Here is a 144179-nt window from a genome sequence, read left to right on the forward strand (position 1 = left end):
AATTAACGTGTATGCCTCGCCTCTCAGAAGCGAGCGGCTGGCCCTCCTCCAGCAGCTCCCACTGCTGCTGGGGACATCCAGACCGGTCGTCCTGGGCGGTGATTTCAACTGCATCATCGATGCGGCTGGACGATCCAGCAGAACCGACAGCCAACTGGACACCACATCCAAACTCCTGATGGACGTGGTAAAAGACGCCAAGCTGTGCGACGTCTTCAGCAACCCTGCAAATGGAGCACTGCGCAGATACACCTGGTCGAGACCAGACTGGTCCGTCCGTTCCAGAATAGACTTCCTGTTTGTGTCCCGCACGCTCAAGGTCAGATCCACCGATGTCACGCCGGTGTTCTTCTCTGACCACTGCCTCCTACTGGCCGACTGTCGCCCACAGGAAAACCAGAAAGTTGACAAGGAGGGTATGGAAGCTCAATGTGAAACTGTTGACCCCGGAAAACGTTGAGGAACTCAAGAGGGATTACAAAGGTTGGAGAACCGTAAAACCCCTCTGCGATTCCCCGATGCACTGGTGGGAAACAATCAAGACAAACATCAAGATGTTCTTCATCCTCAAAGGTGTTCAGGAGGCGAGAGGGAGACAGAGGGAATTGTCCCAACTCTAGACGAATATGCAAAACCTGCTCCTGCTGCAGTTGATGGGGGTCGATGTCGCGGAGGAACTCCAAGAGGTGAAGGGCCAGCAAGCCTCGCTCTTTGCCTCAGAATCCTCCAAAATCATTTTCCGCTCCAGAGTCCGCTCCGCAAGCAGAATGAGACGTGTTTGCATTTCTTCTTCCAAAAGGTACACAGTGGGAGCTCTGTGATCAGCAGCCTAAAGAAAGAAGATGGTTCTGTGACGTCTTCACAGCCAGACATGCTGAGGATCAGCAAATATTTCCAAGCCGGGCTGTACGACGTCAAGCCCACAGACCGCGCGGCCTCCCAGTTGTTCCTGTCGTCTATCTCAGAGGTCTTAGACGACAGCGAGCGGGAGAGTCTGGACCACCCGCTAACTCTGGACGAGATGACAAAGGCCGTCCGGTCCCTTGTGACGAGTAAAACTCCCAGAAGCGACGGCTTACCGGTCGAGTTGTATTCGGCTCTGTGGGACTGGATGGGCCCAGACCTGCTGGAAGTGTACGAGGGTATGCTTCTGGCCAGCAGTATGTCAGAATCAATGAGGAAAGGCATCATCACCCTCATCTACAAGCAGAAGGGGGAGAGGGAGGAAATCAAAAACTGGCGGCCCATCTCGCTGCTCAATGTGGACTACAAGATCCTGTCAAAGATCATCGCCAACAGGGTCAAGTCTGCTCTTGAGCTGGTGATTCACCCGGACCAGACCTGCGCTGTCCCTGGCAGGAAGCTCTCTGATAGCCTGGCGCTACTCAGGGATACGATCGCCTACGTGCGGGACAGGAGGGTGGACACCTGTTTAATCAGCTTGGACCAGGAGAAGGCCTTTGACAGGATATTGCACACGTACCTGATGGACGTGCTCTCCAAGATGGGGTTTGGGGAGGGTATCCGCAATTGGATCCAACTGCTCTACACAGACATCAGTAGCACAGTTCTAATCAACGGGTGGGAAACTGAAAGCTTTCCGATCAGGTCTGGAGTCAGGCAAGGCTGTCCTCTCTCGTCTGCCTTGTTTCTGTGTTGTATCGAGCCCTTTGCCGGGTCCATCAGGAAGGGTGCGAGCATTAGAGGGGTGATGGTCCCAGGCAGCGGAGGCGCTCAGGTCAAGACCTCCCTGTACATGGACAACGTCACCGTCTTTTGCTCGGATCCGCAGTCGGTCCGCAGATTGCTCACAATCTGCGACCAGTTTGAATTGGCCTCGGGAGCGAAGGTCACTCGCAGCAAGAGCGAGGCCATGTTCTTTGGCAACTGGGCCGACCGATCCTTTATTCCCTTCACCGTTAAGCCAGATTACCTGAAGGTGTTGGGAATATGGTTTGGAACGGACGTGGCGTGCGCCAAAAACTGGGAAGAGCGTACCGCCAAAGTGAAACAAAAACTGAGATGGTGGAAGCTGCGCTTCCTCTCCATGGCAGGAAAGAACCTGGTCATCAGGAGTGAGGTGCTCTCGGTGTTGTTGTACGTGGTGCAGGTCTGGCCCATCTCACGCTCCTGCACCGCGGCAGTCACCCAGGCCGTCTTCCACTTTGTCTGGAGGTCCAAAATGGAACGTGTCCGCAGAGACACGATGTACAAATCTCTGGACAGTGGAGGAAAGGATGTTCCGAACGTGGCCCTCATCCTGATGGCCACATTTGTGTGCGGCTGCATCAAGCTGTGCACCGACTCCCGGTACGCAAACACCAAGTGTCACTACGTGCTGAGGTTCTACCTGTCCCCGGTGTTGCGAAGGATGGGCCTGGCCACGCTGCCGCGAAACGGCCCCACCAGCTGGACCATGCCTGTCCACCTGTCCTTCGTGGAAAAGTTTTTCAGAAAAAAACCTTTTGACCACAAAGCCATAAAGCAGTGGTCAGCACGTAAGGTCCTGGACGCCCTACGAAAGGAGAGGGTGGACCCTGTCGGGTGGTTCCCTGAGCAGACTGTCGAACTCATCTGGCAGAACATCTCATCGCCAGAGCTTTCACACAAGCATCAAGACGTAGCTTGGTTGGCGGTGAGGAGGGCCCTACCCGTCAGATCCTTCATGCACATCCGGGATTTCAGAGACACAGCACTCTGCCCCCGAGTTGGCTGTGGTGCGGACGAGACAGTCATCCATCTCCTTTGGGATTGCTCTTTTGCAAGGCAGGTCTGGATGGAGATGCAGTGGTTGCTGTCCAGGTTCATCCCAAGCAGTTCCGTAACACAGGACTCTGTGCTCTACGGGCTGTTCCCAGGGACACACACCGAGACAGACATCATCTGCTGCTGGAGGGTCATCAACTCGGTGAAAGACGCACTTTGGTCTTGCCGAAACTTGCTGGTCTTCCAGAGCAAGGAGATGTCCACGTCTGCGTGTTGCAGACTGGCGCAATCCAAGATCCAGGACTACGTGCTGAGGGACGCACTAAAAATTGGTGCAGTCGCCGCAAAGGCACGGTGGGGAAAAGCCACAGTTTAAAGCCCTTCCGCCATGGTAAATCCAGGGGCTGGAATCAGTATAAAACTCCCCTCGGGCTGTACTTGTAAACTTTTTGTATACATAGAGCACTAAGATCTAAAAAAACCTATGTAGTGCCATGTATAATGCAAGTTCTGTTTAGTAATGTATGTTGCAAAGAAATGTAACTGTACCCTCACCCATTCCGTGTACCGTATAGTGCCACGAGTAAAGTAGTATGACTGTATTACAATGTATCCTGGATTGTACTGAAATGTACCTCGAAATGTAAAGCAAGCAAATGATTTGAATGGAACTGCCGTCAGCATCCAAATGTACTGCATGGAATTGCTGACCGCATCCAAATGTACTGAACTGTCTTCCAATGTATTGTGCAAATTTTTTACATGAATAAAGTATATTTTGAAATTTAAAAAAAGATCATGGCTGATCTGATCCTGGTCTCAACTCCACTTCCCTGCCCGCTCCCCATAACCCTTGACTCCCTTATCGTTCAGAAATTTGTCTATCTGTGCCTTAAATATATTCAATGGCCCAGCCGCCACTGCTCTCCTGGGTAGAGAATTCCACAGATTCACGGCCCTTTGAGCGAAGAAATTTAGCACCTTTAATGTAGTAAAACATCCCAAGGTGCTTCACAGGTGTGTTATAAGACAAAAATTTAATTTGACACTGAGCCAAATAAGAAGAAATTACGGCAGATGACCAAAAGCTTGGTCAAAGAGATATGTTGTAAAGAGCGTCTTGAAGGAGGAGAGAGAGCTAAAGAGGTAGAGAGGCGAAGAGGTTTAGGCAGGGAGTTAAATGGGTGACCCATTATTCTGAAACTATGCCCCCTAGTTCTAGATTCCCCCACGAGAGGAAACAACCTCTCTGCATCTACCCTGTCCAGCCCCCTCAGAATCTTATATGTTTCAATACAATTACCTCTCAGTCTTCTAAACTCCAATGAGTTGAGGCCCAACCTGTTCAACCTATCTTCATAAGACAACCTCTTCATCTCAGGAATCAACCTTGTGAACCTTCTCTGAACTACCTCCAATGCAAGTATATCCTTCCCTGAATAAGGAGACTAAAACTGTACGCAGATCACCCACCATCTGTCCTTATTCCCCTACATTGGCTTCCAGTTATCCAATGCCTCAAATTAAAAATTCTCATCCTGTGTTTTGTAAAACTCGAGTTTTCTCAAAATTCAAAGATTCCCCCTCTGTGTGAAGAAAACCCTAAGGAAGGATTATTTTAGACTCGCTTAAATTGAACTTTGGGATTTTAAAAGATGCATGAGTCTGCAAAGGAAAAGGAGCTGCAAAACCAGGGGAACACAGCCTCTGAAAAAACCAGCTTTGGGTATTGGAGCTGTCTGGGATATTTAAGCTAAACAAATTGTCTGGGGGACTGTGAATACTCCAAAACTCTGCTCCCCAGGAGACATTAACATAGCAACAATTGACCCAGAGATAGCCAGCCATAGCTCTAAGTACGAAACCCATCCAGCACTCGCATAATGTTAATCGCCCATCCGGCCTGCATGGAAAACCCAGGCCTAGGCAGACAACGTAAACACCAAAATTAATTTTCACAATCACAATTCGAATTCAACAGATCAACACATCCTAGGCTAGTTATCGTTAACGAGCCCGCCAAAGTATGACAAAGAAATATTGAGCCCGCCAAAATTAAGACAAAGAATCTTGTTTGATTTGGCGCACAGATTAGAAAGGCTCCCACAGTGTAATTGAGGCCCTGTTTTAGGGGTTAGGAGCAGCCTTGAACAGCCTTCTACAGAGCATTCTGAACATCAGCCTCAACGACACTCCTGGGCTACACTGCTCTGCCACCAAAGAAGGAGGAAGAACAGCATCAAACAGGCAGAGAAAAGCAGTTCCCAGTGACTTCGGACATCATCATCGCGGCAACAACTGACCACAGTCAACGTGGTAACATCGAACCACCGCGATCGACAAATTCTAAGAAAGAAACTCAAGAAGAAACCGAAGATTTGAAAGTTTTCCAATCTGTTCCTAGCTACCAACAGGTAAAACGTTACCTAAAGGAACTCTAAAACCTACTGCTGACGGAAGAAAGTGGGCACTCACCCCATAAATCCAAACCGCGCCTTACTGCATCGGCAGACACCACCTAACTAAAGACTATGCAGCAAGGAGTCTTCCACGACGTTCAGGGTACGGCAAGCAGAACCTACAGAGTCCAGCGAACCACGAAACCGCGAACCACCGATAACTGCTAATAAGAGGATTGGTGAGCATTATCCCTGTTGCCCTAGAGTTTAACCTAGTCAGAGTTAGGCATTGGGAGGTGGGAGGTGTATAATTGTCTGTAACCCCTTTTGAATGTGTGATAAAGTGTCTCTTGTACTAGAGATTGTAAGTTTTGACACTGTACTTTCTTTCATGAATAAAATCAAAGTTTCTTGCACCAAAACCAATTGTCGGCTGCGCTTTGTCACATCCCCAAATAAATCCAAAGTCTAGAACCAAGGGAGTGGGAGCGATTCGAACCGCTCAGAAGGTCAGAGGTGAACCTGACCCCCAGACCACCCCCGACAGTTTAAATCCTGTGACAGCCTTGTCCCTTCCCTATGTCTGTAACCTTTTCCAGTTTGACAATTCACTCCTCATCGATCATTTAAACAGTGTCAGCTGTGGCTCAGTGGGCAGCACTCTCACCTTTGAGTTGCAAGGTTGTGGGTTCAAGTCCCACTCCAGGGATTTGAACACAAAATTCCAAGCTGACACCCCCAGTACAGTGCTGAGGGAGTGCTGCACTGTCGGAGGTGCCATCTTTCAGATGAGATGTTAAACCGAGGCCCTGTCAGCCCCCTCAGGTGGATGTAAAAGATCCTACAGCACTATTTTGAAGAAGAGCAGTGGAGTTATCCCTGGTGTCCTGGCCAATATTTAACCCTCAATCAACATAATTAAAAAACAGATTATCTGGTCATTATCACATTGCTGTTTGTGGGAGCTTGCTGTGTGCTAATTGGCTGCCATGTTTCCTACATGACAACAGTGACTACACTCCAAAACTACTTCATTGGCTGTAAAGTGCCTTTGGATATCCGGTGGTCATGAAAGGAGCTATAGAAATGCAAGTCTTTATTTTATTCCTCCATATCTTTGACTCAAGTCCCTTGTGCATCACTACTCCCTTTGACCCACTCCCTTGTTTAAATCTCCCCCACATCCCCTCCTCCTTAAAACCCAGCTCTTTGGGCAAGCTTCTGGCCACTCCTAATATTTCCTTCTATGGCTTGGTGTCCATTTCATCCTTAGGCATCTGTGAAGTGCCTTGCAATGTTTTTTTGATATTAAGGACGATATATTAAGGCTATATAAATGTAGATTGTTTTTGTTGGTGTCGTACTTCATCCAAATGGCTATTTTTCACTTGTGAACCTTGACAGTAAGTGCTTGGCAGGAGGCTTGACCTTGAACAACATCACAGCTTGCCCGATTGTTTGCTCATCTGACAGCCACAAATGCGCAGTTCAAGAAAGCAGAGCGATCAGGAGCAGGCATCGTGGCTGATTTCCCCCTCCTCAATGTTCGAGAATTAAGGATAGAAAAGAAAGGCAACGAAAATAAAAAGAAAGAAAAGAAAAGAGAAAGAAAGCGAAGGAAGAGAAGGAAAGAAAAGAAAGACTAGCACCTTTCACAACCATAGGACGTCTCATAATGAGCAGATAATTTTTTTTTGCAATGTTGATTGCGGGATAAATATTGGCCCAGGACTTATGAAGATAGGTTGAGTAGGTTGGATCTCTAGTCATTGGCGTTCAGAATAATGAGGGGGCTCGAAAAGGTGGATGCAGGGAGGATATTTTCACTCATAGGGGAAACTAAAACTAAGGGACTTAGTCTCAGATTAAGGGGCCGCCCATTTAAGCCTGAGATGAGGAGAAATTTCTTCTCTCAGAGGGTTGTAATTCTGTGTGATATGTCCTTACTATACAGTACAAATGCACACGAGGCCCATGCTTGAGAGATGGTCACTCTGTGACCAGCAACTTTTATTCCAGCACTGAAGTGATGAAGGTGAGTGGAGCTTCCCCTTTTATACCTGAAAGATCAGGTTAGGAGTGTCTCCCACAAGTTCACCACCTAGTGGTCAATGTTCTCACAGTGCACAACTAGTCAGTTTATACATGGGTTACAATCACAGTTAAATACATGACATCACCTCCCCCCCAAAGTCTTATTGGGATCACAGGTTAAGTCTCTCTGGTGATTTACGCTCCCTTGTAGAGTGCCTGAGTTGGGGCTCCAGTTGTTGGGCGCTGGCCTGAGTGTCTGCTGTTTAAGAATATAAGAACATAAGAATTAGGAACAGGAGTAGGCCATCTAGCCCCGAGAGCCTGCTCCACCATTCAACAAGATCATGGCTGATCTGGCCGTGGACTCAGCTCCACTTACCCGCCCACTCCACGTAACCCTTAATTCCCTTATTCGTTAAAAATCTATCTATCTGTGACTTGAATACATTCAATGAGCTAGCCTCAACTGCTTCCTTGGGCAGAGAATTCCGCAGATTCACAACCCTCTGGGAGAAGAAATTCCTTCTCAACTTGGTTTTAAATTGGCTCCCCTGTATTTTGAGGCTGTGCCCCCTAGTTCTAGTCTCCCCAACCAGTGGAAACAACCTCTCTGCCTCTATCTTGTCTATCCCTTTCATTATTTTAAATGTTTCTATAAGATCACCCCTCATCCTTCTGAACTCCAACGAGTAAAGACCCAGTCTACTCAATCTATCATCATAAGGTAACACCCTCATCTCCGGAATCAGCCTAGTGAATCGTCTCTGTACCCCCTCCAAAGCTAGTATATCCTTCCTTAAGTAAGGTGACCAAAACTGCACGCAGTACTCCAGGTGCTGCCTCACCAATACCCTATACAGTTGCAGCAGGACCTCCCTGCTTTTGTACTCCATCCCTCTCGCAATGAAGGCCAACATTCCATTCGCCTTCCTGATTACCTGCTGCACCTGCAAACTAACTTTTTGGGATTCATGCACAAGGGGCACGACCCATCTCCTCTATCTGGGAGTCTACCTTAGCCCCGATGAGGGAGCCTGGCCGGCAAACTGGCAGGAGCTGGAGGCCAAGGTCGCCACTCGCCTAGGGCACTGGACAGGACTGCTCCGAGTGCTGTCCTACAGGGGTCGAGCGCTAGTCATAAACCAGCTGGTGGCCGCAATGTTGTGGTACCGGCTGGTCACTTTGACCCCTCCCCCTGCGTTTGTCGCCAAGATACAGAAGAAGCTGGTGGACTTCTTCTGGAACAACAGGAAGCACTGGGTCTCTGCTGCGGTCTTGAGTCTCCCGCTTGAGGAGGGCGGTCAGTCGTTGGTGTGCGTCAGCGCCCAGCTTGCGACTTTCCGTCTTCAGACCCTGCAGAGATACCTTTACGTCGAGCCCCCTCCTAGGTGGTGCGCTCTGGCGACGTATTTCTTCCGCCAGCAGCGCGACCTCAACTACGACACGCAGCTCCTGTTTGTGAACTTGGTGGGTGTCAGGACCACCCTCCGGGAGCTGCCTGTCTTTTACAGGGACCTCATCAGAGTCTGGAACAAAGTCTCCACCAGGCGCAGCTCTCCGCCGGCTGGAGTGGCGGCTGTCCTGCAGGAGCCGCTGCTCGGGAATCCGTACCTTCATGACCGAGGTTTTATGTGGCGGTCGGAAGAGAGGGCTGTGGCTGGTGAGGTGACCAGGGTCAGGGACCTGCTCGATGGCGGAGGAGCGGGCTGGATGGCGCCAGGCATGCTGGCGCGGCGCCTAAATTCAGCCGACGTCCGTCACACGGCCGAAGCCATCGAGTCGCTAAAAACAGCTTTGGGCCCTGACTCTGTTAGGTGCATCGAGGAGGCTCAAGCACGTGGGGAGATCCCGTCCGAACTGACCCCCATCCGGACGGAATTCCTCATTGGCGCCAAATCCCGGAACCTCCCTCGGGGGCCGGCGCCTCACAACTTGAGCCGCCTCGGGGAAATCCCCTCCGTGCCTTTCAGTTCCACGCGGATGGGTTTCCTGTACGGGCTGCTCCTGCACACTCTCAACTTTGCCATCCTCGCCGGCCGTCCGAACACGCCATGGCGTACCATCTTGCCGTCCGGAGGAGGCGGGGGTCCCCGATGGAGGGCACTCTATGCGGGAGTCCTCCCACTATTCATCGGGGACTTGGCCTGGAGGGTGGTGCACGGAGCAGTGCCGTGCAACAAATTTTTAAGCCGGTTCATGGACTCCCAAGCCGCCTGCAATTTCTGCGGTCTGGAGGAGTCCGTGTTCCATGTTTTTACTGAGTGCACGAGGTTGCAGCCCCTGTTTCATTATCTAAAGGGGCTGCTCCTGAAATTCTGTCTGCACTTCAGTCCCACTCTCCTGATCGTTGGGCACCCTGTGCGGAGGGGAGCGGGTAGGTCCGAGGGCCTCCTCGTAGGACTGCTCTTGGGCACGGCCAAGGGTGCCATCAGCCGGTCCAGGCAGCGGGCAGTCGAGGGGGTCGTTCAACCTGACTGTCTGCCTCTCTTCCGCTCTTACATCCGGTCCAGGGTGTCCTTGGAGATGGAGCACGCGGTGTCCACCGGTACGCTCGCGGCCTTCCGCGAGAGGTGGGCACCGGAGGGACTGGAGTGCATCATCACGCCCGGCAACCAAATTTTAATTTGATTTTACGTTTTAAAGTTTAATTTGTTTTAATTGCCGGTGCTTTTAGTGTCCCCCTCCCCTTTTATAGGGGGCACTGGAAAAAATTTGATTTTAGCACCCAAAAATAAGAAGAAAAAAAAAGAAAAACACAAAAAAAAAACCACAAAAAAGAAAAAAAGGGCCTTGTAAATGACTGCTGTGTGATCCAGGGCGGGTGGCACAGTTTAATGTTTTATGTTTTACAGGTAAACTCCAAAAGAGTTTCATGCACAAGGGCCCCCAGGTCCCTCTGCACCGCAGCATGTTGTGATTTCACCCCATTCAAATAATATTCCCTTTTACTGTCTTTTTTCCCAAGGTGGATGACCTCACACTTTCCGTCATTGTATTCCATCTGCCAAACCTTAACCCATTCGCTTAACCTATCTAAATTTCTTTGCAGCCTCTCTGTGTCCTCTACACAACCCGTTTTCCCACTAATCTTTGTGTCATCTGCAAATTTTGTTACACTACACTCTGTTCCCTCTTCCAGGTCATCTATGTATATTCCAGGTCATCTATGTATAGATGCCTCAGACCTGTCCGGACTGCCCACAGTGACTGGGCTCTCCTCCACTTGGCTCCAGTGTACGGTCACCTGTGGTGGAGTGAACTCTACATCGTGTTCTTCCTCTGCTTCCTCTATGGGGTTGCTGAACCTCCTTTTTGTTTGATCCATGTGTTTGCAGCAAATTTGTCCATTGGTAAGTTTAACTACCAGAATCCTATTCCCCCCTTTGGCAATCACAGTGCCTGCGAGCCATTTGGGCCCTGCAGCGTAGTTGAGAACAAAGACAGGGTCATTGATATCAATACATCGCGCCCTCGCATTCCCGTCATGGTAGTCACATTGTGACTGGCGCCTGCTCTCAACAATTTCTTTCATGGTGGGATGTAGAAGGGATAACCTGGTTTTGAGCATTCTTTTCATTAGCAGCTCTGCGGGTGGGACCCCTATGAGCGAGTGTAGTTGGGATCTATTGGCCAACAGGAGGCGTGATAAGCGGCTTTGTAGGGAACCCCCTTGGATTCTGAGCATCCCCTGCTTGATTATCTGCACTGCTTGTTCCGCCTGGCCATTTGAGGCTGGCTTGAACTGTGCCGTTCTGACATGGTCAATTCCATTGCCTGCCATGAAGTCCTGGAATTCAGTGCTTGTGAAGCATGGGCTATTGTCGCTGACCAAGACGTCCGGTAGACCGTGGGCAGCGAACATTGCCCGTAGACTTTCTATCGTGGCCGAGGATGTGCTTGAATTGAGAATGTCACACTCGATCCATTTGGAGTAGGCGTCTACTACAACCAAAAACATTTTTCCCATGAAAGGACCTGCATAGTCCACATGGATGCGTGACCATTGTTTGGCGGGCCAGGACCAGGGGCTAAGGGGGGCTTCCCTGGGCGCATTGTCCAGCTGGGCGCACGTGTTGCACCTGCGAATACAAAGTTCCAGGTCTGCAACTATCCCTGGCCACCAAACGTGTGACCTGGCAATTGCCTTCATCATGACAATGCCCGGGTGCTCATTGTGGAGTTCTCTGATGAACATCTCTCTGCCCATCTGGGGCGTGACTACTCGGTTTCCCTATAGTAGGCAATCGGCCTGAATCGAGAGTTCATCCTTGCGCCTGTGAAATGGTTTGAATTCCTCACGGCATGCCCCGTACGTGGCTGCCCAGTCCCCATTCAGGACACATTTCTTGACTAAAGACAGTAGCGGGTCTCTATTTGTCCAGACTTTGATCTGACGGGCTGTCACGGGTGAGCCTTCGCTTTCGAAAGCTTCCACAGCCATGACCATCTCAGCAGCATGCTCAGTTGCCCCCTCGGTGGTGTATAGTGGGAGCCTGCTGAGTGCATCGACGCAGTTTTCAGTGCCCGGTCTGTGCCGAATTGTAAACACACTAACGTGAGTGCCCATCTCTGTATGCGGGCCGATGCATTTGCATTTATGGCCTTGTTGTTGGCCAAAAGGGACGTTAGGGGTTTGTGATCTGTCTCCAGCTCAAACTTCCTGCCGAACGGGTGCTGGTGCATTTTTTTTTACACCATATACACACGCAAGCGCTTCCTTTTCTACCATCCCGTAGCCCCTTTCTGCCTGGGACAGACTTCTGGAGGCATAAGCTACCGGCTGTAACTGACCCTTGGCATTAACATGCTGCAACACACACCCGACCCCATAGGACGACGCATCGCACGTTAAAACAAGTTTCTTACATGGGTCATATATCCTTAACAGATTGTTGAAACATAACAATTTTGTGCTCTATCAAAAGCCTTTTCCTGACTGTCCCCCCCAGACCCATTCATGACCTTTGCGTAGGAGCACGTGTAGCGGCTCTAACAGCATGCTCAATTTGGGAAGAAAGTTACAAAATATTTCAGGAACCCCAGGAACGAACGCAGCTCCGTCGTGTTACGGGGTCTAGGTGCTCTCTGGATCGCTTCTGTTTTGGACGCAATAGGTCTGATCCCGTCTGCTGCTACCCTCATCCCCAGGAATTCTACCTCTGGAGCTAGGAAGACGCACTTCGCCTTTTTCAATCGCAGACCTACCCGGTCCAGTCTGCGTAGCACCTCCTCCAGGCTGTGGAGGTGTTCTTCAGTAACACAAACCGTGATGAGGATGTCGGCTTGAAAAACCACTGTCCTTGGAATCGACTTGAGGAGGCTTTCCATATTGCGTTGGAAGATCGCGGCGGCCGAGCGAATCCCAAACGGACATCTGTTGTACTCAAACAACCCCTTGTGTGTCGTGATGGTGGTCAGCTTCTTCAACTCACTCGTCAGCTCCTGGGTCATGTAAGCTGAGGTTAGCTCCAATTTTGAAAAAGGTTTGCCACCAGATAGCGTCGCGAAGAGGTCCTACGTTCTCGGTAGCGGGTACTGGTCTTGGAGTGACACTTGGATGGTGGTCTTGTAATCACCACATATCCTGACCGATCCATTCGCCTTGAGTACCCGCACAATCTGGCTCGCCCGGTCACTGAATTTGACTGGTGAGATGATGCCTTCCCTCAGCAGGCGGTCCAATTCGCTTTCTATCTTTTCATGCATCACGTACGGCACCGCTCTGGCCTTGTGGTATACTGGCCTGGCGTCCGGGTTTATGTGAATCACTACCTTGGTCCCCATGAAAGTGCCAATGCCGGGCTTAAATAGTGAGTCAAATTTGTCCAGGACCTGCGAGCATGATATTCACTCCACAGAAGAAATTGCATTGACATCGCCCCATTTCCAGTTCATGACAGCCAGCCAACTCCTCCCCAGTAGTGCGGGACCGTCCCCCGGAACAATCCAGAGTGGCAACCTGTTCTCTGAATCTTTGTGGGTCACGACTACCGTGGCACTGGAATAATCTCTTTGTATATGTCCGTAGCTGTGCGTCAATCGGCAATAATTTTGGCCTCCTGGCCTTGGACGCCCACAAGTTGTCGAACTGTTTGATACTCATCAGAGACTGGCTGGCCCCTGTGTCTAGCTCCATTGATAATGGGATGCCATTGAGGGGCACTTTCATCATTATCGGTGGTGTCCTGGTGTATGAACTGTATATGTGCTCCACATGAACTCGCTGAACTTCAGCTTCCAGCGATTTCTCCCAGTGTCCATTTGGCTCCGTAGGGCTTACATCATCCCCGTCCTCCTCGTACATCAACCTGGCTGCAGGCTTCCTGCACATACGTGCCATGTGACTGCTGATATTGCAATTTCTGCAGGTGTATTGCTGATACTTGCAAGCTCCGGCTGTGTGTTTGCCTCCACACCTCCAACATGAGCCGTTGTTGGAAACAAAGGCCCATTAACAGTTGATCGTCTCTGACTGTCTGTGTAACTGTTTTTAAGCACACCATTAACAGGTGTTGATGGCCCCATTACTGGTCGCATTGTCCCTTGCGATGGCGTGAATCACCATTCAGCTAGCCATTGTCTCTGTTGAATTCCCCCTTTGGATTCGACTACATGCTCGGGCATGTCTGACTGCCACTGTCTGTCTGGGGAATGGTGTGCCGCGTTAACAATGTTGACTCCCTGATCAACTTACTGAGCTCTTCAAAAGTCTTGTCCGCCGGTTTCTCTGGCGCTCGAAGGTCCTTCATCAGGGAGTATGTCCTGGACCCACAAACCGTCAGGAGATGAGCCCTGTGTTTGTCGGCCGAATCCTGTCCCAGCCATTCCTTAGTGATGAAGCTTTGCTGTAGTCTCTCAATATAGTCGTCCCAATCATCACCATCACAGTACCTCTCGTCTGTGCTGCTAGTGGCCATGCTCGTGTGGTTTAAATCTCAGTTTCTCGTCACCAATGATATGTCCTTACTATACAGTACAAATGCATAAGAGGCCCATGCTTGAGAGAAGGTCACTCTGTGACCAGCAACTTTTATTCCAGCACTGAAGTGATGAAGGTGGGTGGAGCTTCCCCTTTTATACCTGAAAGACCAGGTTAGGAGTGTCTCCAACAAGTTCACCACCGAGTGGTCAATGTTCTCACTAGTGTACTACTAGTCAGTTTATACATGGGTTAAATACATGACACTGTGGCATTCTCTGCCCTAGACAGCTGTGGAGGCTGGGTCATTGAATATGTTTAAGGTGGAGATAGACAGATTTTTCAGCGATAAGGGAGTAAAGGGTTACGGGAAGTAGAGCTGAGGCCACGATCAGATCAGCCATGATCTTATTGAATGGTGGAGCAGGCTCAAGGGGCCAAATGGCCGACTTCTGCTCCTATTTCTCATGTTCTTATGTTCTTATGACACCGGGGATAACTCCCCTACTCTTCTTCAAAATAATACCATGGGATCTTTTACGTCCACCTGAGAGGGCAGACGGGGCCTCGGTTTAATGTCTCATCTGAAAATTGGCACCTCCGACAGTGCAGCGCTCCTTCTGCACTGCACTGGAGTGTCAGCCTAGAGTTTTGCCTTCAAGGCTCTGGAGTGGGACTTGAACCCACAACCTTCTGAATGAGATCAGTTAACTCTGCCAGGTGAAGACCAGCATGGATGGATGCAGAATATTCAGCCAGCCGGGTCTCCCTCCTGATTGCTGTCCAGTGACCCAAGTTGGAAGCGTCAGACGAGGAGAGGTTCATCATCATCATAGGCAGTCCCTTGTATTGAGGATGACTTGCTTCCACGCTGTGATATATTCACAGAGCACAAGCACACACAGCTTCTAACATGGCAGGCAGCTCTCTCGGAAGCCTCCGGAAATCTGCCTGATTCTGTTTATTATTAACCCTGCACTTGCAGTACACAATACGTCCACATCCACAGTGTGGGGCTACAAACATTACAAGCTTACAGACATTACACTTCTCCCTCCTTAATGAAGAAGCCATCATAACAAACATCATACATAACTTTCATGTTTATACATAACACAGGATATAAACTTTTTTTTTTCCATATTTACAAATTTAACTTTACCACTTGTTTTCTGTTTCGAAGAGGATACCTTCGCTCTCGAACAGAACCTTCCAAACCTGGTGTTGATTTCACACTCATTCAAGGCTCATCCTGAGGAACGTTTTCCTCCACGGAATTTCCGTTATTTTCATTTGAACTCACTCGAACTTCAGGCTCTTTGTTTTCCTGACTCAGACTCACACTTTCATTCTGATTCTCTCCTGGATTTGTTTCCTGTACATTGGATTTAGGATTTGCTACTGGTGTATCAAAACTATCTGATGAGTCAGAAATAATTGAATCATTCCCACCTTCAACTCCTTCCATGTCTGTAGGTAAAATATGATCAATATGAACAAACCTAACCTGTCCATTATTAAACATCTTTACCAAATATGCGCGAGGACCACATATCTTCACCACTCTTCCTGGTAACCACTTTAACCATTTATGGTGATGGTTCTTCACTCTCACCTTCTGGTTTAAGTTCACACTTCTCTCTTTTACTCTACCTCTATCATGATTCTCTTACTGTCTTAATTGTGTCTCTTCTACGGACTGTGCCAAATTTGGTTTTAACAACGAGAATCTGGTTCGTGACTGTCGTTTGAGAAACAACTCTGCTGGTGTTCTACCAGTAGTTGTATGAAGAGTATTTTGATATGTAATCAAAAAATTAGCCAATTTGTGATCCAATGACAACTTGTCGTTTCCTTGGATTTGGATCGAACATTTGTTTTATGAGGGCACATTTTACAATTTGTACAGTGCGCTCTGCTGCACCATTCGAAGCAGGATGGTATGGTGGAACCTTGGTATGCTTCACACCATTTTTGCTCGTGAATTGTGCAAATTCTTCTGAACAAAATTGTGGTCCATTATCCGAAACAATCTCTTCAGGGAGGCCAAATGAAGAAAATAATTTTCGTAAAATGTCCAATGTTTTACTTGTTGTTATTTTCCACATTGGAAACACCTCAACCCACTTCGAATGGCTATCAATCACAATGAACAACTGTTGTCCTTCTAACTCAGCAAAATCAATATGTAGCCTTTGCCACACGCTGGGAGGCCATTTCCATGGCTGTAATGGTACCGGTGGTGGTTGCTTGCTTACCGATTGACATGTTGTACACTGACTCACGATGTACTCAATATCTTTATCAAGACCTGGCCACCATATATTTGGACTTTCAGAAGGCTTTCGACAAGGTCCCACACAAGAGATTAATGTGCAAAGTTAAAGCACATGGGATTGGGGTAGTGTGCTGACGTGGATTGAGAACTGGTTGTCAGACAGGAAGCAAAGAGTAGGAGTAAACGGGTACTTTTCAGAATGGCAGGCAGTGACTAGTGGGGTGCCGCAAGGTTCTGTGCTGGGGCCCCAGCTGTTTACATTATACATTAATGATTTAGACGAGGGGATTAAATGCAGTATCTCCAAATTTGCGGATGACACTAAGTTGGGTGGCAGTGTGAGCTGCGAGGAGGATGCTATTAGGCTGCAGAGTGACTTGGATCGGTTAGGTGAGTGGGCAAATGCATGGCAGATGAAGTATAATGTGGATAAATGTGAGGTTATCCACTTTGTGGTAAAAACAGAGAGACAGACTATTATCTGAATGGTGACAGATTAGGAAAAGGGAAGGTGCAACGAGACCTGGGTGTCATGGTACATCAGTCATTGAAGGTTAGCATGCAGGTACAGCAGGCGGTTAAGAAAGCAAATGGCATGTTGGCCTTTATAGCGAGGGGATTTGAATACAGGGGCAGGGAGGTGTTGCTACAGTTGTACAGGGCCTTGGTGAGGCCACACCTGGAGTATTGTGTACAGTTTTGGTCTCCTAACTTGAGGAAGGACATTCTTGCTATTGAGGGAGTGCAGCGAAGATTCACCAGACTGATTCCCGGGATGGCGGGACTGACCTATCAAGAAAGACTGGATCAACTGGGCTTGTATTCACTGGAGTTCAGAAGAATGAGAGGGGACCTCATGGAAACGTTTAAAATTCTGACGGGTTTAGACAGGTTAGATGCAGGAAGAATGTTCCCAATGTTGGGGAAGTCCAGAACCAGGGGTCACAGTCTGAGGATAAGGGGTAAGCCATTTAGGACCGAGATGAGGAGAAATTTCTTCACCCAGAGAGTGGTGAACCTGTGGAATTCTCTACCACAGAAAGTAGTTGAGGCCAATTCACTAAATATATTCAAAAGGGAGTTAGATGAAGTCCTTACTACTCGGGGGATCAAGGGTTATGGCGAGAAAGCAGGAAGGGGGTACTGAAGTTTCATGTTCAGCCATGAACTCATTGAATGGCGGTGCAGCTAGAAGGGCTGAATGGTCTGCTCCTGCACCTATTTTCTATGTTTCTATGTTTCTATAAATAACTGCGTGCAAAACTCTTGGTCAAACACATTCCCAGGTGCTGGTCATGGAGGTCTCCTAATAATTTGGACCTGAATATATTTGGTATAACCACTCTTGCACCCCACATGATAAAATCTTTATCGGCTGATAATTCATTCTTACACATGAAGAATGGATGTGTATCTTTGTCTGTTACCTGGTTTGGCCATCCATTTGCAATATACTCATACACCTTTGACATCACTGGGTCACGTTTGGTTGCTCTACCAATCTCTTCAGCTGTGACTGGCAATTCATCAATGTATGAAAAATAAAACACTTCTTCCCTATCGGGTGTAACTTGTGATGGGGAAGGCAATCTAGACATTGCATCAGCATTACTGTGAACAGCTGATCGTCTGTATTCAATATCATATGTATATGCTGACAAAATCAAAGCCCATCTCTGCATTCGGGCTGCAGCTAATGTTGGAACTGGGGACTTTGGATGGAGGGTTGCTGTTAGGGTCTTATGGTCCGTAACGATGGTAAACTTATGACCATACAAAGGCCCCAAGTTTCGACATGATTTGCTCCTGATTTTTAGGAGCAACTGGTGTAGAACGGAGTATCTTAGAAATCGGAATTCTCGCCATTTAGTTTGCTCCAGTTCTAGTCAGTTAGAACAGTTTCACTTTGGAACAGAATTTTCTTTTCAAAAGGGGGTGTGTCCGGCCACTTACGCCTGTTTTCAAAGTTTCGTCAGTGAAAACTTACTCCAAACTAACTTAGAATGGAGTAAGTGAAGATTTTTGTACGCTCGAAAAAACCTTGTCTACACTTTAGAAAATCAGGCGTAGGTTACAAATCAGGCGTAGGGAATGGGGGGGGAGGGGGGGGTTTAAAGGGAAGTTTACAAACATTAAACACTTCAGTTTTACAAATAAAGAGCCATCATCAATAATAAATGATAAATACATCAATTAATCAACCAATAAATCAATCAAAAAAATTTTATAAGAAATAAATTTAAAAAAATCAATAAATAAAACTTTTTCTACTTACCGACTGCAGCACCGGGAGCCCTCCAACAGCGTGCTGGGATGCCCCCCCCCAGTGTGTCTCTGTCAGTGTCTCTATCTCTCTGTCTGTCTGTCTGTGTGTGTCTCTCATTCTCTGTCTGTCAGTGTCTGTGTTTCTGACAGCGAGGGGAGGGGGAGGAGGGGGGTAGAGGGAGAGAGGGGGGAGCATAGGGAGGGATGGGGGAGAAGGGGGAGGGGGGGAGAAGGGGGAGAGGGGAGAAGGGGGAGGGGGGGAGAAGGGGGAGGGAGGTGGGGAGAAGGGGGTGGAGGGGGGAGAAAGGGGAGGGGGAAGAAGGAGAAGGGGGAGGGGGAGGAGGAGATTGGGGGGAAAAGAGAAGGGGGGAAAGGAGAAGGGGGGAAAGGAGAAGTGGGGGGAAAGGAGAAGGGGGGAAGGAGAAGTGGGGGGGGAAGGGAGAAGGGGGGAAAGGAGAAGGGGGGAAGGAGAAGCAGGGGGAAAGGAGAAGGGGGAAAGGAGAAGGGGGGGAAAGGAGAAGGTGGGGAAGGAGAAGGTGGGGAAGGAGAAGTGGGGGGGGAAGGAGAAGGGGGAAGGAGGCTGAACGGGCTGGGCCCGAGACTTCGATCAGGGCCCGAGACTTCGGGCAGGGCCCGTCCCCAGCACCAGATTTACAGGTAGGTGGCGTTGGGTTGGGTCGGGGGGAGCGTGGGTCGGGGGGTGTGGTGGGAGGGAGGTCGGTTCGGTTCGGTTCGGGTCGGGGGGAGGGAGGGAGAGGGAGGTCAGGTCGGGGGGAGGGAGATCAGGTCGGGGGGAGGGAGGTCAGGTCGGATCCAGTCCGGGGGGTGGGGGGGGAAGCGGGAGTCGGGTCGGTGTCGGTGTCGGGGTCGGGGACGGGTCCGGTCCAGAGGCGGGGAGCGGGAGTCGGGTCGGTGTCGGGTCCGGGGGCGGGGGGAGCTGGAGTCGGGTCGGGTCTGGTCCGGGGGCGGGGGGGAGCAGGAGTCGAGTCGGTGTCGGGGACGGGTCCGGTCCAGGGGCGGGGAGCGGGAGTCGGGTCGGTGTCGGGTCCGGGGGCGGGGGGAGCTGGAGTCGAGTCGGGTCTGGTCCAGGGGCGGGGGGAGCTGGAGTCGGGTCGGTGTCGGGGACGGGTCCGGTCCGGGGGCGGGGGGAGCTGGAGTCGGGTCGGGTCTGGTCCAGGGGCGGGGGGGAGCTGGAGTCGGGTCGGGTCTGGTCCAGGGGCGGGGGGGGAGCAGGAGTCGAGTCGGTGTCGGGTCCGGTCCGGAGGCGGGGGGGCGGGAAGCGGGAGTCGAGTCGGGTCAGGAGGAAGCTGGAGCTGGGAGTGGGAGGAGCCTTATTCATGCAGCCCCAGTGAGACCATTCGGCCAGGGCTAGGGGCTGCGTGCTTCGGCCCGTCCCGCACAGTTTTGGGCGCCTGGAGCTACTGCACATGCGCGCCCACTGTAGAGCGCATGTGCAGAGGTCCCGGCACTGTTTTCAGCGCAGGGACCTGGCTCCGCCCCCTACTGCTTGTGCTGCGCTGCGCCGAGGGCCAGAGGGCCTACAGGGAGCTGGAGAATCTGGAAGTTTTTTTTAGGCGCACTTTGTGGCGCGATAAACGGGCGTCCAGGTCGGGACTGCGCCGTTCTAGGCTGGGCTCGAAACTTGGGCCCAATATTTGTGAAACTTCTTGACCCCAAAAATTTATGCCAAAGCTTCCCTTTCAATTTGCGCATAATTACTCTCACTGGCACTGAGAGTGCGTGAAGCAAAAGCAATTGGTCTCTCCTCTCCACTACTTAATACATGAGAGATTACTGCCCCAACTCCATACGGAGAGGCATCACATGCTAGCTTAATCTTCTTAGTTATGTCATAGTGAACTAACATGGTGCTCTCTACCAATTTGCTTTTACACTCTTTGAATGCTGTATCGCATTCTTTTGACCTCTTCTAATGGACCTGTTTTTCAAAAGTTCATTCAGTGGATGTAATACTGTAGCCAAATTTGATAAGAACTTCCCATAATAGTTCAAAAGACCCAAGAATGAACGAAGTTCAGTGACATTTCTGGGAGTGGGTGCATTTCTAATTGCATCCAAGTTTTCCATGGTTGGATGTAAACCATCTTTGTCTATTCTGTATCCTAAGTACTCCACTGAGTTTTTAAATAACTCACACTTACGAGCAGACACTCGTACTCTGTGCTTCTCTAGCTGTTTGAGGACTTCATTCAATATGTTATTATGAATTTGCCTATTTGGTGCTAAAATTAGTATGTCATCTAAATAACATACTACCCCTTCAATACCTTGCAAAATCTGGTTCATCACCCCTTGGAATATGGCAGGGGCGGAAGACACTCCAAACGGTAGCCTACTAAATTGATATAGGTCTAGCTGAGTATTTATAGTCAAACATGACTTGGACTCCTCATCTAGTTCAAGCTGTAAGTAGGCATTCGTAAGATTCAGTGTTGTGAACAAACCTTCTATATTCGGCAATGTATTGGGGACATTATCCTCTAGAACCTGGTTTACGGTTACTCTATAATCACCACACAATCTTACCTTACTATCGGACTTAGGTATAACAACAATGGGTGTAGCTCAATTACATCTATCTATCTTACAAATAATGTTCTCGGTCTCTAGTTTTTTGAGTTCTTACTCAACTTTCTCCTTGAGTGCATATGGTACGGAACGTGGCTTGTAGTAAACCGATCTAGCGTCCTTCTGTACCCTGACACTTACCTTGAAGCTTTGGATCGGACTGCCAGTTTCGCAGAACACCTTCGGATACTTCTTGATAACCTCATCCGTCGATGAAAATCTCGCTTCCACACAAAAAATCTTACTCCAATTCAGCTTCAGTGAGCTCAACCAATTTCTTCCTAGTAAGGCCGGCTTGTCTCCTTTCACTACTGTTAGAGGCAAGTTCTGAAATTGATCTTTATATTGCACCAGTATGGCGATACGACCTACCACAGGAATTTTCTCTCCCGAGTAGCCTCGCAGCTCTATCTTGGATTTCTCCAGTTGGAAATCACGCAATTTGTCGAGGTACAGCGACTCCGGTACTACACTCACAGATGCACCCGTGTCAATTTCGATTGGTATCTTGAATCCCGCAACATCTATGTGGATTTTGATGCTTTCCGAATCGCTGTGTGTTAACCTCGTGCTCCTGATGACGTGTAATTCTAACATCTCCTTGTCCTGTTGTTGTTCTACAATGCTATGTAGCCTCTTGGGATTTCTACTCATAGCTTTGAACGCTGGACTTATAGCTTTAAAAGCTGGTTTACCCTTCAGTTGGCATGCCTTTGCAAGATGCCCAGTCTTTCTGCAGAAGAAACACTCTGCCTTCACATATGGACAACTTTTAGCAGGCACCTATAGCATGACTTCGACGCTCTGTTATAATTTCCAGTTTCTGAGACTTTCGGCCATGCCCGTCTTTTACTTTGAACCTGCAGGTGATTTGCCTCGGTTGACTGACGACCGTAATTATTATTTAATTCTCGGGAATATTGTTCGGCCATGCCCATCGACCTCGCTGTCTGACAAGCAATCTCAAAAGTCAAGTCATCCGTCGTCAATAACTTCCTCTGATCGCATCATTTTTCACCTCACAAACAAAGCGATCCTGTAATGCTCGGTTTTGAAAGTTTCCAAAATTACGTGCATCGATAGCATTTTTAATGCTACAATGTAATCATTGATACTTTCATCAGCCTTTTGATTCTGAATCCCGAAATGATAGCTTTCCGCAATTTCGAACGGTTTGGGGTTATAGTGCTGCTCCAACTTCGTTAAAATCTCTTTAAGCATTGTGTCCTTTGGCTCGTCAGGCACAAGCAGATTTACAAGGGTTTCGTACAATGCCGGACCCGCCTCCGATAAGAAGATCGCTTTCTTACCTTCCAACACAGCCCGGTTCTGGACTGCATTGTCTGGAACTTCGATTATGTTATTTGCAGTGAAATACATTTCTAACCGATCCACATACGATTTAAAACGTTCCCGGTCATGTCTATATTCCCCCAAATGTCCGATTACACCTGCCATTTTAATCTTTAGCTGTTCACACCGTGTGCTGTATTTTACCTCGGATTTTGTAGCTTTTTGCAAAGACAGAAACTTCCAAAGTCTCTCTGTCGGCTGGCTGAATTCTTCACCAACACAATTTAAGCTTTAAATCATCTAAAGAATCCCATCTCGCCACCAAATGTGATATATTCACAGAGCACAAGCACACACAGCTTCCAACATGGCAGGCAGCTCGCTCGGAAGCCTCCGGAAATCTGCCTGGTTCTGTTTATTATTAACCCTGCACTTGCGGTGCACATTACGTCCACATCCACAGTGTGGAGCTCCAAACATTACAAGCTTACCGACATTACACACGCCAAAAAAGGATGAGTTCACAGGTGTTTCAATATTCCAGGTCCTGAACTACATCTTTGAAGGGTGGAAGATGCCTGTGCGTGGATTTTTTTAACGTGGGGTGGCCGTTGCACATCAACCACCACACAGGTTTGACAGAGCTAGGTCTTGGTCCAATGTCAAGGATTAACCAAGACGACTGGAGACCAGCTCTGCTGCACGGACCTATTGCGCACACATATTGCAGGGCCCGTGCTGCCCCTGGGCCCTCGCCTCTTCTGGCCTTGAACTCGCGCCTCTCCTGGGCCCCAATCACGTCCCTCGACAATCTCTCGCCGCTCCTTTGCCCCGACCACGCCACTCCTGCTGTACCTGCCCACGCTCCAATCACCGACCTGGACCTTGATGATGTCTCTCTTCACTGCCGTCGCCCTCCTGCATAAACTCGCGCTGCACCTTGCCATGGCACGCCGCCACGCTGACGAGGAGAGGAATAACTGTGATGACCCCCATGGTTGAGCAGCCTACCAACACTCGCTGTCTAGTTGAACAACTACTTGATACAATGTGCACCAGGGATCTCTCCACAAGATTCACAGTGAGCAAATTCGGGAAAAACATTCACAAAGTGGGACTATAAAAAGAGGAATTCTCATCTTAATAAAACTGTAATTGGAGAATAAAGCAACAGAGGCTGAAAGGGAAATTGAACTTTAACCCAGTTAAGTTGCTGGCTTCATATTTTACAAAGAAATGAATTATGCACAGCTAGCATGCTCCCCCAATTGGAGTATTATGTTACTGCTGCACACAGGAGCACTGACAGCTTTATAAAACCGTCTGGCTGTGAGATTCGACACAGAGACTTCACACATGAGCCCTTCTGCCCTCACCAGGTATCAAATTCTCCTTCCTTGCGCTTCCGGTCGCCTGTCACTTTAATTTCCCGCTCCACTCCCACACCGATCTTTCCATCCTCGGCCTCCTACACTGTTCCAATGAAGCTCAACACAAGCTCGAGGAACAGCACCTCATCTTTCGTTTAGGCACTTTACAGCCTTCTGGTCTCAAACATGGAGTTCAACAATTTCAGACCATAACCTCTGGCCATCTTTGACTCCCTTTCCGCCGTTCCTCTCTCCCCGCCGCTCCCCCCCCCCCCCCCCCCCCCAATCTTAAGTTTTTTTTCTTCTTTTTTTTCTCTTTGTCTCCAATGGCAGCTGGTCATTACCACGCCATTCACACCCTAGCCAGCTTAACCTTTTTCTAACTTCTGTCATTACCATTTCACTTCAGCCCATCGTCCCCCTTTTGTCTCTCTAATCTCTCCTGCCTTCCACCCTATCATCGACCTTCCCTTTTGTTCTTTCTTTCCCCTCCCCCTTTCAGTGCTTCAGAATGTGCTCTTTTCGAACATTCGCCAGTTCTGACGAAGGGTCGTTGACCCGAAACGTTAATTCTGTTTTCCTCTGCACTGATGCTGGCTGACCCGCTGAAATTTCTCTGTTTTTATATCAGATTCTCCTTCTCAGGCTGAGTCAAATGGTTGACCCTGAATGTGTCACACAATTGGTTGCAGCTCAACAAAGCCCAAGTCTCTATACAATACAACCACAAGAATTTGCATCCGTATAGCGCCTTTAATGTAGCAAAACGTCTGAAAGCACTTCACAAGAACGTTATCTAACAAAGTCTGACACCGAGCCACATAAGGTGCTATCAGGATAGATGACCAAAAGCTTTGTCAAAGAGTTAGGTTTTAAGGAGCGTTTTAAGGGAGGAGAGAGAGAGAGATGGAGAGATGGAGAGGTTTAGGGAGTCAGAGGGAATTCCAAAATGTGGTGCCCAGATGGCTAAAGGCACGGCCACCAATGGTAGACAAAACGGTAGCGCAGTGGTTATGTTACTGGACTAGTAATCCAGAGGCCTGGAGTAATGATCCGGAAGTGTAAGTTCAAATCCCGCCATGGCAGCTGGGGAATGTAAATTCAGTTAATTAAATAAATCTGGAATTTTTAAAAAGCTAGTTTCAGTAATGGTGGTCTATGAAACTACAGATTGTTGTAAAAACCCATCTGGTTCACTAAAGTCCTTTAAGGAAGGAAATCTGTCTATACATGATTCCAGACCCACGGTTGACGGCCATCTGGCAGACCTGTGATTAAGTCCTCAGACTTGCCTTCCTCTCCTCAGCTCCGGCTAGCCAAGGATCAGGAGCGTGGGATTGAAGTCCAGCCAAAAATTGAAGAGTAGCCCCCTTAAGTAACGGAACCAGTCGCTCACTGCATCACCTCACACATGACTCAGATGGCCACGTAAATACTGTGGCAACAAGAGCAGGTCAGAGGCTGGGTATTCTGTGGCTCGTGTCTCACTTCCTGACTCTCCAAGGCCTTTCCACCATCTACAAGGCACAATTCAGGAGTATGATGGAACACTCTCCATTTGCCTGAATGAGTGCAGCTCCAACAACACTCAAGAAGCTCGACACCATCCAGGACAAAGCAGCCCGCTTGATCGGCACGCTACCCACCACCTTCAACATTCACTCCCTCCACCACCGGCGCACCGTGGCTGCAGTGTGTACCATCTACAAGATGCACTGCAGCAACTCGCCAAGGCTTCTTCGGCAGCACCTCCCAAACCCGTGACCTCTACCGCCTCGAAGGACAAGGGCAGCAGGGGCATGGGAACACCACCACCTCCACGTTCCCTTCCAAGGCACACACCATCCGGACTTCAAAGTATATCGCCTTTCCTGGGTCACAATCCTCTCTAACAGCGCTGTGGGAGCACCTTCGCCAAACGGAATGCAGCGGTTCAAGGCGGCTCACCACCATCCTCTCGAGGGCAATTGGGGATGGGCAATAAATGCCGGCCTTGCCCTCATCCCGTGACGAATAAAAGAAAAGTTGCATCTAAACATAGTTTGATGGCGTTTTTCCATAACTGCCCTTTCCAGCAATCTTATCGACGCTCTCTCACCCAATGTAAACAGCCTGATCTCTGAACCTCCCTTAGCATCCAGCAGCCAAATTCTCATGGACCGTGAGAAGTGCTGTTGGAAGCAGCAAACGTTTGCATTTATATAGCGCCTTTAATGTGGTTAAAGACCTTCTAAGGGATTAACAAACAGAATTTGACATCGAACCACACAAGGAGATATTAGGACAGATGACCCAAAACACTTGGTTAAAGAGGCAACTACAACAACAACTTGAATTTATATAGCGCCTTTAACGTAGTCAAACGTCCCAAGGTGCTTCACAGGAGTATTATGCGATAAAAATTTGACACCGAGCTGCATAAGTAGAAATTTGCGCAGGTGACCAAAAGCTTGGTCAAAGAGGCAGGTTTTAAGGAGTGTCTTGAAGGTGGAAAGTGATAGAGAGGCGGAAAGGTTTAGGCAGGGAGATCCAGAGCTTGGGGCCCAGGCAACTGAAGGCACGGCCACCAATGGTTGAGCGATTATAATCAGGGATGCTCAAGAGGCAGAATTAGAGGAGCGCAGGCATCTCGGGGGGTTGTGGGGCTGGAGGAGATTACAGAGATAGGGAGGGGCGAGGCCATGGAGGGATTTGTAAACAAGGATGAGAATTTTGAAATCGAGGCGTTGCTTAACCGGTCAGCGAGCATAGGGGGTGATGGGTGAACGGGATTTGGTGCGAGTTAGGAACAATTAAGGAATGGAGAATAAAGGGATATGGGAACAGAGCAGGCACAAGGGATTAGAACTACTGACTAGTTGGGCTGAATGACCTAGTTCTGTTTTTACTAATTTCTGTATAATCTGGGACTGGAAGGAAACTTGAGATGGAGAATTAGCCCTTGCATTTACTGCCCCCTGGTGGAGAAAACAAGCAGCATCACTGAGTAAATGTTTCAACAGTTGAAAATTGTGCTTTGAAGCACGACAGCAGCTTGCATTTAAATAGCGCCTTTAATACAGTAAAACATCCCAAGGCGCTTTACGGGAGTGTTACCAAACAAAACTTGACACTGAGCCACAAAAGGAGATATTAAGACAGGTGGACAAAGAGATAGGTTTTAATGAGCGTTTTAAAGGAGGAGAGGTTTAGGGAGGGAGTTCCAGAGCTTAGGTCCTTGGCGGCTGAAGGCATGGACACCGATGGTGGTGCAAATGAAATGGGGTTGCACAAGATTCCAGAGTTTACTTTACAAACGAAGCGATATTGGGAAATGTTGGTGTTCAGAGGGACCTAGGTGTCCTTGTACATGAATCACCGAAAGTTAACACGCAGGTACAGCAAGCAATTAAGAAAGGAAATAGAATGTTGGCCTTTATTTCAAGAGCATTTGAGTATAAGAGTAAAGACGTCTTACTGCCATTATATCATCATCATAGGCAGTCCCTCGAAATCGAGGAAGATTTGCTTCCACTCTAAAAGTGAGTTCTTAGGTGACTGAACAGTTCAATACAGGAATTACAGTCTCTGTCACAGGTGGGACAGACTTTCATTGGAGGAAAGGGTGGATGGGACTGGTTGGCCGCACGCTCCTTCCGCTGCCTGCGCTTGATTTCTGCATGCTCTCGGCGACAAGACTCGAGGTGCTCAGCGCCCTCCTGGCTGCTCTTCCTCCACTTAAGGCGGTTTTTGGCCAGGGATTCCCAGGTGTCAGTGGGGATGTTGCATTTTATCAAGGAGGCTTTGAGGGTGTCCTTGAATCGTTTCCTCTGCCCAACTGGGGCTCGCTTGCCATGTAGGAGTTCCGAGTAGAGCGCTTGCTTTGGGAGTCTTGTGTCAGGCATGTGGATGATGTGGCCCGCCCAACGGAGCTGCTCGAGTGTGGTCAGTGCTTCGATGCTGGGGACGTTGGCCTGATTGAGGACGCTAACGTTGGTGCATCTGTCCTCCCAGGGGATTTGCAGGATCTTGCAGGCCCCTGGTGAGACCACACCTGGAGTATTGTGTACAGTTTTAATCTCCTTACCTATGGAAGGATATATTTGCAGAGAGGGAGTGCAATGAAGGTTCACCAGTCTGATTCCTGGGATGGGGTGACTGTTTTATGAGAAGAGATTGAGTAGACTAGGCCTATATTCTCTAGAGTTTAGAAGAATGGGCTCGAGTTTCGGACTCTGGCTAGAACGGCGCACATCGGAGAGGCCCACCTAATTTGTAGAATAAAAATTGCGCCGAATACTTACCTCGCGATTCTCGGATAGCTGTAGGCCCATTTCTAGCTCGGCGCTGCGCAGCAGGAGCTGCTGGGGGCGGAGCTATAGCCCTGCGCCAAAAACAGTGCTGGCAGCTGCGTGCGTGCACAGTAGCTCCTGGCCCTCCCAGCGCGTTCCGTCTCCCGGGCAGCGACCCTATCCCAGGCCGAAGGGACATCGCCCCTATCCCGGGCCGAGTGGCCTGACACATCTTACCTCGTCGGCGTGGCCCGCCCGGCCTCTCATCGTCAGCCGGCATCTGCTGCGTGCGGGCCCTGCCCAAAGCCCTCGGCGACCAGCTTCTTCTCTCCCCACCCCCCTCCATTCATCTCCCCGCGTTCATCTTCCCCGTCCCCCCCCATTCATCTCCCCCCTCCCCCCTGTTCATCTCCCCCCTCCCCTCTGTTCATCTCCCCCCCCCTCCTCCCTGTTCATCTCCCCCCCCCTCCTCCCTGTTCATCTTCCCCTTCCCCCGCGTTCATCTTCCCCGTCCCTCCCATTCATCTTCCCCCCTCCCGCGTTCATCTTCCCCCCCTCCCACCCCGTTCATCTTCCCCCCTCCCACCCCGTTCATCTTCTCCGTCCCCCCCCGATTCATCTTCCCCCCTCCCACCCCGTTCATCTCCCCCCTCCCCCCTGTTCATCTCCCCCTTCCCCTCTGTTCATCTTCCCCCCTTCCCCCATTCAGATTCCCCCCTCCCCCCGTTCATCTTCCCTCTCCCTCCTCTCTTCTCCCCGGTGCTGCAGTAGGTGAGTAGGAATAATTTTTTATTTATTGAGTGATGTATTTATTTATTTATTTATTTATTATTTTAAATTTTTTTAAATTGATTTATTGGTTGATTTATTGATTTATTTATCATTTATTATTGATGGTGGCTCTCTATTTGTAAAAGTGACGTGCTTAATGTTTGTAAACCCCCCTTCCCCACCACCTCCCTCTTAATCTCTCGTTCCCTACGCCTGATTTATAAGTGTAGGCAAGGTTTTTCTGAGCGTACAAAAATCTGCACTTACTCCATTCTAAGTTAGTTTGGAGTAAGTTTTCGCTGCCTAAACTTGCAAAACAGGTGTAAGTGGCTGGACACGTCCCCTTTTGAAAAAAATCAGTTCTAAAATGAAACTGTTCTAACTCACTAGAACTGGAGCAAACTAAATGCCGAGAATTGCAATTTCTAAGGTGCTCCATTCTAAACTAGTTGCTCCAAAAAAATAGGAGCAATTCAGGCCGAAACTTGAGCCCAATGAGAGGTAATCTAATTGAAACATTCCTACAGGATGCAGGGAGGATGTTTCCCCTGGCTGGAGAGTCTAGAACCAGAGGTCATGGTCTCAGAATAAGGGGTCGGACATTTAGGACGGAGATGAGGAGAAATTTCTTCACTCAGAGGATGGTGAATCTTTGACATTCTCTACCCCAGAGGGCTGTGAAGGCTCAGTCAATGAGTATATTCAAGATAGAGATCGATAGTGTCATGTATCCTACATGGCTACTGTTGGTACTATCTCAAGAGGGCACAGCAGTGGGAGACTCGTAGGTTACCTGTACAGGTGTGCCTGGCCTAGTATAAAAGGCAGGCCACCAGGTGTGATCCTCACTCTGGATTTAACTAATAAAGGACTAAGGTCACTACAGTTCAAGTACACCACACTGCCTCATGGAGTCATTGTTAGAGCATCTAAGGACATAACAGATAGATTTTTGGATATTGGAATCAAGGGATATGGGGATAGTGCAGGAAAGGAGTTGAGGTAGATCAGCCATGATCTCATTGAATGGCAGAGCAGGCTCAAGGGGCCGAATGTCTGACTCCTGCCCCTATTTATACAGGTCTTCTATTATTTCTAATGTACATGGGGAGGGGGAGTTTATGAAATGGTCTGGTTACTCTTTGCAATGACTTCGTAAATACATTTTGTGAAAACTGTTTTCCTGCATTTCTAGTGAAATTGTGAAGAAGGTGTCGAGTACTCTAATCCCAGGGTCTGGTATTCCTCTATATTATTTTAATGGGGCTGCTATTCTCTGTACACACGTGCTCCTCTAATACAACAACAGCTGTATTTATATTGCAAGTTGGCTGATGACCCCACTGCGTAATCCCGTCACTGAAGCAGAGAAACGTTACAATGAAAGCCTCATAGCGACACGCAACATCGTCGAGCCAACAATTGGAGTCCTAAAGCAGCGCTTCAGATGCCTGGACCATTCAGGTCGCTGAGTGTATTGTGGTCTGTTGAATGCTGCATAACCTAGCTATAAGGAGAGGACAACTAATGCCAGATTGGACTGCAGGGCTACCATCTCCAGAAGGAGGGGAGACGGAAGAGCCAGCCGGCGAGCAGGAAGAGGCAGAAGAGGAGGCTGGTGAGGACCTAGTGGGAGACCAATCAGCCTGGCGATCTAGCCATGGTCTCCCCCGTCGAAGACCAGTACCCAGTGGCAGTTACGCGGCTGTTAATTTACATTGGGGATAGTCACATTTACATTTACAGTTACGGTTAAGCAAAAGTTGCATTTGCGTTGAGTTACGTTTTTGCCTTGCCTGCACAGGCCTGGCATTTGCATTAATGCTTAACTGAAGTAAACTTTTGTTACAATAATAGAATGCACAACAAATGCAGAACAATTATTAAATGTTATGCTATAAGAGAATGCACAACAATTGTTAAACTCAATAAAAATTTGTACTTAACACAACAAATTTTTTAAATTTTTCTTTCAACACTCTCTATTCCCCCCCCTCCCCCCGCGCCCCCACCACCCCAAACAACAATGAACATTTGAACTTTAAAAAATTTAACATTGATATAGAAAAAACAACCCCCCTCCCTACCTTGTTCTGCATTTGTTGTGCATTCTATTATTATAACAAAAGTTTACTTAAGTTAAGCATTAATGCAAATGCCAGGCCTGTGCAGGCAAGGCAAAAACATAATTCAACGCAAATGCAACTTTTGCTTAACTGTAACTGTAAATGTGACTATCCCCAATGTAAATTCATGAAAAGCGTTCATAAATGATTTCCTTCCAGGTCCTTTCCCACCCCGTGTTTTAACACCAACTGCCCATTTTAGCCATCGCAGACCAAGACGAAGCTGGCATGCAGCGGGCGACGGCAAGACTTCCTGCCGTGGTGGAGGTGTTGGAGTGGAAGATGAATCATGTTGTTCGGCTTCCGAGTCTAGAGGAACTGTATCCTCCGCACTCGCTTGAGTGCTAGGGGTTCCACTTTGAACCAACACGACGCTTTGGGGTGTAGTGTCGTGTCCAGCCAGCAACGCATGCCGAAGGGCATTGGTTGCAGCGGTCTGTTCTCTCCAAGATCCCCTCCAAGGTCTGCCGTGCTAACTCCGTTTGCATGACAGACCAGTTGGAGAAGTTCGTGGAGAAGTGGCTCAACCTGTTGGAGAACTGATGGAAACCCCTGGATAAGCTCGCGACCGTCTCCCTGCACATGGAGATCAAGCGCGCCGTCTGGCCGTCCAAGGTAGGCAATTGCTCACCTCGCTGACCCGACCTCGGAGGGGTCGGCGTGTGCAATATGACGCCCCCTTGGTGTCGCCGGCTGCACACCGCTTGGTCCCGGTGCCTCTGCCCTCTCAATAGAGATGACCGCAGGTTCATCCCCCCGCACAACAATGGACGGCTCGTCCAAGTGTTGCAGCTCGTTGTCCTCCTCCTCCTCCTCCTCGAGGTGAGGAACGTGCTCCTCTTCCTCCTTCGTGTATGTCGGGGACGCTGCTGGTACCAGCTGTAGGAATACCAGCGTATCAGGTTGACCTTAGAAACACATATGATGACATTTTTACAGAGCTTATTAGAACATATCAATACTTTTCACTACCCCAGAAAGCTGTAGCGGCTACATCCCCTGCTTCTTATGCACAAAGGCTGCATACATGCATGATATGACGTGACATGACTTCATTAGTAAATCATATGTATATCATAAGTACATTACTAGTACATTGCGCATTGAATTCTAACTACAGGCGCGGCCCTCGACAAAGTGGATCATTTCCCATATCTCGGGAGCCTTTTATCAATAAAGGCAGACATTGATGCGGAGATTCAACACCGCCTCCAGTGCGCCAGTGCAGTCTTCGGCCATCTGTGGGAAAGAGTGTTCGAAGACCAGGCCCTCAAACCTACCACCAAGCTCATGGTCTACAGGGCTGTAGTAATACTCACCCTCCTGTATGGCTCAGAGGCATCAGCGACTTATAGAAGACACATCAAGTCGCTGGAGATATATCACCAATGATGTCTCCGCAAGATCCTGCAAATCCCCTGGGAGGACAGACGCATCAACATCAGTGTCCTCGCCCAGGCTAACATCCCCAGCATTGAAGCACTAACCACACTTGATCAGCTTCGCTGGGCAGGCCACTTAGTTTGCATGCCAGGCACGAGACTCCCTAAGCAACTGCTCTACGCGAAGCTCCTTCATGGCAAACGAGCCAAAGGTGGGCAGCGAAAACATTACAAGGACACCCTCAAAGCCTCCCTGGTGAAGTGCGACATCACCACTGACGCCTGGGAGACCCTGGCCGAAGACCACCCTAGGTAGAGAAAGTGCATCCGGGAGGGCGTTGAGCTCTTCGAATCTCAACGCTGCGAGCATGAAGAGGTCAGGCGCAGGCAGCGGAAGGAGCGTGCGGCAAACCAGTCCCACCCACCCTTCCCCCATGAATATCTGTCCCACATGTGACAGCATGTGTGGCTCTCGTATTGGACTGTTCAGCCACCAAAGAACTCACTTTAGGAGTGGAAGCAAGTCTTCCTCGATTCCAAGGGACTGCCTATGAATGAATGAATGACAGGACGTTAGATCAGATACTTATTTAAGTTTTTAATACTGTCTGACACATTACACATTACTCACGAGACGCATGACTGGGTTCGGCCAAACCGCGAGCGGTGGCCGGACGGCTCTCATGGAGAATCAGCGGGCAGCACGCTCCTCAATGTCGGTTAATGGCTGATTGTGAGCAGAGCCGGCCCCCGTCCGCCTTTGCTCGGCACAGTTGATTGATGTCTTCCTCCTCAAAGGAGAAAGGAGCATAGCATAGCATAAGCTAATTGACTAGGTAGTATCGTGAGGTCACAACAGTTTAAAATGTTACATGCTGCTGGTTCAGAGCACTGTCCGGATCTTAACATGGTTTCTGTAATACATTTATGAATGACAAACTTGCATTCAATGCAGGAGATTCATTGTTCTAATAAAAATTTGCATGCATCAGTAAAATATAAAATATAAAATGCAACTTACTCTTGCTGCGACGACCAAGCTATTCCATCTTTTTCTGCACTGGTCCGACCTCCTCGCTCATGGGAGGCAGACGAGACAACATCTGCAATCTCTGCCCCTATCTTTCTGTATGCACAGGGGGGAGGTTTCCCATGCATACCCTGATTCAAGTCTGTCCACCTGGACTGCACCTCGTTCACGAGGGCCTCATTGGCTTCCTCACTGAAGGGCTTTGCTCTTTTTCTCTCTGAATCACCCTCTAATGACATAGTTTCTATTGTCTTTCAGTGAAGTATAGATCTCTGGCTTCCTCTTCTCTCTCTATCTCTGCTCCTCCCTGTGCCTTCTGCGCATGTGTGATGACCCCTGATCTCCCGAAACGCGGGAAAGCCAGTTGACCGAAAAAAAATCTCACACATGCGCAGAAGCCCGTTGCTAGGGAAGCTTTTTCCTTCCACGTTCGGTGGGCGAACGTGAAAACACCGAAAAATAAGATCGTCCATTCCACATCGCTGGCCTAAGGACGAGTGGAAAATAACCCAAAAAAAAGGGCCATGTTCCAGCGATCACTAAGCCTGAGACGTCCGACATCACTGGAACAAGGCCCATTATTTTGGGCAATAGCCACCTAGTGGAAAGTATAGCCCCTTATCTTGATCATTATCACATTGCTGTTTGTGGGAGTGTGACCAGATAACCTGCTTTGGTGATGTTAATCGAGGGATAAATATTGGCCAGGACACCGGGGATAACTCCCTTGCTCTTCTTCAAAATAGTGGCATGTGATCGTTTACATCCACCTGAGAAAGCAGACGGGGCCTCGGTTTAATGTCTCAGCCGAGAGGACGTCACCTCCGACAGTGCAGCATTCCTTCAGTACATCACTGGAGTGTCAGCCTAGATTTATGTGCTCAGATCTCTGGAGCGGGACTTGAACCCACAACTTTCTGACTCAGAGGCGAGGGTGCTACCCACTGAGTCACGGTTGAAACAAGTGACCACACTGAAGCAGAGACATGCTCATTGAACCATCAGGATAACGAGAGACATCTGTTGACTTTAAAGGAAAATCAGATGATTTATAATTGCGACTTACTGGTTCTATAACTTGGAGAACTTGTGACACATCTGTAAGATTCCTTTGGCTGATCGGAGGAGTTCGTTCCAGTGGAGTGAGAATGTCTGGAGTTTCATGAAAATTAAATCGGTATTTTCCTGGAAACACCTTTGCGAAAGTTTCCTGCAGAACTCTGGCCGTCAACTGAACACTTCACTGTGGCCATCACTCTGGTTGGTTGATGCGACATTGAGCCTTGCCTGTTGATGCCACAAGGAAGATGCGGCCAATGGCTCCGACGCCGGTAACCTTGACCGGTATTTTTGAACTCTAGTCTCTGTGGTACAGAGAGAGGTTTCCTAATTGCACCAGATGATGACGTAGAGCTTTGGTGATGTCCAGAGCTCCAGCCCCGAGAGACGACGGTTTTGTCAGCCAAAGAAGATTGCTAGCAATTTTCTTCTAATATATCATCATCATAGGCAGTCCCTTGAAATCGAGGAAGACTTGCTTCCACTCTAAAAGTGAGTTCTCAGGTGGCTGTACAGTCCAATACGGGAATTACAGTCTCTGTCACAGGTGGGACAGGCAGTGGTTGGAGGAAAAGGTGGGTGGGACTGGTTTGCCGCATGCTCCTTCCGCTGCCTGCGCTTGATTTCTGCATTCGCTCGATGATGAGACTCGAGATGCTCAGCGCCCTCCCGGATGCAATTCCTCCACATAGGGTGGTCTTTGGCCAGGGACTCCCAGGTGTCAGTGGGGATGTTGCACTTTATCAAGGAGGCTTTGAGGGTGTCCTTGAAACGTTTCCTCTGCCCACTTTGGGGCCGCCTGCCGTGTAGGAGTTCAGAGTAGAGTGCTTGCTTTGGGAGTCTCGTGTCAGGCATGTGAACATAGGCCTAATATAGGCCTCTAATATAGGCCTTCCTAAGACCTTCAGTTCTCCAAGAAAATCAGAACTCATATTTCTCTTTTGATGTGGGCGTGCTAAAACGGGGGCTCCTCTTTCAGTAAGAAAATGCATTTTTTTGAGGGCATGACTCTGGCGGAGATTCCCTTCCAACCACAGCATCTGAGACTTCAACTTTGTCCTGTCGTTAAGCTCTCATAGTTTCCATTATCAAAGTCAACTTTCATGTTATCATCCTGGAACCCTCCCTAACAGCACTGTGGGAGCACCTTCACCACACGGACTGAAGCGGTTCAAGAAAGCAGCTCACCACCACATCCTCAAGGGCAATTAGGGACGGGCAATAAATGCTGGCCTTACCAGCGACGCCCACATCCCAGGAATTAATTTTAAAAAACACACAGCGGGCTCCTTTCTTCCTGGAGTCACTTCTGACCAAAAATGCCTGGAAGGTCCCGTTCTTTTTTGCTTTTCAAGGTGAACTACTTTTTCTTTTCCAACAAAGATTTTCTTCCTTCGGAAGAACCTTCAGCACACTTTTGGTAAATGCAGGTTCCACAGTTCCAATCGATGTTGTTGCCAGTCTGGGTTTTATCGTGGACCTCCTGGGTCGGAGATTTACAGACGGCACCCAATGTGTATTCGAACCCTCATTACAGCCTTTACATTGATCTTTTGGTGAAGAACACTGCACTGTTTTCCCTTTTATATCCTTGTGACGTGCGATTTCTGAAGAAAGAGATTTGATTGGATTTCTACAGAAAGAACATAAGAAATAGGAGCAGGATTAGGCCACCTGGCCTCTCGAGCCTGCTCCGCCATTCAATAAGATCGTGGCTGATCTGATCATAGACTCAGCTCCACTTCCCTGCCCACTCCCCATAAACCCTTTACTCCCTTATCGCTCAAAAATCTGTCTATCTCCGCCTTAAATATAGTCAATGACTCAACCTCCACAGCTCTCTGGGGCAGAGAAAGATTTCTGTAACATAGTGCTCTTTTTAATATTTTGGTGATTTGTGGTTATTTTTCTTCCCCAGGAATAGATCAAGGCTCTAAGCAGTAGATGCTTCAGTAAGTAGAAGTCAGTTTAAACTTAAGCGATGCCTCCTTCATTGTAAGCTTTTACTTGTGGAATGGACCCTTGCTTTGTGCAATAAATGCAGACTGGGTTTGAACATAAACAAAATCAATCCCAATTTCCAACTTTAAGCCAAAATTGAGGAAACAGTTTCACTTTCTGCATATTAAGACATAGGAGCAGGAGTCGGCCATTCGGCCCCTCGAGCCTGCTCCACCATTCAAGAAGATCTTGGCTGATCTTCGACCTCAACTCCACTTTCCTGCACTATCCCCAGATCCCTTGATTCCCTTAATCTCCAAAAATCTATCGATCTCAGTCCTGAATATACTCAACGACTGAGCTCCACAGCCCTCTGGGGTAGAGAATTCTAAAGATTCACCACCCTCTGAGTGAAGAAGTTTCTCCACATCTCAGTCCTAAATGGCCGACCCCTTATTCTGAGACTGTGACCTCTGTTTCTAGATTCCCCAGCCAGGGGGAAACATCCTCCCAGCATCTACCCTGTCAAGCCCTGTAAGAACGTTGTATGTTTCAAAGAAATCACCTCTCATTCTTCTAAACCCTAGAGAATATAGGCCTAGTCTACTCAATCTCTCCTCATAGGACAATCCCCCACCCCAAGAATCAGTCTGGTGAACCTTCATTGCACTCCCTCTATGGCAAGAATATCCTTCCTGAGGTAAGGAGACCAAAACTGTACACAATACTCCAGGTGCGGTCTCACCAGGGCCCTATATAATGGCGGTACGACACCTTTAGTCTTACACTCAAATCCTCTTGTAATAAAGGCCAAAATACCATTTGCTTTCTTAATTGCTTGCTGTACCTGCACGTTAACTTTCAGTGATTCGTGTACAAGAACACGCAGGTCCCTCTGAACACCAAGGAGGAGGACGAGAAGGCAGCAGCAGCAGAAACAAAGCAAGCCACTAGCAGAAAGCTGGGTTTGAAAGACTAACATTGAGGTCTTTTATTGAATTCTCCGAAGTAACAAGTTCGGAAAAATTCCACTGAGTCTCAAACCTTTATGTTTCATTTTAATTCCGTTAATTCTTCTGCAGCAGTAAAGCAATGACTTCGCCCTTTCAATTGATAAGTTTGTTTCCTTTTATTTGACAATGCAGTGCGTGCTTAACATGTGTCGCTGTGCTTTCCCTATCTGTGTCGAAGCAATAACATCGGCCCTGGAAAATCACTTCACAATTGCGATCTCAGAGCCAACATTGAAAGAAAGAGAGTTCTGCCTCAGCCTCAACGAGTTATAATCACACATGATGATGTTGCTGAGATGGTACTTATCGTGATCACTGCTTTAAATCTGCTGAAACTTACATTCGTGGCAGAGTTGCGGTCTATAATTATACTAACCAACAAAAATGTACTTGCTTTCCACAGCTTGTGAAACACACAAGGCCTCCACGATCTCCCAACCTTATTATCGCTACTGAAGCTGATAAGGGGCTCCTGTTCTTACATGTCCTGAGTCACTGCTGCCTGAAATTCACCGCCGCTGGAAACAGTCCGCACCTACCGGTTTTCTTGTGTTTTGGCCGCTGCATATTGTGAAATTCAGTTCTTTTGTTGTTTTTTTTTCGAGCGGGGCGGAAGATGGTCATAGTGGGGACGCAAGCGGCATGTCCATCATAAGAGGGGCGGAAGTGGGGGCGGGCAGATTGTCTGTCGCTGACGGTCATCAGCGTAGCGCTGGTGACGTCACCGCGCTGGCGCGTCAACACGTCTCCCGCCTTCAGTTAAAGGGGAGGGCCGCTGCGAGCTCTGTAGCTTTTTAAGTTCGGTCCACTGGGGCACCAGGGAGGGTTTCAGCCGGGCCAGCGGCCTGGCACCCAAGAGGGGGGGTGTGTGCCAGGCTGCCTGATGGCGGCCCGGCCGAACCTGGGGGCATAACTGTCGGGCTGACATAGCAGCCAGCAAAAAAAATAAGATGCAGCCGTGGCAGTGCGCCCTCCCCTTTAATGGAGGCCGCACCCCATTTTACACACACTACCAACACAGTATGCCGACAGGCAAAGCTGTCGGGGACACCGAGCGGCTGCCAAAAGATTTTCTAAGGTGAATTTTGCTTGCGGGGTGGGACATCGGCAGTGCACGCTTTGATTTCACACTTAGGAGGGTTCGGGATCAGTGGGGCGGAGATGGGAACTGCCGGAAAAAACACTGGGTTCGCGCGCGACGGCTATTCGACTACAATTTGGTGGCCTTTCGACACCGCCATTTGGCCACCGCTTTCCGGCAGTAACAGGCCTTATCGGGACGCTGAATTTCAGCCCCACTCTCTCTTGTTGAAGACCATTTTCTTCTGCAAGGGGAATAACTATGTATATTTAATGAGTTATTTTATGGTGAGCATTTTTGGCTGCAAGATATTTGAGTGTGCACAATTTACAAGTGAAGAAATTCCTCCTCATCTCAGTCTTAAATGGCTGACCCCTTATCTTGAGACTGTGCCCCCTGGTTGTAGACTCTTCAGCCAGGGGCATCAATTACTCAGCATCTACCCTGTCAATCCCCCTCAGAATTTTACGATTCAATGAGATCACCTCTCGTTCTTCTAAACCCCTCTGTTCGCCGACCTACATTGGCTCCCGGTTAAGCAGCGCCTCAATTTTAATATGATCATCCTTGTTTATAAATCCATCCATGGCCTCGCCCCTCCCTATCTCTGTAAACTCCTTCAGCCTCACAACCCCCCCTCTAAGATGTCTGCGCTCCTGAAATTCTGCCTTGTTAAGCATCCCTGATTATAACTGCTCCACCATCGGTGGCCGTGCCTTCAGCTGCCTGGGCCCCAAGCTCTGGAACTCATTCCCTAAACCTCGCCGTCTCTCTACCTCTCTTTCCTCCTTTAAGACGCTCCTTAAAACCTACCTCTTTGACCAAGCTTTTGGTCATCTGCGCTAATTTCTTCTTATGTGGCTCAGTGTCAAATGTATTTGTTTTAAGAACATAAGAAATAGGAACAGGAATAGGCCATACGGCCCCTCGAGCGTGCTCTGCCATTCAATAAGATCATGGCTGATCTGATCATGGACTCAGCTCCACTTCCCTGCCCGCTCCCCATAACCCCTTATCGTTTAAGAAACTGCCTATTTCTGTCTTAAATTTATTCAATGTCCCAGCTTCCACAGCTCTCTAAGGCAGCGAAGTCCACAGATCTACAACCCTCTGAGAGAAGAAATTTCTCATCTCAGTTTTACATGGGCGGCCCCTTATTCTAAGATCATGCCCTCTAGTTCTAGTCTCCCCCTTCAGGAAACATCCTCTCTGCATCCACCCTGTCAAGCCCCCTCATAATATTATACGTTTCAATAAAATCACCCCTCCTTCTTCTGAATTCCAATGAGTAGAAGCCCAACCTACTCAACCTTTCCTCATAAGTCAATCCCCTCATCCCTGGAAGCAACCTAGTGAACCTTCTCTGAACTGACTCCAAAGCAAGTATATCCTTCCGTAAATATGGTAATATTGGGCAGCTCAGTCCCGTCTGTTGTGTATGGAGGAAAGTCAGACTGAACACTGTGAGCTTAAAGTAAAGTGTGTCCTGAGTCTTTTATTGCAGGTCTTCAGAGTGCCTCTCCAACCTGTGAAGCCTCCTTAAATACCTGTGGGATCCCTTGGGGCTCCAGGGGTGAGCCCTCTGGTGGCTGTACAGAGTAAATACATGTTTACATATAAACAACACTCCCCCCCCCCCCAAAAGTCAATAGTGTAACTATTTACAATGTGAGTCGATATGGGGCCCTTCTTGCCCTGGTTGATTGCCTCGGTGTGAAAGCTAGTGTTGTTGAATCATTTGTTGGGCCCTCGCTGGGCTGCTGTGCAGCTGGCCTTGTTGGGCTGTCTGGTGTGTTGGGCCCTGCTGGGCTACTGTGGATGATGGGTTCTGCTTCGTGGTCAACGGTGGTGCCAGTTGCCACTGGTGTGTGTGTTGGGGGATCAAAGAAGGTAGGGTCCAAGGTGGATTGCTCAGAGTAGTCCGTGAATCTGAGTTTGATTTGGTCCAAGTGTTTCCGGTGAATGAGTCCATTTGAAAGTTTGACCTGTAACACCCTGCTCCCCTCTTTGTCCACGACAGTGCCGGGAAGCCACTTGGGACCTTGTCCATAATTTAATACAAATACAGGATCATTGATTTCAATCTCGCGTGACACATTTGCGCTAGCATGGTATGCACTTTGTTGAAGCCGTCTGCTCTCTACCTGTTCATGTAGATCAGGGTGAACTAACGAGAGCCTTTTCATGAGCAGTTCAGCATGTGGGATCCCAGTGGGGTCTCGTGCGGTAACTAAGCAGGACTCGGGATAGGCGAGTCTGCAGTGAGCCTTCAGTTACCCTCTTCAAGCCTTGCTTGATGGTTTGCACTGCTCTCTCTGCCTAACCATTGGATGCTGGTTTAAACGGGACAGATGTGACATATTTGAGCCCGTTATGGGTCATGAATTCTTTGAACTCAGCACTGGTAAAACATGGCCCGTTGTTGCTCACCAGGACATCGGGTAAGCCGTGTGTGGCAAACATAGTCCGCAGGCTTTCAGTGGTGGCAGCGGACGTGCTTGCCGACATTATCTCACATTCAATCCACTTGGAGTATGCGTCTACAACCACAAGGAACATTTTACCCAAGAACGGGCCTGCACAGTCGACGTGTACCCTAGACCACGGTTTGGAGGGCCAAGGCTATAAACTTAGCGGCACCTCCCTGGGTACATTGCTTGACTGCGAGCATGTATTACATCTTTGAACGCAGGACTCTAAGTCCGCATCGATACCGGGCCACCACACGTGGGATCTGGCTATCGCTTTCATCATTACGATGCCTGGGTGGGTACTGTGGAGGTCATTGATGAAGGTGTCTCTGCCCTTCTTGGGGGCCACTACTCGATTGCCCCACAGAAAGCAGTCTGCCTGAATAGACATTTCAACTTTGCGCCGCTGGAACGGTTTTATCTCTTCCTGCATTTCCACTAGAGATAATAAGGGGTCCTGGCTTGTCCAGGTTTTGATCTGCGGGCAGTGACGGGTGATTGCTCACTCTCAAATGCTTCCATAACCATGGCTAGATCTGCGGGCTGTGCCATTTCCACCCCCGTGGTGGGCAATGGCAGCCTACTGAGAGCATCGACGCAGTTTTCTGTGCCTGGCCTGTGGCTGATGGCGTAGTTGTATGCGGACAACGTGAGCGCCCATCTCTGGATGCGGACCGATGCGTTGGTATTTATTCCTTTACTCTCGGAAAACAGGGATATAAGTGGCTTATGGTCAGTTTCCAATTCGAATTTTAGCCCAAACAGGTAGTGATGCATTCTTTACCCCATAGACACATGCTAACGCTTCTGTTTCAATCATGCTGTAAGCTCTCTCAGCCTTAGACAAACTCCTGGATGCATAACCAAAATCATTAGCTTGTTGCAATACACACCCGACGCATCACATGCTAGTACCAAATGCTTACGTGGATCATACAACACAAGCAATTTGTTTGAGCATAACAATTTTCTTGGTTTTACAAAGACATTTTCTTGGCTTTTGCCCCAAACCCATTCGCTCTCTTTTCGTAGTAAGACATGCAGTGGTTCTAGCAGGGTGCCGGTAAGAAGTTACCAAAGTAGTTCAAGAGTCCCAGAAACGACCGCAGCTCTGTTACGTTCTGTGGCCTCGGTGTGTTCTCGATTGCCTCCATTTTCACGTTGGTGGGCCTGATGCCGTCTGCCGCAATCCTCCTTCCCAGGAACTCCACTTCAGGCGCCAGGAAAATGCACTTCGAGCGTTTTAACCTGAGCCCCACACGGTTGAGTCGACTAAGAACCTCCTCCAGGTTCTGCAGGTGCTCGACTGTGTTCCGACCTGTGACCAAGATGTCGTCCTGGAAGACCATGGTGTGCAGGATCGACTTCAGTAAATTTTCCATGTTTCTCTGGAATATCGCCACCGCTGATCGGATTCCAAACGGGCATCTGTTATAAACAAAAAGGCCCTTGTGCGTGTTGATGCAGGTGAGGGCCTTCGATGATTCCTCCAGTTCCTGCATCATGTAGGCTAAAGTCAGATCCAGCTTCGTGAACGTCTTTCCTCCCGCCAGCGTTGCAAAGAGGTCGTCGGCTTTTGGTAGTGGGTATCGATCCTGCAGGGAGAAACTTTGTAATCGCCACAGATTCTGACGGTGCCGTCTCCCTTGAGGACTGGGACAATAGGACTGGCCCACTCGCTGAACTCGATCGGTGAAATGATGCCCTCTCATTGCAGCCGGTCTAGCTTAATCTCTAAGCTTTCTCTCATCATGTACGGTACCGCTCTCACCTTGTGATGGATGAGTCACGCCCCCGGAATTAGGTGGATCTGCACTTTTGCTCCTTGGAATTTCCTGATGCCTGGTTCGAACAGCAAAGGAAATTTGTTTCAGACCTGGGCACATGAAGTGTCGTCAGCAGGCGATAGCACTCGGATGTCGTCCCAGTTCCAGTGTATCTTTTCCAGCCAGCTCCTGCCGAGCAGCGTGGGACCATCGCCGGTAATACCCAGAGTGGTAGCTTGTGCACCGCTCCATCGTAGGAGACCTTTACGGTAGCACTGCCGATTACAGGAATCAGTTCTTTAGTGCATGTTCTTAGTCTCGTGCGAACTGGAGTTAAGATTGGCCTTGAGGCCTTGTTGCACCACAACCGTTCGAAAGTCTTTTTGCCCATGATGGACTGGCTCGCGTCCATGTCCAGCTTCATTGACACCGGGAGTTCATTTAGTTCAACATTCAGCACTATCGGGGGACAATTCGTGGTGAATGTGTGAACCCCATGTACCTCTGCCTCCTCTATCTGAGACTCTGGTTCATAGTGATCCTCCGTGCATCTGTCCTCCTCTGCAACATGGTGGTTTGCAGGTTTAAGAGGCTTAGCAGCTCGCCTGCACACTCGTTGGAGGTGTCCCACTGTTCCACAGCCCTTGCAAACGTATCCTTTGAATTGGCATGAATGGAAACGATGATCACCCCTGCAGCGCCAACAAGGTGTTAATGGCCTTGCATACATCACCCTTGATGGTGGACTCTGAGATATCTGCGGACGTGTAGCTGCAGGTATGTGTGACCTGCCCTGTACGTTACGATTCGAAAACAACATCACTTTGTTCACAGTACTTGTAGCAGCACTTGTGTGCTGAGAAATTTGCTTAGCATTGTCACTGGTGGCAATGAACACCTGGGCTATCGCTATTGGCTTACTCAAAAGCTTGCCAAGTATGGTTTCGTGGCCAATGCCAAGTACGAAAAAGTCTCTGAGCATGTGCTCCAAATGTCCTTCAAATCGCAATGTCCTGCAAGGCGCCTTAGCTCGGCGACATAACTCGCCACTTCCTGGCCTTCAGACCTTTTGTAGGTGTAGAACCGGTACCTCGCCATCAGAACGCTTTCCTTCGGGTTCAAATGCTCTCGGACCAGTGTGCACAAATCGTCGTACGATTTCTCCGTGGGTTTCGCTGGAGTGAGCAGATTCTTCATGAGGCCATACGTTGGTGCCCCACAGACGGTGAGGAGGATTGCCCTTCATTTGTCATCGCTCTCTTCCCCATCTAGCTCATTGACCACGAAGTATTGGTCGAGTCGCTCCACAAAATTTTCCCAATCATCTCCCTCCGAGAATTTCTCCAGGATGCCCACTGTTCTCTGCATCTTTGGATTCGCTATCTGTATCTCATCGCCAGTTGTTGTGTATGGAGAAAGAGTCAGACTGAACACTGTGAGCTCAAAGTAAAGTGTGACCGTAGTCTTTTATTGCAGGTCTCCAGAGTGCCTCTCCAACCTGTGAAGCCTCCTTAAATACCTGTGCTCCCAAGGGATTATGGGATCCCTTGGGACTCCAGGGGACGAGCCCTCTGGTGGCTGTACAGAGTAAATACAAGTTTACATATATAACACCGTCGATTGCACATCCTGTAGCATGTGGGAAATCCTGGATGCTTCGCGCAGCCGGGACGACCACGTGTTTTGACTTATAACACTCCTATAAAGTGCCTTGGAACGTTTTACTAAGTTAAAGGCGCTATATAAATACAGTTATTGTAGTTGTAAACGCGAGAGAGTATAGGCCCATTCTACTCAACCTCTCACAGGACAGCCCTCTCATCCCAGGAATCAATCTAGTGAACCTTCGTTGCACTTTTTCTCGTTAGGGCTAACAAAAGCACCATAAACATAGATATCCATCTATAACGGTTTGAGTTTGCGCATGTTTCTTCTCAAAGCTCACCTTTGCACTTGGTCTTCAGGCCTGCTGACACTTGCCTCAGGCTCAGCGTGTGACACGATGTTCAGTGTCCGAATGACGGCCCTCTGCTTGTCTGGCCACTGGTGCTCCCCAGAGAATACATTGTGAACATCACTGCAACCTATAAGCTGTGAAGCGTGCTTTGCACACTTGCAAAAAAAAAAATTCACAGCTGGACGGGTCCACTGTAATTTAAAACACAGCTGTGCATTCGGGAGAGCAGGTTAAACAAAGGGGACAGAGAAAGTATAAAACTCCCATTCTCTGTGCCCCAAGTATAATTGCAATGTCTCACTGTCAAGATTCACACATGAGGATTGGACACTTGTGAGTTATTAAAGGGCATTGTGAATAGGTTGGGCCTCTACTCATTGGAATTCGGAAGAATGAGAGGTGATCTTATGGAAACGTATAAGATTATGAGGGGGCTTGACAAGGTGGATGCAGAGAGAATGTTTCCACTGATGGGGGAGACTAGAACTAGAGGTCATAATCTTAGAATAAGGGGCCGCCCATTTAAAACTGAGATGAGGAGAAATTTCTTCTCTCAGAGGGTTGTTAATCTGTGGAATTCGCTGCCTCAGAGAGCTGTGGAAGCTCGGACATTGAATGGATTTAAGACAGAGATGAGACAGTTTCTTAAATGATAAGGGGATAAGGGGTTATGGGGAGCGGGCGCGGAAGTGGACCTGAGTCCATGATCGTAGCAACCATGGTCGTATTGAATGGCGGAGCAGGCTCGAGGGGCCATATGGCCTACTCCTGCTCCTATTTCTTATGTTCTTATATTCTTATGACCGGTTCTGAGATGGTTGATGGTTGTCCACTGTTTGCAAGGAAGGTTTGATCCTTCAGGTTGCACTGTGGGGTCCTCGATAAGGAATCCATTCCGTATGTTGCAGTTCTTCCAAGCATTTCGCCGCCGGTCATCAAGGCCGAGGGGAGATCGCTGAAGGGCTTCGGCGACGGTTCAAAATGGTCTTCTAGACCTGAGACGGGTTGGTGGTAGGTTGTTCAAGTCAGCCCGGATCGGCATGCCTTTGCTGGTGTAACGGTTGTATTCTCTGGCGACGGCATGGTGTGGTGGTACGATGTTAGCAAGCACGGGCAGCCAAGGTGCTGGTGTCAATAAAAGCGTACCTTAGTAGAATTCAGCTGGACATCAATGGATTCGACACTTGTTTAAGCAGTAACAGCAGGGGGCGCCGCAGCACAAGTGTCATTCATTCATCATTCATAGGCAGTCCCTCGAATCGAGGATGACTTGCTTCCACGCCAAAAAAGGCTAAATTCATAGATGTTTCAATACAGGACCTAATATTCCAGATCCTGAATTACATCCTGAAGGGTGGAAGATGCCTGTGCGTGGATTTTTTTAACGTGTGATGGCCGTTGCACACCAGCCACCACACGGGCTTGACAGAGCTAGGTCTTGGTCCAGTGGCAAGGGTTAACCAAGATGACTGGACACCAGCTCTGCTGCACGGACCTAGTGCGCACATATATTGCAGTGTGGGCTGGGCCCGTGCTGCCCCTGGGCCCCTGGCCCCGAATTCACGCCTCCCCCAGGCCCCGATCACATCCCTCCACAGTCTCTCACCGCTCCTGCTGTATCTGGCCACGCTTCAATCACCGAGCTGGACATTGATGACTTCACTCTTCGCTGCTCTCTGAAGTGGCACGCCTCCCCGGGCTGCCGCACCTCCGCTCCTTTTATGACCCCGACCTGCCGCTGATGTTCTCACGCAGGCCGGGGCCTCCACGCTGCTCCCAGGTGCCGCATCTGTCACTGATCAGCAGGGAGGGGCTTGTACCTGTGACCAATGCTCGCTCACAATTTATTCTTGAGCCGCATGGCCCCTTTAACAGGCTGTGCCGCTCATTCAAAATGGCGCGCACGAGCGGTTTTTCCCCATTTTAAAGCTGGCCGCACGCGAGCTTCAGAGCTGTGCACGGCCGCGCAGCTTCAAGGAATCATCACCGGCTGTGACCGTCTAATCCCAGCTGTGGGAAGGGGACGAGTAGATCGGGGCCTGCTCTCGCCGTTGCCCCACTTTTAGATCATCAATGACAGAGGCGAGGGACCAGGCTGCCTGGTTGTGGAAAGACCCAAGTTCGGGCAAATGGAGAAAATAATCAAGACCGCTCCCACACCCTACTTCATCTAACCCTATCCTTACAGAGTGTCCGGCCATTCCCAGGATCATGCATGAAAAAATGGACAATCAAATGAGAGTAGCTGGCAGTCGGGAAAAAAAAAGACTTGCATTTATATAGCGCCTTTCACATCCTCAGGACATGCCAAAGCGCTTTACAGCCAATGAAGTACTTTTGGAGTGCAGTCACTGCTGTAAAGTAGGAAACGCGGCAGCCAATTTGCGCACAGCAAGCTCCCACAAACAGCAATGTGATAATGACCAGATAATCAGCTTTAGTTATGTTGGTTGAGGGCACGGGGGTGATGACAGCACAACATAAAGATTAATCACTCGGGCGAGGCAACAGTTGAGAGGAGGAGGACGAGGAAAGAAAACTGGGTGATTAAAAAAAATGTGCATTTTCACTGTTAAAGGGGGAACTCTGTTCTGCTTATTTGAAAAGTTTTTTTGTATATGCCCAAGACACAAGGAGAAAGATGGAACAGAACGCATCCATCCTTCACAGAAAAAGCCTCTGATCTCATTCCCTCCAGCCCTTCTGTTGAACAACATTTCAGTTTGAAAATCTCCATAGTAAGAAAGTCCAGGACACCGGGGAGAACTCCCCTGCTCTTCTTCGAAATAGTGCCGTGGGATCTTTTACGTCCACCTGAGAGAGCAGACGGGGCCTCGGTTTAACGTCTCATCTGAAAGACGGCACCTCCGACAGTGCGGCGCTCCCTCAGCACTGCACTGGGAGTCAGCCTAGATTTTTCTGTGCTCAAGTGTCTGGAGTGGGATGAAAAATGATGTACAGCACGAGTCACTAAGAACGAGGGGAAGAGATTTCAGGCATGGCAGACTGTGAGAACTGTGATGAAATCCCTTCCTTTTGAAGTCAGTGACTCAGGTGGCGAGCTTGTATAAATATGAGGAAGGGAAAGTTGGGGGGAGGGGGGCCGAATCTCTGCTTACTCATTAAAACATGACTCATGCAAATACACATCCTGGAAAAGTCAGCATAAACTCACAGCACGGATTGTTCCCTCTCCCCCTCCGTAGAGTCCAAGAAGGCCCTAAACTGTCCCAGTGCACCTCCCCCAGGTAAGCAGCTTTAACAGTTCACTTTAATACTATGGAGATTTACAAACTGAAATGTTGTTCAACAGGAGAGCTGGAGGGAATGAGATCAGAAGCTTTTTCTGTGAAGGATAGATACTTCATCTTTCTCCTTGTGTCTTGGGCATATACAAAAAAACTTTTCAAATAAGCAGAACAGAGTTCCCCCTTAACAGTGAAAATACACATTTTTTTTAAAATCACCCAGTTTTCTTTCCTCCTCCTTCTCCTCTCAACTGTTGCCTCTTTATGTTGTGCTGTCATCACCCCCGTGCTCGCTGACCTACATCGGCTCCCGGTTCGGGCAACGCCTCAATTTTAAAATTCTCATCCTGGTTCTCAACTCCTTCTATGGCCTCGCCCCCGCTCTCTATCTCTGTAATCTCCTCCGGCCCCACAACCCTCTGAAATCTCTGCGCTCCTCCAATTCTGGCCTCTTGAGCATCCCTGATTTTGATCGCTCCACCACTGGCGGCCGTGCCTTCAGTTCCCATGGCCCCAAACTCTGGAATTCTCTTCCTAAACCTTTCTGCCTCTCTCTCTTTCTCTCACACTCCTTATAACTTTCGGTCATCTGTCCTAATAGGTCATTAAGTGCCTCGGTGCCACATTTTGTGAAGTGCCGTGACGTTTTACTATGTTAAAGGAGCTATATGAATGCAATGTTGTTGTAGTTGAAGCCCAGTGTCAGTTGGCTGTTCGACCTAGGAAGGCATCACAGTTCACACGCACACTTTAAAAAAAAACGGGATCACTAAAGAAAAAGAAAGACTTGCATTTCTATAGCGCCTTTCACAACCACCGGACGTCTCAAAGCGCTTTACAGCCAATGAAGTACTTTTGGAGTGTAGTCACTGTTGTAATGTATGAAATGCGGCAACCAACTTGCGCACAGCAAGCTCCCAAAAACAGCAATGTGATAATGACCAGATAATCTATTTTAGTGATGTTGATTTAAGGATAAATATTGGCCGGGACACCGGGGATAACTCCCCTGCTCTTCAAAATAGTGCCATGGGATCTTTTACGTCTAACCGGGGAGAGCAGACGGGGCCTCGGTTTAACATCTCATCCGAAAGACGGCACCTTCAACAGTGCAGTACTCCCTCAGCACTGCACTGGCATCCGGCCTAGATTTTGTGTGCTCAAGATCCTGAAGTGGGACTTGAACCCACAACCTTCTGATTCAGAGGCAAGAGTGCTGCCCACTGCGCACGGCTGACACAGTAGTGACCAGGAGTGGGAACACCGCTCTCCCTAGTCCAGCGGCACAGAAGCGAGTTGTCGCACTTCTGTCGTTGTCCTGGCTGAGCTCATCTCTCTAATTCAGCATAGATCGGAAATCGAACTTGGGATCTGCTGGTCTGAAAGGGAGTTTCAATACTGAAACACAGGAACTTGGATATTAGCTGCAGTGTGGTATCAAACACAGAGCAACAGGAGGAAAAAAAAACAGACTTAGTTTAAATACAGTGACAAATTATTCTGTTCAATCCTTCCTGAAAGTATAAATAAAGACATTGATGATATTTTTAGTGACTGAACACTGAGCGTTTATTCTGTGCTGATAAAAGAAATTCTGTGAGTAGCGACTTTGCTTCAGGGCCCTTCCATTCAGCTTCTCCCCCTCGCGGTGGACAATTGCCTGGCAATCTGAATGTGGCCTTTCATTCATCGCCATCAGCCAGTTGGCAAAGAAGCTTTGCTGTTGAGCTACCCAAGGTCTGAAATTCCTGCTTTAGGAATGCTCTCCCTTATAAACAACAACTTGTATTTATATAGCGCCTTTAGTGTAGTGAAACGTCCCAAAGGCACTTCACAAGAGATAAAAATTTGACACCGAGCCGCATAAGTAGAAATTAGGGCAGATGACCAAAAAGCTTGGTCAAAGAGGCAGGTTTTAAGGAGGAAAGAGAGGCGGAGAGGTTTAGGCAGGGAGTTCCAGAGCTTGGGGTCCAGGCACGGCCACCAGTGGTGGAGAGATTATACTCAAGGATGCTCAGGAGAGCAGAATTGGAAGATCGCAGCCATCTCGGGGGGGGGGGGGAAGGGGGGGCTGAAGGAGATTACAGCGATAGGGAGGGGCGAGGCCATGGAGGGATTTGAAAATAAGGATGAGAATTTTGAAATTGAGGCGTTGCTTAACTGGAAACCAATGTAGGTCAGCGAGCACAGGGGTGATGGGCGAGCGGGACTTGGTGTGAGTTAGGACACGGGCAGCCGAGTTTTGGATCACCTCTAGTTTACGTAGGGTAGAATGTAGGAGGCCAGCCAGGAGTGCTTTGGAATAGTCAAATCTAGAGGTAACAAAGGGATGGAGGAGGGCTTCAGCAGCGGATTAGCTGAGGCAAGGGCGGAGAGGGGCATTGTTATGGAGGTGGAAATAGGCGGTCTTAGTTATGCTGCGGATATGTGGTCGAAAGCTCATTTCAAGGTCAAATATGACACCAAGGTTGCGAACAGTCTGGTTCAGCCTCAGACAGGAGTTGGGGAGAGGGACGGAGTCAGTGTCTAGGGAACGGAGTTTGTGGCGGGGTCTGAAAACAATGGCTTCGGTCTTCCCAATATTCAATTGGAGAAAGTTTCTGCTCATCCAGAACTGGATGTCGGACAAGCAGCTTGACAATTTCGAGACCGTGGAGGGGTCGAGAGAGGTGGTGGTGAGGTAGAGCTGGGTGTCGTCAGCGTACATGCGGAAACTGACACTGTGTTTCCAGAGGTTGTTGCCAAGGAGCAACATGTAGATGAGAAATAGGAGGGGGCCAAGGATAGATCCTTGGGGGACACCACTGGTAACGATGCGGGGGTGGGAAGAGAAGCCGTTGCAGTGATTCTCTGGCTACGATTCGATAGATAAGAATGGCACCAGTCCCACCCAGCTGGATGAAAGTGGAGAGGCATTGGAGAAGGATAGAGTGGTCAACCGTGTCAAAGGCTGCAGATAAGTCAAGAAGGACAAGGAGGGATAGTTTACCTTTGTCACAGTCACAATGGATGTCATTTGTAGCCTTGATGAGAGCCTATTCGGTATGGTGGCAGGGGCGGAAACCGGTTGAAGGGATTCAACCCGAGAGGGTGAACGTCTCCTGATCAGAGATATGTCCTGTGTATGAAGGAGAATTTGTTCAATGTGAGGTTATACCTATGAGGAAAGGTTGAACAGGTGGGGTTCTTTTCTTTTGAAAAGGGAAGGCTGAGGTCTTTAAAATGATGAAAGGTTTTGATAGAGTGGATAGAGAGAGAATGTTTCCACTTGTGGGGAAGAGCATAACTAGAGGTCATCAATATAAGATAGTCAGCAAGAAATCCAGTAGGGAATTCAGAAGAAACTTCTTTACCCAGAGAGTGGTGAGAATGTGGAACTCACTGCCACAGGGAGTGGTTGAGGCGAATAGTATCGATGCATGTAAGGGGAGGCTAGACAAGCATATGGGGGAGAAGGGAATAGAGGGTTATGCTGATAGATTTAGATGAGGAAAGACAGGAGGCAGCTCGAGTGGAGCATAAATGCCGGCATGGACTGGTTGGGCCGAATGGCCTGATTCTATCCTGTATAGCCGATATGAAGATGCACAACTGTGTCCAGAGTAAAAGGCATGTCATATAATCAAGAATAACCAACGCCACTAGCGAGGTGGTCTGGAATCTAAATCGAGGGCTTACATGGGTTATATACAGAAATAGATGTCCACTGGCAAAGAGCGAAAACAAACTGGTGTCCCTCTTTCTTTATGTAACTGACATTTTGCTTGTCTGTGTTCTTGCATTCTTCGTCGATATGACTCACACTTTCTCTCGTTGTCTGCATCTGTCTCTCTCTCACTTTTTCCTATCTCCTTTCAGTCTGCCCTTCTCTCTTTCTCCTGTAGGTCTCCCACTGAGCGAAACCTCTCTCGCTACTGTTTGCGTGACTCACTTATTCCGTGTAGCTGTCATATACTTCCCTCTCTCACCGTGTTCTATTTCATCTTTCGTGCTGTTCAGCTCCCTTCTGATCTTTTCCTGCTACAGCACTCCGTGTCCTTCTGTGAATCCACTTTACTATAGAACTTGACTCCCTGCATTTTCATTTCCCAGCTCTGGGACAGGGCTCAGAATGGGTGGTGGGGGGAGGGGGAGGAGGTAAAATGCGGGTTGGGCCAGAAGTGGCAGAGCAACAACAACTTTTATTGATATAGCGCCTTTAACGTAGTAAAACGTCCCAAGTAGCTTCACAGCAGTATTATAAGACAAAACAAATGCATTTGACAGCGAGCTACATAAGAAATTATGGCAGATGACCAAAAGCTTGGTCAAAGAGGTAGGTTTTAAGGAGCGTCTTAAAGGAGGAAAGAGAGGTAGCGAGGCGGAGAGGTCTAGGCAGGGAGTTCCAGAGCTTGGGGCCCTGGCAACAGAAGGCACGGCCACCGATGGTTGAGCGATTATAATCAGGGATGCTCAAGAGGACAGAATTAGAGCAGACCAGGACGTCTGCACTCCAGGAGAGAGGAGAGTTGGGTCAGGAAGAGCGAAGAGGTAGAGTGGTTAGGAAGCTGGCATATGGCAGTGAAAAAACAAATGCAGAGAAGAATAAATTAAAATAAAAAAATGAAATAAATAAATAAGTGTAGATTAACCATTTGGGTGAGGTGCAGGAAGGAATGCAGTATCCATTGAACTATCCCCTGTCCGAGAACATTTGAGGGGGTGGCAGTGAATAAATAGAGTACTGTAACAAGAGGCCTGAATTAAATTTTGATACATTAATCATCATGAGTCTGGAGTTGGGAAATTTTCCAAAGGATCACTTAGCAGAAGCAAGATTGTTACACTGGAGTTTCATAAGAAATAGGAGCAGGAGTAGGCCATTCGGCCCCTCGAGCCTGCTCTGCCATTCAATGAGATCACGGCTGATCTTCGACCTCAACTCCACTTTCCTGCACTGTCCCCATATCCCTGGACTCCCTTAATAGTCCAATAATTATCGATCTCTGAGTTGAATATACTCAAAGGCAGCCTCCACAGCCCTCTGGGGTAGAGAATTCCAAAGATTCACCACCCTCTGAATGAAGACATTTCTCCTCAGTCCTAAATGGCCGACCCCTTATCCTGAGACTGTGACCTCGGGTTCAGGGCTCTCCAGTTTTCAAGCACCTGGCCCAGACTGAAGGGATGACGAGCTTGAGTGTGTGTTGGTGACAAGGACTCAACACGCGAGGAATCTTAAACAGCCTCCATTCCCTCATTTTGAAACAAATTGGCACGGTCAGACAGGGCTGAGGATGACATGGAAGCAGTGCCACGCTGGAGCAGCAGGATGTATTGTCGTGCGGTTAGGACCAACGTTCCCTGAGCTGCATGCACGAGTGGCCGAGCAGTAATCCACGCGCAGTCCGCTCACCAGCTTTTGCATTGGACATATCGCGAATCCATCTTCCCGTTAAGCTGCGTGACTGTGCAGCCCGCGGCCGACTTTTCAAACGTGAACGTTCGCGTTTGCAAAAAAACTTTCAATGGGGCGCGCAGCCCGATTAAAGGGACCACGCACCGAAAAAAAAATTTTCAGGGAAAATAATGCCGGGCAGGCGCAGAAATTTAAAGGGACCATGCACTGAAAGAAACAGGCCACGCAGAGCATCATCACAGGCGGTCCCTCGAACGAGGACGACTTGCTTCCACAAGAGTTCACAGATGTTTCAATGAAGGAGCCGATGTTCCAGTCCCGAACTCCAACTGAGGGGGTGGAAGATGCCTGTGTGTGGATTTTTTTTAACGTGGGGTGACCGTTGCACACCAGCCACCACACAGGCTCGACAGAGCTCGGCCTTCATCCAGTGGCAAGGGTTAACCAGGACGACTGGAGACCTGCTCTGTTGCACGGACCTAGTGCGCACACACATAGCGCAGTGTGGGCTGGGCCCATGCTGCCCCTGGGCCCTCGGCTCTTCTGGGCCCCGTACCCTCATTCGTCGCACCTCTGCCCACGATGTTCCAGGGCCCAGCGCTCCAGCTCCATTTATAGCCCCGACCTGCGGTGGTGTGCTCACACAGGTCAGGGCGGCCCACGCAGCTTACAGGGAAAGGTTGCTTAGGGCTGAGACACATTGCTGGAGCATTGCTGGACACCAGTCATCTTAATGAGCAGCAATACAAAAGGAGGCATGTTTTGATACACAAATCGGCTGAGTGGTTGATAATGAAAGAGAAAGCTGCAGACTGCACGAAGATATCAACGGACTGGTGAGGTGGGCAGAACAGTGACAAATGGAATTCAATCCGGAGAAGTGTGAGGTAAGGAGGGCTGACAAGGCGAGGAATACATAATAAGTGGTAGGTCACTGAGAAGTGTAGTGGAACAGAGTGACCTTGGAGTGCATGCCCACAGATCCCTGAAAGTAGGTCAGGTAGATAAAGTGGTTACGAAGGCAGACAGGATATTTGCCTTTATTAGCCGAGGTAAAGAATATAAGAGCAGGGAGGTTATGCATGAACTGTATAAAACACGAGTTAGGCCACAGCTAGAGTACTGCGTACAGTTCTGGTCACCACATTACAGAAAAGATGTGATTGCACTAGAGAGGGTGCAGAGGAGATTTATGAGGATGTTGCCTGGACTGGAGAATTTTAGCTATGAGGATAGATTGGATAGGCTGGGGTTGTTTTCTTTGGAACAGAGGAGGGGAAGACCTAATTGATTTGTATAAAATTATGAGGGGCCTAGATAGAGTGGATAGGAAGGATATATTTCCCATAGCAGAGGGGTCAATAACCAGAGGGCATAGATTTAAAGTACAGGTTGAACCTCCTTTATCCAGCAACCTCGGGATTTTGCTGGATGAGGGGAGGTCGCCCAAAGTCGGGGGTGAGGTCGGCGGGCCAGCGACCCCAGAAGAGTCGGCTCAACCCCCTGGAGGGAGCGTTGTGGGGAGGAGTGGCTGGCTCGAGGACTGTGGCTGCAGGAGTTCCAGCAGGGCGATGAGGAGGAGGCAGCCAATCGAGGAAAACCATTACATTGGTGAGATTTTGATCAGCCACATTCTGCGCATGCGCCACTCGGGAATGGTGCCGGACGAGGGGAGCTCCGGATAAGGGAGGTTCAACCTGTAATTAGTCGGAGGTCTAGAGGGGATTCGAGGGGAAATATTTTCACCCAGAGGGTAGTGGGGGTCTGGAACTCACGGCCTGAAAGGGCAGCAGAGGCAGAAACCCTCACCGCATTTAAAAAGTACTTGGATGAGCAATTGAAGTGTTGTAACCTACAGGGCTACGGACCAAGAGCTGGAAAGTGGGATTAGGCTGGATAGCTCTTTGTCGGCCGGCGTGGACACGATGGGCCGAAATGGCCTCCTTCTGTGCTGTAAATTTCTATGATTCTATGATGTGTGGTTATTACACAAAAGGCTACATTACAATTATTAACAGAATTCTTTTTCATTTTTGCAGAGCGGAAGAACTCTAACCTCGCTGAACTTGTGACAGGTTGAGCGCTCAGCTAAGAGAACTAGATTCCATTGACTGTTTTAATGTCCAGTCTACGGAACTAGTTCCCCAGCTTAGTGACTGGCACACTGCGGAGCTGGTACATTGACATGTCTCTACTCATTGTTCCTCCAATCTATTCTTTGCTGATCCTCCCAAACTGCAAATACAATGTTTCCCCACCTACCACCCCCCCCCGCCCCACCTTCCCTGCATGGAAGTAGTGAGTCACACCATCTCCTCCTCTAACTCCGTCTTTCCAACAGCTTCAAATTGTGGAATATCCCATTTGTCTCAAGCCTTCCCTTCCTCCTACAATCTGAAACCCAAACATAGCATTGCCCAAATACTACCTCCTGATTTTGCCTCTCTCCTCAATTTTGGGCACTGTGGGCTCCAACCATTCACTTATGTTATCAATAAACACAGTACAAGAAAGGAAACTCGCATTTTGATAGCATCTTTCACAATTTCAGGACATCCCAAAGTGCGTTACAGCCAATGAAGTACTTTTGAAGTGTAATCACTGTTGTAATGTGGGAATCACTGCAACCAATTTTCACAAAGCAAGCCCCCACAAACAGCAACGTGATAAAGACCAGATAACCTGTTTCAGTAATGTTGATTGAGGGATAACTATGGGCCAGGACATCTTTTACGTCCACGCTCGGGAACTGCAGGATTTTCCTCATCCACCTGAGCTGGCACACTGAATTACCATTTGTTTTTTTCATCCGTCCCTGGGATGTGGGCGTTGCTGGCAAGGCTCAGCATTTATTGCCCGTCCCTAATTGCCTTTCTTCTGTGTTTGCTGTCCTGAACTCTACTCCCTCCCTAGTAAATATTTACCCATTGCCTTTGGTCCTCGGCAAATGAGGGTACGGGGCCCAGAAGAGGCGAGGGCTCAGGGGCAGCACGGGCCAGCCCACACTGCGACATGTGTGTGCACTAGGACTGTGCAGCAGAGCAGGTCTCCAGTCATCCTGGTTAACGCTTGCCACTGGATAAAGGCCGAGCTCTGTCAAGCCCGTGTGGTGACTGACGGTCACCGCGTTAAAAAATCCACGCACAGGCATCTTCCACCTTTGGAGTTCAGGACTGGAATATCGGGTCCTCCATTGAAAGATCTGTGAACTCATCCCTTTTGGTGTGAAGCAAGTCATCCTTGTTCGAGGGACTGCCTATGATGATGATGATTATGATGATGAAGAGAGAAGACATAACATCTCATGCGAAAGACAGCACCTCCGACAGTGCGGCGCTGCACTCAAGTGCCAGCCTAGATTTAATGTACGCAAGTCTCCGGAGTGGGACTTGAACCCACAACCTTCTGAAGAGGCGAGAGTGCTGAGCCAGAGCCAGAGCTTATACCGTTATTAACGCTGCTAATAATATTACTGTCTTAATGCTGTGTGCTCCTCTGAAGAGAGTTATCAATGGACTGGTCAGGTGGGCAGAACAGAGGGAAATAGAATTCAATTCAGAGAAGTGTGAGGTAATGCATTTGGGGTGGGCTAACAAGGCGAGGGAATACACAATAAATGGCAGGACACTGAGAAGTGTAGAGGAACAGAGTGACCTTGGAGTGCATGTCCACAGATTCCTGAAGGTAGCAGGACAGGTAGGTAAGGTGGTTAAGAAAATGTACAGAATACTTGCCTTTATTAGCCAAGGCATAGAATACAAGAGCAGGGAGGCTATGCTTGAACTGTATAAAACACTAGTCAGGCCACAGCTAGAGTACTGTGTGCAGTTCTGGTCACCACATTACAGGAAAGATGTGATTGCACTAGAGAGGGTACAGAGAAGATTTACAAGGATGTTGCCCGGACTGGAGAATTTTAGCTATGGGGACAATTTGGATAAGCTGGGGTTGTTTTCTTTGGAACAGAGGAGGCTGAGGGGAGACCTAATTGAGGTGTATAACATTATGAGGAGCCTAGAGTGGATAGAAAGGACCTATTCCCCTTAGCAGAGTGGTCAATAACCAGGGGGCATAGACTTAAAGTAAGTTGTAGGAGATTTAGAGGGGATTTGTGGTGACATTTTTTCACCCAGAGGGCGGTGGGGGTCTGGAACTCACTATCTGAAAGGGTGGTAGAGGCAGAAACCCTCACCACATTTAAAAAGTACTTGGATGTGCACTTGAAGTGCCGTAACCTACAGGGCTACGGAGCAAGAGCTGGAAAGTGAGATTAGGCTGGATAGCCCTTTGTCGGCCGGTGCGGACACGATGGGCCGAATGGCCTCCTGTGCTGTGAATTTATATGATTCTATGAAGAGCTCAGAAAGCAAAGCAGGAGCAGGAGACCCACCCCGATAGAAAATTAAAACCATTTTTGAATACAAGGATGTGCGGTCCACAATGCCCAGTTGGGAGATGTACTATCTGTTGTGGTATGGAGCTAGACAGAGAAGGAACATCTCAGGTTCAAATGTCCGGCCTGTACAGAGTTAGCTGATTGAGGCTACCGTGGCAGCAAGGGATGCTAAAGCTTGCCTCAGTAGCTCGGGTCGGGAGGGATAAATCACCAAGATCCCTGTTCCTGATCGATTTCCGGGTGACTGTTGGCAGGAAGCAATACGAGGCCTCCTTCTGTGCCATAAATTTCTATGATTCTATGGAGTCCCCATGTCCGTCAGCCGAGATTGTGCTCAGCTGCAATGCCCTTCACCATCGAATAACTGGACAATACTGCCCAGGCTCATGTGTGGGTGAGTTACTGGAGGGCCGTCATGGAAATGTAACCCAGCAAAGCAAGGTACCTTCACGAGAAGGGAGAGAACTTCAGGGGGAAAATAAAGCACAAGTCAGTCCTCTGTCTAAAAAACACACTTACTTGTACAAGCATTAAAGATTTGTTGGGATTCTGTCGTTAAGTACACAGTGAAATATTTTAGCATCGAAAGCCACAGGCTCCCAGCTTTAAAAAACAAAAAGTGCAGGTTGAAATAAACAAGGCAATAAAATTCAGCGATTACATTTGCGAAACAGGTTTTTAAGCTATTGACATAACAGCGCAGTGCTGAGGTGAAGATTCCTTCAACATTCACTCCCTCCACCACCGGCGCACCGTGGCTGCAGTGTGTACCATCTACAAGATGCACTGCAGCAACTCGCCAAGGCTTCTTCAGCAGCACCTCCCAAACCCGCGAGCTCTACCGCCTAGAAGGACAAGGGCAGCAGGCGCCTGGGAACACCACCACCTCCACGTTCCCCTCCAAGTCACACACCATCCGGACTTGGAAATATATCGGCCATTCCGTCATCGCCGCTGGGTCAAAATCCTGGAACTCCCTCCCTAACAGCACTGTGGGAGCACCTTCACCACATGGACTGCAGCGGTTCAAGGCGGCAGCTCACCACCACCTTCTCAGGGGCGATTAGGGATGGGCAATAAATGCCAGCCTCGCCAGCGACGCCCACGACCTGCGAACAAACCACACAGGCAGCTCCCAAACCCGCGTTGATTTGAGAGCATTTGGTTCAATTTGAATTGGCATGAAGCTCTGCCCATCTCCACACTTTTGCGCCTCCTGTTCTGAAGGTGCTGGTGTGTGCTGGGGGGACAGTTCCAGGGGAGCTAGTTGCCCTCTGGTACCCTGTGCCAGTGAGCATGCCTCATCCACATGCCGAGACAGTGAGTCCTGCAGATTACTGCACTAGTAATCCAGAGGCCAGGACTAATGATCCGGAAACATGAGTTCAAATCCCACCACGGCAGCTGGGGAATTTAAAAACTCAGTTGATATATTAACTGGAGTGCATTATCACCGCCTGGAAACTAAATTTTATCGTAGGAGGCTTAGAGGGGAAGTTTTTTCACCCAGAGGGAGGCGGGGGTCTGGAACTCACTGCCTAAAAGGGTGGTAGAGGCAGAAACCCTCAGCACATTTAAAGTGTACTTGGATGTGCACTTAAAGTGCCGTAACCTACAGGGCTACGGACCAAGAGCTGGAAAGTGGGATTAGGCTGGATAGCTCTTGGTTGGCCAGCACGGACAAAATGGGCCGAAATGGCCTCCTTCTGTGCTGTAGATTTCTATGATTACTTAACCGCGGCAGGCAAAGCGGAGGCTCCCAATCCTGCCCTGGCCTGACCTGTGCACAATTGCACTCACAAGTCAATGATCGGCAGTAGTCGGGTAATTTCCCTTCTTAACCTGGGGTCCTCTCTGCACTTTTGGATCTTGGCCTTAGTGAAGTGCAAATGCTAAGCTGCAATGCTGCAGCTAGCTGAGAACCAACCGAATGGTGCCCAGGGCTGGGACTGTGACCTTCTGGCGTGCATGGTTCAGTACCACATCACGTGGTGTAGTCACATATTAAACCTTTAGGCCATGCTTCTGTTACTGACTGCTTTAATTCACATGGGACACGGTCAACGAAAAAAAAAGGAAAAAAATTCCATGACAGTTTCGTCTCTGAAGGAAAGCAAAATCACGTTGGTCTCACTTAAATGCTTTTTTATTTATATTATTTTTAAATACATGTGAGGTAAACCTTACAGGTGCCAGTTTTATTCCCAGATTTTCCATACCTCTTCGAATAAGGTTAAAGGCACTGCAGCACCAACACTTTGTTTCCAAATGCTCGACACAGGGAGGCAAAATTACAGGAACCAGAATTCTTTAGTAAACCGTTGGCTTCTCCACGTTAATCCAAAAAAAAAATCAAAACTGCTTTCAGCTTCACTTTCCACAACTTTCTCCCCGATATTCCAGAAGAGGCAACTCATGCTGAAGGGGGCCTATGGTACCTCGCCAAAGTGGCCATTGTCCATCTGCGAGCATGGGCGGTGATCAACAGTCAGTTCTTTAACAGGTAGCAGAGCCAAGTCCAATTCTGTTCTCTTGCCCAATACTCACCTGGGGTGGGGGGCAGGGGCTGGGGCTGGCTGTGGTCACTGGATTCCGATCAGGAACGAGACCCTTACCTGAACTTTTCGCTCCCAAGCCCAAGGGCTGGTGAGGCTGATTGTAAACCCACTCTGAAATCCCACCCGAGATCAGGTATCACACTCGACACCTTCTGGTCTGTATGGCACACCAAACAGCACTGGTTTGGAGATCTGGCTTTCATTCCAACTTGTCAAGTTGGAATTAGCCGGGTAAAACGGAAGGTGCAGGGGCAGGCACATGGCGCAAGGAATTCCAGCTCGTTGCACTGTGCAATATGCAGAGTGGGTGGCACTCTCTGCCATGCAATGAGCCAAGTCCCCAATATTTGCCATTAAAAAGAGGGCTGTTGAGTGAAACCCAACCATCTGGTCAACAAAACAATGCAGACGACCCTCTCATGCCTGCCAGTGTCAGCAAGGGTGTTGACGGCAGAGATCTGCCCCTTCTCTCGTGGATTAAAGCCCAGATGCTCAAGGAGCAGCACATCTGATGAAGTCCACTATTAAGGACAAGACTTTCAGGAAGTTGCCTATAGTAGGAGTTACACTGGATCTGGAAGGGCGAACAATCCCAAGGGAAGAAAGCAATTACCCTGAGCAAGTACTACCTCCAGCTTGTCAATAAGCATGAAGTAAAAGAAAGTTGTGCATTTATATAGCGCCCTCCATGACCATCGGTGTTCCCCAGGTATTTGTACTGGAGCCTCAGCTTTTCACCAATTCGTTGCAAGGAACACAGAATTGTACATCCAAGTTTGCAGATGAAAGAAAGACTTGCATTAACATAGTGCCTTTCACGACCACCGAACGTCCCAAATCGTTTCACAACCAATGAACTACTTTTTGAAGTGTAGTCACTGTTGTAACGTAGCAGCCAATTTGCGCACAGCAAGCTCCCACAAACAGCAATGTGATAAGGACCAGATAATCTGCTTTATTAATATTGATTGAGGGATAAATATTGGCCAGGACACCGGGGAGAACTCCCCCGCTCTACTTCGAAAATTATGCCATGGGATCTTTTAGGTCCACCTGAGAGCGCTGACGGGGCCTTAGGTTCAACGTCTCATCTGAAAGACGGCACTTCCGACAGTGCAGCGCTCCCTCAGCACCACACTGGGAGTGCCAGCCTAGAATTTTGTGCTCAGCTCTCTGGGGTGGGACTTGAATCCGCAACCTTCTGACTCCGAGGGGAGGGTGCTGCCCACTGAGCCACCAGCTGACACATTGGTCAACCTCTCGGGAGCAAAAGGCACTGGGCGCTATCTCATTGACAAACATGCAAGTATTTCTTCAGTTCTGATCCTTCGTCTGTACAATCGGATTGGTGCATAATCTGCCAAGCATATCTTCGTCCCGTCACTAAGATCACTGTATGCTGCATTGTCGCTCTCAGCTTCCATCTTGTAGCCTCTTGTACTGCAGCTTCGGGATCATTGAGCTCACTGATGGCCACTCAGCCACAGTGAGGCACCAAGCAGCCGACACAGGCAGGTGGAGTTCCTCCCGATACCTTCGTGGATCAGCTGAATCCAGCAGGGGCTCCCGAGAAGAGGTGGCCCACCCAGGAATGGTGGGCGACACAAGAGATACTCAAATGGGGAAAAACCCAATTTATCCTCAAAAAAGACAAACCCACTCCTAGCTACGAGGGGCAGAAGGCTATAACTGAACCCTGGGGTTTACAAACTGCCTGGAGATTTACTGTGTGTGAAACCTTGACTGAATCAGTCGATAGCGAGTAGCTTGTATGGCACGTATCGAGGCTAGTCGGTATAGTTTTGCGGAGAGCCACAATCCCATCCAACACCTTGCTCGACAAAGCCTCGCGGGGGATGCTACAATATGCTGCGTCAGAGTGATGGAACGTGGGCCCCGAGCCTGCACTTTGCCGCACAGTGAGCGCGTCGTTTCAATCACGCCACTGTGAGCAGCTTCCAAATGGACGTTCGTCATCTCTTCACATGAAGTGCAAAATAAATCCCTTTGGAAGCCCACTCCCTGGGAGGACAGACGCACAAACGTTAGCGTCCTCGACCAGGCCAACATCCCCAGCATTGAAGTACTGACCACACTTGATCAGCTCCGCTTGGCAGGCCACATTGTTCGCATGCCAGACATGAGACTCACAAAGCAAGCGCTCTACTTGGAACTCCTTCATTGCAAGCGAGCCAAAGGTGGGCAGAGGAAACGTTACAAGGGCACCCTCAAAGCCTCCCTGATAAAGTGCAACATCCCCACTGATACCTGGGAGTCCCTGGCCAAAGACCACCCTAAGGGGAGGAAGTGCATCCGGGAGGGCGCTGAGCACCTCGAGTCTCAACGCCGAGAGCATGCCGAAATCAAGCGCAGGCAGCGGAAAGAGTGTTTGGCAAAACTGTCCCACCTATGACAGGGACTGTGGTTCTCGTATTGGACTGTTCAGCCACCTAAGGACTTATTTAAAAAACATTTTTTTTTTTTTAAAAAGAGTGGAAACAAGTCTTCCTTGATTCCGAGGGACTGCCTATGATGATGGCCTTGTGATAGATAATTTATATAAGACCTATCCCTCATGCGTGGAAGGCACCCAATGCCTATAATCGGAAAGCAAGACTTTCATGTGCTCAATCACCTCTCAGTCAACGACAGAGCTAGCAGGCCATGAACAGGGAGGTCTGTTGGAGCAGCAAGTCAGTCAAGGGAAACAAGTGAAGGGAAGACGGGACCACGTTACTATGGCTGCAGATTTAAGCCTAAGCCCCAGCGGACCCCATGCAATGCAACTTCACGAACAGTCCACATGTCCAGCCGTAAACAACCACTCCAATGGCTCCCTCTTAAACTACAGAACTGATCTCGAGCAAACATTTTTATTGGAAGTCAGTTTTTTCACCAAATGCAGTTTCCAAAGTTGAGTATTAAAAGCTGTGGGGGCATTTAGCCATTGAAATTGCAGTCAAAAGTAGCCTGGTTTGTGGGCAAGGTGGGATATGTCTGCTCCATTTTAAGATGTCCCAATTGGAAACAAAATGGCTTCATCTTCATAATGAAGAGCAGTTGGTTATAATCAGGAATAAATTGCTTAACGTTTCAGGGAGGGGAGGAGGAAAGGTATTATTTTTGCCAGGGAACCAACTAGTGATGGGAAGAACAATCACCGATTATTACATACACCTTCAATCATTTTATTCAGTGCCAGACGAAATCACTGCGAATATAGTCAAATGGTGCCCAGATCAATGCTTCCTTTAAGCTGCGCGGCCTCGCGATGCTACGCGACTAGCGAGCCGGTGTTTAAACGGAAAAACCACACACACGCGCGGGATTTGAAATGGGCCGCATAGCCCGTTAAAGGGGCACTTAGGGGGAACATTGCCTCAAACCGCCATCTTCTTCTGTCCCCGACCACTGCAAGTAAAGTGCTAGTCAGTGTGTTTAACGTGTTAACTCGTTGCTAGTCACAGCAGTTAACATCCACTGATTATTAAGCAAGAGTAAGGAATCGCAAAACATTTCACCTGGAGTCCACTCTGTGGCTGCGAAAGTCCGCCAACATAGAACTCTGGTTCCGGCAGTTTACCTTCCCCTGATTGCCCTCCCAGCTGTTAACATAATAAGACTTTCTCTGCAGCAAACTGCTCACGTCAAGGGCCCCCCTGTGAATCTACAAAGTGGGCAGTGGACTGGGCGGCAGGTCAAATACCTTAAATTACATCGTTTCCTTCACTGAACGAGTGCAGATAACTTCCTTTGTAAACGGCAATGTTGAAAACAACGGCAGGCGTTGGCCCAACAGCATTGAAACCAAAATGTATAATCCAATATACACAAAGCCTGAAGGGGATAGAACAAGTTTGTTTTGATAAGTGGCGTCCAAACCCTCTCATTTTATACAGCAAATAATTCAGAGTTTTACTTGTCCATTATTCATTCATTCCGCATGGTTATGTTGTACAGACAGGAGACGCGGCTTACGCAGCAGCACACGCCGACTTCGCATGGTTCCCGCAATGTTAAAATGTCTTCCGGTGGATTGCTCGCGATCCATCCTCCTCGTACTCTTTCTTTGACACCCACATTTTCTTAAACGTGTCCAAGGAGGCCAGGATAGAGCCACTGTGAAAAGACAAGAATTCAAAGAAATTAGATTTTAAAAATAGCAAACCATGGTCCCCGATTACCCAATGGGCCTTTAAAAACATAAGAAACAGGAGCAGTAGGCCATACGGCCCCTCAAGTTTGTTCCACCATTGAATACGATCATGGCTGATCCGTTCATGGACTCAGGTCCACTTCCCCGCCCGCTCCCCATAACCCCTTAGCGGTTAAGAAACTGTCTATCTCTGTCTTAAATTTATTCAATGTCCCAGCTTCCACAGCTCTCTGAGGCAGTGAATTCCACAGATTTACAACCCTCTGAGAAGAAATTCCGCCTCATCCCAGTTTTAAATGGGCGGCCCCTTATTCTAAGATTATGCCCCCTAGTTCTAGTCTCCCCCATCAGTGGAAACATCCTCTCTGTATCCACCTTGTCAAGTCCCCTCATAATCTAATACCTATCGATAAGATCACCTCTCATTCTTCTGAATTCCAATGTGTTCGGACCTTCGAGTCTACTTCCAACATTCAATTAAGATCATGGCTGATCATCTAGCTCAACTCCACTTTCATGTACTATCCCCATGTGCCTTACTACCTAAAAATCTATCGATCTCAGCCTTGAATATACAATGACTGAGCATCCACAGCTGTCTGAGGTAGAGAATTCCAAAGATTCATAACCCTCTGACTGAAGAAATTTCTCCTCATCTCAGTCCTAAATGGCCGACTCCTTATTCTGAGACTGTGACCCCTAATTGTAGACTTCCCAGCCAGAGGAATCATCCACACAACATCTACCCTGTCAAGCCCTTTAAGAATTTTGTGTGTGTTTCAATTAGATCACCTCTTGGGGCAAGGGCCCAGCAGTGAGTAATACGGAAAGGTTCCTTTTCCAGGTTCTATCCCCTGCTTGTAGAGGTGGCTGGTTACAGCCAGATTTTTACTGAGCATCAGCACCCTTGGGCTAGGGAGAGAAAATAGATTGAACCGAGAATCAAACCTGGCATCTTCCCCACGGCTGGGCATGAGCAGAAAAGGGCGTCTGCACTTAACAACTGAGGCATCGGGGGCATGGGGTTGGGGCGGTAAGAGGGGTGGAAGGGGGCTAGTGTCCTTTTCGTTTATAAAAAAAGAAGCTCGAGAAGCAACATAAAGGAGAAATAAAATTATAAGTAACGCAAACTTTGGACGAATAAATACATTTTAAATGTCTGGCAAGATTTTAATTAAAATAGAACAGTAAATAATGTTCAAACAAATTGAAAGAAGGATGACTGATTCTTATCCAAGCATACTGCAGCAAGCAGCAACAGGTTTCAATTCATTCACTGCCCCTGGCACGTGCCCTATGCCCCCAGGTGAGAGTCTATGTCCCCATCAGCTGACCTCACACATCGCCTCTCTGATGGCTACAAGAATCCCAAGAGAAGCCAATTTGGGTCATTTTGATCAAGTTTCTCACAGGAATAAAGCAGCCGCTAATTCAAAGAAGGAAAGACCTGCATCTATATGGCGCCTTTCACGACCACCGGACTCGTCCCCAAGCGCTTTACAGCTACTTTTCGGAGTGTAGTCACTGTTGTAATGTGGGAAACGCGGCAGCCAATTTGCGCACAGCAAGCTCCCACAAACAGCAATGTGATAATGACCGGATAATCTGTTTTAGTGATGTCGATTGAGCGATAAAAATTGACCAGGACACTGGGGTTAACTCCCCGGTCTTCTTCAAAAGAGTGGCCACCGGGATCTTTTACGTCCACCTCAGAGCGCAGATCTGGCCTCGGTATAACATCCGAAAGGTGGCATCTCAGACAGTCCCGCGCTCCCTCAGCACTGCACCGGAGTCTCAGCCTAGATTTTCGTGCTCAAGTCTCTGGAGTGGGGCTTGAACTGACAACCTTCTGACTCAGAGGCGAAGATGCTACGAGCTGACACACCAGCTAAACCCTCTCATTTAGAGAGGCCACAGGAAGGCTAGCGCGGGAAAGGGTAAAACATCACACTTGGGCTGTAGGAGTACTCTTCGGAGGCTGGGCTCGAGGTACTTTATTGGGGCAAGAGCGGCAAGAGCTTTCCCCTGCATCCAACCTGTGCGGCACTTGACCTTTGAACATTTGGTCAGCTGGCATCAAGGGAGCTTTACATTGCATGTAACCCGGGGAGTGTGTGATGGGACAGTAGGGGGAGCTTTACATTGCATGTAACTCGGGGAGTGTGTGATGGGACAGTAGGGGGAGCTTTACATTGCATGTAACCCGAGGAGTGTGTGATGGGACAGTAGGGGGAGCTTTACATTGCATGTAACCCGGGGAGTGTGTGATGGGACAGTAGGGGGAGCTTTACATTGCATGTAACCCGGGGAGTGTGTGATGGGACAGTAGGGGGAGCTTTACATTGCATGTAACCCGGGGAGTGTGTGATGGGACAGTAGGGGGAGCTTTACATTGCATGTAACCCGGGGAGTGTGTGATGGGACAGTAGGGGCAGCTTTACCTTTTATTTAACCTGTGCTGTACTGGCCTTGACAGAAAATCTTACATTCCAAGGCCCTAACATCCCTAAACCTTCTAAACGCTGAAATCAAATCAAAGACAGAAGGTGACAACGCCTCTTGGAACACCTCGATACCAACTCGTGAAGTGACTTACCCTATCCACGTGGAGTACAGCCTTTCTTGTGGTGCCGAGATCTGCAGGAGGAACAAATATGTAAATGTCTAGTGCATGTTACAACTCTCCAACCTGGTTATGAGGCAAGACAGAAATGAAAACCTCTGCTCTTACCTTTATTTTCACGTCCTTTGGTGCCAGTTTCTTAACCTCACTGAGTAATCTGTCGCCAAAACCTGAAAAGCAATGAAACACATATGTATTTAAGTTACACGGTACGTACAGCACAGAAACAGGTCTTCGGCGCAACAGCTCCGTGCCGGTGTTTATGCTCCACACGAGCCTCCTCCCACCCCTCTTCATCTCACCCTATCGCCATATCCTTCTATTCCTTTCTCCCTCATATGTTCTTAAAGCTAGATAAACACAAGAACATAAGAAATAGGAGCAGGAGTAGGCCATACGGCCCCTTGAGCCTGCTCCACCATTCAATACTATCATTGCTGATCCGATCAAGGACTCAGGTCCACTTCCCTGCCCGCTCCCCATAACCCCTTATCGGTTAAGAAACTGTCCATCTCTGTCTTAAATTTATTCAATGACCCAGCCTCCACAGCTCTCTGAGGCAGCGAATTTCACAGATTTACAACCCTCAGAGAAGAAATTCCTCCTCATCTCAGTTTTAAATGGGCAGCTCCTTATTCTGAGATCATGCCCTCTAGTTCTAGTCTCCCCCATCAGTGGAAACATCCTCTCTGCATCCACCTTGTCAAGCCCCCTCATAATTTTATACCTTTCGATAAGATCACCTCTCATTCTTCTGAATTCCAATGAATAGAGGCCCAACCTACCCAACCTTTCCTCATAAGTCAACCCCCTCATCTCCGGAATCAACCTAGTGAACCTTCTCTGAGCTGCCTCCAAAGCAAGTATATCCTAGCTTAAATATCCCTTAACCGTATCTATGCTATTCGCCTCAACTGCTCCCTGTGGTAGCGAGTTCCACGTTCTCACCATTCTCTGGGTAAAGACCTTTCTGCTGAATTCCCGATTGGATTTATTAATGACTATCTTATATTAATGGGCCCCAGTCTGGTCACCAGTAGTGGAGGCATCTTCTCTACATCCACCCTATCAAGACCCTCCATAATCTGTCACGTTCAATCTTTCCTGACACATATAACCACTCAGTTCCAGTATCATTTCAGTAAATCTATTTTGCACCTTCTCCTTTTTATAATATGGAGACCAGATCAGTTCACAGTACTCCAAGTTAAAGAAAGAAATTTATATAGTGCCTTTCGCGGCCACCGGACGTTCCAGAGCGCTTTACAGCCAATGAGGTACTTTTGGAGTGTAGTCACTGTTGTAATGTAGGAAATGCAGCAGCCAACTTGCGCACAGCAAGCTCCCACAAATAGCAATGTGATAATAACCAGATAATCTGTTTTTGTGATGTTGATTGGGGGTTAAATATTGGCCCAGGACACCAGGGATTCTTTCTGGGCTTCTGGACAATATTTATCTCTCAATCAACATCACTAAAAACAGATGATCTGGTCATTATCACATTGCTGTTTGTGGGAGCTTGCTGTGCGCCAATTGCCTACATTACAACACTTCATTGGCTGTGAAGCGTTTTGTGATGGCCAGTGGTTGTGAAAGACGCTATATAAATGCAAGTCTTTCTTTTCTTCTGGAGCTCTGTTCCCACTGGCCACAGCAGAAAACTGCCCCTAATTCTGCAAAAATTCAGGAGATATTCTGAGCTTGGAACTGAAGCAGAGTTCTGGAGGCAGCTTTACATTGCATCTCACCCCTACTGTACCTGAACCGAGAATGCTGATTCTAACTCCCAAATTAGTTGCAGCATTGTGAAGAGTAGCCCTTCAGCAAAACGGCAGCCTTCAACCCGTTATAGAATAGAGTCATAAGAAATAGGAGCATAATTCAGCCATTTGGCCCCTCGAGCCTGCTCCTCCATTCAATAAGATCATGGCTGATCTTATACTGGCCACAGCTCCACTTCCCTGCCTGCTCCCCATAACTCTCGACTCCCCATATTGTTCAAAAATCTGTCTATCTCCACCTTAAATATATTCAATGACCCAGCCACCACAGCTCTCTGGGGCAGAGAATTCCAGATTCACGATCCACTGAGAGAAGAAATTCCTCCTCATCTCCGTTTTAAATGGGCGACCCCTTATTCTGAAACTGTGCCCTCTAGTTCTAGATTTCCCCCACGAGGGGACAGATCTTTGTATCTACCCTGTCAAGCCCCCTCATAATATTATACATTTCATTGAATAGTATAGCACATCTACGAGAGCGCGAAGAGGTCAAGCGTAGGCAGCGGAAGGAGCGTGCGGCAAACCAGTCCCACCCACCCCTTCCCTCGACAAATGTCTGTCCCACCTGTGACAGGGTCTGTGGCTCTCGCATTGGACTGTTCAGCCACCAAAGAACTCACTTCAGGAGTGGAAGCAAGTCTTCCTCGATTCCGAGGGACTGCCTATGATGATCGGACAGAAGGAGGCCTTTCAGCCCATTGAGTCTGTGCCGGCTCTTTTGAAGAGCAATCCAGTTAGTTCCATTCCCCCGCACTTTTGCCACAGCCCTACAATTTTTTCACCTTCAGGTAATTATCCTTTTGAAGGCTACTATTGAATCTGCATTCACCACTCTATGTTAGCAACACCGCTTCGAAGGAATATCCTAAACACTACTCTGAAAAGTCACTTGCTGTTGGACAGAATGCATCCTGCAGGCACCTTTGAACAGGGTGGAACCTCCGGAGAGTACAATATTGCAGAACAACGTCCTGCGCAGGTCCAGGTCGGACTTCTGGATAGCAAAGGCCAGCACCTCGTGAATTCCCTCGCTCTCGTCGCCAATCAGGTCAGGCTTAAAGAGCAACTCGGGGGCTCGGAATCGAGCAGGTCCCACCTGTGGGCAACCAACAAACAGCCCATTAGAGGCAATGATTAAACGCTGCAACTGCACAGGTTTACTGGCGATCGGGGAGCTTTAGGATACATTTGTAATAATTACTGATGGAAGAAACGCTTGAAACCAGCTCTTAATCGCATGCATTCACACATCCACAGGCAATGCTTTTATCATATGAACCGTTGGGCGTGTCAACCTGTGTGGTGCCGAGGCATTCAGACCATGAGAGGCCCCAGGATCTATTCCTGTTCGGTGCAGAATCTCAAGTCAGGCCAGCAACCCTGGGCTATGAAAAGGAAAAACTAATCAGCTGATCACTACCCTGACTCCGCCGGGCGCACGTAAGTTGGGCGAGGATAAGATAGGAGTCGGCGGTGATGCCCCACTGTTGTCAAATAGCCTGCTGATGGTCACCATCTGGGCTCAGACATGATGCGTGACTACTTGAATGAGGCACAGGAGGGCTGCCGGGGCCCGTGGAATTAGGGGGCAAGGTTCTGGCTGACAGCAAGCGGAGAGGTGAATGGGTTCTCTGGATTCTAGCTTGTTGGAGATGTTGGAGAGAGCAGAACGGGGATTGAGGCTCTCCGTTGGGAAAGGGCAGGGCTGGGGGGGGTGGAGATGGACAAACTTAAAAAGGTTTCTTTAAATGTTTTTATTTTTATTGAAATGGATAGGTTTCACACTGTGCGGAGTGTCATATTGGTGGAATACCAAATTTCTCCATTAAGTTAAAAATTATTGGGCCGTAAATTGCGGCCTCTCCAGGTACGTACGATGTGCGCACGCGCCCGAAGTGGCCTCGCAATTGCCGGTTCTTGGCGCGCGATGCCTATGCACCGAGAACCGGCATTTACGATCTGTCAAATTTTGACAGATTGCACGCATCCCCGGGAGAAGGGCCTCCATGGACGGAGATTTGGGCTAGTTGCCCAACTCCTGCCCAGCGAATGTCCTGCAAACTCTTACGCCTGGTAAAAGCAGGTGCATAGCTTACTTTTACCAATGCAAGAGTTTTAAAAGATAGAAGAATTACATTTTATCACTCATTTTTATATTAAGAACCCTGTCCATTACGGTAAGTTTATTTTTACCCGTATTAAAACATATCAAACAAAATTCAAAAAAATAAATTTTTGTCTGAAACATTCAATTTCAATTAATTTTAAATATGCGAGGTGTTATTTTTATTTATTGTGTTGTGTTTCTGTGTTTTGGCGGGTAGAGGCAGTGATAGTAATGGGAGCTCGTACAGACGGAACTCACCATTATTATCAATGAAAATACTACAGGTTCATTGATGGTCCAGGCCCACGTGAACCCAGGTCGTGCTGATGTTCCTGGGACGCGTGGGCCCACACGCTGGGCTGAGAACGAAGGCTTCGGACCGCAAGTCTATGTTCCTCCTGATACTTACGTTAAAAAAATTTCGGTCGGAGGCGTCCGGTCGCAGGAAGCCTCCGACTGCAATCTCTGGGCCATTAGATTTTAGACCTAATGACTAATGTTCATATAATGCTTGTTCATAATATTTCAGTTTATAAGGCAACACCTATCTGGGATGAGCAGAGACAATTGGTGAGGCAAGGTGGTACAAGTACTGTGTGACTGTTAGTGGTAGCTTTCTTCTAAAATTCTATCTATCTGTGACTTGAATTCATTCAATGAGCTAGCCTCAACTGCTTCCTTGGGCAGAGAATTCCACAGATTCCACAGGCCTTCATTGCGAGAGGGATGGAGTACAAAAGCAGGGAGGTCCTTCTGCAACCACATAGGGTATTGGTGAGGCCGCACCTGGAGTACTGCGTGCAGTTTTGGTCACCTTACTTAAGGAAGGATATACTAGCTTTGGAGGGTGTACAGAGACGATTCACTAGGCTGATTCCGGAGATGAGGGGGTTACCTTATGATGATAGATTGAGTAGACTGGGTCTTTACTCGTTGGAGTTCAGAAGGATGAGGGGTGATCTTATAGAAACATTTAAAATAATGAAAGGGACAGATAAGATAGAGGCAGAGAGGTTGTTTCCACTGGTTGGGGAAACTAGAACTAGGGGGCACAGCCTGAAAATACAGGGGAGCCAATTTAAAACCGAGTTGAGAAGGAATTTCTTCTCCCAGAGGGTTGTGAATCTGCGGAATTCTCTGCCCAAGGAAGCAGTTGAGGCTAGCTCATTGAATGTATTCAAGTCACAGATAGATAGATTTTTAACGAATAAGGGAATTAAGGGTTACGGGGAGTGGGCGGGTAAGTGGAGCTGAGTCCACGGCCAGATCAGCCATGATCTTGCTGAATGGCGAAGCAGGCTCGAGGGGCTAGATGTCCTACTCCTGTTCCTAATTCTTATGTTCTTATGTTCTAAAATAAAACTCCGTCATGCAGGAGTTTACCATACCTCTAAAGTGCTCCCATCAGGCAGAGTGTACTGTGCTTTCTCGGTCTCCAGTGTTTCATCTTTCTGTGGGTTTATAGATAGGTAACAGGCCCGCTGCAAAGAAAAGATTTTCATTTATATAGCACCTTTCATGACCACCGGACATCTCAAAGCGCTTTACAGCCAATGAAGTACTTTTTAAATGTAGTCACTGCTGTAATGTGGGAAACGTGGCAAGCTCCCACAAACAGCAATGTGAGAATGACCAGATGAACTGTTTTTGTTATGTTGATTGAGGGATAAATATTTGCCCAGGACACCGGGGATAACACCCCTGCTCTTCTTCTAAATAGTGCCATGGGGTGTTTTAGGTCCACCTGAGAGGGCAGGCGGGGCCTCGGTTTACAGTCTCATCCGAAAGACGGCACCTCTGACAGTGCCACGCTCCCTCAGTACTGCACTGGAGTGACAGCTTCGATGTATGTGCTCAAGATCCTGGCATGGGATTTGAACCCACAACCTGCTGGCTCAGAGGTGCGTGTGACACCCACTGAGCCCCGGTTGTAACTGCGAGAAACACGCTGTCAATTTTTGTCCAATGTCACCGTGCCAGAAACGTTCCAGCTGAAACACAACTTGTGCCAAAGTCAGAGGCACCATCTGTGTGCGAGAGCAGAGGCTAATTGCTGTTTACGAATGAAACACGGAAAAATTAGAGGCGACTGTATTTGAAACACAACTTGCGGCTGGAGCTGGCTCATGGACCCGTTGCACAATCCCGGTGGTGGGAGAGGTTTGTGTCGGTTTCAGAGAGACCTTACTCTGCGGACAGACCTTGCCATGCAGTACGAGGGACGGTGGAAGCAGTGCTGAAATTATATTGACTGACAAACGAGGAAAAGCTATAAAAAGAACTGACAATATCGTACAAAATCCCAGGTGGAAGCTTTGCAGCTGCAAGCTGTGCACCCAAGCCATCAGCTCATGCCCCGTAGTGTAAACATGCTTATGAGCAGTGAGCTTGGCTCACACAGCAGCTAAACAGGTTCCGCAGTGAGCAGCTGAGTCATGCAGACCAGGAAGATCCTGGTCAGGGTTTTGCACTGTTGCAGAATCAGAATCATAGAACAATGCAGCGAAGGAGGCCATGTGCCGGCTCTTTCGGAGAGCAATCCAGTTAGTCCCACTCCCCTGCCAACATCGCCAGCATCGAAGCACTGACCACACTCGATCAGCTCCGCTGGGCAGGCCACATTGTCTGCATGCCAGACACGAGACTCCCAAAGCAAGCAAGCGCTCTACTCGGACCTCTTTCACGGCAAGCGAGCCCCAGGTGGGCAGAGGAGACGTTTCAAGGACATCCTCAAAGCCTCCCTGATAAAGTGCAACATCCCCACTGACACCTGGGAGTCCCTGGCCAAAGACCAGTCTACCCTAAGTGGAGGAAGTGCATCCCGGGAGGGCGCTGAGCACTTCGAGTCTCGTCGCCGAGAGCATGCAGAAACCAAGCGCAGGCAGCAGAAGGAGCATGCAGAAAACCAGTCCCACCCACCCTTTCCTTCAACGACTATCTGTCCCACCTGTGACAGAGACTGTGGTTCTCGTATTGGACTGTTCAGCCACCTAAGGACTCATTTTTTTTTTTTTTTAAAAAGAGTGGAAGCAAGTCTTCCTCGATTCCGAAGGACTGCCTATGATGATGCCCTTTCCCCATATCACAGCAAATTTTTCTCCGTCAAGTATTTATCCAATTCCCTTTTGAAGGCTACTTATTGAATTTGTGCCCACCATCCCATCAGGCAGTGCATTCCAAATCCTAACCAAATGTGAGGTAGGAAAGTCTTTCCTTGTGTCGCCTCTGGTTCTTTTGCCGATCGCCATAAATCTGCGCCCTCTGGTTATCAACCCTTCAGCCATTGGAAACAGTTGCTCTTTATTTACTCCACCTAAACCCTTCACCATTTTAAACACTGCTATCAAATCTCCTTTTAGCCTTCTCTGCTCCATGGAGAACAACCCCAGCTTCTCCAGTCTATCCTGTACCCTCTACAAAACCTTCATGCTCATCCTAAAGTGTGCTTTGCAGTTCATAATTTTCTTGTCCTCTGAAATGGGCAGTGGGGGGGTGTGGGGACATTCGCAGGGGACATTCACTCTCCTCTTCCTTCCCCCTTTCACAGGTTGGCCTGTAACCTTTAGAATTCCTACTTTCACCACCTCCCAAACCCGCGACCTCTACCACCTAGCAGGACAAGAGCAACGGGCACATGGGAACACCATCACCTCCAGGCTACTCTCCAAGTCACACACCATCCTGACTTGGAAATAAATCGCCGTTCCTTCATCGACGCTGGGTCAAAAAAAAAAATTGCCGGGCTACGGGGAAAGAGCAGGGGCGTGGGACGAGCTGAAAGTAGGCCTTCCGTGCTGTAACCATTTTATGATACTATAAAATCCGGCAACAGCACTATGGGAGTACCTTCACCATACCAGCTGCAGCGGTTCAAGGCGGAGGCTCACCACCACCTTCTCGAGAGCAATTAGGGATGGGCAATAAACATTGGCCTTTACAGCAACGTCCACATTCCATTACCTAGGGTTAAAGTATTATTTAAATGGTGATAGCTTGGGAAATGTCAATGTACAAAGGGATCTGGGTGTCCTTGTACACCAATCACTGAAAGCAAACATGCAGGTGCAGCAAGCAGTTGGGAAGGCAAATGGTATGTTGCCCTTCACTGCAAGAGAATTTGAGTACAGGAGCAAGGATGTCTTACTACAGTTATATAGGGCCTTGGTGAGACTGCACCTGGAGTATTGTGTGCAGTTTTGGTCTACTTACCTAAGAAAGGCCATAGAGGGAGTGCAGCGAAGGTTCACTAGACTGATTCCTGGGATGGCAGGATTGTCGTATGAGGAGAGATTGGGTCGACGAGGCCTGTGTTCACTAGAGTTTAGAAGAATGAGAGGGGATCTCATTGAAACGTATAAAATTTTGACGGGGTTGGACAGACTGAATGTGTGGAGGATGTTTCCCCTGGCTGGGAAGACAAGAACAAGGGGTCACAGTCTCAGGATTCGGGGTAAGAAATTTAGGACCGAGATGAGGAGAAGTGTTTTCATTCAGAGGGTGGTGAGCTTGTGGAACTCTCTACCACAGAAGGCTGTGGAGACCAAGTCACTGAATGTATTTAAGAGGGAGATAGATAGATTTCTAGACACTAAAGGCATTAAGGGGTATGGAGAAAAAGCAGGAATATGGTGTTGAGATAGAGGATCAGCCATGATCATATTGAATGGCGGTGCAGGCTCGAAGGGTCGAATGGCCTATTACTGCTCCTAGTTTCGATATTTCTATTACATAGAATATATGGCACAGAAAAAGGCCATTTGGCCCAACCAGTCCATGCCGGCATTCATGCCCCACACAAGCCTTCCCCCGTCTTTCCTCATCTAAATCTATCCACATAACCCTCCATTCCCTTCTCCCTCATATGCTTGTCTAGCCTCCCCTTAAATGCATCGATACTATTCGCCTCAACCACTCCCTGTGGCAGCGAGTTCCATGTTCTCAGTACTCTTTGGGTAAAGAAGTTTTTTCTGAATTGCCTATTGGATTTCTTGGTGACTATTTGATATTGATGGCCTCTGGTTATGCTCTTCCCCACATGAATGAAGAGACAGAGAAAAAAAATGTGCACCCACCTCTTTAATTGATTTGACGACCTCAAATTCCGCCGTTGTGTGGAAATCGTAGCCTTCCTTCCGGAGGAGCAGGCGCAGGTAACGGGACACGTCCCTGCCAGCGACGTCCACCCTCATGATGGAGTGCGGCATGGCAAAGCCCTCGTAGATCGGGACAGCGTGAGTGACGCCATCTCCAGCATCGAGCACGACGCCCGTGGTGCGGCCAGTGGCATATCTGCAGCGGAGACGGGAAACAGTTTAGTAACGATGCACGGCACAGCACGGTGTTCATCAAGAGGAACACGTTACTGAAATAAAATGGCGGCCGCAGTTTGAAGAGGGACTTAAAAAAATCCAGCTCGGTGATGAATTTTGGTGATACCTGTACGTCGTGGTTTATACGGAGCCATATAAACTAGGAAGACCTCAGAGTCAATGTCTTGTCTATGCTGAGGGAACTGATCTTAACCAGGATAGCAGTTGAAAGCTGGTAATTATTCCCCCATTCACACCCCATCTAGACTCATCTTTTGTTTCCTAACTTGTGCCATTACCATCTCAATTTGGCCCATCATCCGTTTTGTCTCTCAAATCTCTCCTGCCTTCCACCCAATCAAAGACTGTCCCTTTTGTTCTTTCCTCCCCTCCCCCTCTCGGTGCCCCTACACTTTGTTAAGAATCTGTTACATCTCAAATTTTGCCAGTTCTGACGAAGGGTCTTCAATCTGAAACGTTAACTCTGTGTCTCTCTCCATAGATGCTGCCTGACCCGCTGAGATTTCCAGCATTTACTGTTTTTATTATAGCAGTTGGAGTTCTACAATTGGCCTCAATGGTCTTTGGGGTGGGGGGGGGGAAAGTCAGACAGTGTTTCTGCCCTGATCCAGTGACCCCCTCCTGGGAGTGCATGCAGGTGGGCGGCCAGTGAGGACCGGCTCAAGTTTGGTTGGAGCACAGTCCACTATTGGCCAAGTCTGCCAAGGTACAGATTGACCACCTTGGTGAAGTGCTGGAGAATTGCTGGCAACTGTAGAACAACACCCCAGCAAGAGTCAGCCTTTTCACGAAACTCATCGAAACTTATGGCACAGAAGGAGGCCGTTCAACTCATCGTGTCCGCGCCAGCCAGCCAAAATCTATTCCAATCCCACTTCCCCGCTCTTGGTCCGTAGCCTTGTAGGTTACAGCACTTCAGGTGCATATCCAGGTACTTTTTAAATGCTATGAAAGTTCCTGCCTCTACCACCCTTTCATGCAGTGCGTTCCAGACCCCCACCACCCTCTGGTGAGGAAATTTTTCGCTATCTCCCCTCTAATCCTTTTATTAATTACTTTAAATCTACACCCCCTCATTAATCACCTCTCTGCTAAGGGAACCAGGTCCTTCCCATCAACTCCATCCAGGCCCTTCATAATTTTATAAACCTCAACTCAATCTCCCCTATACCTCCTCTGTCCAAAGCAAGACAACCCAGACTATCCAATCTTTCCTCACAGCTAAAAATGTCCAGTCCAGGCAACATCCTTGTAAATTTCCTCTGCACCCTCTCTAGTACAATCACATCCTTCCTGTAATGTGACCAGAACTGCACGCAGTACTCTAAGCTGTGGCCTAACTAGTGCTTTATATATACCAGCACAACCTCCCTGCTCCTTTATTCTATGCCGCGGCTAATAAAGGATCGAGAACAAAGGCATTGAGGCTTTTACTTTTAAAATTAATTCCTTCACTTGTGTTTCCTTAAAGATTGCAGCTATGCAGTTCAAAACTCCACACCGTAAACAGTTTGAAAACATCAAGATGATTGATGAAAAAAGCTAATACTTATGGCAACTTACAGACTCAGAACTGCTTGCATCGAAATGAAAAGTGCAGGGGCGTTAAACGACTCAAAAAACACTTCTGCTGCCCGCTCCCGGTTTTTGCTTGGATTTAGCGGAGCTTCTGTGAGGAGCACGGGATGCTGTAAGAGAAACAGATCAGCTTTGTCGTGGATTATCTACAACATTTGCGGAATTATAGCAATGCACGGGGAGTTATCTTTGCTGCCAAGGTCCTTCGTGATAAGAGTTCTCAATCCCGCTCCGAGCGGGCAAACCCATCGCAATCTCACGCAGACGCTTCTCTCGTGGGAGGTAGAAAAATGACACACAGATGCATCAGGTTGCAGCTTTGGAAGTTGGGCTGATCTCCACTGTTGATGGAGGGAGAGTAGGGGGAGCTTTGCACTGCACTAGACCTGACCTGGGAGTGTTTGATGGGGCGGTGCAGAGGGAGCAGCAATGCTGTGGTGTACCTGACCTGCACGTGCCTAATGTTGACATTGGTGTCTGAAATCATAGAATCGTACAGCACAGGAGGCCATGTGGCTCATCGTGCCTGTGTTGGCTCTTTGAAAGAGCTATCCAATTAGTCCCATCCCACTAATCTTACCCCATAGCCTTGTAACTTTTTTCCTTTCAAGTATAATCAGGCCTGTGTGGAAGATAAACACCAGCATGGACCTGTTGGGCCAAATAGCCTGTGGTGTAAATACTTTATAGAGCACCTAGAATCATACAGCACAGGAGGCCGCCATTCGGCCCATCGTGCCTGCGCTCTTTGAAAGAGCAATCCAATTAGTCCCACTCTCTTGCTCTTTCCCCAAAGACCTGCAAATTTCTCCTTTTCAAGTATATATCCAATTCCCTTTCGAAGGTTACTCTTGAATCTGCTTCCAGATAGAGAATTTCAGATCATAACACGCTGCATAAAATAAAATCTCATCTCCCCCGCTGGTTCTTTTGCCAATTATTTTACATCTGTGTCCTCTGCTTACCGAACCCTCCTACGCCAGTTTCTCCTTATTTACTCTATCAGACGCTTTATAATTTTGAACATCTCTATTAAATCTCCCCTTAACCTTCTCTGCTCGAAGGAGAACAATCCCTGCTTCTCTAGTACCGCCACATAATTGAAGTCACTTATACCTGGTACCATTCCAGTAAATCTTTTCTGCACCCTTTCCAAGGTCTTCCTAAATTGGACACAATACGCCGGCTGAGGCTCAACCAGTAATTTATAAAGGTTTGGCACAACTTCCTTGCTTTTGTACTCAATGCCTCAATTTATAAAGCCACAGAATGCACATATTATTTTAACAGCTGGATCAACTTGTCCGGTCACCTACAATGGAAAGCGTTCCAACACCCTGCATCTTGTCAGGCACAAAATTAACCTAAAAATGCAACATATATAAATGGACGTTTGTATCATTTTGAAATTGTCACGCTGCTTCTCCGATCTTGATTCTGTTCCTATGAGGTAATCACATTCCTCACCGTTTCCTGCCCGCTCCCTTGGATCAGCACATCCCTGAATCGCAGAGGACCTGTGGCTATGATTATCGCTCAACGCTGCCATGAGGCAGCAGCCCAGGAACAACAACACTATTACGTTCACTTCTCAGAGGTAGCCAAGATTAGGAAAGGATGTACTTAACAGGCGACTGGAGAAATAAGGATAGAGTACGCCTTTAAAGCCGAACTTCAGGAAAACGCACAGCCCTGCCTGGCACCAACAACTACAACTTATATTTATATAGCGCCTTTAACGTAATAAAATGTCCCAAGGCGCTTCACGGGAGTGCTATCAAAAGACAAGCAATATTTGATACCGAGCCACATAAGGAGATGTTAAGGCAGGTGACCAAAAGCTTGGTTGAAGAGGTAGGTTTTAAGGAGCGTCTTAAAGGAGGAAAGAGAAGCAAAGAGATGGAGAGATTTTAGGGAGGTAATTCCAGAGCTTAGGAACTAAGCAGCTGAAGACACGGCTGCCACTGGTGGAGCGATTATAATCAGGGGTGCTCCAGAGGCCAGAATAAGCGGAGCGCAGAAGTCTAGGAGGATTATAGGGCTGGAGGCGACTACAGAGATAGGGAGGGGTGAGGCCATGGAGGGATTTGAAAACAAGGATGAGAATTTTAAAATCGAGGGATTGATTTACAGGGAGCCAGTGTAGGTCAGCGACCACAGGGGGTGATGGGTGAGTGGGTCTTGGTGCGAGTAAGGACACAGGCGGCAGGCAACGGGCCAGTCCCTCAAAGGAACAATTTGGAACCACATAGCCCTGCTGTGCGGCACAGTTTGATTCAATGCAGAGTGGATCTGCCGTCACAGACACAAACCATACAGTGTGGATGGGGCAAGATGTTACCAAAGTGCGCTTAGGCAAGACACGTGGAACCCCATGCAGGATGTAGTCGGAACCACATGGACTTCAATTAAATAGGTTAGGCAGGACCAGGGATCACAAGTTTACGTTGTTTCGGGCTAGATCTAGGTTAGATGTCAGGAGGTGGTTCTTGTCCCAGAGAATAGTCGGCCTCTGGAACAAGCTGCCATTTCATGTGGCGGGTGCAGACTCGCTGAATTCCTTCAAGCGAAAGCTGGATTTGTTTCTGGCTGGGGCGGAGATCACCTCTTACAGAAGGTAGGTACTGCAGGGAATTCAAGGCCAGAGTGATCTCCTGGACTAGTTTCGATCGCCTAGATGGGTCGGAGAGGAATTTCTCAGATTTTTCCCACCAAGTTGGCCTGGGTTTTTTTTTTATCTGTTTTTTTGCCGCTCCTAGGAGATCACATGGTTTGGGGTGGGGTGGAGTGTATATGTTGAGATACACAAGATATCGCAATTGTGTGGGACAGGCTCGATGGACCAAATGGTCTTTACCTGGCCATCATTGTTCGTCTGTTCATAAATGGGACTTCGCGCCCCAGTGTAACTGCTACCAGCACGAAGTTTTAAAAGTTTGTGGCTGAGTGTTGATTCCCAAAACTGTTTAAACTTCATTTGAAAATATTTTTGTCAGCAGAGAGGTGTCGGCACTGTGTCCTTCCATTAAAATGTAACTTGCATTTACAGAGGAGTGGAGAACAGGGTTCGAACAAATGCGCAAAGTTAAAGAGTCCTTGGGCAAGGAGCCAAGGTGAAGCCAGGAGTATAACGGGGGTCCGGGACTGGTATCCAACCCACAATACTGGTACCACCCAACTTCCAATACACTCTACCATATTAAGCGACAATGTCAGTCACTGCAATGAACTTACATTTATACAGCAGCTTTTAAGTGTCAGCCGTCGCTCAGTGGGCAGCACTCTCGCCTCTGAGTCAGAAGGTTGTGGGTTCAAGTCCCACTCCAGGGACTTGAGCACATAAATCTAGGCGGACACTCCCAGTGCAGTGCTGATGGAGCGCTGCACTGTCTTTTGAATACGTTAAACCGAGGCCCCATCTGCCCTCTCAAGTGGACGACAAAGATCCCATGGCACTATTTCGAGCAAGAGCAGGGGAGTTATCCCCGGTGTCCTGGGGCCAATATTTATCCCTCAATCAACATAACAAAAAACAGATTATCTGGTCATTATCACATTGCTGTTCGTGGGAGCTTGCTGTGCGCAAATTGGCTGCCGCGTTTCCTACATTACAACAGTGACCACACTCCAAAAGTACTTCATTGGTTGTAAAGTGCTTTGAGACATTCGGAGGTCGTAAAAGGCGCTATATAAATCCAAGTCTTTCTTTCTTCACGGTGGAGGGTGGGGGTGCGGGGTCAGACGCGAGCAGAAGTAGGAGGGAAACGATGGGAGGTGGCTGAAGGAAGGGTCAAGAGATGAGATTTTAAGGAGGCCTTTGAAGGAAGCAGAAATGATGTAGCAAGGTGGAGGGGTTGGGCGAGAGAGTTCCAGAATGACAAGCTGGCTGAAAGCTCAGTCACTGACGATAGAGTGGAGGGAGAGAGGAGCGCAGCAGACCAGCGTGGGCATAGCACAGGGTGTGAGGAGGAGGGAAAGGTGAGCAGAAGGGAGTTGCAAGTGCAGGGAGTGGGGATTTTGAATTTGATGCCCAGAACATGGAGATAAGCAAGGATAGGGGTGATAAGAGTAGGATATTTATGCAAGATATTGTGCAGGAGATGGAGTTCTGGGTGCCCGTGTTCTAACTCGTACCAAGTCCCATTCACCCATCACCCCGGTGCCCGCTGAGCCACATTGGCTCGTGGTTAAGCACCGCTTCGATTTTAAAATTCTCATCCTTGTTTTCAATTCCCTCCATGGCCTCACCCCTCTATCTCAGTAATCATCTCCAGACCCACAACACCCCCCATCCCCCGCTATCTGCATTCCTCTAATTCTGGTTTCTTGAGCATCCCCAAATTTAATCACTCAGCCCTTGGCGGCCGTGCCTTCAGCTGCCGAGGCTCGAAGCTCTGGAATTCCCTCCCTAAACCTCTCCACCTCATTTTCCTCCTTTAAGATGCTCCTTAGAACCGACTTCTTTGACCATGTTTTCAGTCACCTGCCCTAATATCTCCTTATGTTGGTCAGTGTCAAATTTTGTTTGCTAATGCTCCTGTGAAGTGCATTTGGACCTTTTACTGTGATAAAGGCGATATATAAATTCAAGTTGTTGTTGTTGAATGATTTGAAGTCTAGGATCAGAATCGCTGGGGGGGGGGCAGGAGGGGAATGAAAATACACTTGACTGTTGCTATACAAACAAAGTGACTGCAATGATCTCACTTCCTCAGAGAAGGTCTGCAGTTGATCCTTGCTGTAAACGTACTGCCAGATTCTCTCCATGTCATTCCAATCTCGCACAATGCCGTGTTCCATGGGATAGCGAATCGAGAGCAAGCCTCGGTGCTCCTGAGGTGGGAGGGGGTTGGAGAGAAGAGGACGAGATGGACAAAATTATTACACTTAAATGAACACGCTACTGAAACATTATCCCTTCCTCCCCCCACGGTGCTGAATCTTGCTGGGTGTCAGCTACCTTCAGTAACTTGCCCAAGTGGTTATTCGTGTGCAAGTGTTGGCAGGTCATTCAATCAAGGAGGACACTGCAGAGTCTGAAACTGAGCTCACATCAACATGCTTTCGTAGAATCATAGAAATTTACAACAGGGAAGGAGGCCATTCCGGCCCATCGTGTCCGCGCCGGCCGACAAAGAGCTATCCAGCCTAATCCCACTTTCCAGCTCTCGGTCTGTAGGCCTGTAGGTTACGGCACTTCAGGTGCGCATCCAGGTACTTTTTAAATGTGGTGAGGGTTTCTGCCTCTACCACCCTTTCAGGCAGTGAGTTCCAGACCCCCCCATCACCCTCTGGGTGAAGAAATCTTTCCTCAAATCTCCTCTAACCAATTACTTTACATCAATTTCAATCTTTAGTTTAAATCTTTCCTGAAGGGAGTCACTGGATCAGGAAGGGGAACCATCATGGACTGCAACATTCTCAATGCTGAGCTAACTCAGCAAGGTTCCAGCGATAAAACACGGGACTTCCCGGGCCTGTAAGATTCAGGATCATACTGGCTGGTGTGAGCCATCAGTGGCACATACCGAGGATCCTTGTGCAGTTTCCAGTACGGCACTTCGAGCCGAGGTCCAGAAACAAGAAGCAACGACGATAACTGCAACGGTTCATATGGCACAATAATGACCATAATGGGGCGCCAATGTACACAATACCACAGGGCTCTGAAACATCGGTTTGAATTTGTTTACAAATCACTCCATGGTCTCACCCCTCCCTATCTCGGTAATCTTTTGAAGCCTCACAATCCCACGAGATTCTGCGCCCCTCAAATTCTGGCCTCTTGAACACCCCTCATTATTACTGCTCAACCATCGGTGGCCGTGCCTTCAGCTGTTTGGGCCCTAAGCTCAAAATTACGACACAGAAGGAGGCCATTCAGCCCATCGTGTCTGTGCCGGTCGAAAAAGAGCTACCCAGCTTAATCCCACCCTCTAGCACGAGGTCCGTAGCCCTGCAAGTTACGGCTCTTTAAGTGCACATCCAAGTACTTTTTAAATGTGACGAGGGTTTCTGCCTCTACCACCCTTTCAGGCAGTGAGTTCCAGACCCCCACCACCCTCTGGGTGAAAATATTTCCTCTCATCATTCAACAACATCAACTTCAAAAAAGCGTTAAAAATAATATACAAGCACGTGGAGTTGCTGGGAGTGGACATACAACAAGTCACTGCCAAGGACTGTGTCAGCCGGCACAAAAATAAAGGGGCGGATTTTCCAGTCCTCTGCACTCCGTTTTTCACCCTGGAGCGGTGGCAATGGCGGCGGTGAGGTGTTCTGGGCGGGCGGTCCGCCTCCAGCGCCCCGCGGGGGTTTTCGGGGTCGTGTTTGCGGTGGTGCGGAGCAGCACCGCCCGGAAGAGCTGAGCCCGGGTGTGCAACACCCCCGATTGCGACACCGCCGCGAGTTTTGACTCCCGCCCGACCTGTCCGCCCCGCAGCGCCCCCCGCAGTGAGCGCCTGGGAAATCGGGCGGTCCAACGATACCGACAGCGGAAACGCAAGTAATGCTGTCCTGGGGTAAGTGTGATTGCTTTTTCTTTTAATTTTTCTTGTGATTTGTGTTGTGGTGGTGCAGGCTATGTTTTGGGAATGTTTTTGTGGGTTTGTTTTTCTCCCCAGGCGACTCTCGGAGTGCTCCCGGCCGGCTCTTTAGCTCGGGAGTTTCCTATGCTAGCGCCCCAGAGAGGTGTACAACGCCTCCCTTAGAGCTGCGCCCCACACTCAGAGCCCAGCTGCCCAACTTTGATGACTGAGGCACAAACTATACCCCCCGCCCGCCCCCCGAAACCATCAGAGCCGAAAATCCAGACCAAAGTTTCAGGGCAGGCAAAGATCTAACGGCCCATTACCTTTAGGTGGCCACACTCTACAAGGAACACAATGAACATTTGGAGCCAACACGATACCTCAGCTTTAGGTCCAATGAATAGATCGCCCTCCAACGCTCCCGCCATCACTCGAATGTGCTTTGGACGTCCCACACTGGGTCAAAACAGAATAATTTAAAAATGTTAAAAGGGGAGGAAAAATCCTGAGGCAGGTACTGTTTTAGTTATACACAAGAACATAAGAAATAGGAGCATGAATCGATCTTTCGGCCCCTCGTGCCTGCTCCGCCATTCAATGAGATCATGGCTGATCTTCCAGCTCAACTCCACTTTCCTGCACTCTCCCCATACTCCTTGATTCCTTTAATATCCCCAAAATCTATTGACCTCTGTCTTGAATATACAGGTGCAGCATCGAGGATCTGGAGTTCCGGAATCCGGACTCGGGGCCGATCGGTGGCAGGGTCGTCCGGAATCGGGACCGGACAACTCTGCTGACCTCGGGGCTTGCCTCCTCGCCGACCCGCCCGAACACCTCCTCGGCGGCGCTGGACATCCTGAACAGCTCACAGCTCGTCGGCGGGAATTCCCCCTGCTGCCACCCCCCAACTTTGACGTTCCGAAATCCATAAATACCCAAACCTGAGCTCTGGATTCGTGATGTCAGACAGCAAATTGAAAGTCCGGAATCCTCAACGGCCTCGGTCCCAAGGGTACCAGATTTTAGGCGTGCACCTGTAAAAGACTGAGCCTCCACAGCCCTCTGGGGCAGAGAATTCCAAAGATTCACCACCCTCTGACTGAAAACATTTCTCGTCACCTCAGTCCTAAATGGCCGACCTCGTATCCTGAGACTGTGACCCCCTGGTTCTAGACTCCCCAGCCAGAGGAAACATCCTCCCTGCATCTACCCTGTCGAGCCCTGTAAGAATTTTGTATGTTTCAATGAGATCACCTCTCATTCTTCTAAACTCTAGAGAATATAGGCCTAGTCTGCTCAATCTCTCCTCATAGGACAATCCCCCCATCCCAGGAATCTGGTGAACCTTCATTGCACTCCCTCTATGGCGAGTATATCCTTCCTTAGGTAAGGAGACCAAAACTGTACACAATACTCCAGGTACCGTCTCACCATGACCCTATATAATGGCAGTATACTCCTTCCAAACTTATTTGACCTCCCTTTTGAAAAGTGTAATTTTTACTGCGTACCTAAAGTGGCTCAGTGTCCCTATCATTGGGATCGCCCAGTGCGATCACTTGCTGGGAGTATTTCCCCACACCCGCATTACAAGTAGTATACCCACAACTTCATCGAGCTAGCTGACCACAAGAAACAGTGCTGTGGGCCGGGGGGGGGAGAAATGCAGATTTTCCAACTGATAGCGTGCTTTCCCGGGGTCAGGCATCTCAGGCGCGACTTTCAGGCCTGTCCTTAAAGGCAACAGTATCACTCTGGGGTGCAAAGACTAACTAATACAGGGTACTCCCTGTCTTGGCCTGAAGAATGGGTGGGATACCAGAGAGCAGTTAGTGCTATCCCACCACAAGATACGGGGAGAAAATTAGGATCTTTGAACATAAAACAAAACATACAGTGTAATCTCCTGCTGCAAACAGAGTGACAATTCCATGTGCAGCCCTGCAGTGTATGGCGTATAGCAATTGTTCATCCTGTATTTACTGTAACTGTGAAAAGCACGCAACGGTACAATTATAAAACCTGCCCTACTAACCTTGTATTGTGTGATGGAGCGAGTGTTCTTCGAAGGACTGCTGGGTAAAGCTCCACCACGGTTGACAAAAGTGGTGGAAGCAATATGAAGAATGGAGAGAATCACACAAGAGGAATAGAGTACAAAAGCAAGGGAGTTATGGTAAATCACTGGTTAGGCCTCAGCGAGACTATTGTATCCAATTCTGGGCACCTCACTTTAGGAAGGATGTCAAGGCCTTGGAGAGGGTGCAGAGGTGATCTACTAAAATGGTACCAGGGATGAGGGACTTGTGTTATGTGGAGACTGGAGAAGCTGGGATTTTTCTCCTTAGAGCAGAGAAGATAAAGGACGATTTAATAGAGGTGTTTAAAATTATGAGTGTTTTCGATAGTGTAGACAGGGAGAAACTGTTTCCACTGGCAGGTGGGTCGATAACCAGAGGACACAGATTTAAGATCATTAGCATAAAAACAAGAGGGGAGATGAGGCGATTTTCTTTTACGCAGCGAGTTATGGGTCGAGTTTCCCTGTCCTGTTTTTCTGGCACCTTCACCCAAGGTGCGCCGTTTGTGTCCGCCTCCAAGCCTCGGTATCCTGGCCGCTCCCCAGCCTCTCTTCGGTCGTGGCGCAGCGTGGCCCAATGGATCGGGGGCGGAGCCAGATCCCGGCGCTGAAAACAGTGCCGGGACCTCTGCTCTAGCACGCATGCACAGTAGTTCCTGGCAGGCCAAATCTATGAGTACGTGCTGCAGGCTGTGTGGGAGGGGCCCAAAGCACGCTGCGCCATCCCTAGCCCTGGCCGAATGGGCTCCCTCATCGGCAGCCTGTTGCGCTCCCTAAGGTAGGTCTTCTATTTTTTATTTACTGATTGATTTTGGTGCTTTTGGGGCAGGGTTCCTTCTATTTTATTTGTTCATTAATTGCTTATTACTTTTTGTGCTTTGTTTGGTGCTTGGTGATGCTTTAAATGTAGTTACTTGCGCCGATTCCTTAACTCTAGGTAAGGTTTTTCTGTGTGGACAGAAGTGGCAACATACGCTGGCCTATGTTAGTTTGGAGCAACTATTTGCTGGCCAAACGCCTAAAACAGGGGTAAGTGGCTGGGAGCGCCCCCTTTTGAAAAAAACGGAACTAAAAAAAAACTAACTAACTCACTTACACTGGCGCAAATTAAATGGCCAGAATTGCAACTAAAATGATACACCAGAAAAATCAAATTGCTCCAAAAAAAGGAGCAACTCCTCGGGAAACTTGGGCCCATGATCTGGAATGCTCTGCCTGAAAACGGAGCTGGAAGCAGCTTCAATAGTAACTTTGGAATGAGAATCGGATATATACTTGAAAAGGAAAAATTTGCAAGGCTATGGAGAAAGTGTAAGGAAGTGGGACTAATTGGTTAACCCTCTCAACGAGGCGGCACAGGCCCGATGGGCCGAATGGCCTCCTTCCTGCTGTGCTGTGTGATTCTATCATTCTAACTGCATCATATGAAATTGTAATTGACTTACGAAAATATATTTTCATATATTGTATTGGTACAATGATTGAAAACCCAGTGATGGTACTGACAGTTACTGAGACTTTATCATGGATGGCTAAGTCCCATTTGGGGTCACTGTATGATACTCCATGTTCTCCAATACAGATTGAACCTCCCTTATCCGGAACCCTCGGGACCAGGCCTGTTCCGGATAAGGGATTTTTCCCGGACGAGGGGTGGTCACGTTAAATTGGATGGTACAGGTACTGAGCAAGGGGATATTGGGGCTGGCTGCCTTGGGGCTGGGAGTGCGGCAGAGAGATCATGGGGATGGGGGGAAGGTGGATCGTGGGGTCAGGCCAGCGATTGCGGGAGTCGGCAGCGAGGAAGGACTTCAATTTGTTCATGTCGGAGTTCTGCGCATGTGCCACCTGGTGGCCAGGAATGGTTCTGGACAAGGGGTGGTTCCGGATCAGGGAGTTCTGGATAAGGGAGGTTCAACCTGTACCTTCTACAGTGCATTTTCTAATTTACTAGTGTTCACACTAACACGACATAATGTACCTGCATTCCCTCCAAGTATCTCCTGAAGGCACTAACTCTTGCTGGGCATACTACCACAGGTGCTCTTTGCTAATTTACCCAAATGGCCATTTTTCATGTGTCTCTATGAACCCAATCCTGTCCTTCACTGATATCCACCCACACACACACTTTCCAGAGGAGCCACTGGATATCAACCTGTGCTTGGGCATCAGCTATTTACAATCTATATCAATGACTTGGATGAGGGGACCGAGGGTAATGTTTGCTACTGATACATAAGAACGTAAGAAATAGGAGCAGGAGTAGGCCATTTGGCCCCTTGAGCCTGCTCCGCCATTTAATAAGATCATGGCTAACCTGATCGTGGCCTCAGCTCTACTTCCCGTAACCCTTTACTCCCTTATCGCTCAAAAGTCTGTCTATCTCCACCTTAAATATATTCAATGACCCAGCCTCCACAGCTCTCTGGGGCAGAGAATTCCACAGATTTACAATTCTTCGAGAGAAGAAATTTCTCCTCATCTCAGGTTTAAATGGGCGGCCCCTTATTTTGAGACTATGTCCCCTAGTTTTAGTTTCCCCTATGAGTGGAAATATCCTCTCTGCATCCACTTTGTCGAGCCCCCTCATTGTCTTGTATGTTTCAATAAGATCACCTCTCATTCTTCTGAACTCTAATGAGTATAGGCCCAACCTACTCAATCTTTCTTCATTAAGTCAACCGCTTCATCTCTGAAATCAACCTAGTGAACCTTCTCTAGGATGTAAATACTACTTCCCACCAACAACCAACACATTTAAATTGGAGAATATAATATTTTTAATAGCATTAATACATTTATATTTGTTGTCTCTCAATTCTCCTAATCTACAGATCAGTACAATTATTATTTTGGTCAGTAAAGTATTGGTAATTCAACACATTGCTGTTTGGACTCCAACTCCAAAATGTACTGGAATAGACTCTCTCCCCCCTCTTCACCTCCCCCTCTCTCTTCTCTCTCCCCCCACCCCATCCCGCTGCCACCAAGTTAACTTTTGTGAAAAGTTGAGATCCACACAGCAAATTATACATTTGCAAGGGCCCTAAATAATATTAATTCAGGAGATGTGTGAGTTCAGGGCAAAGAATAAGCGTGGGCCCAGGGACAGTACGGACCAGCCCACACTGCGATGTGTGTGAACTCATCTCTTTTTGGCGTGGAGGCAAGTTATCCTCGATACGAGGGACTGCCTATGATGATGAAATAATATTCTAACATTGAGAAAAAAAGCTATTATAATTTGGTCAATTTCATTTCTGCAAAGTGCTCCTTAATTAAAAGACTTCAAAATTGTGCATGCAAACCACCAAGCCAATTCTGAATATTCGATCAAATGAAAAGCCTTTGAGTCAATCTGCCTTCAGCTGAAACTGGATTCTACCTACTTAGATGATCATGCAAAGTGGGGTATCATTTTGGATCTATTCCAAATTTAGACAAAGCGAAGTGGGAAAGTAAGTTGTGAGGGGGATGTAAAGAGGCTGCAAAGGGATAGAGACAGGCTGAGTGAGTGGGCAAGAACATGGCAGATGAAGAAATGTGAGGTTAACCGCTTTGGTAGGAAAAATAGAAAAGCAGATTTTTTTTTTTTTTTAAAACGGTGAGAGATTGGGAAATGATATGCAGAGGGACCTGGGTGTCCTTGTACATGAGTCACAGAAAGTTAACATGCAGGTACAGCAAGCAATTAGGAAAGCAAATGGTATTTTAGCCTTGATTACAACAGGATTGGAGTATAAGAGTGAAGAAGTTTTGCTGCAGTTATATAGGAGTTTGGTGTGACCACCCCTGGAGCACTGTGTACAGTTTTGGTCTCCTTACACAAGGAAGGATATACTTGCCTTGGAAGGAGTGCAATGAAGGTTCACTGGACTGATCCCTGGGATGAGAGGGCTGTCGTATGAGGAGATCGAGTAGATTGGGCCTATACTCTCTGGAGTTTAGAAGAATGAGGTGATCTCATTAAAACATACAAAACTCTGAGGGGGATTGACACGGTAGATGCCGAGAGGTTGCTTCCCCAGGCTGGACTGTCTAGAACCAGGGAGCATGGTCTCAGGATAAGGGGTCGGCCATTTAAGACAGAGATGAGGAGGAATTTCTTCACTCAGAGGGTGGTGAATCTTTGAAATTCTCCACCTGAAAGGGCCGCGGATGCTCAGTTGTTGAGTACATTCAAGACTGAGGTCGATTGATTTTTGCACTCTAGGGATATCAAGGAATATGGAGATCGGGCGGGAAAGTGGAGTTGAGGATTGAGATCAGCCATGATCTTACTGAATGGCGGAGCAGGCTCGAGAGGCCGCATGGCCTTCTCCTGCTTCTATTTCTTATGTTCTTACATCATGCTACGACCGATCCAGGAATACTTGATGCAGACAGTCCCTTGCACAAACACCACTCACCTTGCTGAACATAAACATTCATCCTAAATAAAACTTTAGAAGGGCCAACCTTTCTAAATGGTCACGCTATGCCATGAACAGGACATGGGTATATGTGCATACTTACTAATTGGGGAAACAGTACTTGGGTATCTGATCACCAGCAAATCCAGCTTTGACAACCCCAGATCCCTGGATAGGTAAGAAGAGAGAACATAGTAAATGTTACACAGTGCACCACGCTAACAGAACACAAGGAGCCTTTCAAATTTCCAACACCTAACACCTTCCAGCATCTTGCCCAAGTGACCATCCATCGCTGGTGAAACTGGCCAGCAGGTGTTGGCAGACTTTTCCACCACAGAGTGCCTCACAACTGACCCTAATCCAGCTCTTGCCCAATATCCATGTGGGCACTTTCCAGCCTGGGCCAACGGAGAGTAATCAGGCGCAGGAACCCTGGTTGATTCACCCCCACCCAACGTACTGAGGACAACTGGAATCACTTCACTGCATATCCTGGCTGAGGTCAATTGGCTCAGCGCAAGACGAGAGCCTGAACCCTCTTACACACAATAGCTCACACACACACACACAGTTTATTTCATATACTCTATTATCAACAACTCCATTATCGTTGTATCATGTGACTATCAGGATGGTAGAAGGCGAACTACATGGACCTTGCCCTTTTTCTCATATAATAATTTCTATATAAGTGGCACAAGAGGTTAACTTGCAACACTACAAGTCAACTGTGACAGTAGGACAGAGAGACAAGATCAAACTTACAAAACTGAAACCTGAAAGCTCCTCACAGCAAGAGTGAACACAGCAAACTTGCAGAATGGGCATCTAATAGGCAAATGAAGTTCAACACATATAAATGTGAGGTATTACATTTTGGTAGCAAGTATAGGCGGGTCACTTACTTGGAGGGTGCGTCTAGGTGGGGTAGAAGAACAAAGGGATCTTGGAGTATAAATATGCAAATAGCTAAAAGTTACAATACAGGTTAGCAAAGCCAGAAAAAAAGCAAACCAAGCACTCGGGTTTATTTTGAGAAGAATAGAATTGAAAAGTAGGGAAGTTATGCTAAACCTGTATGAAACCTTGGTTAAACAATGGGCCTGAAATTCCGATGTCCCGGGTCCGTTATGAAGTTTCTACTGACCCGGGAAGGCATCGGAAAAGCCGGGTTTCAGGTCACAATGCGCATGCGCTGAAAACCAGCTTTTCCGATCTGTCAAATTTCTGGCTTGACAGATCTCGTGCATATCGGGTGCAAGGACACTTGCAGGGCAAGATTGCCGATATTTATGAATATCTTGCCCAGCAAATGTCCTTTAAAATCTTGCGCCTGAAAAAGCAAGCATATAGCCGACTTTTACAGGCCAAAGTGTTAAAAATACACAAAAACATTTTAAAATAAAGTTATAAAAACACATTTTATTGTTAAAAACCCTCCCCACTACGGTAAGTTTATTTTAAGGCTTAATTAAAAAAAACATGAAAAAAAAGTCAGGAAAATATATTTTTTATAACAACTTAATTTAAATGAATGTTAAATATGTAGTTTATTTTCTATTTTTTATTGTGTTTTGGGTGTTTGTGGGGGGTTTCTCATTCACAGTAATAGGACTCCCGGAACTCCTATTACTAGGAATGAGAATCTATACTACACCCGATTGGCTGCTGTCTCCAGATCCCGGCCTGCGCACGTCACCACGTGCACACGCTGCGACGCGCAGTCACGGGAGGCCTCAGGCTCGGGAGTTCCAATGGGCACAGCAGCAACAGGTAAGTGCGCATCTGTTTTCCCTATTTCACTCATTTGCCCGTGGGAAGAGCTCAACCGGAATTTCAGGGCCAATATTGCGTACAGTTCTGGCCGCCAGATTATAAAAAGGATACAGAGGCACTGGAGAGAGTGCAGAGAAGATTTACAAGGATGGTACCAGAATGCGAGGGTATACATATCAGGAAACGATGAACAGGCTGGGTCTCTTTCATCATCATAGGCAGTCCCTCGAATCGAGGATGACTTGCTTCAATGTCAACAAATTCACAGGTGTTTCAACGAAGGACCTAAAATTCCAGGTCCAAACTAAATCTAGAAGGGTGGAAGATGCCTGTGCTTGGATTTCTTTAACGTGTTGTGACCATTGTACACCAGTCACCACACGGGCTTGACAGAGCTAGGTCTTGGTCCAGTGGCAAGGATTAACCAAGACGACTGGAGACCAGCTCTGCTGCACGGACCTAGTGCGCACACATATCGCAGTTTGGGTTGGGCCCATGCTGCCCCTGGGCCCTCGCCTCTTCTGGGCCCCGATCACGTCCCTCTACAATCTCTCGCCGCTCCATCGCCCCGACCTCGCCCCTCCTGCAGTACCTGGCCATGCTCCAATCACCGACCTGGACCTTGATGACGTCCCTTTTCAATGCCGTTGCTCTCCTGCTCCAGCACGTGTTGCTCCCTGGAGTGGTATGCTGTCACGCTGCTCCTTCTGCTCCCCGGCCTGCTCCAATGGTGCTCACAGACTGGGGGCCGCACAGACTGCTGGGCCTCTTTATGCTTGATAAAAAGGCTGAGGGGTGACCCAATTGTGGTCTTTAAAATTATGAAAGGTTTTGATAGAGTGGATACAGAGAAAATGTTTCCACTTGTAGGGAAGAACATAACCAGAGGCCATCAATCTAAGATAGTCAACAAGAAATCCAATAGGGAATTCAGAAGAAACTTCTTTATCCAGAGAGTGGTGAGAATGTGGAACTCGCTACCACAGGGAGTGGTTGAGGTGAATAGTATCGATGCATTTAAGGGGAGGCTAGACAAGCATATGAGGGAGAAGGGAATAGAGGGTTATGCTGATAGATTTAGATGAGGAAAGACAGGAGGCAGCTTGAGTGGAGCATAAACGCCGGCATGGACTGGTTGGGCCGAATGGACTGTTTCTATGCCGTATATCCGGTGTAATCCTAGGTTAGACATCTGGGTAATGTGGAGGAGGAAGAATGCTTCGAATTATACTATTTGAAAGACAAAAACATTTTTTAAAAATTATTATTCATCGGATGTGAACATCGCTGGCAAGGTCGGCATTTATTGCCCATCTCCAATTGCCCTTGAGAAGGTGGTGGTGAGCCGCCTTCTTGAATGCAACTGAGTGGCACAGGGTAGTTAAGAGTCAACCACATTGCTGTGGGTCTGAACTCAGATGTGGGCTCGAACGGCTAAGGATGGCAGATTCCCTTCCCCAAAAGACATTAGTGAACCAGATGGTCGTTTCATGGTCACCGTCACTAGCTTTTTATTGCAGATTTATTTAATTAACTGAATTTAAATTCCCCAGCTGCCGTGGTGGGATTTGAACTTATGCCTCCAGACCATTAGCCCAGCCCGCTGGATTACTAGCACAGTTACCTAACCACTATGCTACCGTACCCCTTAAACATGTGCTGCATTGTACACGCTCTATGTGTTTAAACATCCTTTAATGTATAAAAGGGTAACCAAATCACTACTCTCTGGCCTAACCATGGCCTTCCATAAACTTATCATTACTGCTTTGCTTTTGCTTCTATGTCGCTATTTATAAAATCCAAAATGCAATCCATATCATCACCACCCAGACACTAGTCTTAAATTTTCCTCTTGTCAGTTTGAACCTGTGCCTTCTTATCCTACAGTCAGAGTCGAGCATGAAGCGGAACTCTGAATTTTCCTTATTCAATCCTTTTTGCCATTAAATTATTTTATGACAAGCACTGTATAATTAGTGGCAGTTACCAAATATAGCTAGCTAGCTGCATTGGCATTTGGCATCAGTAAACCGCATCTGAAAACACTTCATCCAAAAATTCTTTGGTACTGAAAATCTGTGCAATTAAAACCGCCAGATTCTGCAGAAAAGCAAAATACTGCCTGGATGCTGAAAAACTGAATTGAAATGCTGGAAATACTCAGCGGGACAGGCAGTATCTGTGGAGAGAGAAACAGAGCTAACGCTTCAGGTCGATGACCTTTCATCAGAACTCTCTTTATTTTGTCTCTCAATGCCCATCCCTGGTTGTCCTGAACAGCTGAGTGGCTTGCTGGCCAGTCTCGGAGAACATTTAACGACAATCTAGAGGATTTTGAGATTTTTTTTTATTCCAGTTGCCACCCTACAACTGACCAGATTTATTCACTTCAAGCTCACAACAAGCCACAGTGGGAATAGAATAGGAGTTGCTGCTCTCAGTTGCTCATCACCTGAGATGTTGCCTCATCTTTCTCTCTATGTTTGGAACAAAGCCTGATATTCATCGCTGTGGTACAGCATGTATAACTGATGCATTTTTGTACAATAACATGCTAGTGTCAGCTCCGCCTCAGTGGGCAGCACTCTCGCCTCCGAGTCAGAAGGTTGTGGGTTCAAGTGCCACTCTGGGAACTTGTAGTACGAAAAAATCTAAGTTGACGCTCCAGTGCAGTGCTGATGGAGTGCGGCACTGTCGAAGGTGCTGTCTTTCAGATGAGACGTTAAACAGAGTCTGCCCTCGTAGACGGATGTAAAAGATCCCATGGCACTATTTCAAAGAAGAGCAGGGGAGTTATCCCCGGTGTCCTGGGCTAATATTTAACCCTCAATCAACGTGACAAAAACAGATTATCAGGTCATTATCGCATTGCTGTTTCTGGGAGCTTGCTGTGCACATAATGGCTGCCACGTTTCCCACATTGCAACAGTGACTACACTCCAAAAGTACGTCACTGGCTGTAAAGCGCTGAGACATCCGCTGGTCGTGAAAGGTGGTATTCCCCACCCAGCGCCAGCTCTACCTCTCTCGAATCCTCCACTGTCTCTATATTATTAGATTGCTTGTCCGACATTCGGTACTGGATGAGCAGAAATTTCCTCAAATTAAATATCGGGAAGACCGAAGCCATTGTGTTCGGTATACGGCACAAACTCCATTGCCTTCCCACTAATTCGATCTCTCTCCCAACTCTGGTAACTGTCTAAGACTGACCAAGCCTGTGCGTAACCTTGGTGTCGCATCTGATCACGAATTGAGTTTCCTACCACGTATCCGTTCCGTCACTAAGACTAACCATTTCCACCTTCGTAATATTGCCCGTCTCCATCCTTACCGCAACTTATCTGATATCTAAATCTTCACCCACGCCTTTATAGAATCACAGAACGATTACAGCACAGGAGGTGGCCATTCGGCCAGTCGAGCCCATGCCGACTCTCTGCAAGAGTCTTCAGCCAGTCCCACTCCACTGCCCTTTCTCCCTTAGCCCTGCAAATTTTTTTCCTTCAGGTACTTATCCAATTCCCTTTTGAAAGCCACAATTGAGTCTGCCTCCAGCACCCTTTCAGGCAGCCAGTTCCTAACCACTCGCTGCGTAAAAAAAAGTTTCCCTCACGTCGCCTTTGGTTCTTCTGCCAATCGCCTTAAATCTGTGTCCTCTGTTCTCGAGCCTTCCGCCAATGGGAACAGTTTCTCTCTATCTACTATTTACTCGATCTAGACCCATCATGACCACCTCTAGACTTGACTATACCAATGCACGTTTACATTTCAAACTCCTTCCAGTTCAGACAAAAGAGTCACAGATCTGAAACTCTGTTTCTCTCTGTCCAGATGCTCCCTAACCGGCTGAGTATTTGCAGCATGTTTAATTCCTGGAATCCTGACCCAAATGAAACTCTCGGTGACTGCTAAAGGTGGGGGTGCCTTTAAAGAGGGTGCCACAAAAGAATTGAAGTGAAATGCTCCAATGCAGAGCAATTTGGGTGGGGGTGGGCAGCAGTCAGTATCAGCCATGGCTCAGTGGGCAGCACACTCGCCTCTGAATCAAAAGATTGTGGGTTCAAGGCCCACTCCAGAGACTTGAGCACAAAAAATCTAGGCTGACTCCCAGTGTGGTGCTGAGGGAACACCGTACTGTTGGAGGGGGCCGTCTTTCGGATAAGACTTTAAACCAATGCCCTGTCTGCCCTCTCAGGTGGATGTAAGAGAGCCCACGGCACTATTTCAAAGAAGAGCAGGGGAGTTATCCCCAGAGTCCTGGCCAATATTTATCGCTCAATCAACATAATAAAAACAGATTATCTGGTCATTATCACATTGCTGTTTGTGGGAGCTTGCTGTGCGCAAATTGGCATTTCCCACATTACAACAGTGACTACACTCCAAAAAAAAAAGGTAATTCATTGGCTGTAAAGCGCTCTGGGTTGTGAAAGGCGCTATATCAATGCAAACCATTCATTCTTCAGCTGGCAGCACCTTGCCTTTAACTGTGTTTTAAAAATCGACCACATTAAATGGCGGGGACCATCCCTTTAAGCGCGGGCGGTGGTTGCGGCTCCGGGCCGCCCGGTACTCACATTGTCGATGACCACGGGCTGGTTGGCGATTATATCGTAAGCCTCCATGGCGGGATTACGAGGATAAAACCGGCTTTTATTTTATTTTTTTTTTGTTTCCTTTGCAGCTGCAACCCGGAGGACGGAAAGCTGACTGGGCGCCTGCGCACAGCGGTGGAGAAGCCGCCCGTCAGCCCGGCCCACTGCGCCTGCGCGCATTCACCCCGCCTTCGCCAGTGGGGCCCACTGCGTTTGCGCGCCCTCATTCGCCCACTGCGCCTGCGCCCTGCCGGAGTCCCGATTCGCCCGCGCGTCCCGCGGGGCGGGTGCAGCTTACGTGAGTGGCAGAGCAAGACAACCAACCGGCGAAGCGGTCTGATAGTGAGGCGGAGAGAGGGTGGTTCAAGCGATCCGATTGGCAGAGGGGCTTGACGAGTCGGCGAACGGAACTGACGGGTTTCAATCGCATCGCGTGATTGGCGCAGGAGGGGAGCCAATGGAAGGGGGAGGTGCGAGCGACGCGATTGGACGGGCGCTCTGGCGGGGAGCCAATGGCCGCGCGCGGCTACGCCGGCGGCCCAAAAGCGGGGGCCTGGAGTTGGCGGGCGGAGCGTGACAGGGACTATGGCGACGGGGGAGGGCTTCTCTGGCCTGGAGCGGTGAGTTTGGGGGTGAGGGACCGGGGAAGGACTTTCCTGGGGGCTCAGTGGGCAGCACACTCGCCTCTGAGTCAGGAGGTTGTGGGCTCAAGTCCCACTCCCGGAACTGAAGCACAAAAATCCAGGCTGACACTCCCAGGGCAGTGCTGAGGGAGCGCCGCACTGTCGGAGGTGCCGTCTTTCAGATGAGACGTTAAACCGAGGCCCCGTCTGCTCCCTCAGCTGGATGTAAAAGACCCCATGGCAACTATTTTGAAGAAGAGCGTTGGGAGTTATCCCCGGTGTCCTGGGGCCAATATTTATCCCTCAATCAACATAATAAAAACAGATTATCTGGGCCATTATCACATTGCTGTTTGTGGGAGCTTGTTGTGCGCAAATTGGCTGCCGCGTTTCCCACATTACAACAGTGACTACACTCCAAAAGTACTTCATTGGCTTTAAAGTGCTTTCAGTGGTTGTGAAAGGCACTATATAAATGCATAATCATAATAATTAGGCACACGAGTAGACCCCTTGAGCCTGCTCTGCCATTCAATGAGATCACGGCTAATCTTCTACCTCAACTCCACTTTCCCGCCCGCTCCCCATATCCCTCCCTTGATATCCAAAAATCTATCGATCTCTGTCTTGAATATACTCAACGACTGAGCCTCCACAGCCCTCTGGGGCAGAGAATTCCAAAGATTCACCACCTTCTGAGTGAAGAAATTTCTCCACATCTCAGTCCTAAATAGCCGACCCCTTTATTCTGAGACTGTGACCCCCCTGGTTCTCTGCTCCCCAGCCAGAGGAAATATCTACCCTGCATCTACCCTGTCAAACTTTGTAAGAATTTTGTATGCTTCAATGAGACCACCTCTCATTCTTTTAAACTCTAGAGAACATTGGCCGAGCCTGCTCAATCTCTTCTCATGGGACAATCCCCCCATTCCCAGGAATCAGTCTGGTGAACCTTCATTGCACTCCCTTTATGGCAATTATATCTTTTTGTAGGTAAGGAGACCAAAACTGTACACAATACTCCAGGTGCGGTCTCACCAGGACCCTATATAATTGCAGTAAAATGTCTTTCAGATGAGATATTAAACCAAGACCCCGTCTGTTCTCTCAAGTGGGCTTAAAAGATCTGATGGCACTATTTTGATGAAGAGGGATATATAAAATGGAAAAGAGTGACTAAAGTAAATGTTGGTCCCTTAGAAGATGAGAAGGGGGATTTAATAATGGGAAATGTGGAAATGGCTGAGACCTTAAATAATTATTTTGCTTCAGTCTTCACAGTGGAAGACACAAAAACCATGCCAAAAATTGCTGGTCACGGAAATGTGGGAAGGGAGGACCTGGAGACAATCACTATCACTAGGGGGGTAGTGCTGGACAGGCTAATGGGACTCAAGATGGACAAGTCCCCTGGTCCTGATGAAATGCATCCCAGGGTATTAAAAGAGATGGCGGAAATTATAGCAGATGCATTTGTTATAATTCTCTGGACTCTGGGGAGGTGCCATTGGATTGGAAAGCAGCTAATGTAACGCCTCTGTTTAAAAAAGGGGGCAGACAAAAGGCAGGTAACTATAGACATCTGTAGTGGGGAAAATGCTTGAAGCTATCATTAAGGAAGAAATAGCAGGACATCTAGATAGGAATAGTGCAATCAAGCAGACGCAACATGGATTCATGAAGGGGAAATCATGTTTAACTAATTTACTGGAATTCTTTGAGGATATAGCGAGCATGGTGGATCAAGGTGCACCGATGGATGTGGTGTATTTAGATTTCCAAAAGGCATTCGATAAGGTGCCACATAAAAGGTTACTGCAGAAGATAAAGGTACGTGGAGTCAGAGGAAATGTATTAGCATGGATAGAGAATTGGCTGGCTAACAAAAAGCAGAGAGTCGGGATAAATGGATCCTTTTCGGGTTGGAAATCGGTGGTTAGTGGTGTGCTACAGGGATCGGTACTGGGACCACAACTGTTTACAATATACATGGATGATCTGGAAGAGGGGACAGAGTGAGTGTAACAAAATTTGCAGATGACACAAAGATTGGTGGGAAAGCGGGTTGTGTAGAGGACACAGAGAGGCTGCAAAGAGATTTAGATAGGTTAAGCGAATGGACTAAGGTTTGGCAGATGGAATACAATGTCGGAAAATGTGAGGGGTGGGGGGGGAAACAGTAAAAGGGAATATTATTTGAATGGGGAGAAATTACAACATGCTGCGGTGCAGAGGGACCTGGGGGTCCTTGTGCATGAATCCCAAAAAGTTAGTTTGCAGGTCCAGCAGGTAATCAGGAAGGCGAATGGAATGTTGGCCTTCATTGCGAGAGGGATGGAGTACAAAAGCAGGGAGGTCTTGCTGCAACTGTATAGGGTATTGGTGAGGCCGCACCTGGAGTACTGCGTGCGGTTTTGGTCACCTTACTTAAGGAAGGATATACTAGCCTTGAAGGGGATACAGAGACGATTCACGAGGCTGATTCTGGAGATGAGGGGATTACCTTATGATGATAGATTGAGTAGACTGGGTCTTTACTCGTTGGAGTTCAGAAGGATGAGGGGTGATCTTATAGAAACATTTAAAATAATGAAAGGGATAGACAAGATCGAGGCAGAGAGGTTGTTTCCACTGGTCGGGGAGACTAGAACTAGGGGGCACAGCCTCAAAATACGGGGGAGCCAATTTAAAACCGAGTTGAGAAGGAATTTCTTCTCCCAGAGGGTTGTGAATCTGTGGAATTCTCTGCCCAAGGAAGCAGTTGAGGCTAGCTCATTGAATGTATTCAAATCACAGATAGATAGATTTTTAACCAATAAGGAAATTAAGGGTTATGGGGAGCGGGCAGGTAAGTGGAGCTGAGTCCACTGCCAGATCAGCCATGATCTTTTTGAATGGCGGAGCAGGCTCGAGGGGCTAGATGGCCTCCTACTGTTCCTAATTCTTATGTTCTTATGTTCTTACGTGTCTTATCCCTCAATCAATTTACCAAAAAAACTGATTACCTGGTCACATTATCACATTGCTGTCTGTGGGAGCTTGCTGTGCGCAAATTGATTGCCCCGTTTTCCAAATTACAACACAGCAAATGACTACACGGCAAAAAGTACTTAATTGGCTGTAAAACGCTTTGGGACGTCCCGAGGTGATGAGAGGCATGATCGAAATGCAAGACTTTCTTTTTAAACGTCAGGCAACAAATCAGAATTGGTGGCTTCTGTTGCATTATATCCCCATTGGTTCAATGGCATGCCGCCTGACTAATATTGATCAGTTATAGAATCCCTGCTTTTGCCAGTGCTGTTTAAATGGTGACTTTTGCATGAAATTATCTGGTCATTATGTTTGTGGGAACTTGCTGTGCGGAAATTGGCTGCCGTGTTTCCTATGTTGCAACAGCGACTACACTTGAACAGCACTTAATTTGTTTTAAAGTGCTTTGGGATGTCTATTGGTCAGAAAGACGCTATAGAAACACAAGTCTTTCCCTTTCGCTTGGATTACTGTGAACAGTTCTGGTCTCCATATTCTAAAAAGGATGTAGGGGTATTGGTGAAGGTGCAAAAGAAGATGTACTAAAATGGTATGAGAACTGAGAGTTTATACCTGTCAGGAAAGATTTAACAGGCTGGGGCTCTTTTCTCGAGAACAGGGGTGACCTGATAGATTATGGAAGGGCTTGATGGAGTGGATGTAGTGATGTTTCTACTACTGTACTGCATTACAACAGTGATTACACTTCAAAAAGTATCTCATTGGCTGTAAAGTGCTTTGCGATGTCCTGAGGTCATGAAAGACGCTATATAAATGCAAGTCTTTTCTTTCTTGCCATCTTCCCATTCTAAGTTTGCCAACCTTCCGTCATTGTCCTAGAGTTTCCAGGAATTACAGATTAAACTCCAGGGCACTGTTACGAGCAAAACCCAGAAGAAAATCTTAGGCGCATTAAACAGAAATTGTGAGAGTTTAAAAAAATGTTCTTTGAACCCTATCTCTGTAATCTACTCCAGCCCCACAACCCCCCCGAGATGTCTGCGCTCCTCTAGTTCTGCCCTCCTGAGCATCCCTGATTATAATCGCTCAACCATTGGTGGCCATGCCTTCTGTTGCCTGGGCCCCAAGCTCTGGAACTCCCTGCCTAAACCGCTCCGCCTCTCTACCTCCTTCAAGATCCTCCTTAAAACCTACCTCTTTGACCAAGCGTTTGGTCACCTGTGCTAATTTTTACATGTGCGGCTCGGTGTCAGATTTTTATCTCATAATACTGTGAAGCACCTTGGGACGTTTCACGAAGTTGAAGGTGCTGTATAAATATAAGTTCTTATTGTGGTTGTATTAGTTATAAAAATAGTGGCGATGGGATAAACAGTCAAGAAAAATCCGGTCAGATCACAGATTTCAGATTACAAAGATTCTGTTTGCTTTGCAATGTGCGTGGGCTGAGCGAGCGCTGCTTGGATGGATGCGGCTGGCAACCAATCGTGGGGCGGTTGCAGGTTGTGTGATGAAAGCTCCAGGAACACGAGCACCCAGAGTTGGCGACCCATACCCCAATTTTCTTTTAAAATTTTTCTTTTATCTACTCGAGAGTTATTATGGGTTCTCCTTCTATCAGAGAGAGACCGTGGCAACAACTTACTTTGTGTTTGACGATGCTGTCCTCCATTGCTTCCCCCAGGAACTGCTGGGTGTGCTTTGCCACCGACCTCGACGATCGCTCTGCAGAATGGGTAAGCCCGTGCCGCTGCAAAGGATCCACCAAATGGATCCACCAGGCATGTCTCCAGCGATGGCTCGACGAGAAACAGAAGGGGAACAGTACAGGCCGGGTGGCATGCCCACAGTGTAACACAGAGTACCTGATTGTCTTCCCAAAGTTGGGTACGTAAGGAGACTTTTGTCTTTTCCCCGATGGGCTACGAAGCACAAAAAAAATTCCTTCGATTCATAATGGCCCAGAAATCCCGGCCTCCCTGGGGTCTGTGCGGAGTGTGTACAGACCCGGGAAGGCATCGCAAAAGCCGGTTTTCAGCGCACAATGCGCATGCGCAGAAAACCGGCTTTTCCGATCTGTCAGTTGTGAACCTGTGGAATTCTATGCCACAAAGTTGTGGAGTCCAGTTCATTGGACATATTCAAAAGGGAGTTAGATGTGGCCCTTACGGCTAAAGGGATCAGCGGGTATGGAGAGAAGGCAGGGGTGGGGTACTGAGGTTGCATGATCAGCCATGATCATATTGAATGGTGGTGCAGGCTCAAAGGGCCGAATGGCCTACTCCTGTACCTACTTTCTATGTTTCTATGTCAAGCTCCAGCTCGACAGATCCTCCGCATCTCTGGAGCGAGGACACTTGCACGAGCAAAATTGCGGTATTTACCCAGATCTTGCCCAGCAAATGTCCTCAAAACTCTTGCGCCTGATAAAAGCAGGCACATAGCCTACTATTACAGGCAGTAAGAGTTTTAAAACATACTTAAAACATTAAAAATTAAATTAAAAAAAAAAACACATTTTATTTTTAAAAACCCTGCCCACTGCATTAAATTTATTTGAAACCATAATTTTAAAAAACTTCTTAAAAACTCGGAAAAAAATAAGATATTTATTAACTTTAATTTGAATTAATTTTAATTATGTGAGGTGTGTTTTTTATTTGGTGTTATTGTTTGTGGCTTTTTTTCTCTCAATTAATAGCAATGAGAACTCGTAGATACAGAGTTCCCATTGCTATTAATTGAGAATACGGTACCTGATTGGTTGAGCAGTCACACGTGACCGCACCTTCTGCGTGGGAACCTGGAGGACGGGAGAGCGTTTCGCGGCGCGGGAAGAGAAGGCATTCCCACCAGAATCCCACGCTCCTCCGGGACCACCAGGTACTTTCGGAAAAATTCTCTGGTCGGAGGTGTTCGTCCGATAGAAGCCTCCGACCGCAATTTCAGGGTCGATGTATTTATCTACTGGTTTCCACCCCTCCTGTCCAGGTTTATGGGTGCTATGCATGCTCAGGCACCTTGCCTAAGAGGCTAAGGCAGTGACTCTCTCCAAATATGTGTCTTAAATCCTCTGTGTATGCTCAGTCGTTGAGTATATTCAAGATAGAGATCGATAGATTCTTGGATAGTAAGACATTCAAAGGATATGGGGATAGTGCGGGAAAGTGGAGTTGAGGTTGAAGATCAGCCACGATCTTATTGAATGGCGGAGCAGGCTCAAAGGACTGTTTGGCGTACTGCTGCTCCTAATTCTTATGTTCCTATGAGAAGAGTGAGATGAGATAAATCACGGTGTGACTGGGTGACACCAGGGCATTAAAGACCTGTAGATTGCGGGATGCTTCTGGGTTTAAGTTCCACACCAGGGTTTGAATGTATATTCTAAACTGACACACGAGTGCAGTGCTAAAGGTGTCGATCATCAGGGGCAAGGTTAAACAGAGGCGCGCTGTTCTGCCTCTTTCGATGGTTCAACGGCAACTTGCGGTTTACATGGTGCTTTTAATGTAGAAAAATGTCCCGAAACACTTAAAGCTGCAATGAAAAGTGGACACTGAGCCAGAGGGGGAGATATTAGTCAGGGTAAGCTTGGTCAAAGAACTGGGTCTTAAAGACAGAGATGGAAGTGGAGAAGCAAAATGGTTTAGGGAGAAATTTGAGGGTGGGAATAAATGAGGAGACTCTGCAATTCCAAGTCTTGATTTCACAAAGTGAAGTTACCAGGACAAAGAAACTGTTTCAGCTTGTGGAACTGAAGCTCGGGAAGTACAGGAAAGCCCAGAAAAGCACTGACCACAGTAGCACTGCAATGTATGCACCTGTGATTATACTCACAGGCTGTTAGAGCTGTTGAGTTAGGAGTGGCTTAGCCAGTCACGTGATATTCACAAGACTCAATAAAACCCCAACCGGGTTCGGGGGATCCACGATGAGGCAGGTGGTTGTGAGCCTGGTGGCTGAACTGGTAATGTGTAGTGTGATAAACCTTTTGCTAATAAACCAACTAAATCCTAATAGAAAGGTTGAGTAGGTTGGGCCTCTAATTGGAATTCAGAAGAATGAGAGGTGATCTTATCGAAACGTATAAGTTTATGAGGGGGCTTGACAAGGTAGATGCAGAGAGGATGTTTCCACTGATAGGGGAGACTAGAACTAGGGGGCATAATCTTAGAATAAGGTGCCTCCCATTTAAAACTGAGATGAGGAGGAATTTCTTCTCTGAGGGTTGTAAATCTGTGGAATTCGTTGCCTCAGAGAGCTGTGGAAGCTGGGACATTGAATAAATTTAAGACAGAGATGGACAGTTTCTTAACCGATAAGGGGTTATGGGGAGCGGGCAGGGAAGTAGACCCGAATCCATGATCGGATCAGCCATGATCGTATTAAATGGCGGAGCAGGCTCGAGGGGCCGTGTGGCCTACTCCTGCTCCTATTTCTTATGTTCTTATGTAATAGCAATGTCTTCCTATGAATTCTTAAGCAAAGAATCCATGAAGCAAATGTATTACAAGGACCAATAAGTTGGCAATGAAAAGAGAGTGAGAGACAGAAGGGGAAAAAACGGTCTGCTATACTGTCCAAGCTCCAGGAGAGGTTTAAGACTCCCAAGTATGGGAAGAAGCTTTCCAAACAGGAGCCAGCGTAACGAGGCGGGATTTCAAAGCAATATTGATGTCAGAACGGAAACCTTATAGTATGGTGTATTTTTGCAGTGGGTGTTTTTGAAGATTTTTCCTGACGATTGGTTCTGTGCCTCTGTTCTTCAGGTCCAGTTGTGTACTCCTTGCACCAAGTTGATCGCATCTTGTCCAAAGCCAGCCCGTTTGCAGCGGCCAGCATCGTGGTGGGGACCGTATACTGGTCGGCAGTGACTTACGGAGCCGTGACTGTAATGCAGGTTGGCCCACGTACTGTCGAATGCACCAATACTGTTCCCCGCAGCCAAGAATTGTTACGTTGTCGCCCACTTCATATGAGTAATCGTTGTACGTAAGACCCCCCGCAAAGGGAAACCTTCAAATAGCTGCAGTCCAGATAGTGCAGTCGGTAAAGGCACCCATTGTGTAGACGAGGAGTCTGCGTTGAGTTAGCTGAATGTAAATTCCCCCAGCTGCCGTGGAATGCGGAAGTCAAACTTTAATAGTTAAAAAGAAAAGACTTGCATTTATATAGCGCCTTTCACGACCGATAGACACCTCAAAGCGCTCTATAGTCAATGAGGTGCTCTTTGAAGTGCAGTCACCATTGTAATGTGGGAACCACAGCTGGCAATTTACATACTACAAACTCCATATTCTCTTTCAGTGATGTTGATTGAGGGATAAATATTGGCCACGACACCAGGGATAACTCCCCTGCTCCTCTTCGAAATAGTGCCATGGGATCTATTACGCCCACCTGAGAGGGCAGACGGGGCCTTGGTTTCACGTCTCATCCGAAAGTCGGCACCTCCAGTGGAACAGCCTCCCTCATCTGCACTAATCTCAGCAATCAACAACAACAGCTTGTATTTATATAGCCCCTTTAACGTAGTAACACGTCCCAAGGCGCTTCACAGAAGTGTTAGAAGACAAAAATTAATTTGATACCGAGCAACATAAGGAGATATTAAGGCAGATGATTAAAAGCTTGGTCAAAGTGATAGGTTTTAAGGAGCGTCTTAAAGGAGGAAAGAGAGACTGAGAGGTTTAGGGAGGGTGTTCCAGCGCCTGGGGCCCAGGCACCTGAAGGCACCGATGATTGAGTGATTATAATCAGGGATGCTCAAAAGGGCAGAATTTGAGGAGCGCAGACATCTTGGGTGGGGTTGTGGGGCTGAAGGAGATTACAGAGATGGGCAGGGCGAGGCCATGGAGAGATTGAAAAATAAGGATGAGAATTTTGAAATCGAGGCGTAACAGAGCCAATGTAGGTCAGCGAGCATGGGCGACGGGTGAGCGGGACTTGCTGCGAGTTGGGATGCGGGGCTCCCGGATTTTGTAATCGTCAACAAATGAGCTGTGACGAGCACTGCACAGTAACTCGGTCTGCCTTTGGTCTCTCTGCAGGTTGTTGGACACAAGAAAGGCCTGGACCTGATGGAGCGAGCAGACCCACTCTTCCTGCTCATGGGACTGCCCACCATCCCCGTGATGCTTATCTTGGCCAAGATGATCCGGTGGGAGGACTTTGTGCTTCGCATGTGGCGCAAATACTCCAGCAAGCTTCAGGTTCTGAGCAACATTTTCCCAGGTGAGACCCCAGCCTCTTCCCAGGTAACAGTGCCCAGAATATGTCCCAATGGCAGGGCTGTCAAATGGTGCTCCCCTTGGACTGGAGGCTGAGAGATTTGAGATGATTCTTTTCAGTACCTCCTTCCTCATTACTAATTAATATATTAACTTTGAAGATTTATTTTTCTCTGCCATCTATATAACTTTTGGGAAGTAGTTGATCTCACATACGGACAAAAAAAAACCCTTGCTATAGAAACATAGGTGCAGGAGTAGGCCATTCGGTCCTTCGAGCCTGCACCACTATTCAATAAGATCATGGCTGATCATTCACCTCAGTATCCCTTTCCTGCTTTCTCTCCATACCCCTTGATCCCTTTAGCCATAAGGGCCATATCTAACTCCCTCTTGAATGTATCCAATGATCTGGCATCAACAACTCTCTGCGGGAGGGAATTCCACAGGTTAACAACTCTCTGAGTGAAGAAGTTTCTCCTCATCTCAGTCCTAAATGGCCTACCCCTTATCCTTAGACTGTGTCCCCTGGTTCTGGACTTCCCCAACATCAGGAACATTCTTCCCGCATCTAACCTGTCCAGTCCCGTCAGAATTTTATATGTTTCTATGAGATCCCCTTTCATCCTTCTAAACTCCAGTGAATAAAGGTCCAGTCGATCCAGTCTCTCGTCATGTCAGTCCAGCCATCCCGGGAATCAGTCTGGTGAACCTTCGCTGCACTCCCTCAATAGCAAGAACGTCCTTCCTCAGATTAGGAGACCAAAACTGAACACAATATTCCAGATGAGGCCTCACCAAGGCCTGTACAACTGCAGTAAGTCCTCCCTGCTCCTATACTCAAAACCCCTAGCTATGAAGGCCAATATACCATTTGTCTTCTTCACCGCCTGCTGTACCTGCATGTCAACTTTCAATGACTGATGAACCATGACACCCAGGTCTCGTTGCACCTCCCCTTTTCCTAATCTGCCGCCATTCAGATAATATTCTGCCTTCGTGTTTTTGCACCCAAAGTGGATAATTTCACATTTATCCACATTATACTGCATCTACCATGCATTTGCCCACTCACCTAACCTGTCCAAGTCACCCTGCAGCCTCTTAGCGTCCTCCTCATAGCTCACACTGCCAGCCAGTTTAGTGTCATCTGCAAACTTGGAGATATTACACTCAATTCCTTCATCCAAGTCATTAATGTATATTGTAAATAGCTGGGATCCCAGCACTGAGCCCTGCGGCACCCCACTAGTTACTGCCTATCATTCTGAAAAGGATCCGTTTATCCCGACTCTGCTTCCTGTCTGCCAGCCAGTTCTCTATCCACGTCAATACATTACCCCCAATACCATATGCTCTAATTTTGCACACCGATCTCTTGTGTGGGACCTTGTCAAAAGCCTTTTGAAAGTCCAAATACACCACATCCACTGGTTCTCCCTTGTCCACTCTACTAGTTACATCCTCAAAAAATTCCAGAAGATTTATCAAGCATGATTTCCCTTTCATAAATCCATGTTGACTTGGACCGATCCTGTCACTGCTTTCCAAATGCGCTGCTATTTCATCTTTAATAATTGATTCCAGCATTTTCCCCACTACTGATGTCAGCCTAACCGGTCTATAATTCCTTTTTTTCTTTCGCCCTCCTTTTTTAAAAAGTGAGGTTACATTAGCTACCCTCCAGTCCATAGGAACTGATCCTGAGTCGATAGACTGTTAGAACATGATCTCCAATGCATCCACTATTTCTAAGGCCACTTCCTTAAGTACTTTGGGATGCAGACTATCAGGCCCCGGGGATTTATCTGCCTTCAATCCCATCAATTTCCCTAACACAGTTTCCCACCTAATAAGGATATCCTTCAGTTCCTCCTCCTCTCTAGACCCTCGGTCCCCTAATACATCCGGAAGGTTATTTGTGTCTTCCTTCATGAAGACAGAACCAAAGTATTTGTTCAACTGGTCTGCCATTTCTTTGTTCCCCATTATAAATTCACCTGACTCTGACTGCAAGGGACCTACGTTTGTCTTCACTAATCTTTTTCTCTTCACATATCTATAGAAGCTTTTGCAGTCAGTTTTTATGTTCCCAGCAAGCTTCCTCTCGTACTCTATTTTCCCCCTCCTAATTAAACACTTTGTCCTCCTCTGCTGAATTCTACATTTCTCCCAGTCCTCCGGTTTGCTGCTTTTTCTGCCCAATTTATATGCCTCTTCCCTGAATTCAACACTATCCTTAATTTTCCTTGTTAGTCACGGTTGAGCCACCTTCCCCGTTTTATTTTTACCAATTGTTGAAGTTCATCCATGTGATCTTTCAACATTTGTCATTGCCTATCCACCGTCAACCCTTTAAGTATCACTCGCCAGTCTATTCTAGCCAATTCACGTCTCACACCATCGAAGTTACCTTTCCTTAAGTTCAGGATCCTAGACTCTGAATTAACTGTGTCACTCTCCATCTTAATAAAGAATTCTACCATATTATGGTCACTCTTCTTCAAGGGGCCTCGCACAACAAGATTGCTAATTAGTCCTTTCTTATTACACATCACCCAGTCTAGGATGGCCAGCCGTCTAGTTGGTTCCTCGACATATTGGCCCAGAAAACCATCCCTAATACACTCCAGGAAATCCTCCTCCACCGTATTGCTACCAGTTTGGTTAGCCCAATCTATATATAGATTAAAGTTGTCCATGATAACTGCTGTACCTTTATTGCATGCATCCCTAATTTCTTGTTTGATGCTGTCCCCAACCTCACTGCTACTGTTTGGTGGTCTATACACAACTCCCACTAGCATTTTCTGCCCTTTGGTATTCCGCAGCTCCACCCATACCGATTCCACATCATCCAAGCGAATGTCCTTCCTGACTATTGCGTTAATTTCCTCTTTAACCAACAACACTACCCCACCTCCTTTTCCTTTCTGTCTATCTTCCTGAATGTTGAATACCCCTGGATGTTGAGTTCCCAGCCTTGGTCACCCTGGAGCCATGTCTCCATAATCCCAATTATATCATATTCATTCATTGCTGCCTGTACAGTTAATTCCTCCACCTTATTACGAATACTCCTCACATTGAGGCACAGAGCCTTCAGGCTTGTCTTTTTAACACACTTTGTCCGTTTAGAATTTTGCTGTAATGTGGCCCATTTTGATTTTTGCCTTGGGTTTCTCTGCCCTCCACTTTTACTTTTCTTCTTTCTATCTTTTGCTTCTGCCCCCATTCTACTTCCCTCTGTCTCCCTGCATAGGTTCCCATCCCCCTACTATATTGGTTTAACCCCTCCCAACAGCACTATGGCTCTTTCACACTTTCCCATTGCCTTTTCTGTACTCTTGTTTGATCCTGTCCTCTTCTGATACGCAACACAGGTACATTCCCATCTGTAATACATGCACACAGGTTGGTAGAGCTGTTGCATTGGGAGCGGCTTAGCCAGTCACGTGATGTTCACAAGACTCAATAAAACCCTAGCCAGTTGGGTCTAGGTCATCCACAGTGAGGTATGCAGTTGTGAGCCTAGTGGATGAACTGGTAATGTGTAGATGTGATTGTTAAACCTTTGTTAATAAACCAACTACCGGTAGTTCTTAATAGCAATGTGTTGCTCTGAATTCTTAAGCAAAGAACCCATGAAGCAAATACATTACACCATCCTCTGAGTTTGTCCTTTTCTCGCACTGTCTCTCCCTATCTTTATCTGACTGTGTCTTCCTCTTTCTGTCTGACTGTGTTTCAGATATCTCTCTCCTCTCGCGCACTTAGCTTTTCCCTCAGACAATTTCCATCCGTCTCGCGCACTCTTTCCTGTCTTGTGCTCGCGCTCTCAGTGACTGAGCCTCTCTCTTTCTTGTCCGTGTTTACTAATGTATGACGAGAAGCTGCTTCAATTTTCGAACAACTACCCACTGTTGTTGAGATGGTTCATCCTCTGTCTTGTTACAGCATTACAGCTCAGAATAAGGGGTCGCCCATTTAAAACACAAATGAATTTCTTCTTTCACAGGGTGGTGAATCTTTGGAATTCTCTATCCCAGAGAGCTGTGGAGGCTGGGTCATTGAATATATTTAAGGTGGAGATAGACAGATTTTTGATTGATAAGGGAGTAAAGGGTTATGGGGAGTGGGCAGGGAAGTGGATTTGAGGGACACGATCAGATCAGCCAAGATATTGAATGGTGGAGCAGGGGCCAAATGGGTGACTCCTGCTCCTATTTCTTAGGTCACTTCCACTGAACGTTAATAAGAACATATCAGGTAGATGCCATAAAGAAAGACTCGTGTTTATGTAGTGAATTTCATGACCGCTTTACAGCCAATGAAATACTTTTTGAAGTGCAGTCACTGTTGCATAAAGGACCAGATTTAATTTTCAGCTGTTTCAAGGTGAGTTGAATATACTTCAAATGTACTTCATTGGCTGTAAAGCGCTTTGGGGCATCCAGTGGCAGACACCCCCTTGAGCGCACAGTGTGGGTGGGTGTCTGTGCGTACGTGTCGCGCTCTCATTTTGTGGGCGGTTCAGATTGTGTTGATGCTGATGTTTCTGCGTTGTGTAGGTTTCGGATGCCCCATCCCTCGTGTGCCAGCTGAGACCAGCTATCAGAGCGACCACATGTCCGTCTCTCGCATCCTGTGCGGTGCGCTCGTCTTTCCCACCATCTCCAGCATGGTGGGCAAACTCATCTTCAGCAGCGTAAGCTCCAACCTGCAGCGGACTATCTTGGTGAGTGTGCCTGCTGTTCTGCTCCAGTTATCTCCCCCTCTCTCCTGAGTGTGCTGGGGCACAGTTCTACCTATGTCAGCGTTCTTTGAACTGTGACCTCACGAGGCTGGCTTTAAGACTTTGCATTTCTCCTGTGCGAGGAAGAAGAAAGACTTGCATTTATATAGCGCCTTTCACAACCACTGGATGCCCCAAAAGCGCTTTACAGCCAATGAAGTACATTTGAAGTATATGCACTGTTGTGATGCAGGAGCCATGGCAACCAAGTTGCGCATAGCAAGCTCCCACAAAGAGCAATGTGATAATGACTAGATAATTAATGTTAAATATTGGCCCAGGACTACGGGGATAACTCCCCCACTCTTCTTCGAAATAGTGTCGTGGGATCTTTCAGGTCCACCTGAGAGAGCAGACGGGACCTCGATTTAACGTCCCATCCGAAAGACGGCACCTCCGACAGTGCAGTGCTCCCTCAGCACTGCACCGGGAGTGTCAGCCTAGATTTTTGTGCTCAAGTCCCTGGAGTGGGACTTGAACCTTCTGACTCCAAGGCGAGAATGCTACCAAATGAGTCACGGCTGATACTATAAGCTCAATTGGTCATACTCTCATCCCTCACGTGAGTCATCCAAGCCCAACTTCGCATCTTGAGTACACGATCTCAGCTGATGCTGAGCAGGTAGGGCAATTTTGGAGCTCCTGACCTTAAACCACGCCCCATCTGCATTTTCCAGTCCAAAGATCTCGTGGTGCTACTGGAAGGGAAGCAGATGATTCTCTGGGGTGCTGTCCAACATTCCTTCCTCAGTTGACACTGCCAGAAATAGATTAACTGGTCCTTCATCTCTCTGCTGCTTGTCTTCACTCACAAAGCAAATCAGTCCCTGTGAAGCGTTCTTGAGCGTTTCCTTAAGATTGTGATTAGACGCTATATAAATGCAGGTATTTTGGATTCTGCATTGCACTTTTTTTTTTAAGTATGTCGTACACCAGTCTTTGAAGTGGCACAACAAGTTGAGAAGCTTGTTAAAGGTTCACAGGATTCTTGGCTTTATTGCTAAATGCATGGAGTACAAAAGCCAGGATGTTCTGCTAAATCTTTATAAAACAACAACAACTTGTGTTTATATACCAAGACGTTTCACAGGATTATTATGAGATGAAAAAATTTGACACTGAGCCACATAAGTAGAAATTCGCACCGGTGGCCAAAAGCTTGGTCAAAGAGGGAGGTTTTAAGGAGCGTCTTGAAGGAGGAAAGGGAGGCGGAGAGGTTTAGGCAGGGAGTTCCAGAGCTTAGGGCCCAGGCAACAGAAGGCACTGCCACCAATGGTTGAGCAATTATTATCAGGGATGCTCAAGAGGGCAGAATTAGAGAAGCGCAGACATCTCGAGGGAGGGTTGTGGGGCTGGAGGAGATTACAGGGGAGGTTACAGGGAGCGGCCAGATCAGCCATGATCTTGTTGAATGGCGGAGCAGGCTCGAGGGGCTAGATGGCCTACTCCTGGTCCTAATTCTTATGTTCTAGATAGGGAAGGGGGCAAGATCATGGAGGGATTTGAAAATAAGGATGAGAATTTTGAAATCGAGGCGTTGCTTAACCGGAAGCCAATGTGGGTCAGCGAACACAGGAATGATGGGTGAGCAGGACTTGGTGCGAGTTAGGACACGGGCAGCCGAGTTTTAGATCACCACCTAGTTTATGTAGGGTAGAATGTGGGTGGCCGCTAGGAGTGCATTGGAGTAGTCAATTCTAGTGGTAACAAAGGCAAAAACACTGGTTGGGCCCCAGCTAGAGTATTGTGGCCAGTTCTGGGCACCACACTTTAGGAAGGAAGGCCTTGGGAGAGAGTGAAGTGGAGAGGAGATTTGCTAGATTGGTACCAGGGATGAAAGACTTCAGTTATATGTACAGACTAGAGAAATTGGGGGAGAATGACCAATTGGATAGTTCTTTCAAAATAACTGGCACAGGCACGATGGGGCGAATGGCCTGTGCTGTATGATTCAAACATTGCAAGTTTTAGGAAGAAAACCATCAGGCCCAACCACAGAGCTGCAAACAGTGCATGAATCCAAACTGAATTTTTTTTTGACTGCAACAGTGGGGATAGCGCCGTGAGATCTTTTACATCCACCTGAGAGAGCAGACAGGGCTCTCGATTTAATGTCTCATCCGAGAGACAGCACCTCCGACAGTGCAGCGCTCCCTCGGCACTGCACTGGGAGTGTCCGCCTAGTTTTTATGCTCAAGTCTCTGGAGTGGGACTTGAACCCACAGCCTTCTGACTCGGGGACGAGAGTACTACCCACTGAGGCGCAGCTGACACTATGGGGTGAGAAAGCAGAATGGGACTGTGGAGAGCTCTTTCAGAGAGCCAACTCGGGCATGATGGGCCGAATGGTCTCCTGTGCTGTGAAATGCTACGATTCCAATGGATGTTTGGTTGAGAAATTGGAGGGTTGCCAGTGTAGCTATGGAGTTCATCTGGAATTATTAAAGAAGGAATATCGAGGTGAACCTTATCGGAAGGGACATTGACAGTCCGTGGTACATTTAACTCTCCAATGCTTTATTGACGTGTGTATAGTCCGGATTCTCGATTTTAATGTCTCTCTTTTTGTAGGGTGGGATTGCCTTTGTTGCTATCAAAGGGGCCTTGAAGGTTTACTTCAGACAACAGCAATATCTCATCCAAGCAAACCGCCGGATTCTCAACTACCCTGAGCGGGGAGAGGAGCAGGAAGAGCTGCAGGCGGGCTACGAGGACTCTGGGAGTGACTGAAGCAGCGAGGGAGGGAATGATCAGCTGAGATGTGAGCAGGGCTGCGCTGGGGTAGACTCTTTGCTCTTCCGACTCTCCGGCCCACTGGAATTGGCATTAGGTATAATCCCACTCAGGGGCCGTCGCCCCATTCCCAGACAGCCATGCGCTGGCTTGGAATTGGGGCCCAGTCGTTGTGTTTATCCATGTACCATCAGTTCGTTTTTTGCCAGACAGAATATTTCCCCTCGTTTTTAATTGTTACTTCCTCCTCTAATTGTTTTTCTTTAACTGCTTTGTTGATTTAATGTTTTATTTTGTGATACTTGAAGACTACTGCCAATCGTTAGCTTTCTGCTAAAGGCCACCATCCCCAAGCAGTACCGAGGCCTGCTGTAAGGAGTGTTGCTCCATGGAGTGGTAGGACATGGGTCTGCAGCTGCGATTGACATACACACGCACACTTTCACTCACTCACACTCTCACGCACGCTTTCACTCACTCACACATACTCTCACACAGACACTCACTCACACATACTCTCACACACATACTCTCACACACATACTCTCACACACACACTCGCATACACACACACATATACATACTCATTCACGCATACACATACACACACTCGCACACATATATTCACACACACACACACACACACACATACTCTCGCATACATATACTCTCGCACACATACACATATACTCACAGCTCCTCGTTTCAAATGTGCCGCTGTGGGCCTCTTCCACACGGAGACTGGCCATCTCCTCACCAGAGGTGATGAATAACTAACTATAGGTCCCGGCGTTCTGTTGTAACCGGGCGGGCCCCCTCCGTGGCTGTACGAGAGCTGGGATAAGCTGTCTTCCCAGCAGCATCCTCATGCCCTTTGCTGGAGAGGGGACAGCGACGAATCTCCGCTCAGTCAGCAACCCAATAGCTGGGCGTGCGACCAAGGGAGGAAGCACTCCCAGCAGCAGTTTTGCCAACAGTGAAAGGGGGAGGTGGGGGTCGCAAGTGGTATCTCCGAATCAGCGACTTTCTTTTTGTGTAGTAGTAATTCTTATGCCAGATCCTGTGATATTTCAGGCCATATGGAAGAGTGGAAGTGTGATGACTTTAACTGGAGCTTTGTGAGCTGCTGCTCCGCCCAGAAGGATTTCATTGCTCATCGCAGTGGCTAAAGCAAGCAGCACAAACCGAGCATTATAAGTGGGCTTACCTCACATGTTGACCCTTTTAACCTTGTGGGAACTGCAATAGAACTTGTGCATCAAAATCAATGACTTGATTTTATAAATATATGTATATAAGTTTTAAAAGTAGAATATTGTAGCTGAGAAAACTTGCTGAAGCTTCGTGTTACTTGTCTTTTTTTTTAATCTGTAGAAAATAATTTATTTTTAAGGGAATTTGGTCTGCTCCCTGCCTTGGTACCTGTCATAATTGCTCTTAAATTTGTGTTTTTCTTTCTTATTTATGTAAAGCAATTTGGAATAATTAAGCTGCAAAAAACATTAGGGATTCTCAATAAGTTTAATTTAATAAAATTGCCACCTCTGATTTGTTGCCAGTTTGAGATTCTGGTAAATTCTAGTCAGTGAGAGGGAGTTTTGCCATCAGGGTCATTTCTAAAGCTTCAGGGCCTCTGTATTTTGTCTTATTTCTGTGCAAGTTACTTCCCCCGTCCTTGCTCAGCCTAGTATGGCAGTTGTGTAGTCAGTGTCAGCCATGGCTCAGTGGGCTATACCCTCGCCTCTGAGTCAGAAGGTTGCGGGTTCAAGTCCCACTCCAGGGACTTGAGCACAAAAATCTAGGCTGACACTCCAGTGCAGTGCTGAGGGAGTGCTGTGCTGTTGGATGTGCCGTCTTTCGGATGAAACATTAAACTGAGGCCCTGCTCTCTCAGGTAAACGTAAAAGATCCCACTGCACTATTTTGAAGATGAGGGGAGTTAGCCCCAGTGTCCTGGCCAATATATATCCCTCAATCAACATAACAAAAGCAGATTATCTGGTCATTATCACATAGACACATATAAATTAGGTGCAGGAGCAGGCCATTCGGCCCTTCGAGCCTGCACCGCCATTCAATAAGATCATGGCTGATCATTCAACCTCAGTACCCCTTTCCTGCTTTCTCTCCATACACCTTGATTCCTTTGGCTGTAAGGGCCATATCTAACTCCCTTTTGAATATATCTAACGAACTGGCCTCGACAACTTTCTGCGGTAGAGAATTCCACAGGTTACCTACTCTCTGAGTGAAGAAGTTTCTTCTCATCTCGGTCCTAAATAGCTTACCCTTTATTCACATTGCTGTTTGTGGGAGCTTGCTGTGCGCAAATTGGCTGCCGCATTTCCCACATTACAAGTGTGACTACACTTCAGAAGTACTTCATTGGCTGTAAAGCGCTTTGGGACATCCGGTGGCCTTGAAAGGGGCTATATTTTCCTTTGTGCCATCCTAAGTCTTGCTGGGTAGGACAGGGAGCAGTGGGGTACTTGTTCACTGTTCTGCACGATTTACAAGGCAAGTAATGTTCTTTGTAGTCTATTCTACTCCTAAAATGGCTGAATGTGGCGACACAAGCAGGTGTGTCGCAATGACACTAGGGAAACAAATGAACTCACCTGTACAGAGGTGAGCGATGCACCTAAAGCCTTGCTGTCCTACAATCCTCCCAAGATATCTGCGCTGCTCCAATTCTGGCCTCTTGCACGTCCCCGATTTTAATCGTTCCACCATTGGCGGCCGTGCCTTCAGCTGCCTGGGCCCTAAGCTCTGCAATTCCCTCCCGAAACCTCTCTACCTCTCTCCTCTTAAAATATTCCTCAAAACCTACCACATCCATTTTGACTGATTACGTGTGAAGTGCCTTGGAAGATATTTTTAAAAATTAGTTCCTTATTTGTGGGCGTCACTGACAAGGGCCAGCATTTATTGCCCCTCCCTAATTGCCCTTGAGAAGGTGGTGGTGAGCCGCCTTCTTGAACCGCTGCAGTCCGTGTGGTGAAGGTGCTCCCACAGTGCTGTTAGGGAGGGAGTTCCAGGATTGTAACCCAGCGACGATGAAGGAATGGCTGATATATTTCCAAGTCAGGATAGTGTGTGACTTGGAGGGGAACGTGGAGGTGGTGGTGTTCCCATGCGCCTGCTGCCCTTGTTCTTCCAGGCGGTAGAGGTGGCGGGTTTGGGAGGTGTTGTCGAAGAAGCCTTGGTGAGTTGCTGCAGTGCCACCGTCATCATAGGCAGTCTCGGAATCGAGGAAGACTTGCTTCCACTCTAAACATGAGTCCTTAGGTGACTGAACAGTCCAATACAAGAACCACAGTCCCTGTCACAAGTGGGACAGACAGTTGTTGAAGGAAAGGGTGGGTGGGACAGGTTTGCCGCACGCTCCTTCCGCTGCCTGCACTTGATTTCTGCATGCTCTCGGCGATAAGACTCGAGGTGCTCAGCGCCCTCCCAGATGCACTTCCTCCACTTTGGGCGGCCTTTGACCAGGGACTCCCAGGTGTCGGTGGAGATGTTGCACTTTATCAAGGAGGCTTTCAGGGTGTCCTTGTAACGTTTCCTCTGCCCACCTTTGGCTCGTTTGCCGTGAAGGAGTTCCGAGTAGAGCGCTTGCTTTGGGACTCCCGTGTCAGGCATGCGAACAATGTGGCCTGCCCAGCCGAGCTGATCGAATGTGGTCAGTGCTTCAATGCTGGGGACGTTGGCCTGGTCGAGGACGCTAACATTGGTGCGTCTATCCTCCCAGGGGATTTGCAGGATCTTGTGGTGACATCGTTGTTGGTATTTCTCCAGCAATTTGAGGTGTCTACTGTACATGGTCCATGTCTTTGAGCCATACAGGAGGGCGGGTATTACTACAGTCCTGTAGACCATGTGATTGGTGGAAGATTTGAGGGCTGGTCTAAGCTTTTAGATGGTGCACACTGCAGCCACTATGCGCGTGTGTGTGTGCATACATATTGCATCATTAATTGCTTCCCATTCCAGGTCAGTGTTCATTTAAATCCCTTTCACATTGGACTTGATGCAAGTTGCAGTCTTGCCAGAAGAAATAGGGAGCGAGAATGAGCGAGTGAATGACGGGAAATAGATCAGAGCAGGAAGGAATGGGAGTACAATCCAGATTTCAAGTAAATGACTGGAAACAAAGTCTGTTACGGGTCACATTCAAGCTAGGTTTTAGAATTACTTGCACGGTACACATGTGGTTGCAGTGAGCCTACTAGCACTATATTTAGAGCTTGTGATTCTTTGTGGGTAGAGAATGTCTTTTTCTGGCTCTTGTGTTTTGAAAGGTTGGCCACACTTGCTGCACAGCTTGAGTGTCTGCCGCTTTCTGTCGTCTCCCTTGCACAGGTTTGGTGTTGCTGCTGCTGTTCTCTGTACGCTGAGGGGCCGAGCTGATGCAGGTTTTAAAATTGTATCAGGGTTCGATAGGTTAGACATGAGAAAGTGTTTCTACTAATGGGGAAAGACTAAAGTTAGAGGTCATAAATAGAAACATAGAAAATAGGTGCAGGAGTAGGCCATTCGGCCCTTCGAGCCTGTACCACCATTCACCTCAGTACCCCTTTCCTGCTTTCTCTCCATACCCCTTGATCCCTTTAGCTGTAAGGGCCACATCTAACTCCCTCTTGAATATATCCAACGAACTGGCATCAACAACTCCCTGTGGTAGAGAATTCCACAGGTCAACAACTCTGAGTGAAGAGGTTTCCCCTCATCTTAGTCCTAAATGGCTTACCCCTTATCCTTAGACTATGTCCCCTGGTTCTGGACTTCCCCCAACATCGGGAACATTCTTCCTGCATCTAACCTGTTCAGTCCCGTCAGAATTTTATATGTTTCTGAGATCCCCTCTCATCCTTCTAAACTCCAGTAAATATAGGCCCAGTCGATCCAGTCTCCTCATATGTCAGTCCTGCCATCCCCGGAATCAGTCTGGTGAACCTTCGCTGTACTCACTCAATAGCAAGAACGTCCTTCCTCAGATTAGGAGACCAAAACTGAACACAATATTCCAGGTGAGGCCTCACCAAGGTCCTGTACAACTGCAATAAGACCTCCCTGCTCCTATACTCAAAGCCCCAAGCTATGAAGGCCAACATACCATTTGCCTTCTTCACTGCCTGCTGTATCTGCATGCCAACTTTCAATGACTGATGTACCATGACACCCAGGTCTAGTTGCACCTCCCCTTTTCCTAATCTGCCACCATTGAGATAATATTCTGCCTTCATGTTTTTGCCACCAAAGTGGATAATCTCACATTTAGATACCCTGCAGCCTCTTAGCATCCTCCTCACAGCTCACATTGTCACCCAGTTTAGTGTCATCTGCAAACTTGGAGATTTTGCACTCAATTCCTTCATCTAAATCATTGATGTATATTGTAAATAGCTGGGGTCCCAGCACTGAGCCCTGCAGCACCCCCACTAGTCACTGCCTGCCATTCTGAAAAGGATCCGTTTATCCCGACTCTGCTTCCTGTCTGCCAACCAGTTCTATATCCACATCAATACATTACCCCAATACCATGTGCTTTAATTTTGCACATCAATCTCTTGTGTGGGACCTTGTCAAAAGCCTTTTGAAAGTCCAAATACACCACATCCACTGGTTCTCCCTTGTCCACTCTACTAGTTACATCCTCAAAAAATTCTAAAAGATTTATCAAGCATGATTTCCCTTTCATAAATCTATGCTGACTTAGACTGATCCTGTCACTGCTTTCCAAATGCGCTGCGATTTCATCTTTAATAATGGATTCCAACATTTTCCCCACTACTGATGTCAGGCTAACCGGTCTATAATTACCCGTTTTCTCTCTCCTTTTTTAAAAAGTAGTGTTACATTAGCTACCCTCCAGTCTATAGGAACTGATCCAGAGTCGATAGACCGTTGGAAAATGATCACCAATGCACCAACTATTTCTAGGGCCATTTCCTTAACTACTCTGGGATGCAGTCTATCAGACACTGGGGATTTATTGGCCTTCAATCCCATCAATTTCTCTAACACAATTTCCCGACTAATAAGGATTTCCTTCGATTCCTCTTTCTCAATAGACCCTCGGTCCCCTAGTATTTCCAGAAGGTTATTTGTGTCTTTTGTGAAGACAGAACCAAAGTATTTGTTCAACTGGTCTGCTATTTCTCTCTTCACATTATAAATTCACCTAATTCTGACTGCAAGGGACCTACGTTTGTCTTCACTAACCTTTTTTCTTCACATATCTATAGAAGCTTTTGCAGTCAATTTTTATGTTCCCAGCAAGCTTCCTCTCGTACTCTATTTCCCCCTTCTAATTAAACCCTTTGTCTTCCTCTGCTGAATTCTAAATTTCTCCCAGTCCTCAGGTTTGCTGCTTTGTCTTGCCAATTTATATGCCTCTTCCTTGAATTTAACACTATCCTTAATTTCCCTTGTTAGCCATGGTTGAGCCACCTTCCCTGTTTTATTTTTACTCCAGACAGGAGTACAATTGTTGAAGTTCATCCATGTGATCTTTAAATGTTTGCCATTGCCTATCCATCGTCAACCCTTTAAGTATCTATTCTAGCCAATTCATGTCTCATACCATCAAAGTTATCTTTCCTAAAGTTCAGGACCCTAGTCTCTGAATTAACTGTGTCACTCTCCATCTTAATAAAGAATTCTACCATATTATGGTCACTCTTCCCCAAGGGGCCTCGCACAATAAGATTGCTAATGAGTCCTTTCTCATTACACATCACCCAGTCTAGGATGGCCAGCCTTCTAGTTGCTTCCTCGACATATTAGCCCAATCTATATGTAGATTAAAGTCGCCCTGATAACTGCTGTACCTTTGTTGCACGCATCCCTAATTTCTTGTTTGCTGTCCCCCAACTTCACTACTACTATTTGGTGGTCTATACACAACTCCCACTAGCGTTTTCTGCCCTTTGGTATTCCACAGCTCTACCCATACCGATTCCACATCATCCAAGATAATGTCCTTCCTTACTATTGCGTTAATTTCCTCTTTAACCAGCAATGCTACCCCACCTCCTTTTCCTTTCTGTCTGTCCTTCCTGAATGTTGAATACCCCTGGATGTTGAGTTCCCAGCCTTGGTAGTCACTAATAAGTCCAATAGGGTATTCAAGAGAAACTTCTGTACCCAGAGAGTGGTTAGAATAAGAACATAAGAAATAGGAGCCTGCTCCGCAATTTACTACAATCATGGCTGATCTGATCTTGGCCTCAACTCCATCTCCACGCCCGCTCCCCATAACCCTCGCCTCCCTTATCATTCAAAATTCTGTCTCTCTGCATCTTAAATATATATTCAATGACCCAGCCTCCAAAGATCTCTCGGGTAGCGAATTCCACAGATTCACGACCCTCTGAGAGAAGAAATTCCTCCTCATCTCCGTTTTAAATGGGTGACCCCTTATTCTGAAACTATGCCCCCTAGTTCTAGATTCCCGCACGAGGGGAAACATCCTCCCTGCATCTACCCTGTCACGCCCCCTCGGGGAACTCGCTATCACAAAGAGTAGTTGAGGCGAATATCATAGATGCACTTAACGGGAAGCAGGATGAACACATGAGGGAGAAAAGAACAGAAGGACGTGTGGATAGGGTTAGATGAAGTAGGGTGGAGCATGAACGCTGGCAAGGGCCCGCTGGGCCTGATGGCCTGCTTCTGTGCTGTACTCACACTCATGATCAAACTCCTGATCAAGGCCACAGGTTTGCAGTTTTTCAACAAAGAATCACAAAATGTGATCCAACAACACTGGTGATAATGCTGGAATGCCATGTAAGAGAACCTGAATTTGATTTATTCAGTCATCACACATCAGTGGCCCTGGTCATGATCAGCAGTAGAAAGTAACGGTAAAGCTTCTTATTTAGCTCTGTTCTCATGAATTCCATGCGCTGTTTACTTAAGACTTGGATTTTAGGAAGGTACAGTCTGTCATGTATGTAGACCATGTATACTAACTGTATAGTCACATAAGGTGTGCCACCAGAGGGCACTGCGGTGGGAGACCTGAGGGTCACCTGCATAGGTGTGCAGGGCCCAGTATAAAAGGCTGCCCACCATGCTTGTGCCTCACTCGAGTTACAATAAATGGGACTAAGGTCACAACAGCTCAAGTACAATACTAGACCTCGTGGAGTCATTCATAAGGGTAGAAACATAGAAAATAGGTGCAGGAGTAGGCCATTCGGCCCTTCGAGCCTGCACCGCCATTCAATGAGTTCATGGCTGAACATGCAACTTCAGTACCCCATTCCTGCTTTCTCGCCATACCCCTTAATCCCCCTAGTAGTAAGGACTACATCTAACTCTTTTTTGAATATATTTAGTGAATTGGCCTCAACTACTTTCTGTGGTAGAGAATTCCACAGGTTCACCACTCTCTGGGTGAAGAAGTTTCTCCTCATCTCGGTCCTAAATGGCTTACCCCTTATCCTTAGACTGTGACCCCTGGTTCTGGACTTCTCCAACATTGGGAACATTCTTCCTGCATCTAACCTGTCTAAACCCGTCAGAATTTTAAACGTTTCTATGAGATCCCCTCTCATTCTTCTGAACTCCAGTGAATACAAGCCCAGTTGATCCAGTCTTGATATGTCAGTCCCGCCATCCCGGGAATCAGTCTGGTGAACCTTCGCTGCTCTCCCTCAATAGCAAGAATGTCCTTCCTCAAGTTAGGAAACCAAAACTGTACACAATACTCCAGGTGTGGCCTCACCAAGGCCCTTGTACAACTGTAGCAACACCTCCCTGCCCCTGTACTCAAATCCCCTCGCTATGAAGGCTAACATGCCATTTACTTTCTTAACCGCCTGCTGTACCTGCATACCAACCTTCAATGACTGATGTACCATGACGCCCAGGTCTCGTTGCACCTCCCCTTTTCCTAATCTGTCACCATTCAGATAATAGACTGTCTCTCTGTTTTTACCACCAAAGTGGATAACCTCACATTTATCCACATTATACTTCATCTGCCATGCATTTGCCCACTCACCTAACCTATCCAAGTCACTCTGCAGCCTCATAGCATCCTCCTCGCAGCTCACACTGCCACCCAACTTAGTGTTATCCGCAAATTTGGAGATACTACATTTAATCCCCTCGTCTAAATCATTAATGTACAATGTAAACAGCTGGGCCCCAGCAAAAAACCTTGCGGTACCCCACTAGTCACTGCCTGCCATTCTGAAAAGTACCCATTTACTCCTACTTTTTGCTTCCTGTCTGACAACCAATTCTCAATCCATGTCAGCACACTACCCCCAATCCCATGTGCTTTAACTTTGCACATTAATCTCTTGTGTGGGACCTTGTCGAAAGCCTTCTGAAAGTCCAAATATACCACATCAACTGGTTCTCCCTTGTCCACTCTACTGGAAACATCCTCAAAAAATTCCAGAAGATTTGTCAAGCATAATTTCCCTTTCACCAATCCATGCTGACTTAGATCTATGTATTAAAGACATAACACAGTCATTCCTGTTTCTCTATGCCAGAGACTTGAGCACAAAGACCTGGGCTGACACACGCAGTGCAGTGCTGAGGCTGTGTTGCACTCTCCGATGTGCTGCCTTTCAGATGAGACGTTAAACCGAGGCCCTGTCTGCTCCCTAAGGTGGATGTGAAAGATCCCACGCCACTGTTTCGAAGAACAGCAGGGGAGTTATCCCTGATACAAAAGCAAAATACTGCGGATGCTGGAATCTGAAATAAAAACAGAAAATGCTGGAAATACTCAGCGGGTCAGGCAACATCTGTTGAGAGAGAAACAGAGTTAAACTTTCAGGTCGATTACCCCTTTGTCGGGAGTTATCCCCGGTGTCCTGGCTAATATTTATCCCTCAAACAACATCACTAAAAACAGATTATCTGGTCATTATCACATTGCTGTGTGTGGGAATTGGCTGTGCATAAATTGGCTGCCGTGTTTCCCACATTACAACAGTGACTACACTTCAAAAGTACTTCATTGGCATCAGAAGTGCTTTAGGACATCCTGAGGTCAAAAAATGCGCTATAGAAATGCAAGCCTTTTTTTTTCCTTTTTAATTTGACTTGAACACTTTGGATTGATTAAAAGGTAAAGGACTGAATGTTATAGTAACTTCAGATTCCTTGCACATAATGCAGGCACCCACACACACACAGATAATAACCTCAGGACCCAAAGACACATAATACAGGTACCCACGCACACACAGCTGAGGCTTGGAATATTCTCTGCACATGGGTGACTCAATAGGGACTGTGGACAAAAGGTGGGATCTGACAAGAAGTCACAGTGATGTTGAAAATGCCACACGTCAGGGTCAGCCTATTCATCTCGGAACCGGCAAGGCCAACACTTAAGTATTTCCAAGGGTGGTATCATTTCGCGTTTGAAAGATGTGCCACTAACAGTTACGCAATGTTTCCATATACGAATGCAGGAGACACCTAAAGTTGATTTCCCACGCCCCCCCCCCCCCGCCCCCCCCAAAATGTCAAAGAGATGGTTGGGATCTGGAATGCTCTACCTGAAAAGGTGGTGGAAGCTGATTCTGTAATAATGTTATATGGGATGTTGTACAGGTACTTGCGGATGAGTAACTTACAGGGTTATGGATACAAAGCGGGGGATGTGGGACTGAGCACAAATGCTCTTTCAAAGAGCTGGCACAGACACAATGGGCCAAATGGCCTCTTTCTGTGCGGTAACTTTCAATGATTTGAACGGACGTAAAGGTGAATTTTCTTGTTCAGTTTCCCCTCCTCTCCTCTGATGAAGACAGACTCTTCTAGGATATGGACCATGGGTGCTGGAACCTTGCCCAAGTGCCCGTTCTTCATATCCCAGCATCAGCGGGCTATTCAACCATCATGGGCATTGTAGCCAAGGCTGATCCAGTCTTCACCCAACGACCAGAATCTTTCATTTTCCAATTGGAGTGACTGAATAGTAATTAGTAGTGATCACATCATTGCACCTCCCAAGCCCGGGGTGCTAAATTAAGTGTGACCCCCATCTAATACCACCACACTGATGTCCACCAGTACAGTGCACGAGTTCCAGACCGAATGGGTCAGTTCAGTTCTCGGCTCGAATGGCAATAGGAGTGCCTCTGGGCCAGAGGGAGCCAAATTCAACAACGCTCCTGCTCCAGGTTGCCATTCAGTGAACGATTCAGGAATGTGTGCTCTGATGCACGATGCACTGCAGCAACTCGCCAAGGTTTCTTCGGCAGCACCTCCCAAACCCACGACCTCCACCGCCGAGAAGGACAAGGGCAGAAACATAGAAACATAGAAAATAGGTGCAGGAGTAGGCCATTCGGTCTTTCGAGCCTGCACCACCATTCAATAAGATCATGGTTGATCATCACTTCAGTACCCCTTTCCTGCTTGCTGTGTAAACAAAAAAAAGTTACTTCATGTCCCTCTGGTTCTTTAGCCAATTATCTTAAATCTATGTACTCTGTTTACCAATCCTTCTGCCATTGCAAACAGTTTCTCCTTATTTACTTCCATCCATGATTTTGAACACCTCTATCAAATCTCCTCTTAACCTTCTCTACTCCAAGGAGACCACCACCAGCTTCCAGTCACTCCACATAACTGAAGTGCTTCATTCTTGGTACCATTTAGTAAATCTCTTCTGCACCCTCTCCAAGATCTTGACATCCTTCCTCAAGTTTGGTGCCCAGACTGGAACCAGCTGAGGTCTAACCAGTGTTGTATAAGGTTTAGCATAACTTCCTTGCTTTTGTACTCTCTTCCTCTGTTAATAAAGCAAGGGTCTCATAAGCTTTTTTTCTAAACAACCCTCTCAACTTGTCCTGCCACCTTCAACGATGTGTACATACACTCCCAGGTCTCTGCTCTAGCACTCACCTTTAAAATTGTACCATTTAGTTCACATTACACCTCTCCTCATTCTTCCTACGAAATGCATCACTTCACACTTGTATTAAATTTAATCTGCCATGTTCTATATTAGATATTTCATCATAAATCATACACAAATCTCAATCCTAGGTCAAAATGCTTTAACCACTGAAAATTCAATATTTAAGCAAATACATTTTATACAGTAAAAGCTTTACCACCACCTCCACGTTCCCCTCCAAGTCACACACCATCCTGACTTGGAAAGATATCAGCCGTTCCTTCATCGTCGCTGGGTTAAAATTCTGGAACTCTCTCCCTAACAACACTGTGGGAGCACCTTCACCACACGGGACTGCAGCGGTTCAAGAAAGCGGCTCACCACCACCTTCTCGAGGGCAATAGAGGCCTTGTCAGAACCGCCCACAAATAAGGAATGATTTTTTAAAAAGTATGTCCCAAGGCACTTCACACACGTAATCAGTCAAAATGGACGTTGAGTCAAATAAATCGATCGAGGGCTATTAGGATGGGCAATAAATGCTGGCCTTGCCAGTGATGCCCACATCCCGTGAATGGATCAGGTGAGGGTAGGACTGGCTCAGTTGCGATGTCTTCCATAACCAAGGAGCCCTCTGCCGCTCAATATAGATGGACACATGACGAAAGGTGGAGTTGGCTTCACCGCTGGGACCTCGGTTCAATTCCCGGCCAGTCTAGAAAGTCTGCACTAACCATCACATCAACAACAACTTGCATTTATATAATCTCAACGCCGCGAGCACGAAGAGGTCAGGTGCAGGCAGCGGAAGGAGCGTGTGGTAAATCAGTCCCACCCCTATCTTCCCCCGACGAATATCTGTCACACCTGTGACAGGGTCTGTGGCTCTCATGTTGGAATGTTCAGCCACCAAAGGACTCACTTTAGAAGCGGAAGCAAGTCTTCTTCGATTCCGAGGGACTGCCTATGATGATGATGTAATGTTTTCGGAGAATTATATGGCATAGAAGGAGGTCATTCGGCCCATTGTGCCTGTGCCGGCTCTTTGAGAGAGCTGTCCAATTAGTCCTGCTCCCCATGCTCTTTCACCAGACCCTCACACATTTTAACCCTTCAAGTATTTATCCAATTCCCTTTTGAAAGTTACTATTGAATCTGCTTCCGCTCATCATCATCATAGGCAGTCCCTCGAAATCAGGGAAGACTTGCTTCCACTCTAAAAGTGAGTTCCTAGGTGACTATACAGTCCAATACGGGAATTACAGTCTCTGTCACAGGTGGGACAGACAGTGGTTGGAGGAAAGGGTGGGTGGGGAGTCTGGTTTGCTTCACGCTCCTTCCGCTGCCTGCGCCTGGTTTCTGCATGCTCTCGGCGATGAACTCGAGGTGCTCAGCGCCCTCCCGGATGCACTTCCTCGCATTAGGGTGGTCTTGGGCCAGGGACTCCCAGGTGTGGGTGGGGATGTTGCACTTTATTAGGGAGGCTTTGAGGGTGTCTGTTATGTATCTGGACTTGTATATACTCTGTACAGCCACCAGAGGGTTCATCCTCTGGAGTCCCAAGGGATCTCATAATCTTTTGGGAGCACAGGTATTTAAGAATGCTTCACAGGTTGGAGAAGCACTTCGGAGACCTGCAATAAAAGACTAAGGTCACACTTTACTTTGAGCTCAGTGTTCAGCCTGACTCTTTCTCCATACGCAACAACTGGTAACGAGATACAGATAGCGAACCCAAAGATGCAGAGAACAGTGGGCATCCTGGAGAAATTCTCAGAGGGAGATGATTGGGAAACTTTTGTGGAGCGACTCGACCAATACTTCGTGGCCAATGAGCTAGATGGGGAAGAGAGCGCTGCCAAATGTAGAGTGATCCTCCTCACCGTCTGTGGGGCACCAACGTATGGCCTCATGAAGAATCTGCTCACTACGATGATTTGTGCACACTGGTCCGAGAGCATTTGAACCCGAAGGAAAGCGTTCTGATGGTGTGGTACCGGTTCTACACCTACAAAAGATCTGAAGGCCAGGAAGTGGCGAGTTGTGTCGCCGAGCTAAGAATCCTTGCAGGACATTGCGAATTTGAAGGACATTTGGAGCACATGATCAGAGACTTTTTCGTACTTGGCATTGGCCATGAAACCAAACTTCGCAAACTTTTGACTGCAGAGACCCCAACCTTGAGTAAGGCCATAGCGATGGCAGGTCACACATACCTGCACCTACACGTCTGTGATTGTCTCAGAGTCCACCATCAAGGGTGATGAATGCAAGGCCATTAACACCTTGTTGGCGCTGCGGGGGTGATCATCGTTTCCATTCATGCCGATTCAAAGGATACATTTGCAAGGGCTGTGGAACAATGGGACACCTTCAACGAGTGTGCAGGCAAGCTGCTAGGCCTGCTAAACCTGCAAAGCACATTGCAGAGGAGGACAGATCCACGGAGTTTCACGATAAAACAGAAGCTCTTATAGAGGAGGCAGAGGTACATGGGGTGCACACATTCACCACGAATTGTCCCCCGATAATGCTGAATGTTGAACTCAATGGACTCCCGGTGTCAATGGAGCTGGACACGGGTGCGAGCCAGTCCATCATGGGCAAAAAGACTTTCGAAAGGTTGTGGTGCAACAAGGCCTCAAGGCCAGTCTTAACTCCAATTCGCACGAAACTAAGAACTTACACGAAATAACTGATTCCTGTAATCGGCAGTGCTACCGTAAAGGTCTCCTACGATGGAGCGGTGCACAAGCTACCACTCTGGGTGGTACCAGACCATGGTCCCACGCTGCTAGGCAGGAGCTGGCTGGGAAAGATACGCTGGAACTGGGACGACATCCGAGCGCTATCGCCCGCTGACGACACTTCGTGTGCCCAGGTCTTAAACAAATTTCCTTCGCTGTTCGAACCAGGCATCGGGAAATTCCAAGGAGCAAAAGTGCAGATCCACCTAATTCCGGGAGCGCGACCCATCCATCACAAGGCGAGAGCAGTACCGTACATGATGAGAGAAAGAGTAGAAATCGAGCTCGACCGGCTACAAAGAGAGGGCATCTTCTCACCGATCGAGTTCAGCGAGTGGGCCAGTCCTATTGTCCCAGTCCTCAAGGGAGATGGCACCGTCAGAATCTGTGGCGATTACAAAGTAACTATCAATCGTTTCTCCCTGCAGGACCAATACCCACTTCCATAAGCCGATGACCTCTTTGCAACGCTGGCAGGAGGAAATACGTTCACGAAGCTGGACCTGACCTCAGCCGACATGATGCAGGAACTGGAGGAATCATCGAAGGCCCTCACCTGCATCAACACGCACAAAGGTCTTTTTGTTTATAACAGATGCCCATTTGGTGATATTCCAGAGAAACATGGAAAGTTTACTGAAGTCGGTCCCGCACACCGTGGTCTTCCAGGACGACATCTTGGTCACAGGTCGGAACACAGTCGAGCATCTGCAGAACCTGGAGGAGGTTCTTAGTCGGCTCAACCACCTGGAGCTCAGGTTAAAATGCTCGAAGTGCGTTTTCCTGGTGCCTGAAGTGGAGTTCCTATGAAGTAGGATTGCGACGGACGGCATCAGGCCCACCAATGCGAAGAAGGAGGCAATCGAGAACGCATCGAGGCCACAGAATGTGACAGAACTGTGGTCATTCCTGGGACTCTTGAACTACTTTGGTAACTTCTTACCGGGTCTCAGCACCCTGCTAGAATCACTACACTTCTTACGATCAAAAGGGAACGAATGGGTTTGGGGCAAAAGCCAAGAAAATGCCTTTGTAAAAGTGAGAAAATTGTTATGCTCAAACAAATTGCTTGTGTTGTATGATCCATGTAAGCGTTTGGTACTCGCATGTGATGCATCGTCATATGGCGTCGGGTGTGTATTGCAACAAGCTAATGATTTTGGTAAACTGCAACCGGTTGCTTATGCATCCAGGAATCTGTCTAAGGCCGAGAAAGCCTACAGCATGATTGAAAAAGAAGCCTTAGCGTGTGTCTATGGGGTAAAGAAAATGCATCAATACCTGCTTGGGCTAAAATTCGAATTGTAAACTGACCATAAGCCACTTATATCCCTGTTTTCCGAGAGCAAAGGGATAAATACCAACACATCGGCCCGCATCCAGAGATGGGCGCTCACATTGTCCGCATACAACTACGCCATCAGCCACAGGCCAGGCACAGAAAACTACGCCGATGCTCTCAGTAGGCTGCCATTGTCCACCACGAGGGTGGAAATGGCGCAGCCCGCAGATCTAGCCATGTTTATGGAAGCATTTGAGAGTAAGCAATCACCCGTCACTGCCCAGCAGATCAAAACCTGGACAAGCCAGGACCCCTTATTATCTCTAGTCAAAAGTTGTGTGCTTCACGGGAGCTGGTCCAGTGTCCCAGTGGAAATGAAGGAAGAGATAAAGCCGTTCCAGCGGTGCAAAGATGAAATGTCTATACAGGCAGACTGCCTTCTGTGGGGCAATCGAGTAGTGGTCCCCAAGAAGGGCAGAGACACCTTCATCAATGACCTCCACAGTATCCACCCAGGCATCATAATGATGAAAGCAATAGCCAGATCCCATGTGTGGTGGCCCGGCATCGATGCAGACTTAGAGTCCTGCATTCACAAATGTAATAGAAACATAGAAACATATAGAAACATAGAAAATAGGTGCAGGAGTAGGCCATTCGGCCCTTCAAGCCCACACCGCCATTCAATGAGTTCATGGCTGAACATGCAACTTCAGTACCCCATTCCTGCTTTCTCGCCATACCCCTTGATCCCCCTAGTAGTAATGACTACATCTAACTCCTTTTTGAATATATTTAGTGAATTGGTCTCAACAACTTTCTGTGGTAGAGAATTCCACAGGTTCACCACTCTCTGGGTGAAGAAGTTTCTCCTCATCTCGGTCCTAAATGGCTTACCCCTTATCCTTAGACTGAGAACCCTTGTTCTGGACTTCTCCAACATTGGGAACATTCTTCCTGCATCTAACCTGTCTAAACCTGTCAGAATTTTAAACGTTTCTATGAGATCCCCTCTCATTCTTCTGAACTCCAGTGACTACAAGCCCAGTTGATCCAGTCTTTCTTGATATGTCAGTCCCGGGAATCAGTCTGGTGAACCTTCGCTGCTCTCCCTCAATAGCAAGAATGTCCTTCCTCAAGTTAGGAGACCAAAACTGTACACAATACTCCAGGTGTGGCCTCACCAAGGCCTTGTACAACTGTAGTAACAGCTCCCTGCCCCTGTACTCAAATCCCCTCGCTATGAAGGACAACATGCCATTTGCTTTCTTAACCGTCTGCTGTACCTGCATACCAATGACTGATGTACCATGACACCCAGGTCTCGTTGCACCTCCCCTTTTCCTAATCTGTCACCATTCAGATAATAGTCTGTCCCTCTGTTTTTACCACCAAAATGGATAACCTCACATTTATCCACATTATACTTCATCTGCCGTGCATTTGCCCACTCACCTAACCCAACCAAGTCACTCTGCAGCCTCATAGCATCCTCCTCGCAGCTCACACTGCCACTCAACTTCGTGTCATCCGCAAATTTGGAGATACTACATTTAATTCCCTCTTCTAAATCATTAATGTACAATGTAAACAGCTGGGGCCCCAGCACAGAACCTTGCGGTACCCCACTAGTCACTGCCTGCCATTCTGAAAAGTACCCGTTTATTCCTACTCTTTGCTTCCTGTCTGACAACCAGTTCTCAATCCACATCAGCACACTACCCCAAATCCCATGTGCTTTAACTTTGCACATTAATCTCTTGTGTGGGACCTTGTCGAAAGCCTTCTGAAAGTCCAAATATACCATATCAACTGGTTCTCCCTTGTCCACTCTACTGGAAACATCCTCAAAAAATTCCAGAAGATTTGTCAAGCATGATTTCCCTTTCACAAATCCATACTGATTTGGACCTATCATGTCACCTCTTTCCAAATGCTCGCAGTTAAGCAATGTACCAGGGAGGTGCTGCTAAGTTTATGGTCCTGGCCCTCCAAACCATGGTCTAGGGTAAACGTCGACTATGCAGGCCCGTTCTTGGGTAAAATGCTCTTTGTGGTTGTAGACGCATACTCCAAGTGGATTGAATGTGAGATAATGTTGGCCAGCACGTCCGCTGCCACCACTGAAAGCCTGCGGGCCATGTTTGCCATACATGGCTTACCCGATGTCCTGGTGAGCGACAACGAGCCATGTTTTAACCAGTGCTGAGTTCAAAGAATTTATGACCCATAATGGGATCAAACATGTCACATCGGCTCCGTTTAAACCAGCGTCCAATGGTCAAGCAGAGAGTGCAGTGTAAACCATCAAGCAAGGCTTGAAGAGGGTAACTGAAGGCAAACTGCAGACTCGCCTATCCCGAATCCTGCTTAGCTACCGCATGAGATCACACTCACTCACTGGGATCCCACCTGCTGAACTGCTCATGAAAAGAGAACTTAAGACAAGGCTCTCGTTAGTTCACCCTGATCTGCATGAACAGGTAGAGAGCAGGTGGCTTCAACAAATTGCGTACCATGATAGCGCAAATGTGTCATGCGAGATTGAAGTCAATGATCCTGTATTTGTATTAAATTATGTGCAAGGTCCCAAGTGGCTTCCTGGCACTGTCGTGGCCAAAGAGGGGAGCAGGGTGTTTCGGGTCAAAATTTCAAATGGACTCATTCACCGGAAATACTTGGACCAAATCAAACTCAGATTCACGGACTACCCTGAGCAACCCACCTTGGACCCTACCTTTTTTGATCCCCCACTACACACACCAGTGGCAATCGACACTGATACATCCTTACTACACAGTATAAATGCACACGAGGCCCATGCTTGAGAGAAGGTCAGTCTGTGACCTGTCCTTTATTCCTTAGCACTCAAGTGATCAAGGTGGGTGGAGCTTCCCCTTTTATCCCTGAAGGTCCAGGTTAGGAGTGTCTCCCACCTAGTGGTCAGTGTTCTCACGGTATACAACTTAGATCAGTTTATACATGGGTTACAATGCTGGTTGAATACATGACATCACCTCCCCCCCCAAAGTCTTATTGGGATCACAGGTTGAGTCTCTCTGGTGGTTTACGCTTCCTTGTAAAGCGCCTGAGTTGTGGCTCCGGTTGTTAGGCGCTGGCCTGAGTGTCTGCTGTTTGCAGTGCCTCAGGCCTGTCCGGACTGCCCACAGTGACTGGGCTCTCCTCCCTTTGGTTCCGGTGTTCGGTCACCTGTGGTGGAGTGAACTCTATATCGTGTTCTTCCTCTGCTTCTTCTATGGGGTTGCTGAACCTCCTTTTTGTTTGATCCACATATTTGCGGCAGATTTGTCCATTGGTAAGTTTAACTACCAGAATCCTATTTCCCTCTTTGGCAATCACAGTGCCTGCGAACCATTTGGGCCCTGCAGCGTAGTTGAGGACAAAAACAGGATCATTTACATCAATACATCGCGCCCTCACATTCCTGTCATAGTAGTAATATTGTGACTGGCGCCTGCTCTCGACAATTTATTTCATGGTGGGGTGTATAAGGGATAATCGGGTTTTGAGCGTCCTTTTCATTAGTAGCTCTGCGGATGGAACCCCTGTGAGCGAGTGTGGTCGGGATCTATAGGCCAACAGGAGGCGTGATAAGCGGGTTTGTAGGGAACCCCCTTGGAATCTGAGCATCCCCTGTTTGATTATCTGCACTGCTCGTTCTGCCTGGCCGTTCTAACATGGTTAATTCCATTGCCTGCCATGAAGTCCTGGAATACAGTGCTTGTGAAGCACGGGCCATTGTCGCTGACCAAGATGCCCGGTAGACCGTGGGCAGCGAACATTGCCCGTAAACTTTCCAACGTGGCAGAGGATGTGCTTGAATTTAAAATGTCACACTCGATCCATTTGGAGTAGGTGTCTACTACAACCAAAAACATTTTTCCATTGAAAGGACCTGCGTAGTCCAAGGCTTGGCGGGCCATGGCCAGGGGCTAAGGGGGGCTTCCCTGGGCGCATGGCCCAGCTATGCACACGTGTTGCACCTGCGAACACAAAGTTCCAGATCTGCGTCTATCCCTGGCCACCAAACGTGTGACCTGGCAATTGCCTTCATCGTGACAATGCCCGGGTGCCCATTGTGGAGTTCTCTGATGAACACCTCTCTGCCCATCTGGGGCATGACTACACGGTTTCCCCACAGTAGGCAATCGGCCTGAATCGAGAGTTCATCCTTGCGCCTGTGAAATGGTTTAAATTTCTCAGGGCATGCCCTGTACGTGGCTGCCCAGTCCCCATTCAGGACACATTTCTTGACTAGAGACAATAGAGGGTCTCTATTTGTCCAGACTTTAATCTGACGGGCTGTCACGGGTGAGCCTTCGCTTCCGAAAGCTTCAACAGCTATGACCATCTCAGCACCATGCTCGGTAGCCCCCTCAGTGGTGGCTAGTGGGAGCCTGCTGAGTGCATTGGCGCAGTTTTCGGTGTCCGGTTTGTGCCGAATTGTGTAGTCATAGGCGGCTAACGTGAGTGCCCACCTCTGTATGCGGGCCGATGCGTTTGCATTTATGGCCTTGTTGTCGGCCAAAAGGGACATTAGGGGTTTGTGATCTGTCTCCAACTCAAATTTACTGCCAAACAGGTACTGGTGCATTTTCTTTACCGCATATACACATGCGAGCGCCTCCTTTTCTACCATCCCGTAGCCCCTTTCTGCCTGGGACAGACTCCTGGAGGCATAAGCTACCGGCTGTAACTGACCCTTGGCATTGACATGCTGCAATACACACCCGACACCATAGGACGACGCATCGCACGTTAACACAAGTTTCTTACATGGGTCATATAGCGTTAACAGATTGTTGGAACATAACAAATTGCGTGCTCTATTAAAAGCCCTTTCCTGGCTGTTCCCCCAGATCCATTCGCGACCTTTGCGTAGGAGCACGTGTAGCGGCTCTAGCAGCGTGCTCAATTTGGGAAGAAAGTTACCAAAATAGTTCAGGAGCCCCAGGAACGAATGCAGCTCCGTCATGTTACGGGGTCTGGGTGCTCTCTGGATCGCTTCCGTTTTGGATGCAGTAGGGCTGATCCCGTCTGCTGCTACCCTCATCCCCAGGAATTCTACCTCTGGAGCTAGGAAGATGCACTTCGCCTTTTTCAGTCGCAGACCTACCCGGTCCAGTCTGCGTAGCACCTCCTTCAGGTTGTGGAGGTGTTCTTCAGTATCGTAACCCGTAATGAGGATGTCGTCCTGAAAAACCACCGTCCCTGGAATCGACTTGAGGAGGCTTTCCATATTTCGTTGGAAGATTGCGGCAGCCGAGCGAATCCCGAACGGACATCTGTTATACTCAAACAACCCCTTGTGTGTCATGATAGTGGTCAGCTTCTTCGACTCACTCGCCAGCTCCTGGGTCATGTAAGCTGAGGTCAGGTCCAATTTTGAAAAAAGTTTGCCACCGGATAGCGTCGCAAAGAGGTCCTCCGCTCTCGGTAGCGGGTACTGGTCTTGGAGTGACATCCGATTGATGGTGACCTTGTAATCGCCACATATCCTGACCGACCCATCCGCCTTGAGCACCGGCACAATCGGGCTCGCCCAGTCACTGAATTCGACTGGCGAGATGATGCCTTCCCTCAACAGGCGGTCCAATTCGCCTTCTATCTTTTCCTGCATCACGTACGGCATTGCTCTGGCCTTGTGTACTGGTCTGGCGTCCGGGTTTATGTGAATCACTACCTTGGCCCCCATGAAAGTGCCAATGCCGGGTTAAAATAATGAGTCAAATTTGTCCAGGACCTGTGAGCATGATGCTCGCTCCACAGAAGAAATTGCACTGACATCGCCCCATTTCCAGTTCATGACAGCAAGCCAACTCCTCCCCAGTAGTGCGGGACCGTCCCCTGGGACAATCCAGAGTGGCAACCTGTTCTCCGAATCTTTGTGGGTCACGACTACCGTGGCCCTGCCTAGCACCGGAATGATCTGCTTTGTGTAAGTCCGTAGCTGTGCGTCAATCGGCGATAATTTTGGCCTCCTGGCCTTGGACGCCCACAACTTTTTGAACTGTTTGATACCCATCAGGGACTGGCTGGCACCCGTGTCTAACTCCATTGATACTGGGATGCCATTGAGGAGCACTTTCATCATTATCGGTGGCGTCCTGGTGTATGAACTGTATACGTGCTCCACATGAACTCGCTGAACTTCAGCTTCCAACGATTTCCCCCAGTGTCCATTTCTGAAATTTCTGCAGGTATTTTGCTCATCTCTGCAAGCTCCAGCTGAATGTATGCCTCCACGCCTCCAGCATGAGTTGCGGTTTGAAACAAAAGGTCCCTTGCCAGTCGATCGTCCCTGACTGTCCCTGTTATTGTCCTTGAGTGCACCATTAACAGGTGTTGATGGCCCCATTACTGGCCGCATTGTCCCTTGCAATGGTGTGAATCGCTGTTCAGCTTGCCATTGTCTCTGTCGAACTCCCCCTCTGGGTTCGACTACATGTTCGGGCATGCCTGACTGCCCTTGTCTGCCTGGAGAACTGTGTGCTGCTTTAACAATGTTGAATCTTTGTCCCAACCATTCCTTAACACAGTACCTCTCGTCTGTTCTGCTAGTGGCCATGCTCGCGTGGTTTAAATCCCAGTTTCTTGTCGCCATTGATACGTCCTTACTACACAGTATAAATGCACACGAGGCCCATGCTTGAGAGAAGGTCAGTCTGTGACCTGACCTTTATTCCTTAGCACTCAAGTGATCATGGTGGGTGGAGCTTCCCCTTTTATCCCTGAAGGTCCAGGTTAGGAGTGTCTCCCACCTAGTGGTCAGTGTTCTCACAGTGTACAACTTAGGTCAGTCTATACATGGGTTACAATGCTGGTTGAATACATGACAGACACCACGGTTGACCACGAAGCAGAACCCATCATCCACAGCAGCCCTGCAGGGCCAACACACCAGGAAGCCCAGCAAGGCCAGCTGCACAGCAGCCCAGCGAGGGCCCAGCAAATGATTCAACAACACCAGCTTTCACACCGAGACCATCAACCAGGGCAAGAAGGGCCCCAGATTGACTCACATTGTAAATAGTTACATTATTGACTTTGGGGGGGAATGTTGTTATGTATCTGGACTTGTATATACTCTGTACAGCCACCAGAGGGCTCATCCCCCGGAATCCCAAGGGATCTTATACTCACTTGGGAGCACAGGTATTTAAGATTACTTCACAGGTTGGAGAGGCACTCTGGAGACCTGCAATAACAGACTACGGTCACACTTTACTTTGAGCTCACAGTGTTCAGTCTGACTCTTTCTCCATACACAATGTCCTTGTAATGTTTCCTCTGCCCACCTGGGTCTCGCCTGCTGTGTAGGAGTTCCGAGTAGAGCGCTTGCTTTGGGAGTCTCGTGTCGGGCATGAGGACCAACGGAGCTGGTCGAATGTGGTCAGTGCTTTGATGCTGGGGATGTTGGCCTGATCGAGAACACTGGCGTTGGTGCATCTATACTTCCACTAGCTGTTCGGGCAGTGCGTTCCAGATCATAACTCGCTGTGTAAAAGATAAAATCTCATCTCTCTTCGCGAGCTTTTGCCAATTACTGTAAATCTGTGACCTGCATGAAATAGGTTTATGCAGTCTCAGTTCAATTTTAAAAACAGAAAATGCTGGAAATACTCAACATCCTTCTGTGGTCAGGCATCTGTGGAAAGAGAAACAGAGTTCACAATTCAGGTCGATGACCTTTTGTCAGAACTGGGAAAAGTTTGAGATAGTGGATAATAGTTTTTAAGCAAGTGTAGAGCCAGGAAGAATGGAGGAAAGAACAAAAGGGAAGGGTGGAATGCAGGAGAGATTGAATTATTTTTTAGTGGGTATGGGCCGACAGTGCAAAATGACCCCAATTAAATTGGAAATCTCACTCGGCGATACCACAGGATGACGGGTGTAGGTAAAATGTCACACTGTTACAGGGGGATCGAGGCTTGAGGTTGTCAGAGGGAGCTTTAGTCTGGATTTAGATGCACCTGACATGGGAATGCTTGAAATGAAATTGAATCTTGGCCCTTATTGCAAAGGGGATGGAGTATAAAAGCAGGGAAGTCTTGCTACAGTTATACAGGGTATTGGTGAGGCCACACCTGGAATACTGCGTGCAGTTTTGGTTTCCATATTTACGAAAGGATATACTTGCTTTGGAGGCAGTTCAAAGCAATTCACTAGGTTGATTCCGGAGATGAGGGGGTTGATTTATGAGGAAAGGTTGAGTAGGTTGGGCCTCTACTCATTGGAATTCAGAAGAATAGGCCCAAATTTGCCCAGGAGTTGCTCCGTTTTTTTTGGAGCAACTTGTTTTTTTTGGAGTATCTTAAAAATCATAGTTCTGCACAGTTAATTTGCGCCAGTGTAAGTGAGTTAGTTAGGATTTTTTTTGTTTTGTTTTTTTTTCAAAAAGGGGCGTTACCAGCCACTTACGCCTGTTTTGGCCATTTAAACTAGTTTGGACAGCTAATAGTTACTTCAAACTAACTTAGGCCAGCATATTTGGCCACTTTTGGCCGCACAGAAAAACCTTGCGGAGAGTAAAGAAATCAGCACGGGTAAGTACATTTAAAGCACCAAGCACTAAACAAAGCACAAAAATAAGCATTCAATAACAAATACAAAATACAAGGAAGCCGAGAGGACCTGCACCTAGCACCAAGACTTACAAAGCACTAAACAAAGCACAAAAAGTAATAAGCAATTAATTATCAAAGAAAAAATAGAAGGAACCCTGCACCTAAAGCACCAAGACCAAAGTAATAAGCAATCAATCAATCAATAACAAATGAAAAATAGAAGTCCTTCCTACCTTTATGTGAAGGGAAGGCTGCGGGCCACTGATCAGGGAGCCCATTCGGCCAGGGATAAAAGCAGCGCGCTTTGGGCCCCTCCCATATACATGTCCATGTTCAGACAGCAAGTGCCAGCAAGCCGTCAGCCGATTCTGAACCTGTTCTCAACGCTAATGCCCAGGCAATTAGCAATTAGAGATGTGGATGATTTTTCCTTTTACTAGCTCAAGCTACCCGTGCCAATTGATGCCCTAGCCAAGACTAGCCAACTCAGCAGAGACTCAAAATTGAATCTGGAACCCTCTAGAATATATATCGAAGTGTAAGTTTGCAGTAACTTTATAATGAATGACCCAAAGCTCAGGTCCAGTATCTGACTCAAGCTGCTTGGTTAAGTTCAGTCTAATATGGTACATGGAGCACAACGTGGAAAAGGGAAGAGAACAATCAGATGACACAGCCTGCAGAGCACACTCTGGTCACTGATGAGGGAGCCCATTCGGCCAGGGAGAGGGGCGGCACACTTTGGGCCCCTCCCACACAGCCTGCAGAGCACATGCAGAGATTCTAGTGACGAGGAGCTACTGCGCATGCGCGCACACTCTAGCGCGCATGTGCAGAGGTCCCAGCACCGTATTCAGCGCCGGGACCTGGCTCCGCCCCCGACTCCGGTTGCCACGCTGCGCCACCATCGAGGACGGGCTGGGGAGCGGCCAAACTCGGCCTGAAGATTCTTGGCGCCCTAATCATTCTACAAAAGTGGCGCACCTCTAGTGAGTGCGCCAGAAATCTCTACTGGCCAAATTTGGGCCCAATGAGAGGTGATCTTATCGAAACGTATAAGATTATGAGGGGGCTTGACAAGGTGAATGCAGAGAGGATGTTTCCACTGATAGGGGAAACTAGAACGAAGGGGGCATAATCTTAGAATAAGGGGCCGCCCATTTAAAACTGAGATGAGGAGAAATTTCTTCTCTCAGAGGATTGTAAATCTGTGGAATTTGCTGTCTCATTGAATAAATTTAAGACAGAAAGAGACAGTTTCTTAAATGATAAGGGAATAAGGGGTTATGGGGAGCGGGCAGGGAAGTGGACCTGAGTCCATGATTGGATCAGCCATGGATCGTATTAAATGGTGGAGAAAGCTCATAAGGCCTATTCCAGTTCCTATTTCTTATGTTGAAATGGAAACTGTTCAAGCATTTATAAAAACTCTTTTAAAAAGAAAAAAGAAAGACTTGCATTTATATAGCGCCTTTCATGACCCCAGGACATTCTAAAGTGCTTTACAGCCAATGAAGTACTTTTGGAGTGTAGTCACTGTTGCAATGTAGGAAATGAGCCAGCCAATTGCACAACAAGCTCCCACAAACAGCAATGTGATAATGACCATATAATCTGTTTTCGGAACGTTGATTGAGGGATAAATATTGGTCCCAGTACACCGGGAGAACTCCTCTGCTCTTCTTCGAAATAGAGCCATGGGATCTGTTAGAGAGAGCAGACGGGGCCTCGATTTAACATCCCATCCAAACGATGGCACCCCCGAAAGTGCAGCACTCCCTCAGCACTGCACTGGAGTGTCAGCCTGTATCTTTCTGCTCAAGTCCCTGGAGTGGGACTCGAACCCACAACCTTCTGACTCAGAGGCGAGGCTACTGCCCACTGAGCTTTCATCATGACAATACTGGGATGAGTGCTATGTAGATCATGTACAAATTTCTCTCTGCCTTTCTTAGGCATAACAACACAGTTATCCCACAGTAAACAATCTGACTGAATGGATAGTTCGTCTTTGTGATGGTTGTAAGGTTTCGTCTCATCACCCATTTGCTTGGGTATAGCAGACCAATCACCACTAAGGACACAACGTTTCACAACCGATAATATCGGGTCCTGGCTGGTCCAGGTCTTAACTTGTTGAGCCGTGACAGGGGTTCCTTCACTTTCAAAAGCATCCATAACTAACAGTACGTCTGCAGGTTGTGGTGTCTCCACCTCCGGTGTGGGCAACGGCAGACAGCTCAGTGCATCGACACAATTCTCTTGCCAGGTCTATGGCAAATTACATAATCATAGGCAGATAATGTCAGCGCCCACCTCTGGATACAGGACGATGCATTGGTATTGATACCTTTGTTTTCCGAAAACAATTAAATGAGTGGCTTGTGATCTGTTTCCAGTTCAAACCGAAGACCAAACAGGTGCATCTTTTTAACTCCATCCACACAGGCTAATGCTTTTTCTACCATGCTATAGGCTCTTTCCGCCTTTGACAAACTTTTAGAAGCATACGCAACAGGTAGTAGTTTACCCGACTCATTAGCTTGTTGGAGCATGCAACCAATTCCATATGACGAAGCATCACAGGCCCATACTAGACGCTTACATGGATCATAATGTACCAGCAGCTTGTTAGAGCAAAGAAGATTAGTAGCTTTCTCAAAAGCTCTATCTTGAGACGCACCCCAAACCCAGTTGTCACCTTTTCTTAGCAGCATGTGCAGTGGCTCTAATGAAGTGCTCAATCTAGGTAGGAAATTACCGAAGTAGTTGAGTAGGCCAAGGAACGAACGCAGCTCCGTCACATTCTGAGGCTTGGATGCATTTTTGATGGCCTTGGTTTTTGAGTCCGTAGGCCTGATGCCATCAGCAGCAATTTTCCTCCCCAGGAATTTGACTTCCGGTGCCATGAAGACGCATTTCGAATGTTTCAGTCTGAGTCCCACTTTGTCTAGAAGATGTAGAACCTCTTCCAGGTTGTTCAGATGTTCGGCGGTGTCACGACCTGTGACCAGGATGTCATCTTGGAACACGACGGTTCTAGGGATGGACTTCAGTAGACTCTCCATGTTCCTCTGAAATATGGCTGGGGCCGAGCGAATTCCGAAAAGACACCTGTTGTAGATAAACAGTCCTTTATGAGTGTTGATGCACGTAAGTTTCTGTGCCATGTAGGCCGACGTTAGATCCAGTTTAGTGAATCACTTCCCCCCCCAGCTAGCATTGCAAACAGGTAATGAGCCTTTGGTAACGGGTATTGATCCTGTTTCGAAACTCAGTTGATCGTAACCTTGTAGTCTCCACAAATCCTGACAGTGCCATCATTCTTCAACACTGGAATAATGGGGCTGGCCCATTCGTTAAATTCGATCGGTGATACGACCCCCTCACGCTGGAGTCTGTCCAGTTTGATTTCGATCTTCTCCCTCATCCTGTATGGAACCACCCAAGGTTTATGATGGATGGGTCTTGCATCCGAGTCCACATGGATCTGCACCTTGGCTCCCGTAAAATTGCCGATGCCTGGTTCAAACAGTGAGGGAACTTGCTCAGCACTTGAGCACATGGCGTATCATCCTCCGACGACAACGCTTTGATATCGTTCCATTTCCATTTGATTTTTTTCTAGCCAATTCCTGCCGAACAGCATTTCATCATTGCCTGGAACAATCCATAACATGAACCACACCATCATACAACACCTTGCCTACTGCACTGCCAATCACCGTTATGAGTTCTTTAGTATGTACGCAACTTGACAGACTGGACTCAGCTTAGGCCTCACAGCCTTAGTATCCTACAGCTTGTCGAATGTCCTCTGGCTCAATATTGATTGACTCGCACCCTTGTCCAATTCTATCAGTACCGGCACATTAAGTTTCACATTAATCATTATCGGTTGGCTCTTTGTTAGGAACGAATACAGTCCATACACTTCCTCCTCTGGTATCTCAGATTGCATATCCAGATCAGCGCTATACTGGTCATCATCCTCCATGTGGTGTGTTGCAGCACGCTTGCTCAGTTGTGGACACATGCGCTGCAGATGCCCCAATCTCGAACAGCCTTCACAAATGTACTGTTTAAAGCGATACTGATGAGGCTGATGATTGCCCCCACAATGCCAACATGGTGAAATCAGATTCATTCTCGTTAGCGGACTTTGGGCAGCCACAGGTTTCGCATACGCAGTTGAATAGGCTCTGGCATATGCAGCTCTGCAAACGACGATACAATTTTGTTTACAGTACTTGCCGAGTTCTGATTTTTTGGATGATATCTGCTTTAAGTTTTTGTCCGTCATCATGCATGCCTGGGAAATCGTGATGGCCTTGCTCAAATCCAGTGTCTCCGCCGCCAGTAGTTTACGCAGGATCACCTCGTGGTTGATGTAGATTACAAAGAAGTCCTGCAGCATATCTCCCAACACGTTTTCGAACTTACACAGTCCAGCTAGACGTCTTACGTCAGCAACAAATTCCGATACTATGCTTAAACAAAGGGGACTACAGTGGGATGAGGGCAGAGTTGGCTAAAGTAGACTGGAAGCACAGACTAAATGGTGGCACAATTGAGGAACAGTGGAGGATTTTTAAGGAGCTCTTTCATAGTGCGCAACAAAAATATATTCCAGTGAAAAAGAAGGGTGGTAAGAGAAGGGATAACCAGCCGTGGATAACCAAGGAAATAAAGGAGAGTATCAAATCAAAGACCAATGCCAAGGTTAGTGGGAAACTAGAAAATTGGGAAAATTTTAAACAACAGCAAAGAATGACTAAAAAAGCAATAAAGAAAGGAAAGATAGATTACGAAGGTAAACTTGTGCAAAACATAAAAACAGATAGTAAAAGCTTTTACAGATATATAAAACGGAAAAGAGTGACTAAAGTAAATGTTGGTCCCTTAGAAGATGAGCAGGGGGATTTAATAATGGGAAATGTGGAAATGGCTGAGACTTTAAACAATTATTTTGCTTCGGTCTTCACAGTGGAAGACA

At 47.8% G+C, this 144179-nt stretch overlaps 2 protein-coding genes across 3 annotated transcripts; one reads left to right on the forward strand and one right to left on the reverse strand.

The window, feature by feature from the left end:
• Nucleotides 1-63175: 63175 nt before the first annotated feature.
• LOC139235019 (beta-centractin) lies at nt 63176-97491 on the reverse strand. Its single transcript, XM_070866101.1, has 11 exons — nt 97290-97491; nt 91031-91095; nt 84810-84885; nt 82607-82732; nt 77885-78009; nt 76064-76280; nt 72380-72472; nt 69806-69980; nt 67209-67270; nt 67074-67114; nt 63176-64440 (listed from the first exon to the last, which is right to left on the reverse strand). The coding sequence occupies exons 1-11, from the start codon at nt 97335-97337 to the stop codon at nt 64338-64340; spliced, it is 1131 nt and encodes a 376-aa protein (XP_070722202.1). The 5' UTR covers nt 97338-97491; the 3' UTR covers nt 63176-64337.
• A 322-nt stretch (nt 97492-97813) lies between these two features.
• On the forward strand, nt 97814-116230 carry LOC139235021 (E3 ubiquitin-protein ligase MARCHF5-like). Of its 2 annotated transcripts, XM_070866103.1 has the most exons (7): nt 97814-97927; nt 102609-102811; nt 105694-105824; nt 106975-107158; nt 111726-111892; nt 114521-114710; nt 115757-116230. In XM_070866103.1, exons 1-6 carry the CDS (start codon nt 97893-97895, stop codon nt 114677-114679), a joined length of 879 nt encoding a protein of 292 aa, XP_070722204.1. In that variant the 5' UTR covers nt 97814-97892; the 3' UTR covers nt 114680-114710; nt 115757-116230. The 2 variants fall into 2 exon arrangements, with proteins under 2 accessions (XP_070722204.1, XP_070722203.1); XM_070866102.1 differs by having other exon boundaries at nt 114521-116230.
• The last annotated feature ends 27949 nt before the right edge of the window (nt 116231-144179 follow it).

Source organism: Pristiophorus japonicus, chromosome 22 (assembly GCF_044704955.1).
Source record: "Pristiophorus japonicus isolate sPriJap1 chromosome 22, sPriJap1.hap1, whole genome shotgun sequence".
Taxonomy (NCBI): Eukaryota; Metazoa; Chordata; class Chondrichthyes; family Pristiophoridae; genus Pristiophorus; species Pristiophorus japonicus.

Coding starts and splice junctions, on each gene's coding strand:
- LOC139235019 (XM_070866101.1), bottom strand. CDS start 97,337: ATGGAGGCTTACGATATAATCGCCAACCAGCCCGTGGTCATCGACAAT. Junction 84,886..91,030: donor AAGTACTGTTTCCCCAATTA/GTAAGTATGCAC, acceptor GTTTTGACCCAG/TGTGGGACGTCCAAAGCACA. Junction 76,281..77,884: donor ATGCAAGCAGTTCTGAGTCT/GTAAGTTGCCAT, acceptor TCTCCGCTGCAG/ATATGCCACTGGCCGCACCA.
- LOC139235021 (XM_070866102.1), top strand. CDS start 97,893: ATGGCGACGGGGGAGGGCTTCTCTGGCCTGGAGCG. Junction 97,928..102,608: donor GGCTTCTCTGGCCTGGAGCG/GTGAGTTTGGGG, acceptor TGCTTCCCCCAG/GAACTGCTGGGTGTGCTTTG. Junction 105,825..106,974: donor GAGCCGTGACTGTAATGCAG/GTTGGCCCACGT, acceptor GTCTCTCTGCAG/GTTGTTGGACACAAGAAAGG.